This window comes from Rhopalosiphum maidis, chromosome 3 (assembly GCF_003676215.2).
Source record: "Rhopalosiphum maidis isolate BTI-1 chromosome 3, ASM367621v3, whole genome shotgun sequence".
NCBI lineage: Eukaryota > Metazoa > Arthropoda > Insecta > Hemiptera > Aphididae > Rhopalosiphum > Rhopalosiphum maidis.
In genome coordinates, this window is record NC_040879.1 from 45,070,936 (window position 1) to 45,215,114 (window position 144,179).

The 144,179-nt window shown below is 28.2% G+C and overlaps 2 protein-coding genes and 1 non-coding gene across 3 annotated transcripts; 1 reads left to right on the forward strand and 2 right to left on the reverse strand.

The window, feature by feature from the left end:
• Window positions 1-19,335: 19,335 nt before the first annotated feature.
• On the reverse strand, window positions 19,336-25,644 carry LOC113555692 (cAMP-dependent protein kinase catalytic subunit beta-like). Its single transcript, XM_026960203.1, has 5 exons — window positions 25,639-25,644; window positions 25,384-25,587; window positions 23,074-23,351; window positions 20,588-20,980; window positions 19,336-19,504 (listed from the first exon to the last, which is right to left on the reverse strand). The coding sequence occupies exons 1-5, from the start codon at window positions 25,642-25,644 to the stop codon at window positions 19,336-19,338; spliced, it is 1,050 nt and encodes a 349-aa protein (XP_026816004.1).
• Window positions 25,645-30,263: 4,619 nt separating this feature from the next.
• On the reverse strand, window positions 30,264-104,265 carry LOC113555857. Its single transcript, XM_026960427.1, has 11 exons — window positions 103,744-104,265; window positions 86,848-86,884; window positions 59,874-60,056; window positions 47,009-47,162; window positions 37,403-37,620; window positions 36,349-36,485; window positions 36,050-36,204; window positions 35,179-35,257; window positions 34,279-34,441; window positions 33,032-33,197; window positions 30,264-32,656 (listed from the first exon to the last, which is right to left on the reverse strand). The coding sequence occupies exons 1-11, from the start codon at window positions 103,755-103,757 to the stop codon at window positions 32,421-32,423; spliced, it is 1,542 nt and encodes a 513-aa protein (XP_026816228.1). The 5' UTR covers window positions 103,758-104,265; the 3' UTR covers window positions 30,264-32,420.
• A 34,868-nt stretch (window positions 104,266-139,133) lies between these two features.
• LOC113559483 lies at window positions 139,134-139,252 on the forward strand. The gene has a single exon (XR_003405985.1). It is a non-coding gene; the product is annotated as a 5S ribosomal RNA (ribosomal RNA).
• The last annotated feature ends 4,927 nt before the right edge of the window (window positions 139,253-144,179 follow it).

The window sequence follows — 144,179 nt, forward strand, 5'->3', positions numbered from 1 at the left end:
GGAACGGGGTTCATCACAAAGCGACTGTTGGATTAAAAAATATATACCAAATCCTATGTGACAGAAATCTGACGCTTAATGAAAATAAAACAATGTTTATGTCTTTTTCAATTTACAAAAGTTTCTCAAAACTTAATAATATTAAAATAAATAGGTGTATTGACGGTATGAGTTGTACTGATTTAAATAGTTGTTTAACGATTAAAGAAGTTTCTAGTACGTGTTATTTAGGTATCATTTTTGATAACAATTTACGTTGGAATTTACACATACATAACTTAGTGGGAAAATTACGTTGGTTAACTTATAAATTCTACGTATTAAGGGATTTAGTACCAAAACACACAATACGTGTGGTTTATTTTGCTTTATACCAATCAATACTTCAATATGGGTTACTAATTTGGAGAGGATCGGCTGATTGCTTTTTAAATCAACTAAAAACAAACCAGAATAATATAGTTAGAATTTGCCTAAATAAATATTGTAGACAAAAGGGAAAATAGACGGTTTGATATACCTATTGATTACCCGTGCAAATATTTTAGTCAATCATTTGTAAATTATTTAGGTCCTGTGTTTTTCAACGCTATGCCATGTCTGTATAAAAAAAATATTCAGCTTTCACAAAATAATGCTAAAAAATTAGTGTATGATTGGTTGTTCTCTCTAATAAGTTAAAAATATTTTAATTTTAGTTTCTATTGCTGTGTTTTATTTGTTTGTTATTTGTATATTCTTGTTTCTCATTTTTTGTTGTTAATTTGCTATATATGCACATTCATTTTAGTTAAGTTCTGTTACTGTCTATCTCTAACACAAGCTTTCAGCTTAAAAAAGATAGATAATTATGTAAACCTTTTTTTTTAAAAAAAATTACATTATTGTAAGTTATGATGATTTTAATAAAAAAAAAAAAAAAAAAAAATGTAAATCTGCGATGAAATATATAAGAAGACAACATGTAATTTGAACTACCTACGTTTAAATATTTATTTTGATATTTTGCGCCACGAAATAGCATATTATGTAATATTCATCAATTTTTAATTTGAATTATTGAATTATTTTAATATATTTACTGAATAAATTTACGTCGAATTTGTTCATAATGCGTTAATACCGAAATGTGTCCGATATAATATTTGTTCGTGTCCTATTTATAACAAAAATAAGATAAAGACGAAATATTGATTGTTTGTCCTATATATACATCTCGTTTAATCTATCCTATAAGTATATTTATACATAAACAATTATCTTTTAAAATATTAATTCACTGTCGAAATAAATTGTAATATCGAACGATTGAACAGCAATATTGTGATAATTACAGTTAATTCGACGTGAGTTCAAATCTCATAAGAGAATTATTATGTTTCTGTATAGATGTAATGGTTAGAAATATTGATGAAATTATTTTATGTACCATTTATTATTTATTTTAAAATGTCAAGTATCGTTATAAGTTCTTTAACAAAACCCAAACAATTAGACACGTTTTTTATTAACACAAATATGTTTACTTAAAATTAAAATTTTCTATCATTTTTTAATTTTACTTAATGTACATTGCAATAATTTTCTTTGAATGCATCGATTAAAATGAACTTGATTACTGAATGATTTATACAAGTGTTAACAAGTATTAAATAAAATTATTATTAGTTATATTAAAGTGGTGTCAATTAATATTTTTGTAAGCACGAGATTGTATGGATTGCATATAGGTAATAAATAAAACAATAATGCCCATTTTGTCTAATTTTATATGACATAAATTACCAAAATTAATTTTAAAAGTAATGTAAACTACATTTTTGGAGGCGCAAATCATATATTATAATATTATGGAGCCACGCGTGTATTCCGAAAATAGCACGTCGCCATTTGTTATTAAGGGTTTTTAAGCGTCAGTCGAAATTTAAAATATAAATGTGAAATGTTCATTTAACGACAAAATTAATGAGTTTTCGCGCCTAGACATTTTTATTTCATTTCATTATAATATATCCTTCATATTATTATAAAAACCAAAAATATAGGTTGCGATTTCTCGAAAATGACAATTATATTTTTATTATCATCAACAAATAAAACCCATCGATATTTACTGTAATATTTGGAGTAGTGAAACATGTATCGTTTACACATTTTCTACGATGTGCGCTATTATAAGAATAAGACGTATTCTTCACCACTGCTGCGAGAGCGTATTATATATTTTTAGACGTATATTTTAGTGTGCCTATATAATTTTAATGTTCTTTTCGGCATAAAAATCTCGGGCCTCCCGTTATTATTACACTGCAATAAGTCGGTTCACCGCGCAGTGTGTTACACCGCTTATACGTCATATTATTATTATATACACTCGATCCCAGTGGCACTGAAGTAATTTTTAAGTTGTATTGCATCGGACGCACACTCCGACTTTAACAATATAAAACGTCATAAAATTGACAACGCATTACTTATTAAATACAGTCTCGAGGGGCGACCTCTGTCATCAATTGCTCACAATTTGACGCGACCACAATAATCACAATAACACGATATACATATATATATATATATATATACACACCTATTGTTGTACATTATATATTTTAGCTCGCGGCGCCGCAGCGGCTATATGGGTTGATATAATTATATCGTACACACCGTCACGAGCGTTAAGACACACGAGTCGTACGACCATTGTATGGCCGCAAGCTGAGCTACAATAGGTATTAGACACCGAAATCCGTCGATTTTGTCCACAGATTTAACGAAATCGTTTTTTTCCGAGCGCCCTATATCGTAGACAGTGCCCACCCCTTTTCCATCTCTCGCCGTCGAGTTCTCGATCGGTCTGTAAGTTTGACCGGACAGGCCGTCGTCATCGTATACCATATAACAATAACAATAATAATAATAATAATAATATAATGATTCACCACTATCCGGCACATAGTTTGGATCATTTTTTTACGGTTAACCGTAATCGCTCTTGATCTCACGTATTTTATTACCAATACCTGTATCGTTTGAAAGCTAAGACTACAAAATCACTAAGGGTCGCTATTGGTTACGGAATATTAAATAGCTATAGAATAGCTGTATATAATATTTTGGTCCTGTACTTTATAATATTATGTGTTCAAAACCACCATTCCGGTGAAAAATATGTGTAACTTACGTTTGACGGAGTTGAGAACCGGATAAATCCACTAGCGTTATTTAACTTGTTACGGGCATCACACGCCGTGTAGGATCAGTCATAATTAATAAATTAATTAAACTAAAATTATTAACTAAAATTATTTTAAAAGTATAAAAACGAGGGGTCGGAAATAAGCGGCCCGCAAAGTGGAAATAACTGGACTACCAAAAATACTTTTTTTTTAAATGCTGCAGATTTTCCACTCATAATATAGACATTCGATCTATTTTTACGATGTTTTATTTTGGAGATTACTATGACGTTCATTGCTTATCGCTGCTGACAATTATAAAAGTCATGATAAAACAACAATTATTATTAACTATTCAAGTTTTTTCTGGTCCTTCAATATTTTTTTTCAAATTACCCAGACCAAAATAGAATTTAATCGCCAACCCCTGGCTTAAACCCTTATGCAAGCCTACAGTTTTCGACAAATTTTCATGAAATGTTTGTCTACAAATTCAATGAGATCCGTGAATATAGTTGACTTACAAAAAACTATAATTTTATTATTTATTTGTGTGTCTTGCCATTGGTTATAGGAAATAAAATAATTACCATGATTGAATCATATTATAACTTTACAACTTTTTTTTATATTTGGTCGAGACGACTCAAATGACGTTGTTGAAAATCTGCGCAGCTAACGTTATGTCATCCGTGGGCATTTAATTCGTCACGGGCAACGACGTGCAGGATCAGTTTGAATATTATAATTTATAGGGTCGTATATTTGGTTTTCGGTGACGACGTGAACGCGACGGGTCGGTTAAGATCAAACGAAAGACCCACACACGCCTAAGCATACATATGATGTGTATAAATATACACGTATGCCATAAGAGAATTTCGGTAGATCAGTTTGGGTCAGTTTGAGCATGTGAGGTGGATACAAGTTTAAGCTTTCTAAACTTTCCAGTCAAAATTGTTATTTGATCGTATAAGCAACCTATTTTACTTATTGCAATAACCATATTATGTAGTGTATATCATAAATAAATATGATATTAAATTATGTCTGTATTATAAGTATCAGATTATCACCGTTTAAATACAAAGGTGTACGTTAAACATTATTCAACATAATATGTATACAACCCACAAAATTCCTGTGATACGATTGTTGATTTTAATTAAAGTGTTTTTTTTTTTTTTATTGAAAACGACGACATTTTCATAAAATTTGATTATATCTCTCAAATACCCATTGATATAATTTGTTTTATTATAATAGTTTTAATGAATAATTACGTTATATGAAAAAAAAAAAATTGATACGATTTCATTATATGAGAGCGTAAGTGCATTATCCATTGTACACAGCATATAGTTTTACAATAAGAATTGTTCATTAAAAAAAAAAAATCAAGAACGGAAAAGAAATTAAATCTTGATAAAAATATTACAAAGCTTACCTACTAAATATTCGAAGTTATTTATATTTTAGTTCTTAAAAAAAATGATGATATCGGTAGAAAATAAAATAACGCTAATAATTAATTTATGTTTTTGGGACAGCGACAACAAATAAGTGTAAATATGGAAAATATCATGTAATTATTTTAATATGTATAAAAATGGAAATATTACGTTACTTGCACCAAAACACGCTTATAGTTTAACATATTTTGTATGCATTTTGAATTATTTTACACTTAAATTGAGTAAAAAAAAAACTTTAAAACTCGTAGACAATTTATTTGGTGTTGACATTTTAAATTGTTTTGCGTTGTATGTGATACTAATATCACAAACGTATTTTTGGCTGTAAAAAATCATACAATATGATATCATTACGCCTTATTAAATTTATTATTCAATCCACTTATATGCTAAGGATGATGCATACTAATAATTTTATTATGTCCTATCTATCTAACGTTTATTTATAACCTAAAGATCGACTGATTTTCAAAAAGTATTTTTCACACAGCACGTCGTATCGACACGTAAACGTAACAATAATGATAACAACTGAAATGTCTATCCGCCACACAGTAACATCACTTTGGAGCCCAAACCGTAGCTTTATGGCTGCGTGTAAACATTAACTACGGAATAAAATCAAGAAGTGTTTTTGCACGTGTTACATAATATCATGTTCTATGAAGTCAATTAAAAGTAAAATGGTTTCAATGTCGAACGATCGGTCTATGTTTGTAACCAGTAAAATGTATTTAATACATCCGAGTCATTTGAACGTAACATCGAAGTTGTTTATTTATTACTGCTATACTGCTGGAAAAATTAATAATTTTTTCCAATCAGAAATATTGCCCGGGTAATATTTAATTTCATATATGTATATAATATATCATCATAGTATTACGACGTGTGGGAATCAGCATTTTTTTATTGATTCAAAAAATCTCATTTTACATTATAATACAGAGTGATTCTTTTATCATAAAACACTTATTGTTTCAAAAAGTATTCAAGTTTTTGAAAACGTCTTTTTTACATAGTTTCAAGTTGTTAAAAAAACAACATTTTTATTAAAAGAATATATTTTTAAATATTTTTTATCCTTAATTTTTTTTAAGTTTTTCACTTTTTCGGATACGCGGAGTGGAGTGGTACGGGGTTACTCCGCAAAATGTTTGTCCATTCAGTAGTGAACTCCGCTTGTCTAAACTTTAAATACGTATAACTCATAAACTACTCGCCTTAAATTCGATTTTTATGTATCAAAATATTCAAAAAATTATTCTGCTTTGGAATATGAAATTAAAACTCTAGATTGTCATCGAAAAAAGTGAAAAACTTAAAAAAAAATAAAGATAAAAATATAACTTTTTAATAACTTGAAACTATGTAAAAAAAATTGTTCAAAAATATAAATACTTTTTGAAATAATGAATGTTTTATGATAAAAGAATCACCCTGTATATTTTCGTGTTACACCAATTCACACTTATTAATTTAGGTATTTCCCATTAATATTACCGACGTATGCATTGAAAACAATAGTCAATGTTCAAGGCCAATTATTCCCTTTAATAAATCGACACCTCAAGTATATTGATAGCCGACGTGATCATATTCTATGTTTGTGTTTCTCGTTGACCATAATATTATTATCCTTTCAGTACCTACCAAACAGTGTATACTAATGTGTAAGCTCGGTATTACGTGTGGATTTCGCGACGCAGTAACTATTTTACCTACTATTAATTATTGCTCGCGTTTATAGTTTCTGTACTCATATCATATACGATGAACTGCGGGAAATGCAGTGAGAACGCGGTGAACAAAAATTATAATAAAAATAGAATTTAAAAATCGATAGTATAATTTTATTTTATTCATTTCGTATAGCTTTTCATTGCAAATAAATGGATTTAACACGGTTGAATAGAATTCACGTTCGAACGCGTTCTTTTTCAGCACAATCAACAAATCCGAATCGACTGAAGCAAAGTAAATTCACATAAATTAAATATACAAAGCTGCCGAATCTGTGATAAATGTATATTACAATATCGTTATGTACAGCAGAGCCAGTTTCTACATGAATCGGTTTTCAGAAATTAATTACGGTTTTTATTTATTTTTTATTTCAGTTTACACGGCGCGGTACACCGACTGAATTTATGCTGCGCGTATAGTGTGCATGCGTTATATATTTTTTCGCGTGTTAAACCTACCGTTCAATAATTCGATATCCGAATATTGTACGCAGCTGTTACGCAAAACCTCATACATTATTATAATAATAATATAATGTAATGGCGGAGACGTGAAGTTTAGTAAAATTTTTTTCTACAAACACTTCGTCTGTATAAAACGGATAAAAGTAGGAAAACCAAAAAAATCTTCGTCCGTAGAGTACTGCTCAGCAGCCGATTATGATAGATTATCGCATACGCACCGAACCGTCATCCGTAGTATTTACAAGAAAGACAATTATTTTTATAGTTGTTAAATTTTAATATTTTGCTTGTGCGCAATATTATAATAATTAAGTTATTCTATTATATCGAAATTTTAATATAATATGTGGCTGGGTGCCTTGCTGACTCGCTCAGCATTTGTATTGAGCTTCGAGTAAATGCTTAAAATGCAAATTGTTGCGGAAAGTAAAATAACACAACGAATTGTCGTTTTGATAAAGAATATATTATAATTTTGAAAATGGTTATTTAATTTTGTAATTTTTTTATTTTCAATAAATAAATATAACTGAACTTCGTTTTACTTAATATTATTCTGTAAATAACAATTTTAATTCATTGTAAATAAACTGAAATTCATTCTATAAAATAAGATGGATTATAGTTGCATGTTGTTTAAACAAAAAATCCATATATCTTTTTCATTCTTGAAATCATTATTGATCAAACAATAAAAGAAATATTATATTATAAAATAAATTGAACAGACTTGGAAATCGAAAAACTGTATTTGTCTAAAAATAATATTAAAACGAAAAATGTACTCGTATATTACTTTGATGAACAAACAGAAATAAATAAATTGGACAAGATATTTTTCGGAAATTGGTGATAGACATTATTATTACTTTGTGAAAACCAAAAAAAAACTTCATCGAAATACTATATAACTACCTCATTTGTTATGAAACTTCACTCAAAAATAACGAAATACCTATTAAACTTTATAATTTTACTTTCATAATGTGTCAATGTGTCGTTTATATTATGATATAAGACGGTGTCAAATTTATATTACATAATACATTATATATACTATATACGTAGCTTATCGCATTAATTCATTAAATAAAATTCTGTGGTTTGAATATTTGTAATTTATTTTTATAAAGGAATAAATAACTATGGTATATTATTATTAAAACTATTATTTACAATCTCAGTATGAATGAAATTTAATTGTGTATAAATATTGTTTGGCCTTTTTTGGTACATCATTAAATAACTATTAAATTTAATTAAAAAAAAACCCCAAAGTATATGGATAAAGAAAAGATTTTACCAAATTTTAAATTCGCTTATTGTGCGCTAATGTGTCTTATATTTACCATTTTATAATGTCTTATAAATATTTTCTAAGATAATTTTAAAACCAAGTATATCAATTATATAAATGAATATATAATATTATTAATATAATATAATCGTTTAGCATAACTTGTAAAATATAGAATTGTAAAATTATATAAATCATGTCTAGGTATACAATTTATTATTTATTTAAAATATATTACAGTTTAGATTATTTTTCGTTTTAATTTAAAATCCATTTTAATAAATAATTTGATGTTTAGAATTGTATAACTTAAAATTCATAAACAATAATGAGATATTATTTTATAGCTTGAAATTGCACGTGGTTGACGACCTACAGACTTTATTGTTAATCATTTGCTCCATACTGAATGTAATAAATTATGTAAAAGTCATTCAATAGTAAATGTTGCCATTTGCTGTTTTTATAAAGATGTTTTAAAATTAAAATTAAAATTAAAAAAAAAAAATGTAAACATCGTGTTTAAAATAAAATAAACTAACAACACTGGAAAAATACAAACCAGAACTTACAATACAGTGTATGGTAAGAAAACAGTTTCAAATAACTTTTTAAATATATTTAAATGTTTCGTTGCTCTCCCCAATCCAAAAATTGAAAAAAAACGGTACTGTAAGGGTACTCGGGGGTAAGGAGTACAACTTAGACTCGCTTATAAATTAAAATATCGCAAAAACAAAGGAAAAATCACAGATGTTTTTCTTATTTTTAAATAACTACAACTGATCAATATTAACTCTAGTATTTAAACTAAAGACACACTGTGCGATATCCCTGATACCCGAATTTATTATTTTTTAAAATGGAGATAACAAAACAATGTCGAAGTAGTAAAGTTTTCTCAATGAAGAAGTTTTCATAAATACCATATTATTATTCGTCGCTCGTTATCGTTCTAACAATATTTTATTGCGTGACGTAACATGCAGTTAACATAGGTATTCAAAATACATGAATAATTTCTAGCCTCGGAGTATTTTTTATTTGTATTTGAAGTGTATAGATTTTAATTTTAAATCTATGATATATTAAAATTTTAAATAAAAAATGTCAGGAGATGATAAAAATACATAGCTTATCTGCTTGAACATTAATAAGCGAATGATTTCTATGACGGTCAACATGACTTTATGCTTTTTCCGAGGAGCAAGTGCAAAAGCTTTTCTAGCTATTATTCAAAATTAGTTCCAAGTCATTGACAATTGTACAAATGTTCTATATATACAATGTTTAATATCATTAGCCACAGTTTATCTTTGTATAAAATGACTGTTAGTTAGCTAATATTCAACATATTATTATCATAAAATCCTTTTGATAGTTCCTTTGTGTACTTGTATATAAAAGTTATCACAAACCGTTTCCTAAACGTATACATTTTAATTTACAATTAGTTGGATATCATCCTATGTATTTGCTTACTTGTAATTCAGGATAATATATACCATAACTTAACGTATATTACACTGATAACCTTAATGTATAAATTGAGATTTATATTAATAATCAATTATTCACAAAAACCTAAAATTATACTCACCAACTCATATTATTCACTAATTCGAAAGTGTTTTAATTATCTAAATTTTCTCTTTTTCATACGCCTTTCATAACACAAAAACTTCCCAAACTCTTCCAAAAAAAACTGTTCCCTAGCCAATTAACCGAAAACCAAACTTAAACTTAAACAATAATTAGTAAAAGCTAAGCATATAAATACTTCAAAAATAAACACGAATAAAATTATTAGTTTTTTTAATACCTGAACTTTTCAACATTATTGTTTTGAATAATAAAAAAAATAAAAAAGATATTTCATTTACGAACAAGGAATTTCAGAGTATACATTTTAAATTTTTTTCGATTTTATTAATAAATAATAACAATTAGTTTTGAGCTATCAAAACTATATTTTCAGAATTTCGTTTCTTTTAATTTGTCTATATCACGCCTTTCGGCAGTTTAACGAACCAAAAATGATCGTTACCTATTTTATCGAGATACTACCTTAACCTTACAATTTAATTAAAAACTAACCCATCATCATGACCTGCTAATTAATCGACTATTCTACCTCACTATTTCTAAGACCCCTAGAGACATTTAAAATAGACCTGGTCTAGACATACTAATTTAATCGGTCTGTGATCTGTAATGAATGCTTTTCCCAATACTATTAACCGTATAATTTTAAATTTATTGATATGTTATAAAAAATGCTCGTTGTACATATCTATGTATAGATTGTTATTACTCATTTTTAATAACAATATATTATTATAAAATATTAAAAAATCAAACAATTTTAGATAGATGACATTGAGGGATGCAATTTCAAATCATTCTATTTTCATTTTATATATTTTCAGATATCACGATTTACCAGAAATAGGAAAACAATCCCTGATTGAATAGTGATGTAGTAGTTTATTGTTAAAAATCGTAATTTAAATTTTATAATTCAACGTTTAAATTAATAAATGGCATCATAACTGGTTATTCATATCCAATAAAAAGAGCGTTTTGACGTAACTAACGAATTTAGTCAGTTTTGTATTTTATATTTCTATACTCTACCAATCTACCATTACGTAATATTTCCATGAAATGTCGATTTCAAACTAAAGTATTTTTTTTTTTTTTTTATTTGACGTCACTATCAACAAACTTTTTTTATAATAATATCACACGTTATAGTTATATATCTAGAAACCTAATTCATTTAGAACATAATTTTACCTTTTTTTAAATTTTAGTATTATTTTAATATCATGTATGCTTTTATACGTTGGTAACTTTTATACAATTATATATAATTATTTATTAATTACTTACTTAGGTAAGTAAATTATTTATTTATTAAATAAAAATAAATTTAATTTAATATTTACTATTGATTAAATACAAATATAAAGATAATATTAAGCATACAATAATATATAATATAAAATCCCTCTCTATATATGTATTCAACTTAAAACATGGTATGATATTCATAATATCGCAATTATTTTTATATGTGTTATAATTAATTTTAAACTATCATAAAATTTGATTTAAGACTTGTTAATATTTTAAAAAATAGTAAAATATTTATAAAAATAGCATTGGTGTTTGACATAAAATTTGTATGAACATATTTATAATAAGCGCTTTATATTTTTCAGTCTTGTATATAAATAAATATAACTTTAAATAATATAATTTAACACTGACAATATTGCAATGAATATTGACTTTTCGAATTTTAAAAATAAATAATACGTATATAGATTTAATTTAAATTTAATAGTAAGATTATAGGAAAGTATGAATATTTTCAGATATTAATTTAATTATTTTTAAGAACCTACTTCTATATTTTTATATAATATAATTAAATACAATGAATGCAATTTCATACTTATCATCTAATGATGGTTTTTAATGTACAACGGTAGAATAATGAAAATATTTTCACTGAAATATTTCAATGAATGAGATATTTTAAGTATAACTTCAATTAAAGTACCATTTTTTTTTTAAATAATGTGATGATGTTAAATGATTATTGTTGTGAATACTATTTACATTTTAGAAATATTCTTACTTTCTGTCTTGCTTGAAAGCCTCAAGTCTTTGATTTATAAATATCCATAGTAAAATATGAAAACTAAGTCATGACAAATAAGAACATTATATTATACAAAACAACACCTAACCTTTGGCGTGATTTATTATTATCAATAACTTTATAGAAATTTTTTTTTTTTAATAATGACATAATAAATCAGTTGTAGTATTAAGTTATTGTTCATTAAAAAAACAAAAAATGCCACTATAATTCATTTTGATAAATAAATTTAGATAATTTCAAGTGTATAAAAAAACGTATAGGTACTATAGTAAGTAAATTAATAATAAACTGTGTGTTACGTTAATATCGTTTACTATGTATTTTATAGTTTAATGCGTATTGTGTTTCAGTATGATATACAAATACGGATTTTTGTAATAATTATTTAATATTTTTCGTTACGTTCCATTGTTTACACCAAACATAAACAAACTATGGAAAATATAATGTAGCTAAAGCATAGTTTATTTAAAAAAAGTGTGATTTTCTCTAATTTCACGTATGGAATAGGTAATGTAAAAATTAAATCATTTTGAACACTGTTATACATTTTAAATAGTATGTTTTAATTCAATTTGATAATTCCAATAGATTTATTGTATTTTTTTTTTTTTAAAGTCGATGTAAAAATCAATTTATGATATTTTGGAATGTTAACATTTTTAGATTCCTGCAAAACAATATTAATCACGAATGGAAAGAGTAATTTGTAAGGGCCAATATAACAATTTTAATAAGTCGTTCAAAATCGTTTTAAACATCAAAACTCCATCATTATTCGATTGATATGAAATAGGCTGAAAATTGATCATTTAATCTTAAGGATATTGAAAATCTAATATTTTATGTTAATTTAGATGAATATAATTATAAAAAAAACTCCTAAAAAGTGGTTCGATTTGAATTCTCAACACATCAATAAAATGAAAAAAAAATATGAAAAATATATACGTCGTTGTATAATTTTGTAATGATTTTATTATTATTATTACTATTTCAAGTACTGTTAATCGAACACTTTCAATTGCTTACGTCTGATCTGGAATTTATCTAATTCGTACATTTAACGTGAGTTAGACTGGGACTTACGATTGGGTGATACTTTGATATACGTTCAAAACAAAATACTCAATGTATTTACAGACAATGAACTCGTGACGTCAGCGATCATATAATATTATATTTTATTATATTGATAAGCCATGTTTCAATATTCAGTGTTCAACAAACGCGACTAGTGAGCGTATGTGTTTTAGTAACAACAATAAAACCACGTCAGCAAAACGGAAAAATTCCTCTCTAATCCACCCCACCGTATGTCATATCCCATCTTGCCGTTCATAAATCATGAGGCGACGACCGTATTATTGATTCCACTAGTGAGGGTTACGAAAAAACCACAAACAAACGTCCGTTTTCTAACTATTACAATTATTGGAGATAGCAGCATGCCGGGTTTTAAAGAGAAAAATACTGACAAATTGATATTGCGATATTTATGTTTGCGATTCGTTAATATGTGACAGCTGAATTGACATGAATGTGAGTGAACTTTGTCTGTTTGAATAGTTTAATGATAAACGGTGCACTTCAGTGCGTGCAGACACAAGTCATCGAATATTATAGCAACTAATTTTAAGCCACTCCAAATGAGAGTGAAAATTAGTGAAAATGAAATAACCTGAAAAAAATATAAGATTTGGATTGGACGTATTTTTAATTTAAAATATAAAATTTGATTAATTTACAAAATTTTACGTTACAATGCAATTGGTTTTTAATAATCACAGCTAGTTCAATACTGCAGCTTATGTTATACTAAACGATTAAACAATTAAAATGTAAAAATACGATTGTGCTTGAATATTTCAGTTGAAAAAAAAACAAACATTTAAAATACTTTGATTGAATAGTAGATAAATAATGAATTTTGTATCAGTTTTTAAAATCAAAATCGATCAAAACAAAGTCTTATATATTATATAGTTTTGTCAGGTGGTTAAGTGAATAAACACTATTTTTTTATTCAAAACTGCAGTCTCTTTATGGTAGGTATAAGTTAATACTCTATTTGTACCTAATTATCTTTTTTCAATAAGAATTTCATAAAATATTTGTACCAATACAATGGTTATCAAAACTTGTATTATGGATTATTTATTAGACAATTTATTACAAAAGATTGATAGAACATAATTGACATTTACAATCAAACGATTAAAAGTCTGTGTAAAATTAAAAATATAATTTATATAGAAGTGGATCCATTCAATAAATTTTAACCACCAATCTAGGTTTAATACTCTAATTTATTTATCGTTTGATTTAGAGTCTTTGACAAATCGACAAGATTAAAGACTCGTTTAATCCAGCTATAAAATTTCACATTAACATTATTCGCTAAATTCGTATTCATTTAGTTAACATCGTCCAAATCATAATTAAATAATTTAAATGTATATTATATAAATTATATTAAAATATTACTATAGTAATGATCATTAGAAAAAATATGAATGAGATACCAGAATAAAGGACTTTGACAGTGGTGTAGCTAAATAGCCTATACATATCGCCGTGTAAACATAATACTAAATGTATAATATATATTTTACATTATTATTGTAAGGACAATTAACGAGTTAATAGCGGACGTATGTTTTAATTTTCAATACATAAATATCGTAATATATTTAAATTATTGAAATTTAGTGTCAAAATACAGTAAAAAATAAACGTATACATTTTAATAACTAAATATTGGAATACCCATTACTTTTTTAATAACGCTTGGAAAGTGATTTACATTTTTTAACTTGTATACTTTTAGTAAAATGAAAACGTTTAAAGTTAATAGTTAAGTCAATTTTTCTTTTAGTTAGTAAAAGTCAAATAGAAACCAAAAGTTAAATTTATACTTAAATTAATTTGTATATATAGATTTTTAATAAATACCCAAAAGATAATTTAAAATCATAAGATTTAAATATCGCTTTACAATCTAATTAATCCTACACAAAAAATCAACAACAATATTTCATATAAAAGTATATGAAAAGAAGAGTTTACAATAAATTAACTAAATATTTAAAAATGCAAAACTGGGAATGCCACTCTGCCATATATTTTATTATGGTATATTTTGAGCGTAGGTACCTAGAATCGCATAATTATATTACTTTAAAATTAAAATATAAAAAAAGGTTTTTTGTATTTTCTTACCTTTAATTGCAATAATACACTCTAAAAAATTACTCTATTGTACTAAACAGAATCGTAACACCTGAAGTTGAATTAATTTTGTTGTTGTATGGTTGTAAGTTTGTAAGACTATGACAAAACATAAGAGTGTTGCTTCCTCTTCAATTTATATCAAGAAAAAAACGCAGGTAAAGAGTGTTTTGGAGTTTTATCTGTTGAAAATAGAAAATATAATTTATTTTATTGATTATTTTGTGGTTGGTTAGTCTTCTGTGAGGTGTATGATTTGAAATAAGAGGTTAGAGAGAGTAATTTTGGTATTTTTTTTTAAAGGGATTTAGGTGGTTTTTTTTTTTTACCAAAATAGACTTTTCTTATATCAGTTATATACCGATTTTCCTAGTAATCAAATAAAACTTCTGAAAAGTCATGATACATATACTATTTGAAATTGTCATAAGGTATTATAAACTTGAAAACGAATTTTAAATTTAACCTTTTTTAATCCATTCAAAATTAATTAAATTTTTAAATTTTGAATATTAAAAATGTTTAAATGTTAATGCTATTATTGAACTAACAAAATTAATTTAAAAATATAATAAAGTCGATTTCAGTATTAGTATCCATGATGAATTCAAATATTTGTACATACATTTTATCGGAAAACTAGGTTAGCTTGTAATTTTGGCAAAATATCAATATTCATAAACAAAACAAAATAATTACTATTTGCGTTGTGCGTTATTGACATATGTCTGCACGCGCGGCCGCATATTTACGATTTTCGTATTTAACACTACAGTCATACCTTATTGATATTATCACTTACTACGCACACATTTAAACGACTTACACTTTGAAAATTTCCTACATTGAACATCTTGAAAACAGTCTATATTGAATCCTCTTAATACTATTTTAAAAACTTTTCTTACGATTTGTTCACACTTTTAAAACGCAACAAATAACTTTCATAATAACACAATACGTTGCTAATTTATCAATCGTAAAACGCATGCAGTGCTCAAAGTTATAAATTAATTTACTACAGCTAAATGTATTCGGAAGTGCATTTAGTTTGAAAATGCGAAAGAAATAAAATACATTGATTTAATTCTTGATTGCAGACTTAGATGAAATTAGCACATTAATTAAATTTTACGGAAGTACAATCTTTTAGATATTTAAATTTTAAACATAAAATAATTGAATATTATATTCATAATATCATGCTGAGTTGTGTAAAAAGAATAATTTTAATGTCTCATTACATTTTAATAAACCAATCATGGATTACTAAATTATGTTTAAGAAACTGTTAACTCCCTATTATTTATATCAAATTGATTTAAATATATTAAGTAATTGCAACCCGGCATGATATATAATATACACAGTGATTATTTTACCATTATACACTCGTTATTTCGTCAAGTATTGACTTTTTTCATTTTTTAAATATTTTGTATTATGCTTTTCTCAAACTTTATTTGTTTTATCCTATAATTTAATAGTGAAACCATTATCAATTTTTGATTTTAAAATGGTAACCTATATTTAAAATTTCATAAAATAGTAGATCTATTTTTTTATATGGATTTTAACGTTAAATTAAATTTAACCGTTAGTGAGTTATAGCTGCTCAAAGTTGAATGATTTGAGGTTTTTAGGTGTTCGTCCTACAGGTTATTACAGCTGTGAGGCGTTGATATAACTACAGCTACTAAGTTCATCACTGCGTTGACAGTCGATAACGAGTTTATTACAAATGAAAATATACACCTCTTATTATCTATTACCCATATGACTACTAGTTTTCAGAAAAAAAAAATGAAAACTGGCCAACTTTGAAAAGCTGTATCTTGTTGGCAAATTAACGAAAAATATTAATTTTAACGTTATTATTCATAAAAAAAATAGCCCTATTAATTTTGTACGTTTTAAATATTGGTTGCCATTTTAAAATCAAAAGTTGATAGTGGTTTTACTATTAAATAAAAGGGTGAATAAAAATAAAAATTTCGTTCAGTTTGAGAAAAGCATGATACAAAATATTTTCAAAAAAAAAAAAAAAAATGAAAAAGATGAAAAAATGTCAATAGACCAAATAATGAGTGAATAACGATAAAAGAATCACCATGTATGATGTATATACAGTGAAATTTTTTTATAACGATGTCGAATTAGTCACAAAAAAAAAATCGTAATATAATGAAGGAATTTGTTAAAAAAAATTATTATTATTATTATTATTTTGTCAAATAGAAAATTTCGTAAAATGGGAAGTTCGTTATATGGAAGTTTCACTGTACATATTATAAATACATACATAAATATATGGGCACCCATTATTAGTAAAAGGGGGGAGGGTTAAACGGGGCACTTGACCCACCACCTGTAAAAAAAATAATTTATTCTTTAATACATTTTATTATGATTTTAATACCTTATGAGTTATGAAATTATAAAATACATTTTTTAACTACATTAGGATGAAATAAATAGAATGAAGAAATGTGCAGTTCTTGTTTACTGATACGGATTATACAATTGATTATATTTAATTTTATATTTTTTCCATAAACTTATTAAAATGTATTTATAAAAACCCAATACAAATATTAATTATATAGGTTATAACTTTTAACTAAGTATAAAATATTTATATTTATATATTGAGTTAACATTGCACCATTATTTAGCTTAAATTTGAATTTTTTGGTTTACCTCTCCGCCCTCTCCCTTCTCTTTTAAAATTTTACTATTGGCACTCATATATTATATTATATACATTTTATATATTTTATAAAAATATTATATTATATTGTATTATTATATTTTATTTTATTTTATTATATTTTATATTAGGTATTAATCATATAAAAATGTATTTATTTAACATAAGCCAATAATCAATACAATAAGTATGTTATCGTATATCTATTTGGAGGCGTTTCTATTAATAAACATCTGTAAAATATAACAATAACATTCGTTAGACTTATAATAATAATCTTAAATTTCATTATTATATAAATATTTATTAAATTTACACTATACGCTTGTATATTTTTAAACAGATTAATGTGAAGAATTTCAAGTATTTTTAAAATGCATCTATTACACTTTAATTGTATAAACATAAAAATTTTAGATTTCATTTTCAGATCATGAGCACACGAACAAATATAAATATAATTTAAATATATAAACGTATTTTAACATTTTATGTATATACCAGCAAGGATATATCTTGTATTGTATTAATCAAGTTTAATACAGTTTTATCTTATATGACATTATTTATTTTTGTTTTAAAATTTACATTATATATATTTTTTTATAATACTGTTTCATTTAATATTGTTACTATTATTATTTTTTTTTTTTTTTGTACACAAACAATTAATAAAAACAGCTTAGTACAACTTGCATCAGTGCAAATTTTGACCAGTTATCAAATAATTTATTGAAAGCGGTACACTATTTTAGCTTACATGTTTGAGAATATTAGTTCATAAAGAACTCACTATTGATCCAAAAATTCTAATACAACTGAGAAAAAATTTACGAGAAACGTTGCTATATTATTCGATTGGCTATCGAACGATATAGAAAAATTTGACCGTGCGTTTAATTGTTTTATTTTGTCGATTATATATATATACATAAAGAAAGTTTTTAGAAATAGCATATTTTAAAACTATAATGATACTTAATTTTAATAATAATGAAAAATCAAGATCGGTATAAAGCAAGTCAAACTTGTCTAAATTTAACAACCAAAATTAGTGCTTCTTACACTTGTGAGTGATTTTTAACGCACTATTATTCATTGAGGCGTGTAGTTTAAAAATCAGCCAAAAGCATATTTTTTGAAAACTGGTTTTTATTGCATTTTCTAAATGTTCAAAATGTGTTACAAGTGCTGTAAAAATATTGAACATCAAAAAAAGCTATAACTGATCTAAGCTGACCATGGAAAATTATGATTGGTATCAAAATCACTCATCTAGTGATATCTATTCAAATACCAGTCATAATCAAACACTTTTTTTTCGAGGCAAAAAAATAATTGATAACAATATTAACGCTATGATAGTAGTACTTTAATAATTTTATTAGTTGTTGTTAATAAGCTTGAATCACGTACCGTTGAAAAAGTATTATTTATATTTATTTATAGTTTTACATGGGTACTTAAATATCCGATTTGGATTACGAGTAGATGTTGAACATTTTAAAATTATTATACATTATTATTTCATAATATTTTAGTTTTTGTTTATTGTGTCAGTTAAAAATCAGCAAAATAAGTTTGATCAACTCCGGTACACACAACAGTAGCATCTTCTTCTACATAGACTTCGAAGTTATGTGTATCTGATGGACTATTATAAGTTGGTATGAATGGAGCCACCATATGCTTATTATACAACATAACCCAATCTAGTTTTATAAACCATCTAAAAGAAACATTTGAGTTATTAATTAAACAGCAATAAAATAAAAATTCAGTTTTGTGATTTATTATAATTTATAAACCACTAAATATAGAATTAATCCTAACATGAAATATATACAATAGAATGTATTGTCCCATTTAATTGGAGACTATTTTACTTGGTAGTGATTTCTTTATACACAATTCGTTTTAAATGTTTTAGTATATTGTTCTAAAGACATTATAGGAAAACGTATTTACTTTTAATCACTGTTGCCCTCAAAATAACAATATTTTTGTATAACAAAATATAATTATCTTTTTTTTTGTTGTTTTTTTTTTAAAAATATGAAATGCTAAGTGACAAAGCTATAACATTTAGTATTTACTATAAAACTAAGTAGATTAGATCAGTGGCACCCACATGTCTTCCATGAACTAGTGCAGTTGTAATATTATAGGGCCCCCTAAATTTATTTTGACTATATTTATATTCACTTGATTCACATAATTCTTATCCGCTACAGCTTATACGTTTTAATACTCTAATGCATAACATTTCACAATTTCCGGGTCACGTGTGAAACCAGCGCAATTGAATTTCTTGGTACTCTACGCGTGCACCCCTGGATTAGATGAGTTTACAAATATAAATGCATTTTCATAATTAAAGTGTAAAATAAGAAAAAAAATAATTTCTTAAATAGTTGGCCACATTAATTTATCGAGGATATTATTATTTATTAGTGTTACATTGCAGACTACAGTAATAGTGGTGCAAAAAAAATATCCGACGATTAACAAACTGCAATTAATTAAATTGTCATACATTAAATCGTTCTAAAATACATATCACAGGGAATGCCTATTTGTATGTATTCGATAGGTTACACTTCAGCTACCAAATATTTCCCGGAATTCTAAAGTATTATTTTCTTTCTAAATTCATATTTTATATAAAAAAAAAAAATATAATAAAAATAACTGCAATGAGTTTGTAATGTTATGTATTTATAATACGCATAGATATTATATTGTGACACATCAATTTGTAAAAAATATATTTAAAGTTAAATCTATCGTCTAAAATAATTAAATATTTTACCGGTGGTATTTAATATCACTAATTCCTTTTGATAAGTTTCCATATCTTTTTGAGAGATCGACTCGCAGTAGGTTTTTCACGAGATGTGAAAGGTTTGGAGAAAAATTGATTGGCATTTTGTAAGTGCCGCTCAAGATTCTATAGAATAGTTTTTTTTCACTATCGGCATTGAATGGCACTGTTCCAGCAACCATTTCAAACAAAATTATGCCCAATGCCCACCAGTCAACCGGTTTTCCATACGATTTGATTGCTATGATTTCGGGTGCCAAGTAGTACGGAGTACCACAAAGAGTAGTTGTTCGATTGGAGGTTATACGCTTGCTTAATCCAAGATCTGTTAATTTTATAAAACCAACTTCATCAATCAACACATTTTCTGGTTTCAAATCCCTATTAACAATAAAAATAATAAAATAATAATTAATAATATTTTTTTACAACAACATATGTTGTGCTCGTCTTACAAACGCACAGCATTGCAAATTTGCAATTAGTAGAACTCATTATTTATTGTTAGCTTTCATAGAAGAGTGAAATGACCTAACATCATAGTTAAAAATAAGTATATTATCAGCGTTGGTTTGTTTTTGATGTTTTAATCTTCAAGAAAAATACATGAATATGTAAAATATGATATCAAATTTAAAATGCTCATATTTAACTTAAAAATTAAAATATCGAAAACAAAGCCAACGCGTAATCACTGATAATGTTACTAACTTTAATTTTGATATTAGATCAATTCATCTAATATTAAAACTAACAACATAAGATGGGTTCTACTAAACTCAAATTTATTATAGCATAAGTTTATAAGACCAGAACACATACATATGTATGTGTAGTGTCATTTTGATATCTGTAAAAATATAATTTCAAGCCAATCGTAAGTTATTATTGAAGTTTTAATTTTAAAATGAGTTATAACAATGTGAAATATTAAAATTATTATATGCTTGTTCTATACAAACTAAAATATCAATAAAAACCTACAAAATATCTTAGTTATATTCTTGCCTTCAAATTGTATAATTAACGACAATATGCTATGTTGTACGTTAGTAAGATGAATCATGGTCATAATAGATTTCAAGTATTTATTAAAATACTAAGACACGTATAAATAACTTCAAAAAACATTTATAACGACTTTTGAAATATTATCAGTATTTTATAGTATGATATAAAGTACCTACTCATAAATTTAATGATAAACTCAAAAATACACCAATGGCTATAATATTAATGTTAAAATATTACGATAAGAATGGAACTATGAATTTAATTTCTATTCACCATAATCACTAAAGTATTTAATTTTGTTCACAGGTACCTAACTACATGGTACACCAATTTCATTTAATAATAAACGATAAAAACAATGAAAGATAGGAGTTGCTCATAAATTTACTTCCAAATATTACGAGTAAATACGTATATCTATGTATAATGTATATCTATTTTTTCTTTTTAAATTAAAATTTAATTTGTATAAACAAACGAACCATAAAACTGTTTATGACCGCGTTTCAAGAAAGTATCTGTTGAATAAATTTCAAATCACAAATAAAAAACGTTATTTTTAAAAAGGTTTAGCTTAAACAATTTATTTTAATAGATATTTGAATTATTTACACCTTATAAGAATGTTAAGAATTTTTTCGTTTAAAATTGAACCCTTTCACTGCTACCCGAAAATCTATAGCACCTGCTCTGTGCTGACTATATATCATGTATTATTTAAATTGTTTTTTATCCTATAAAGATAGATCCGTACTCAACGAATCAGTAAACATTTCAAAAAAAAAAAAATTGGACCAAAACTTATAAAGTTATAGATAATTGTATAAATTTTAGGTAGTGGTTCTCAAAATAAATTAAAGTACAAAAATATTTAGAAATTAGGTTTTTAAATTTTTTAAGTCATAAATATATTTTTAACAACATTTTTGATCATTTGCATTAAAAAAAATATAAATCAAGTATAAATATTCTATAATTTTAAGAACTCGTGATAAGAAATATTATCATTTTCGGAATCAATGATTTTCACCAAACACATAAATGTACATAACAAACGAAGGTTTCGTGATAGGCTTTCGATTTTTTTTTTCCATTGAATAGACAATTCAAAAATCTATGGGCCGTTACTACATTTATTCTTCTACGGCTAGTCGAATAATTCAAAATGATAAAAACGTGTATACACGTCCACAGTAGTGAAAGTGTTAACAGCTGATAACACTATGTGTTATTCTGTAAAGATTTTTTGGTAGCTCATAGTGGTTTATGTTAAGGTTTGAATACAGTTTTGTGAAATTTATAGCAAATATGACTATAATATAGGTATAATGAATAATCGTGTTTTATATAATAAACAACTTCCCTCAAGAATAAACCCAAATCTAACCTATTCTGTCAAGCCAAACCATAAAATAATTTCTAACACCGAATCTATTGTTTAATACAATATTATTAATTACCTATAAAGTATATCCAACGAATGTAAGTATTCAAGTGCTAAGACCATTTGCCCCGCATAAAACATGGCATGCACTTCGTCTAGTACGCCTCGTTCGCTCATTAAGCTAAATAAGTCTCCCCCCACGATAAACGGCATAATAAAATAAAGGTTGCACACGTCCTTCGCACAATACTCCATTTGTATAATGAACGGATGGCGTAAGTTTGATAAAAGCTGTTTTTCATTCACTACGTGTTGTAAATAATTTCTCTTTAAGATTTGCTCTTTTTTCATTATCTAATAATAATACATACATAAGTTTAAATCAATGATTGATACACCATTGCAGATAAATATTATCGGACATTGCACAACTGAACATATGGTATTAGACTATTGGCTAAGTATAATAAACTTAAGATACCAAAACTAATATGTAGGCTTGTAAAGTACTTGATTAAAAGTATTTAAATACTTTTTAATTACTCAAATACGTATTCTAAATATATTTGAAAAAAGTACTTAGGTACAGTATTTAAATAATTTTTTGAAATTATCCGTATTTAAAATAAAATACTATTTTTATTATTTAAATACTTTTTTTTATCTTACTTTATGTAAAAGGACGCACACATTCAAATAAAATAGTACAAATTGTACAACATTTTTATTTATAGATTTTTCATCGTTGTGTATTGGTATATTGTAATATTTTTAGAGGCCTAAACTTTTCATCTAATTGAATGTATACAGTCCATCAATTACATGATAACATTTGAAATACCTATACTCGAATATTCATATGATTATACATTTATGAAATATGAAAATACGAATGTCTATACGGAAAATAGAGACAAAATTTCGAATATTGATACAGAGTGATGTACCTATTCCAATTTATCGGTAAATAGATTTTTTTTAATTAGTTTTCAACAATTTGCCATAGGTCAACTGATTATATAAAGATTATGCGTAAACCAAGTTACAAAACTGAATTCGGTTACAGACATCATTGCTAGTTGAATTTAAAAAGTAAATAAGAGGGTAAACTGAACTTATCTTATAGTTGGTAACTGGTAAGACAACCTTAGTATTATGTTAAAATATATGTGAGAGCTGACAATATAATAAAATATAACATTTAAGGTAAAAGTATACAAATTAATGGACATATATGAAAAGAAATTGTTGGTAGATGCTGCTTACAAGACATGTAAAGCCAAAAATAATATGTATATAAACTTTTTTTTTTCAAAAAAAATGTCCTACATATTTTTAAATTGTATACAAATTATACAGTTAACAAAGCTTAGTACTTTTTGTATGGCAACTTAAATTTTAAGTAAATATTATTGAATTATAACTAAAAAATATGTATAAAAATATTTTTAATAATAGCGTTAATAGTTTTTGAAATAATAAGTTATATTGATCAATCGTTATATTGTGTGGTCTACAAGAATAAATAATTTATCAATTCAGTACAACCTGGTAAACAATGATAAATCACTATCATTTGTACTTGAGAATTTGAAAATTTGAAATAAAAATCTCCAAACAAAATAAATATATTTATGTGAAACCAATATAATATAATAATCAAAAATAATAATAATAATAATAATAATAATAATACAAAAATACTAACTATGCTTCATAAAAGTATAAAGATAAAAACATTGTAAGAAATGAATTAATACAAATTGTGTCAACAAATTATTCGAGGAATTAACTTAAATATTAGAAATAAATTAACAAACCTTAATATAAAAATATACATTATAGCATTTTACGATCAATAATAATTAAAATAATTTAAAATAAAATTTTTGGAAGTCTGCGAGAATCGTTTGGTCCCTATTGGTAACTATAAACAACAGATAAAATGCGGAATAGGTCTTATTAAAAAAAAATAGTTTTGGCGGATACAAAAATCAAACAAATTTTAGTTTCGATGGAAACCATGCACACCGTAACTGACATTGGTTAATATAATATTATAATATATACATTGGAGATTGAAAATTCGTGGTTGAAAAACCGTAATGAAAAAAAGGTATTGTTACGGACCGACGTATTTCCGTGTTGTTAATCAACGCCAAACTGTACGCATACAATAGTTGAAAAAATAATTAATTAACTGTGGGCTAGATGCCTACATTTATTTTTCATATAAATAATACGTTATAACGTATTATATTAAAATACAAACCCAGTCCCTATTGAAAGTCAAAACTATACGAGACATAACAATATGCGTTGTATCGTTTGTAAATTGTATTAAACATTAAGACATTATAATAATTATTAATTTCCTATTTCTTACTTTCATAGCTAAAAATTTATTGGGATGCAATTTGTGGTTGACTAACATAACACGTCCAAAAGCACCCACGCCAATAGTCTTATGCAATATGAAATCGTGAAACGACGATTCGTTCATTGGTTGTTGTTTTAAGCGGTCTTCGAAATTTTTTTTTGAACATTCTAAGTAATCTTGAATTTTGTTTATATCTTCTAATATACAATTGTTATTTCGTTCAGTATTAAATTTATATTCAACATTTAAAGGAGGACTTACGGCCATGGTATATGACCGAACAGTTTTCAACAAAAAATCGTTCAATCGTTGTTCGACATGTTTAAACGAGTTAAACTATATTATAGTGAACACCCGTATCTATCAATTATAAATACGAATGTCGGCAGTAACCTAGGTGTAATTATTACCGTGTGACGTCGTCAATAAAAATAACATCTAATATATAGCTGGTAGATCCGAGATCATTAAAGATAATATTTCAACTTTATATCGTGTCTATTTCTGTATTTAGGAGTGTGCGAATGAGTAGTTATCTACACTTAACTGTCGACAGTAAAATATTGGACAACGGTATCCTGCCGATAAAAAGCAAACAGAACATTGTAATATTATATAATCATATAATTTAAGATATGAAACAAATTGAAGTTTAAACGTCTGGAACATAAATGATTTTTTTTTTTTTTTGTTCTTATAAAAAGTCAAATAAGTTCTTCCGGTTCTAACCAGTATTTACGAGTATACTAGTATATATTTTTAAATTGATTTATTTTATATTTTAGAAACTAAAACTTAAAAAATATACAATACAAAATTGAATTAATAATTTATCATAGCAAAATATTTATAAAATAATGAATAAGTATGTGATATCGAAAACTATTGGTCTATGACCCACGACAATGGTGTAGCTAAATAGCCTATCTATATCGCCGTGTTATCATAATCTATAAAAGCAAAATATTTATTACTTATTAGAAAAACAAATTATTAACGTACTTACTACTTATGTTTTAATGAATATTAATTACACGGCAGTGGAATACCTAGGTTATCTTTTTCCAATGCATTTATATTGAATATTTGTATAATAAATTTAAATATTATATCCAAGCATAAATAATTCAATAATTTATAATCATTTTGTCAATTTACTTTGTACATTAAAATACCTAAACGGTTTGATATTTTATAAAATACTTCATATTGTCTATAAGTAAAATATAAAAATTTATAAATTAAAACTTATTAATGATTATTGGGAACAAATTTATTTATTAATTGATTTAACTCGGTAGTAACGACTAATTTTACAATTTAAAATATAAGCATATTAATTTTTAATTATATTTAACATTTTTCGATTATTTTTTTTTCAAATTCTAATATGTGATATTGTTATACATTATATTATAGTATCTTAAATTATGAAACATTTTATAAAATAAAATTGAAAATAGAATAATTTTACTAGAATTATATAATAAATTATAAAAATTCAACATAAGCTAACTATACAATATACAACAACTATATACTAATATATTCTAAATTAAAAATACAGTGTTATTTAAAATGATTCATCTGATTTCAAATGCTTATATCTTTTTAGTTTTTAGATTTAGAGTAACATATTATGATACATTAAATAAAAGAATAATATTTTAAATGTATGTAATATGATACCAAAAAAAGGTCCACGTGGCTTCTTTGGTCAAATGGATAACTTCTAATCGAAACTCTTATTTATTCCATACATGTCCGTTACTCCGTTCTAACTGACTGCCCTTGTTTGTAGGTCAATAATAGTGGTAAATATATAGTATTTGAAATACTATACTTTTGAAATATCGCCAAAAAATTTAATCACATGACTTAAGATCAAGTGATCCAGGAAGCTAAGTACTAACCATCAGATCATACATTTTTAATTACCCAGTAAAATCTGAAATAATCTCTAATCAAACTAATCCCACAATATGCCCAAATAATTTAAAACACTTAAAATTGGCTGTAATCATTATTAATCATGTTTTTTTTTTAGATATAATGTTCAAATCAACTTTGATGGTTGTGATTTTAATTTCCAAAAACATACCTATTGAATATTAAAAACTATTACGAAACAATAATTCTCACGTTTCAAATCTATTTCGAATTTTATTCCTACGGTTTGGACTTACAAACATATTTATTTTTACTTAGATTCAATATATATCACTCAATAACTTCAACAAAAAAAAAAGTGGATAAGTAAATAACTGCTCTGCTATCAAGTAGGAATTGGATATATCCCGTAACTATTTAGTTCACTGTAATGGATGTGTTAAATTTGAATTCAATGATTCAATAATTAATACATACAAAAAAGAAGTCTGAATGGTGTTGGTCTATCAGTATGTATCACTAAGTAGTATATTAATTCATGTTATGTTTTTTATATTGCTATTTAAGTAATTTATATTACTGCATTAGTATTACGGTTGGTTAAATTAATTTTTATCAAAATATTATATTTAAAAATTACATTACGTATAATAAATATAATAATATTATTATATTAATAATACACATACAAATTAAAAGTTCCCTCAAATGTTTTTTAAATTAAACCAAAATAACTAAAACTGTTATTTTTCGTAAAATTAATATCTTCTTTAGTTACATTTAATTTCTAATATTTATAAAAAATAAAAAAAATATGCTATTATGTACTCACAATTTTTGACTTTCAATAACTACTGTTTATACAACCATTTGTTAAGTTATTAAGCCTAACCTACAAAAATGGAATATTTTATAAATTTTAACTAAAAAAATATTCTACGCGAATTTTTTAAAATTTAAACTTTAAAGCTTAAATCGTGACTACATATTTTTAACTTTTTTAAGCTTAAAAAATAATTTCAATCGGTCTATAAATAGGTAAAAAATATTTTGGTAGTTTTTAAATATCTACAGCTATTAATTTTTTTTTTTTTTTTTTTGAATTACTTACTTTAAAATCAACATTTTTCAAACATAATTTTGTGTAAGGATTCCGGTTTTCTCTAAGTTATGTAATTTGTTATTACTTTTGAAAATAGACGATTCGATTAATTTAAATTTTTCTGGAACACTTTACTTTTGCAATACTGATTTGAAGTTTATTTTTTACCTGTAATAGCGTCTAGTGGTTGTAAAAATTATTCAGTCTGTCTTTGAAAGTTCTTTGTGATAATTTCATGCTGCTTTGCAGATTTGCGAAATTCAATTTTCATTCGGTTGATTTTCATGAAACAAATCTAACAGGGTATAAAACAGTATCATTTTAAAAACTACGAACGTTAAACCATTCAATTAATGATTATATTATTAAAATATTGCTCTACAACAAGAACATAATTAATTGTTGTAATATATTGTATTACCTACATCCTATTACATAATATGATTGATGAGCTAATACATTTTACGTAGTAAGCTGATGAAAAACAACTGTCGGACTATAATCGTTATATTTTCTTTGAGCCGTTTAACGGTTTATTAGTATTCCATCCATTGTTATTCCATTATGTCTATAATTGAGTCAAATTTGAACTATTTTCCCAGTAACATATTTTATCATTTGCCATCATCACGGTCTCGATGCATAAGATAAATTGCCATGTAAAATATGGTATGGGCTTTTGTATATAACATATAATATTATACTATATTATACTCACAAAGGCTTGCGTAATCGTTTGTTCCAGTTCGACATGCGAACATAACAACCACCAAATATATGACATTGATATTATTATCGTAAAATATGCAAGAGTGGCGGCGTTTGATATACATTCTCGTACAATAATAGAGAATCATTAATTGAATGCTGACAACGACAACGAAATTATCCTGCGTAGGCAAGATGCCACAGGTTGTCGCATCGGTTCTAAACCAGTGACAATATTTTTAAAATGTTAAAATATTGTAACCAAAATGTTAGCATTCACAACCAAATATTTTCATCAAAATTTGAGTTTTAATATTTGGCTGAGATAAACGTACCTCCCCCTCACCCACAACTTAGTTGTCATAACGGCTCTAAACTGGTGCCAATATTTTGTTATCATGTATCTTGAATACAATTGACTGAAACGTTTTCCACCAATCTATTGAAACTTATAATACATTTTTTAATACATTATTGTTTATGTTCTTTTTAATTACTTTTATATACATTTTATTTTTAAGGAGATATTATCCGCATAGTTACTAAAAAATAATATTGAAAAAAAATTTAGAATTTTAAATAAATTATTTTTTCTATACTTAGATTATCCTATTTATAATTGAAGTAACCACTATAGATGGGTATAGTATATTTTTAAATTTATTTGAATTGTATTATCCGTGCATGTACCAAAACTTAACTCAGTGAAACAGTTTTGTTTTAAAACTATAAAATAATATGCATTATTTACTAATACAATGAAAGCCAGTATTTCTTATTTAAAAATAATCCACTATTCACTGTATTTTAAGAAAAACAATATTTTAGTCAATTGTACAATTAATTGATTTATTAATTATTATTATTAAGCAGTGTTTTGATGTACAGTGTACTATGTATTATAACTTTATTGAAATCGACGACGTATACCTACGCTACGCGTACGTATATAAATAATGGCAATATGGCATCCAGAAAGAAAATATTTATCATATTATAAAAGGTCACTAAAAAAACAATAAATGCACAATTTCAATACTAAAATTATATTTAAAATAAATGTATCATAATATAATAATATTAGGTTACTAAAAATAATTTATATATTATATATTTTATCAAATAAATATCTATATTATATAATTAATAATATTCTGATAAAATAATTATAATAAATATTAAAATTAAACATTATGGAATTATGATATAAAAAAATGCATTTTGTTTTTATACCAAAAACACTAAATGCTCTGTACAGAGCTTAAAAACTAGTAGGTCTATTAGTACAACCCCTATATAAAGAGCACAACATAATATTTTCTGACGGAAATATTTTTACACGACTTGATATTAAATTTTAATTCACTCGTCCTATCCACGCAGAAAAAAATAATATTTTTTTTGCCTTGGAAAATGATTTTGGAAATAAATTATAATAAAATTAATACCATCCCGGGCACTGATAATCGTTTTCACGTTCTAGTCGCTCGCATCAATTAGTTGCTCGTTAGATAGAGGTTGTCCTAACATATCGTGTTTACGCACGTGCAAACACTGAATAAAATATATATATATATAACTATAATCTAAAATACAAATCTAACTTACTTAAGAAGATGTTTCTAATACAATAATATTATATGAATATTTACAAGCGACAAGCGAAATGAAAAATTCTTGTTCTTTTTCAAGCAGTTATTCATCAGTTATTATGAAACGATTGATACTAATAATGCAATGACGATGTAATGGATTATTAATAATTATAGTTTCAAAGTATTATCGTAGAACGTCACCTAATAAGATACGATTTTAGGTACTATGTATAATTATCATATATAATGTTTAACTAGGTACTATTAAAACGATTTAATTTCGTCTATGAAACCGAAATGAATCGACAATGACATACCTACGTGAGAGGATATGGAGCGAGCGTTGGCGAGAGGTAGACACGGTGGGTGAGCGAAACAATGATTTTCCTGGTATGTAGATCAAGAGGGAGCTCTATCGTGGCGATAATATTATTATAATTTAGCGACATGTGGGGCGAATTTGTCGGAGGTTCGGCGACCCAAACAATTTCTACCGATTATACTGCATAATATATTATAATATTGTTCCGCGTCGAAATATAATGTACCAAGACAAATTCCTCGAAACTAATCTATACTCGCCGTATTGAAAACACGACGAAACGTGTGTGCCGTATGTAAAAATTTGCATTTCGGATGTCTTCGCGTATTCAAGTATAATGCACAGGAGATCACGAAGTCATAAGATCATAAACAGGTGGTCACTGACCATAGCCATTCGTTACAAAAACTGAATAACAGCTGATAATATTATCATGAATGGCTTTCGAGTGCGGAAAAGATATACGTGAAAATATGTATACTATTCAAAACTGTGTAACATAGAGAAGCCACCTAATTGTGTTTTCGAGAAAAAGTAGTATGAACGCATATGTTGTACGCTTAATATAGCATCAGCAAATAGCAACTACTATAATATTATAGTATACGAATTAATTGATACAATATTTTTACTTTTTTTTTTTTTTTACTTAGTATGGCCCATTTTTTGTGTTCTCTTCTTCTTCTTAATAATAATAATAATAATAATTGAAAAAGATTAAAAAATTACATAAAGATGTCGTTCGTTTTGTATAAATAGTGAATTAAACCTGACTTAAATTATTAAAATATTATCTGTTTTGTGAGACGTGTTTGAAAAGACAGTAATTATTATTATTATTATTAATAATATTATTATCACGTGTTTCAGACGAACGTTTGCACACAGACAAGTCGAGAGATAATCAATTAAATAACAGCAGACAAATATTATAAATCCACGTTTGATGGTGAGTATTATATTGGTATTATTTAGATATTATCACAGAGATAACAACCAAAACGAATTATCGACTCGGAAAAAACAAAGTCCGATCGTATTTTAAGTGTGCATAGCATATTATGTAATATAATGATATTCTTATAAAACGAATACGAAAATAGTCCTGTCTGTACGCGATCTAGTCACGGGTAATCCTTCGCCCTCTCCCGAATGTCTGCACTGCAATACCAATTGACAACAATAACAATAATAATAATACTAATAATTACAATTAAAAAAAAAAAAAAAAGCATGTATATAGAAAATATCATATTACTATGTTCGATGCGAGCGATGAAAGGAGTGTTGTATTGTATACACACGGTATGATATGATAATGTTAAGTGTTTTGTACCTGACGATATTTTGTAAAAAAAAAAAATACAGGTTGCTATTTCCGTACCCCCCCCCGCCCAGCGGTTAAGTCGACTTACGTCAACCCCCGTCAGTTTATTCTGCCCTTGTGCGTGAGGAAACATCTCGCCGGCGCGGCAGCGATCACGTGATGAGCTGCACTGTCGGCGCAACCCTTGACCAGTCGCTTGGACCGGTAACACATGACGGTCAGTGCCAAACTCAGGAAACACAGCACGGTGGAGGCAAGCGCCAACAGACCGGCCAGCAAACCGGACCTCACACACACTGAATTCTGGCTGTTGTCCGTGTAGTATCCCGTGGTCCCTGAAAATCGTACAATTATGTTGTTTATTAAATTGTATTTCGTAATTGGCGAAGGGAAGTGGCACAAAATTGGCTAGTTTTCCATAACGCACTATGCAAGACGTCGTGTCACTGCAATCTATAAAGTTGTGGCGAGGAGGTACCGTCATTTTTTTTCATAAACTTAAATAATATTTTTAACATTTATAAATTTCAATGATTAATAAGATATATAAAAAGTATAAATCCTATACTAATAATCACTTGAAAGTAGAGAATTTATATTTTATGATAGTTTATGTAATTATTTTATAAGTATAATATTAGAAATAAGTTTGGGAGGTAATGTCAATGAGTATATAATATGAGTTGTAATAATATAATTTGTATACTCACTGTTGCTAAGAGCACTTGCGTCTTCACCGTTCTCGCCCTCTTGGAGCACTCTCAAAGACTGGAATAAGTTGATGTTCTGTGAAAGGGCCGCCGGGGTCGTTGCCACCTCCACATCAGTGGACCGTTTCGCCACGCTCTTGGCATTCCTCCAGTGACACGGTTGACTCTACACATAGAAATAAAACAAATGAAACGAGACGGTCAGCTATTGTTGTATACAAGAGTAAATTAGGTAAGTGGTAAGTGAAATTTGCTAAATACAATATAATGTTATGGTCAAATATCTGTCTAAAGTGATTTAATCGAAAATCATTTTTTTCTTTGAGTAAAAAATCATAGTATAGTAAAATCCGGCTTCGATGTGCCACGCAGTTATTCATAATATTGTTATAGTAACAAATTTACCAATAATAAAATGAATCAATGGTATTGATATTGTTTATTGTCTTATGAATTTATTTTTAAAATGTTCTTGACTGAATTATCCCTCAAAACTTAATATTATAATATTTTTTATTAATTGTTATGGCATACGTGTAATTAATTTAATTTGATTAGTTTTAGTTTTAAAAAAGACGTGCAAGTTAATAAATATTAATTGTTTTATGTTAAGTGAATAAATTATGAGAATTTAGAAGTTAATTATTTACAAATAATAAATCAAACTCACTACAGTTAGTATTATGCAAACAAATATAAACTAAACTTAGTTTTAAAAAAGTTAAGCTAATTTTTATTAAGCACCTACGTATATCGCATACATATAATTTTGTGCCATTTTATTAAATGTAATCTTATATTATTAGGAAAAATAATAATGTAACATTTTCTTATGTATTATTTTCATTTTCATTTAAAACCGTATACACAGTAGTAGGTATAAAACCATTAAGACTAACAATTTAAAAAATATTTTTAATATTAACTTGATGGATTATTTTTAAATTAACTGAAAAAAGCCAAATTATTTCTAAAGTAAATTAAACTAGATAAGCTATTATTCAAAAATTAACAACGAACCAGTTAAGTTTAAAATAAATTTAAAATATTTTTATATTAACTCAAATGTTTTATCTAGTTAAAGCCCACCTTTGAATCAAACTATTAAAGCGAAACCGTCTTTCTTTACTAAATTGATTAAAATAAATGTTGCTGCATAATGTATACTGATGAAGCATTTCCGGTCACATTTGTTACTGTTCGATCAAACGACCAGCTTAATGGCTGAATTCGATTTGGTGACTTACCGGACATCTGCCATGACACATCCGGACGTCACATTCAATGTAAAGAGCCGGCGACCCGGTGAACCTGAACGTTTTCATGTAAGCGAATACTTGGGTCTCGAACACTTGGCTTTCGCTCCACGATCCTCTGAATCGGCTGATCAACTTGTCGTCGACGGGGCATCTGTAAACAAATGACAAAGTGATCGTCAAGTCAGAGGTCAAAAACGTATTGTTTGCCACTTTTCCGAAACCATCGTGAGGCTACAACCCTCTTAGAAAAACCCGTTATTTACGAGGGATTTAAATAAATGACTTTAATGATATTTAAAAAAAATATAAATTCAAATATTAGTATTTCACTAATAATCATAATAATATTATAAAGAAAATTCAATTACACCATAATAGAACTAATCAGTTATTTTACTGTAGTTTTATACTTGTAGAATTATAACTACAATATTATTATTCTTATAATATAATATCAAAAGAAAAAAATAGAAAAAATGACATTATATATGATTTTTAATATATATTTGGTATTTACTTTGCATTATAATTTTCAAAACAACTACATAACTGTTATCATGTACTTTTTTTAAAAACGAATATTTCATTGTTTTTGGTACCTTCGTGTGTCTATACACATAAAAACAACTCGGAGGTATGAATTCCTCTTAAGTGTATCATTTATTCATTGTTGACTATCATGACGATATCATTCATAATATTTTATTATACACGAACGGATAGATCAAATACCCGGCGGTGAGATCCGACCGGATATTACAACAGCCGGACACGTCGTAAACAGCACTGTATATTCGTGGTTTATAAAACGACTAACGTATTATTGTTATTGCATGCCGATTATAATAATATGATGTCAAGAGTTATAATATAATGTTACTCGCTCACCCGTATTGATCGATGAGTTGAATCTTCTTCTGCGCTCCGTTGTGCGCGTAACAATCGTTCACCACAATATCGAAGCCATCTGCAATCACACCCGAAAAAACCGTTATCCAAAATATACATTAATTTGTTCAATAATAATAACAATGCAATTTGACGACACGATATTAAAATGCGGCGTTCGAGTGACGAGTTAACAGGAGGAAACATCAATGAACACGATTTACATCCCTCTGAGGCGAAGATTGTGCAAATGTATTTACGATTTTTTTTGTCTTTAAGCAATTCATTGGAACTGTGCGCGCCGACATTAGGGTCGGAAAAATTTTGATACGATAGCTCGTCAAAGGACGCACGGGTGTATGCAATTCTGGAACGTGCGATATGAAACGATTTGGGAACACAAAACTCCTTGTTACGATAAAGATAACGATATGAAAATAAAATTAGCATATTTATTATTATTGAAACGAACAGACATTGTAAAGTTTAGCTGTGTATAATGATTATTAATTTGGAGTGTAAGTTATATTTTCCATAATTTTTTACTTAACTGTTGTAGCACATTATTCCTATACATTAATGCGAGACAAGTGCAATTAAATTGTTGATTATTACGATAATGAATGTCATATAATATAATCAAATATTAGATTGAGGAAATACAATTTTTTTTTTTCAACCGTAGTGATCAATATATTATAAACCTATTTAAAAGCCTTCAAACAAAACACTCAGTTTATATCCATATAGTGACCGATCAACGGTGTAAATTATACCAAAAACGTCACTTTGATCAAGAACGCAATCTCCACTGCGGACTCGACCATAATATTATTACGTATTAATATTATTAGTAATATTCAATCATTACCATATTTGCTCCTCATGTAGATGATCAAAGTCAGCGGGTCTCCGACGCGTACAGGTCCTCCCACCCTGTTTCCGGTAGTGCCGTATCCGTACCGTATTTCCATGTAACACTCGGGCGGCGATAGTGTAAATACTACTGGATTGCCGGTAGCCACTCTGAGAAAACAAAACCAAACAACGTTAACATAATTTATAAATAAAGGAAAAATCGTTTAATTATTTTTTTTTTTTTGTATAATATATACATATATAATTGTATTGTAAAATTAGTATTGTTAAACGGATATAGTGAACACGTACTCAACGTCTAAAAACGGAAATGTCACAGTTTTCCAAAAGTCGTAGCCATATTCACATGTCACTTTGAAGTGTTCGTCCCATTCTTCTTCGATCAACGGGTTGTATTGGACGGTTACGGTATTCCACATGAGATTTTTCTGAAAATGAAAACGATGTCCGTCAATTAAACACATCGTTATATATAGATGATATTATTACAATGTTTTAATATTACCATAAATATCGTGACTAACATTGATATAATGTGTCAAGAAACCTCGTTACTTACGTCGGAATTAACCGAATGTCTATCAGAAAATAAATAATAATATTATTATTTATTATAACTATGTTTACAATAGTATAATATGCTATAAGTCTTTATGCTCATCTGATACCAAACAAAATGTTAAAATGAAATTGACAGTTGACTTTACTCGATAATTATTATTTACCTTTTATTTATCCATAATATATTTTTTTTATATCGATTACTTTAATTTATTATATAATAATATGATTTCATCATAAACAATGATAAATTGAAAATAATTAAAATTGCAGTCACCAATTGCTATGCAAAAAGATGATCTATTTGTTAAAATTTGTATTTTTATTTTTGTATAATATAATATATTATGTTGGTAACAAAAAAGTTTTTTGGATATAAGCACAGCTTTGATTAAAACATAGTAAACTTGTTAATAAATCAAAATCCGTTTTCAAAATTAAAATACATATTTAGTATGTCTGTGCGTATGGAAGTTCATTGGCCACTGATTAATAATTGATGAATTCTCCGAAATTTCAAATTTAGACCCACTCACACTAATGTTAATTTACTTGTCAGTTATCACACACTGGTAAGTCACTAAAATACTATCATATCAAATTTCCCTATAATATTGTTATCCACAAAGCATATTCAACAATATTTCCGCTAAATAGTATAGTATTAACATTGATACACAAAGCAATAACTATAACTATAGAATTAACTTTGAATGCATGAATAAATTAAATTATTATGCATGTATGCAATATGGTTATATTATTTATAGTATCGAAAGCTTACCGCTGGGTTCTTCCTGGCGTCCTCTTGTCTGGAGTTTTTTCCCAACGTACCACAACGGTTCAGCTGTATGTAAAACTCGTAGTAATCCCGACCAGTGCCGTTGATGTAAACACAGTCCGGGTCATACGAATATCCGGACGAGTACAGCAGACCGCCGAAGGAGCCGTTGAAACCGATGCGAATTTTCATATAATCGTCTTGGCACTCAGCTTCGATGTCTGCGAGAATAAATGTAAATAATAATAAAAATGCTGTACTAATATATTCCTTTTATTAAAATTGCTGATAAAATGATATAGCTGCACGCAAGTAGAGGTCAAATAGTGATTCTATTAACATTAATTCAGAATATTATTAACGACATATTCTATGGATTACCAAAACCTTTTACTATGATTTGTGTGTGATGAGATCCAAAAATGAGATAATTTAGTTAACGAAAAAAATTAACTCGAGTTAACAGAACGTCGAGTCACAGTTATTATTATTTATCGGCTATTAAGTTTATAATAAAAATTATATTCAACTCTTTAAGTTTAAAGTAGATATAAGTATAAAAACTATTTCCTTTACTTGGTTAAAAACAATTAAATAATCACTATCTAAATTACACATAATTCATGTGTAATTGTCGTATATTATGTCGTATTTATTAGTGAATAATAAATACGACTTTCAATTTAATAATAATAACCATTTTGTTAAACATTCGTCCCGCGTAATGTCCACTTTAGTTAGGTCATAAGGTATAAGTAATTGTAAATGTTTCTGTACAACATTATCATGATGTTCTGAACGTACTATTTGTTTATAGCTAGGTTATTATTATACAACGGACAATTTAAAATTGTAATTTAAAGTTGAGTTAAAACAAAACAAATAAATAACTATATAGATGTAATAGTGAATACCTGCCTTCAGAAATGTATCTATATCTGTAATGTTCACAACCTATATACTGAATACGGCATTCCAAAAAGCGTTTTGATTTTCCAGTTGGCCCCGACGATATAATAAACGTTAAAATGAACCTTCTCATATGAAATAGTTTCAATGGACAGTGACAAATGTGCAGTGTTATTTTGTTATTTTTAATACAGCAGATTTCAGTGAAGTGATGCGCTCTTCCGGAAATATTTTTTCCTGCCAACGGGATTCAAAAAAAAAAAATGTCCATTGCAGAGGGGTTTCAGTATGACAACCAATAGTGTATTATTGTATACTTAGCATAGCAGTTTCACTATCACGTATGTATAATGTTAATATATCACCGCTTTAAACGGTTGTCCGAACAAGGGCCGACGATTACGTATTAATTGACAATTTATTTTGTCATAATTAATATTTTATAGTCTAACGTCAATGAAAAACACCAACATTTTAATTTTTCGCACATAGAAAATACTGACCGTTAGCGTACAAAAAAAATTAAAATATAAAAAATATTATATATATTCCATGTATGGTATCATAACTGACAAGACTATTGGATTATGATCTACGACGTTATTATCGCAAAATGTGTTTTAAGTGATTTGGATTTTTTTTATAGTTGTCTTTTATAGTCAGTTTTTTAAATTATTTTTTTTTTTTTTTGTGAATTCATAACAATTTCATGATTTATACTGTTATAATAATTATTTTCAATGGAACTGAACACTCAAAACACCGAATTCGAAGAATTTGTTCCCCGCCGATGTGTCATAATTACTTTTACCGTTCAAAACATTCATCCAAAAAGTCCATTTTGTGGTCTAGCCTCTCATCATTGTAATACTATAATATATTATTATTATTATAATTCCATCATCCGCGGTGTAATAAGAAGAATATCTGTAAAATATTCCAAGTTAATCTAACCAAATGTTATTATTCTCAAATACTCACAGTAATTATTGTTATTACTTTAAACATTACCATTGTTAAAGAATAATAACTATGTTGTTTTTAGTGTTTTCAGTTGTTCGAAATCGATTATCATAAATTTAAGTTAAAATTTAGGTACTTGTAGTGCCTAAACTATACTATTAGAAAAATTCAATATTTAGAAAACTACTAACATTTCTAACAAGATGAATATTGACCAAGCATTAAGATCAATAATAGAAGATCTTAGGCATTGTAATGATTATAAAGAAATACATTTTTAAATACAAACAAATTTATTTGCACATGATAGCGAACTACCATGGTATTTTGAATTACATGTTTTATTAGTAGCACAACTGAAACAGTCTAACATTTAATTTTTTAATTATAATTTTATATTCCCAGTTTTTTAGTGATAGGTAAAATTTAAGCCCAACGCTTTCCAAAAATGGATCGAACAAATTTTATTGGACCTATATTAAAATATATTTAAGTTTTAAATTAATGAATGGTATGCGAGAGTCCTTATCCTAATCTTAATTAACTATAATAGTAGGTAATGTTTTAATGAACAATATATTAGAATAATATTCATATCATTGGCTAAAACTCGAGACATTTTAAAATTTTTTTTGAAAATGTAAATATTTCTTGAATTTATTATAATTTTGATGATAATATACACAACACAATACCGATGAACCCGGCCAGGTCGTAGAGTTTTGTTCGCGCGAAAATCCTGCTCACTGAGGTGTAATTGGCCGGAGTCATCCAGAATAGATGATGGATATGGATTGCGTGAGAGGAAATGCAGTGAAATGATCTGTAGACTAGCGCGAACAGGTGATGTAAACTATAAATCATCGTTTCTATTCAAAATTCCGGGAAACATTTTTTATATAAATTCGCATGTTTTCAAAAATACTGTTATAAACCACCTGTAATGTTGCTTTAAATTTTTAATATAAACATATTATTAGAGATTTAAAATTTTAAGTTTTCTAAAAATTAAGTTAAAGTTGTTTACATTAGACTTTCCTTTTCACAAAAAGTAATGTTTTTTTTGTATAACGGAGAAGCAATAATATTATAATATAACTCATACAACTATGAACGAAATGTATTACCTACTATACTTTGTTGTTTATTATATGACGCATTCTATTTTACATATTTTAATAGCTTATAGACGATTGAAAAACATCTAATATATAATTTATTCTTGTAAAAATTGAATTTAGATTATTTATATGTTTAATTAAATGCTAAAAAGATTTATTTTTAAAATATAAAGTAATATTTAAAAATAAATTCATTTTGCCTTTTTTTATATTAAATTGAATGACATATTTCCATATTTTTTAAATTTTTACTGAAAAGATATCTATTTAGCAATCTTTATTACATTAAATGTACAGCCCTAAAGTGATCAACTAAAATGTATGTAACATTATTAATAAACAGTGTACGTATAAATAGAATATAACAAAACATAATTTTAAGAGCCATGATTTATTCAATTTACAGTGAACAAAATATATATTCCTACTAATAAACTTTTTTTAAGACAAAACTGGGACATTGTAAAGTGACCAGCATGCAAAATTGTAATAACCTGACTAGCCACTTCGATAACTGCGCCTACTGCACTTTTTATAACATCTGCAGACTGCAGCTGGTACGAATGAAAAATACAAACACACAATAAAATCGCATTTATTTTTATTTTTGCTTTTTTTCTTACACAACGTTAAACATAAAACGGCTGTAACGTATTGACTCTTGTTGCATTTAAGTTTAATAACGTCAATGACTATTAATTTCGTTCGTCGGTCAGGCGTGTGTAACCTACCGGTTTGCGGGGTTTACGCACTATAACAAAACTACCGGTATACCTATCTATTTTTTATCAAATTTTTTCAAGAGTTCTTATAGTGCGTATAGTACTTTTCTTTTTTCGTTATAAACGTGAAATGCACAATATACCACCAGAAATAATAATATACCATAACGGTAGGTAACGCAGGTCGCTCGTGTAAAAGAGGATAATATGTAATTTTAATTTACCAGCTAGCACTATTATAATAATATTATATTGTTATAATTTCGATGTCGCCGGTTTATAAAGCTGCTATTAGGTGTTAGGTGTTTTTTTTTTTTTTTTTTTTTTTTTTACTCAATCCGTAATCCACATTTACCGCGACATACTATCCCGCACGCACATATACCGGGTACACTTATTAACAGTGGGCTTTTGACCGAAACAAAACGATGACGAAAAAATAAAACACTAAACCATAAATATTATTGTGTATCATTACGATGTAGTTCCGCGGTAGCGTTCTTCGAAGGACAATTATTACGAGTATTTATTAAATTGATGGAAAATTATCAGTTATCACCAGAGCGGTGATATAAATAGCTAGAGTGATGAGAGCCATCACTGTAGCTATTTATACTTGCCATCAATATATTATATATTTACTTTGTCGCCACTTAAAATGTCAATTCCTAACGGATCTCCAGCTGTTTGCTATATAATAATATAGCTGTAACAGCATCGTTTCATAACATCTTCCGTTACAGTTAAATAGTAATCGAGAATCCCGCGTAACAATCAAATCAATCACTCGTCTGTCTGAAAGTTTTTTAAAAATCGAATTGGTAAAGTATAGTTAAGCTAAACTACTATACCTTGTAAATGGTGTAAACGATCAGCTGCTTTTAAAATTTAACAGGATGTTGTAAGTTTGTAATCCTGCATTTTTAGTGACAATCCCATCAATAAAGAACAACGACATACAATAGAATATTACTACGAATATAGACTCTAGCTGTTTATTTTTATTTCACGCCATCCATTGTAAATTTTAAAAATCTCTTAATTTTGATATTTATAAATTAAGTTCGATTATTGTTTGAGGTAATGATATATTCCTTTTTTTTTTTTTTTGTTAAGTGCATATCAAGATAAATAAAATGTATATTTATGTAAAACTAATAATTTTAAAGTAAATATTAAATATTTTTATTCAAAAACGGATATTATAATATGATTTTATCCAAAATATTATCTTTTTTCGATTGTACAATATAATAAGAAGTTTATTGGTTCCAAATTGCTATAGAAGTAGTAGCTAAGTAGTTAAAATAGGCAATTTACGTTAATAGCACGTTTTCACGACCACTTTTTTACATAACCGCCCGGTGTTGTTATTTGTAATCAAATTCAGGACGAACTCGTTAGGTCCTTATCGCCACGTCATATCAATATAGTTTTAATGTCGTGCGAATATTTATGCAAATTCCCCGCTGCCGTTTTAGACATCACCGGATCGTCATATCGATTCGGATACACATGTCCGTACGTCTATATAATAGTATAATAGTCCTATATAGGTATATATACGAGTACATTTGTACAGTACCTCTGCCTATTATTACGCGTATACAGGACAACGGCGACGACGAATAATTTGCGGTTGTGGACCCCGTGGGAGACTTAAAAATAATACTTTATGGTCCATTAATTTCTTTCAATAGGGCTATTTAATAACGAGTACGAATTTCACGGTTTGCCTGCCGCATCCCCCCACCAACTACGGAGGTGTGTATATTTGTTATTTGTATACATAGATATATATGTATAGGTCTATAATATAATCTATACCGTCGCCGCCAACGCCGCGAACGATTTTAAAATCAGTTCACAAATATTTAAACACGGACCCGTGAAAATTTTACACGAAAATTAAATATATTCATCTTGGTCATATAATATTATATTATAATATCGTCATCGTCGTTGTCGATGACGATGCGTCGTTGTATTATATTAATACAATACTGCAATAATATAACATAATATACATTATAATAATAATAATATACTGGTGCAGTCACCATCGTCGTTATTAATTTCACATCCTCTGCACGTTTACCGTACATGTAAATTATAATATATATATATATATATATATATATATGTATGTATATATATTATTGCAGTATTTACGCGTGTATTGTCATATTGCGTCGTGTGTGCACAGAATAATATGTGCAGCTGAAGGGTCGCTGGACTCTTCATTCCTTCCCCCACAGATTACTCAGATGAATGTTAATATTGTCAATTTAAAAATTGTTTCCATCGATTATAGTTGATGCATGTGGTTTACGGCCGTTGCACGTTTGTAAATGATTATGTAGTTAATGAACCGAACTTTGTGTGGCGCAAAGTCCACGTATTATAGCTCATAGCATCAAAACGGTCAAGTGCACCTTTAGTATATTATATTTTTTGGACTAAGGACTTGAATGCACTAAAAATAATCAAATACGATAAAATCAACCGAAAAAAAATATGACGGAAATGCTTGAAAATCCTTGCTCTAATTATTATAGGTATGTGTGTATATATATAATAATACGTGACACAATGTATATATGAAGTAATTATATTATCGTATCTAAACTATGGTAGTAGGCAATATATTAGCAGAAATATAATTATAAGGAAAATCGACATTTTTTTTTTTACAAACTATTAAGGACTGTTGTCAAAAAAACTAAAAAGCAATAAATTGAAAATTCTTGATTTTTAACTGAAATATAGTATTATTACCAGCTGGTTTATGATAAAACGAGAAAAATCAACTTGTATAAACGAATTCATAAAAAAAAAATCCCGGAGATGCCTAATGACTTTTATAAGAATGTTTTTTTTTTTATCTGCACATAATATAATATAAACACGAATCATCTATTCTTTTTAAAATTTCGTTCATTCCTCCGCGGAATTGCATCTCGTACGACCTCACAGTTAAACGCGCGTGCTTACAATAAGCCTATTATCAACCACCGCGTGTAGTAGTACGATTACAACGGGCAAAAAGTAGTTTTTTTTTATATTATTATTGTAGTTGTTGTTATTTACTAATGCACGTGACTCGGGTATTAAGTCGTCAATGTCGTTGTATAATGATTGTCTAATGCAGTAGTCGGCCCGTAGGGGTTCTTTTGTTTCCTTTTGGTCGACAACAGCGAGAGACGCGTGGAGGTGTTTGGCAAAATATTGAAAACCACCAAAGCGTTTAAGCGTGCCGACACGATGAATTTTACGGTTCGACCTCCTGAGCACAATAAAATAATATATTATTCGGAAAAATTGAATGGCCGCATAATTCGTGTACGTACACTATACATAGTTGTTATCACTAATCACTCATAATTTAATAATATTTTAATCACTGTTCACGGAAAAACTACACGTGCACCACACGCTACCGACATTATGACGAGTACATTATTATTAATATTAATAGTGTGTTCAAATTTTATAGCAACGAGGAATGCAGGGGATGGAGCTCTTTACTATTATTTTTCTATTATAGAGCGGAATACTCCAAAGTCTATACTGATTATATTTTTTAAACGGGAGAACGTACACGATATGTTTTTAGTTTTTATAAAATATATTTTTAGCATAATTTTTTTTTATCACGAAATATTATATTGAATAATACAAAGTAAGACTGATTAATTATTTTGATAGATTAACTTATTATTACTATTATTATTCTTATACTGCATAACAGCTATTAAATATAACTTGATTTCAATTAAAAAATATATTTATTTATTTATTATTTTTAAAATTAATACTGTGGCTTATATTGAGTCTTTCGTGTGAGTAGAACCCAGAACAATATAAATTAAAACATATTATAGATACATTTAATTAATTAAAATTATTTATATTTCATGAATAGAGATGAACTGTACTTATATAGATAAAAATGTATATTTAGAACATATATGGTATTTCTAATCATTTCAATGGACAACACAATAATATAGAAAAGCTCTACTCCGTAAACACTCTTTATGAAAAATTGTATCGTCCTAAAATATTTTCCATTCCGCTCAACCGATCCTTTTGTGTCGTATGTTACAATCGTAAGTGTTTTCTTCGTACGAAATTATTTTTTTTCCTGTAGAACTTATAGAAGTAGACAAATAATATTCGTATTGCATCGCCGTTACTACGCATAATAATAATAATTATAATGAAACGCTCCGTTTTAAAATAAGTGAAAGTTTGCAGTATCGTGATATTGTATTGTATATATTATATTATTATAATATCCTTCTTGAGATACGTCGGCAACAGCTACGGTACCGGTGATATTATAATAACTATTAACTATTTATAATATATATATATTATAATTAATAATAATCATTATCTGAGTCGGTTCACTGACCATAAAGTCAAAGAGCGGACGTCAGCTTCAATTTTATACACGTTTATCGCGATGGCCTCTTCACAATAATATAACAATATAATATTATCATAATAACACGCAAAGCGGGAATAAATAAAACCCGTCCCGAGGTTCGCGTATAAGACGTAATACAATATGATGTACAATGATAATCTAATAACGATAATAACCACAACAGAGCTCAAACGAAAACAGATATTAGTATGATCGTGAAGTGGCATTGGTCCGCATAATATATACTAATTGGGATTAAGTCTAATCGCACGCCGTTTACGGGACGTTTCGAGACTACTGCGGCTGTAACAACTAACAAACTGTTAGTTTCTTCTGAAACTATACAATAACTACTAACGATGTTAGCGTTATTGTATTACTGAAGTAAACCCTGTCCATGAAAATACTAGATAACCGATTTCGATAGATTATTGTCGCCAACAAAACGGCCACTATTCGTTATTTAAGAGGTGAATGTTTATGTTATTAATATTGATCAGGACATTTGAAATAGATTAAATACTATTATTATTATTATTATGTTAAGATTGAATGGTATCTTATTACTTATCATATCAGTTTAGTTTACAAATATTTTGCAAACTCATTTTAGTTAAAAACATTTTATTAGAGGCATTATTTTGTACGTATATGGGCAATGGCAGCCTGATATCTAGTACTTGTATGTACCCATGGTCAAAAGAATATAAATAGTTTATGATTATAAGTACTGAACAAAATTATGATCATATTATTTCCGTCAAAAATATATTCGCACTAATTATAACCGTTCCTGACAAGTATGCAGTATAGAAAGAGAAAATTAACGGGAGCGGTACAGTACATATAATTTTATCGCTGGGTTAGTGAACTGCAGGTAATATGATTTAAAGTTCAACTGTCAATACCAAAAATGGATCAAACAGGTTAAAACTAATTAAAAAAAACCTATAGTTTGGTTTTTTAAACCAAAATATTGTATTGGATATTATTATGCGTATGATTTTCACCATAGCTTAAGCATAGGTATAGTAGGTAGTGGAGATTTTGATTTGAACTGTAATTCGCATCACCAAATCATCATTAAAAAAGTTAGTATTTGCAGTATTATTATTGAATAGGTACTTCGATTTAGTTATTAATATATTTTTAATTCTCAAATCAAAACTTTCACGAAAACTCGATAGATTCTTATTAATCGCTTTTTAAAATTGTGCAGCTACTCTAAGATTTAATTATTATAGTATATATTATATAAAATAACAAAAAAAAATCAATCTTTATTCAGATAATTTAATAATGGCATGCATTTTATTATAATATATTAAATTCGATTTTGAAAGAACATAAAAATCCTACGGTGTGGTTATGGTAGTTTTGTTTCGCGATTAGACTTAAAACGAAAACCAAGGACTGCAGCTAGACCGTATTGTAAGTATAGAAACAATTAAATACGTACGTTGCACACGCGTCTTGTTATTGCCGTGCCGCCGTCCGTCCCAACTTTCCACGGTCTGCAGTCTCCAGTCAAGCACGGTCGAGTCGGCCGGCGATATAGGTCTGGACCGGAGCTGAGTGGTGACTGGCACGTAACTGTCACCAACAAACAACACCTGTAAAACAATGAAAAAGTTTTCGATTAATTGAGTTAATAGTTAATCTTGTAGCTGTTGCACACACTATACCTAATATTATTTTAATGTACACATTTTTTGAAAATCGAAATTGCTTATATTATAGTAATAACGTAAACTTTGATCAAACTCAATTGCTTTTACATAGTCGGTAGGTAGGTATTACAAACAACAAAATAACCTCGCGCAAACCTTTTGATTAATTCACTGCACCATACTTGTGGCATGGTGAAATTATTGCGTATCGCTACAGCCGAGGTAGTGGCCGGCTAAGCACACGTTGCAGATAATGGTCTTAACGACTATAGTACTATTGTTAATGTTATTGCCACAAATTAAAAATAAATGTATAATATTTTATTAGAAATGTACTCGTCACCGTTATACCGGAAACCTGGTAAGGTAATACCCTACACCGGGATCCGATAGTGGCAGCGTAGGAATAATATGTGTGTTTGTGCACGCCCATCGGGATGCGGTTGTGGGAAGATGACCACCACCGCGGAATCCGGACATGTTCCATTAACGTCGTTCGCAATTACCCTTCAGTTTTCTCGGACAGCTCGGATGTCTAAACACCCAAACGATTACCGCAGACACCTTTATAATAATATACTCTCCGTACACGACAATAATCCACTAATGGTATACTTTACCGTCATTAAACAGTAATATTATGAGCGCGTCACTCCGTGTAAACTATACTTTAGGTGTGTACTTATATATGTGTATATGTGTAGTAAACACGCGTATATTCTTTTGCAACTGTTCATCGTTTGAAAGGTTTCTATTTTCGAACTCTTATGTTAAATTCGTTTATTTTTATAATTTATATTTTATCAGGACATTGTCTTATGATGACTTATACGATGGGTATGATACTTTGAAAACATCACACGACGGAAGTTTAGGTAATAATTAATGTATTATCTAAAAGACCGAAACACCGAATTTAAGCGACGGGTCATTCTCACGCAAAACGCTTTTCTATACAATTTATCAATTTCAACATTAATACGAGTGTACTAACAAGGGTAAAAAGTACTGATATAAGACCCAGTTATATATTTTTGATTTAAATTATTATAAGATCGATGCTAGACTGTGGATACTCTTGCTATAATCCTTATTTTACTAAATGCTCTGCAGACGTAAGTATCAGTACGTGACTTGGAATTATTTCAATGTTTTTAAAATGTTCTATTTGTCTTTTGATACTCATAAAAATTATTTGTTTTCTTATATCTTATAGCATATGATTTCCAAAAAGCTTAATTACGATTGATTGTCTTAAATTCTAAATCACTTTGAATCAGTATTCAAATATAATATATCATATTATATACCTATAATATAATATATTATTTGTTTTTTTTTTAATTCTCATTTTTCACAATTTTCCATTAAATTGCCTGTGTCGAACGCCTTACAAATCTAATGTGGCAGGTCCTCTAAAAACCACGCGTTTGCGTGGGCCTTAATATGCTGTAATAATAACTACACGATATATCGGATACGTGATGGCCCGCAACGCGTTATCTAGGTCTCTCGAGAATCGATCGATCGATCGATATAATAAATGTTATAGGTGCATCAATGCGTCATATAATAAACTTAATATAATAATATTGTGCTCCAATATATTAATAAGTAAGTGAAAAAAAAAAATGTTAAACACGTTTCCAACAGATATGACGACGACGACGATGATTATTGAATTATATTTTTATGACGTGCGATTCGCAGTAGAAAAAATAATAACAAACAAGAAACGTTAAAAAAAAAAAATGAAACCGCGCGGCACACGTACTCCCGAAACGCACTTAACACGCGCGGTTAACGAATTAATTTATCAAGGTTAGATCGGTGGCGGCTGCCGACATAACTGTAACGTTTAAGTGTGTCAAAATATGTGATACCCGCTGCGAAAAGGAGAAGAAAAAAAAACGTATACCCGTAATAAAGTGTCCGTTTTTATACCCTGATATCCCATCCTCGTTCACGCGGTAACCGCCGCGACTTATCTCATCCGAACCGTGACAAATTATTTTTTTTTAACACCACGGCAAAACTAAACGCGCAGGAAAATATATGTATACATTTTAATTTGTCGCGGGAAAAAATTAAAAACTCGCGACGATGTTTGTATAGTTTTATAATATAAAATTATTAATATTATTACACGCTGCATCATCACCACATTATAATAATACATTATACGACCTACCGTACACGCAGTGGACCAGTGGTCACCTACAACTGATATGTCGATTCCGAGAACGACTAACTATAATATTTACTACACATATTATAAATCGGGTTTGTATGTATTTGATCGAAATTTTGAAATATTAAATTAACCTATACATGTTGTGTGTGTCCTCGTCAAATTACATTTTCCTTCTATTGTAGACGGTATATAAGTCAGAACAGAAATAACATTACTATATAAAAACGCCTATGTAAAGTACATAATAAAACAATATAAATATACGTTGGAACTTAAACAGAGTTAAAATGAATATATTTTATCTACAACTATACCTACTAATATATTTTATAAAACATTTTTCTAAAGGGAAATCAATAAAACGTAAAAATGTAAAGAATAATCTCAAAATGCTCAAATGTAGTGATTAGTGATTAGTGATTACCAATATTGATTATGTATTCTATTGTTACAATTCGAGTTATTCGATACATCGTGTCAATTTTACGAGGGAATTTTTGTAGCACGTTGTTCTGTAATTATACATGTTCCGATTAAATCGTGCTGAAAACAATTACGCACACAAAGAGTCTTGCACAATGTTGTACCGTCACACAATAACTATCTATTATAGGTTAAGGAATAAATGTATAATAATATGTACTCAAACGCAAAGGCCACACTCGATCACTGTCGACGACAACGAGTCGAACCGTCGAAAAACCAAGTATGTATAAGACTTCATAGATCCAATTTAAGATCACGCACATTGATCATATTCGGCAACCCGTAAGTAGCGGAAAAAACCCTTGAAAACTGTAATGAGCTGAAATATCGATATAATGTCGAAACAATCGTGTGGGCGAGTGTTAATTGTTTCGAGAGCTGTAGTGCATTACGTACAGTTTTTAGTGCTGTGTTGTTTTGTACAGAAGACTCCGTTACCCATTGCGGATGCCGTTCAAATCACTACCCACAATGATAAATAAGAAAGAAAATGATAGATAATAAATGGGTAATAATAAAACAATAGGTTTATGAGTGTATTTAAGTTCGCTACGGTATTTAGTACGTTTATATTTTCAGTTCTAAACGTGACATTTTATCGTCGGCAAGATTGTTTCGTATATAAAATACGATATATAATATAGAAAGATACCTAATTGGGACTAGAAAAATACCTACTTAGATGTTTTTGTTTTTTTTTTTATACCGTCTCAATTGGACGACCTGGTCGTATGGTTTTTTTCTTGTTTCGTTTGCACTCAATTTATAATAATAAACGACAGTGATATAACATTATACTACTAAAGGAGTGACCTGTGGAAATATAAACTTCTGCTTTTAAATAAAAACCCTTTTTCTACAGCAAATTATTTAGCAGATAGATTTTCAAAAAGTGTTGATGTAATAAAATCAAAATATGAACGAATAATTGTTGAGCGATTTAAATTTATACACTAAGAATAGGTCTATAATAATGGGTTTGGAAAATATGGGAGACACGGTGATATAAAAGTGTTATTAATTGCTATCAATATACAAGGTTTATGAACCACTCGTACAGATTTTGAATTAGGTAAATCAACATTTTTATTAAATTATCCGTTAAATAATGTATAGTTTAAAGAAGGGAAGAGTGCGTGTTATGGAAAATCAGTAGTTTGTATCTACATAAGTTATTAATACAAAAATATCAACACATTTTGAAATACGGCTTTTAGTTGAATTTAAAAATTCCAAAAATCGTATTATGAAAAACTACGTTATTAAATAAGAAATTAAGGATGACTAGGTGATCATGCTTGGTAAATCAATCAGTATACTATGTTAATAAATACTGTGTGGTCTACAGCAGTGGTTCTTAGCCATAGGGTCGCGATCCAATTTTGGGTCGCCAATAATTTTAAATGGGTAAACATTTTTTATTCCGCCATTGAACATTATTTATAAAAAGGTTACATGAAAAATTTGGTGAATATCTTAGGTCGCCACTACACAAAGATTAAGGACCGCTGGTCTACAGTGTTTCGAAGTACATAATATAGTCGAGTTGACTACATTATTATCCTATAGTAACACTGTTACTTTTGTATTACTCGGTTTATCATATGACAAGTCTAAATGCTGTGAAATATATTTTTATTTTTTTTTCGTACGTTATATAATATAATATACGGAACAGAAAAATAATATTGTCAGGTCCATTTTCGATTTCGCGTTATCACTTATCAGATAATATCCAATATCCATTGATTCTGCGACGGGGACATCATTTAAATTGCATCGAATTAAGTCACAGACGAAAGTCGTAAAAAATAACAAGTTGGTGAATTGGCGTCATATAACACTGAGACTTTTGTCAGGGATTCAAAACGATATTTCCAATCACAGTGTTTATGGTGTTATTTCGATTTTTGATTACAGGTCAAACGTAATAATAATAATAAAAAACTATACTAATAAACGTACACAATAGTATAGTTTACAATATTATAATAATACAACGATTGTAAGTTGTAAGTCAATATATGGAAATTTGCGTTATTCGAACAATCAAAGTGCATATGGTACTGTAGAAATAGAATAATAAATATTGCATTACATTTATATATAGTTGTAATCGTTGAGCTGTATCAAATTAAGTATTTGAAGTTATTAAAAATAAAAATAAATAATAAATTACATTAAACATTTGTATTTGTTATTATTATTATTGAATGTCTAATGGGCTAATTTCATATAATTTAAACATTTTTTGACTTGCAATTCGGATTTTGGATGCACCGGAGATGTACATTAGGGCTTGACATAGAATAATAATATGTTATAAGTATAGATAGTAAATTATAAGTTATAACTAGAATAACATACGTACGGCGCACAATAAACCGATCGAATCTGGAAGTGGGAAATGAGACGAAAATTCAAGCGAAAATCATAATTCGTAATAATATCGGCTTACATTTTATACGAGATAGTGGTCGCGTATTGCCGCAACGGTATAGCTACATACAAAAGTGTAATATATTATATCATTATGTCACGAAATCGTGATGTTCATGATAATAATGTAAAATATTATAATACAAGTCCATATTTACGTGAACTTCTATCAAATAGCGTACGTGTTTTGAAACCGAAACGCGCGTATAATATACACTTTGTGAAATATGTTTTAAATAAAAAATAATAATATATTGTGTAGGTATGTACAAAAAAAAAAATAATATTTCCGTACCAATTCGACAAAATATAGCGACGAGTAAATTATCACCGTGTTATTTATATTATTACTATGATAGGTAGTTATAATATTTCATAATAATCGTTCGTATCGATTGAAAATTGCATGCATATTATGTGCACTGTTATGTATTACTCTTATCATATAAACTTATTGTGCTAATTTGTATAGATTGTTAATGTCAAAAAAAAAAAAAATAATTTTTAGATTTAAAATAATGTATATAAATATTCAAACATCAAACGATAGGGGTATTACTACGGATACATAATTAACAGCGGAAAAAAATTGAAAACAGCAATCAGTATTCCGCAGTTACCGCTTAATACAGTGTTAAGATATTCTCGGAAATGTATTATTAAGATATTCACTACACTAAAATGATGTTATAGGATTTAAAATCTGAATTATTATACCTATAGTATATAATAAATATTTTATATGACACATGTATATCTATAGATCACTATAATATAAATAGTATTTAAAAAGTCAAATGCTTCTAAAAAAGATTCCATTATCGTTTTCGTATCCAAATTCATTAATTTAAAACTTACCTTCTTTATTGATTCTTGGAAATACTCGAAGTCACCCGGAGCGTTAATAGCAATAATAAGTGATCTCTTACAATACCTAATAATTAATCACCATTGATAAAATAAAGAGTATGCGGAGTAAAAGAAAGTTAACACTTTTTAAAGACCAACATTTTTATTAGTACCAAAATAATATTTATTATTTAATAATATGTTAATTTTTACGTGAAACGCGTCTGTAAAAAGGAATAATTTAGTGCATAGTGTGTACAAAAACTACTTGCGATTCAAATATGAAACGGTTAATTTTATTAAAATAGAAATGTATAAACTGAAAAAATTAAATTTTTACTACTTATTTCAAATAGATTTGTGTTAAATGGATCATCTAAATTCGTGAATAAAACAATAAGTTATGACTATATTATGTATTTTACCTATTGTACGTTTCAAAACGATTGAATTTTTTTTTGTTTCCTTAAAGTAGGTAAGAGTGTATTGTTTTTGACTTAATATTCTATTTTATCAACCACACACCGTTCAATTATAATAGAAAGTGCCATCGATGGGTGGCATATTTCGTCAATGTTCCTAGTTTTTTCCTGACATGATTTTTTATTCGCACATCACATAATATGCTAATTGTGTCAATTTCAAATAGATTAGATTGAGTATCTCATAAAAGAAAAAAAAAAATCAAAAATGATATGTTTGAAGACCGTACACCGTACCCCATTTAAACTTGTTTCATACACTATAGTATTATAATATAGACAATAAAAATCGCGTGAACGAGCTGTCAATGCACCTACGTGTACGTAAAAAAGGGAAAAAAGTACGATGGTTCACAACTTAGTCAAAAATATTCATCTCATGTATTCCACGCCCTATACTGACGGTATATAATATACAGATAAAAGCATGAATTTGGCGATTGAGTGTTATTATTATAGTAATATGACGTTATAAATTAGGTTACTCGACCAAATGGATCCGTAGGTATCCCAATAAACCGAGAAAAAAAATGAAGAAGACTATATTTGAGATCATTAGACCAATTATTATTATATAATATAGTGTGGTTTATAGTGCTGACGTTCGATTAAATATATCAAACTATATATACCATTCGACGCTAGACTTTAAAACATAAAAAATAACAATTTAATAAATAGGATATAAAAGTATAGAGCAGCTTTATTCCGATATAGCTTTCTACCACATTTTTTTTACGTATCTATGCGTTTTGTTCAGACCAACCGTTTTATTATCTCCACTGATGGCTGTATAAAATATTATTATTATTATTATAACGTAGTGCGGCGATGTATTATTTTTTTATATAATTTTTTATTTTATATTCGTTTTCATTCTCTACAAAATATTTTTATGTTTTTTTTTTTCGTGTGTGTCTTTAATGTAAAAAAAAATTTGGCCGATGCGTTTATTCGTTTATACGTTACAATAAAATAATATAACGTGTCCTTCTTTATCTATTGAATGCACTACTCCGTGTGTAAGGCGATACCAATTGCCTAATGCTCAGACTACATACTTGTAAAATATATTTCAGAGTTGTAGGTACTCGACTTTATTCGTTGATATTTTAAATTTATTCGCGTCTTATAATTTTGGTTCTTAATCTTCTTAGGGAGAGTTGAATTCAACATCCCAATAAATTTTGTAGCATTTACTATTTGTCCATACCCCTAGAAACTCGAAACTGCATTATAATATTATATTCATCATTGTATTTATATTATTATTTTCTTTCTGCTTAATCGTTATAAATATCACAACACTTAAACTTTTAATTGTTATGCATACCTGCCTACTATTCTACTATTCGGCAAAAATATAATACGTTTTAACTATATACAGTTAGAAACAGAACACATTCTTGGAATACTTTTTATTCTCTTATCTCTTTAAACAGTTTGTAGACATTATATAGGTATATTAACATTATTATCTATTATGACTTATGTGAAATATTATTTTTCAGTCATTTAAAATATTGTAAGAGATTATAATGTTTTTCTATGCTTAAATATTATTAATATTTGTTGTATCCACGTCTTAAAATTTAAAAATAGCAAATTTACGTTCAGAAGAATCTATCTGCGTTTTTAGTTTCAATTATTATACGTATTATACGTAATATTACAAAACACGATTACCTATAATGTTTATTAATTGTAAATTATTAAATTACGTTACTTATAATGTTTTGCGTGTTTAAGAATATTATATTTAACGATAATTCACATTAACTGTGAACTTTACCATCATGCATAACACTAATGGATATTTTTTAAACAAGAAATATTTTAAATTTTCATTGACTTATTAAAATTAGGTATTAGATAATTGTCAGACGTCAATTATAAAGTTTTATCTAACAGTAGCAAAACTATTTTTCATATTTTTTTTAAATTAACGTTTAATTGTAAATTACTTTATGCTGGCTGTTGATCCCATATTATAATATTATATAGTTTGTAGTTTTTTGTCTTAATGCAGTTTTCTCGTTTAATCGTTTCTAATGTCCACCGTTGTTCTAACAAAAATTTAAATGGAAAACAAAATCGTCTTTATAATATAGATAACACAGGTATGATTACACTTTACACACGTATAGGTGTATACAGAAAGAGGGAGAGATACGAATTTGGGTTCAACAACCGGATAGGTAGTAATATTATTAAACATAAAATATAGTATCAGCAATAACAATAATATAATTATTTTTGTTGCTGTCATCGCCGTTATTGTTATTAGTGTTATAACATGTAAGTGCTCGGTAAAAAAAACGCACTTGCAATTGGATTCAGAATGGAGAAATATTTGAAGAAAAAAAAATAACAAACAGTGATAGAAATTTGAGACAGTAATATTGTGATTATTGAATTTATATTTGCAGTCATTGTCTGTCGTAGACTTGTAAATGTAAAAAATATTCAAACAAAGTACGGTAACAATAACAAACGAAAATATTTTAGACAACCGATTATATATCTAGTAAATACTATGAGGTCGAACTTATTCGAACGTTGTGAGACTCTTATGATTACATATGTAAATAATTATTATAAATTGTAGGTATCAACAATTGCAAAAATATTTTATTAGTTATTTGGGCTAAGTGATGATATTAATTAATTAATTATAAAATTGTTTCACCGACAACATAATACTTTAATGTCAGTGGAACTTACTACCATCTATGCTGTTTCTCAAATCCTACACATATATTATAATATATCATATTATTATTAGATATAAAACCGGCTCAACGCTCAACCCTATAAATATGTTTCTAATCTAAATGGAATTTATAACTTATTTATCTCGAAAATATGTATTATATATATATAGATACTAGATAAGTATATATTAAACATAATATTCATTTTATACTTTGTAGTTTAGAGTATGGTTTATTTCTTGTATATATAAATTATTTTAATACTAATATAAATTAATATTTGTTATAGTAACCATTTATTGAAATTTGTGTATATCAACAAAAAATTCTCATTTTGTTAGTACACAATAATACTTAAATTTAGTAAAAAGATTTATGTTGACCGTTTTTACGAATTATTTTGATTTTGACACCTATTTCAAATTTTAAAATCGTATTTAAATTCTATTAAATCCAAAATATTTTGTTTTATTAAACGCAATAGACACGTCATGTATGTATAGTACATATTATATTATTGATCATTCAGAAAACCTAGAACAGTATAATAGGTACGTGACATCTCAAGTTATAACAATTGCCTATCGTATATTCCTTATGAAGAAGGCGCGCTACCACCCCTCGTTTTATGATAAACCTTTGTTTATCAATGTCTGTCAAGTAAGGGTGGATTAAATTTGCTACTGTGGCTTATTTTTACCTTTCATTTTTGTAGCACACTAGGACCCTTATTACAACCATAAATTATACTCCCGCACGGTTAGAACGATTTAATGTACAAATACCTGAAGTGGCTGCAGTATTTTGCCATCTTATCGCATATATTTATATATGTATTATCAAAAAGTATTAACCTCGGTAGAGGAGTTTGCGCATTAATTAGCAATAACATTTAAAAAAAGAAAATTGTACACGACGTGCCCAGTCGCCCAATACGAAAATTAATTATTATTATTAATAATAAATATCATTCCGCAACACACAGTTTAATGTACAACCTCAGCGTGTGTATAAAATATACTGTTGTAAGTTAGATAGGTATAAATGTTTTTTTATCATTTACTAATTAATACACTGGCTGTTTGTTATACGTTGTCGAAGCAACTACTAGCGCGTTATTAACATTTTCCCGAGTCGTTATATTAATACAATGGGCGGCCTTTTTGCTACCCGTTTTCCAGGAATCACGTCGCAACGGTTTATAATATTTACATATTGTATATGTTGTAAGTATAATATACATAATACATCTGATGTGCAGGGTAAAAATTATTACCAGTGCTCCGCGTGCGTTGATGTAAATAATAAATACGAGAGACCAGTGACGTCGCTCGAATAGAATTTTTTTCCCCGGAACACGGTTTTCTAAAAGGGGATTGGCAAGTGTATACCTACGCATAATATTTATATTGGAGAACCCAATACGAATGATAAAATAGATTATAAAATGACTTGGGTATATTATTATTGCCCACTTATTATTTGTATATCGGATATGCAAATATAATGATGGTAATAATCGCAATAACAATAACATTATATAATATGATATTGGATGAAAAAAAAAAAAACACAAGTACCGCACTTTGAGCTTATTTCATAAAAGATCGTGTCAAAACATAATACCTTTCTAATTTATTAATAAACAGAGTATACGTTATAATTTTTTTTGTGTATATTTTGTTACTATATATTTTCATAGTTAGCGTATACATAAAAATAGGTTAGGTAATTATAGATTCGTCGGCATAATATCTCACACTAATTTAACATGAACTATAGGTACTACAATAGTGCACTGTGTAGGTGATTTGTATGTGTAGGAAATAGTAAAAATATGCTGTGAAAATGGCCAAAAACTAATTTTAAAATGGAGTAACAGAATGCATAATTTGTTTTTATCATATAATTCGTAAAACTAACAATTATTAAAAAAATGTATCTTTAATTAAATGTAAAAAGACAAGCGAATAAATGTCTTAAAGATGTATTGATCTCACAAAAATAAATGTATATCTAATAAAACGATAGGCATGTATTATAAAATAATTTATTTTTATTTGAATGGGACATTTCTATTTTTTTTTTTCATTTGGCACAATATTAGAACAGGTTGTCTCCTCCACACTGTTATACTGCAGTGCTCTGCGCAACAACATCCAAAAACGATTATCAATTATATTATAATAGAGATATTAAACACAGTGATGTTAAGTATATAAATGTAACACATAATATACCTACAGAATATATATTATACATAACGCTAACGTTCAACGGCACGTCAGATGAGTACCGAATATAATAATAATATTATTTTACCGTTCGTCGGTTGAAAAAAAAAACAAATCGATGTAATTAACGCGTACACTAATATTGATGATAGATAAATGCAACCCTTATAATATTATTTTATTAATTACATCAAAGTGGTCGTAAACACTAAGCGTTGTATATTATAATAATATTATCGTAAATTTCACGTGCAAGTGGTTTGATGTATGATAATAATATCATGTATTTTGGTTTGGTTTTCACCCTGACAACAACCCGAGAACGATTATTTTATCAACTAAAAATTACAGTATGCTACTGGTATTATAGCTCCGTCCAATATGTACCTACGTATAAAATTAATTACATGCGATGATAGTATTGTAATTTAACTGTTAATGAAGAAAAAGTGTACAATGCACGATGTATACTTATAATTTCATATAACGAAGGAAACGTAATTGATGTTCGTATCCACGATAATTTACTACAAGCTATTTTGGTATACTTTAGTCTATATTATTATACGTACTGGAAAAAATGATTAAAATATTATGATATGAAAAAAGGAGTACGAGTATAATATAGCTGTAAAAATTTAACGAAAATACAAAAAAGTTATTATGACCTACTTAGTTATAAATTACTTCCACTATAAAAACAATAATATAATTGCAGCATTTTATGTATTCCTACGTCTACAAAATAATATTATTTTAGTAATGTCGCAATAATGATCTTATGAGCTTAGTCCCCAACCGAAAACTTGTTCGTGTATTCACCTAGATCCTTTGCCTTGCAAATCATTGACATGTCTACCCACCCATTATCCCAAACTATTTTTCCACAGTTTCAAATTGAGTCGGGTGTATTTTATATTTGATTAATTATATTATTATACTATCATCATTCAATACAAGAACACTGACCCGAAAAATAATGTAATTTGAGGGAAATTGTATTTAGATTTTATACGACTCGAGCGAAATTAATTATTTAACGTCAGCGATGCCAAACTAAATCATGTACTACCACCTAATATTATGGCAAACAATTTTTTTTAGGCCGGCCTATCCGGGTTTGATCTTAAAATATTATAAACACTTAATCTTATAGTTATCAAACAACAGATTTTATTTTTTGTTGCAGGTTATACTTGCACTATAAATTATTGTATCGTTTAGGTACAATAATTACACATTAAATATCCACTTACCGAATTGTGTTCGCTACCATCGTGAGACAGAGCTTCCCTGGTGTCATTGAGCACAAACACGTTCTCCCTACCAACGTCGTCGACACCTTCTTCGCCGTTCGGATAGAGCTCCGTTGGTCCGGCGCCACTGCCCACCACCACGCCTCCTTCCGTGGTGATCGACTCTTGGCACAGCACTCTCATCTGAAATGAGACAAGAATTATTAATAAGCAAATAATTGGTTGTTAATTTAAAAAAAAAATTAATTATTCACCGATAACTTTATATTGGTGACAAAAATAATATGTTATGTTGATTTCTAAAATAAGTCACAATAATGAATTACAATATTTGTGAAGTTCCTACAACGATTTTCTACTTTTTAGGTGTTTGGTTTACCAACAATTAAATTTTTTTCTACTTTCACCTCTTTTGACAAATCAACCATTCATATAATTATATATATTAATACGCATATAGGTAAAAACCAAAAGCGTGTTCGGATTAAGATGGCGACAGCGAGAAAAAGAGAGAGATAGAAATAAAGAAAGAACAAAATTGCAGAGTGATGATAGTGGTAGCGACCGAAAATCGTGTTAATCCTTCGGATGACTTGTCGCATTGACGAGAAAAGGGCTTTGGCCTCGTCGCCGACATGGGTCGTTATATTATTATCAATGTGTATAAATATATATATATATATATATGGCTTTGGAACATAATAATTTGATTGGACAAGCTATATATATCGTAACTCTTAAACACCGCAGTCTTGGCACGCCGGAAGAGATGATCCGACACGATCAACGAACCGCTGCATCTATATTATTGTATGCAGTCACATTCTGCAGTTGAATTATGTTTAATGATTATTAACAATGGCATGATATTCACAAGATTTTATTATTTTGAGAAGGGTAATATATATTCATATATGTATGCGAGGGTAATCCACTAAAATTGTCTATAATGAACATATTTTACTATATAATTCGAAGAGTTTTTATAATACTCAAAAAAGTAAATCTATTTTCGTACGGTATTATGTATGGTGAATTTTTTAAGTTTATTTTCTTACTAGGTACCTACATTTTTAATTTCATGCTTGAAAGCAAAATACTCTTCCAAATTATATTAAAGTTGAATAATGTCGAATATTAAACGAAATATAGAATTTTAAGTGTTTAAAGTTTAGACGAATAAATCATGGGATACAACTTTTACGAAGTACCTGCTGAACCTTGTCATTTTATTCAATATTCAATACGTTACCTATACATCAAAGTGTTTAGAAAAGTACTTGGCTTTTATATAATATGTTTGAGGTGAATCTTGCGCGGAAAACATCGATTTTTGTAGTTTAAATTCTATAATATATGGTTACTAAATTTTTCGCCCATTCCGTTATTTTACTTCGATTGAATTTTCGTATCCCTTTCAGAGTTATTATCGTGTATTTTTGCTTGTCCTGCCGCTAATATTTGTGGCAAATCGCTGTTTACGATCTTCTACAAATATTATATTATATAGTACTACGTTTGAGTTGCTCGTACATTACTATAATATAGTAGTATAATATTATCAAACTACAAAAATCAGATTTTTTAAAATCTGATGCAATCTAAAATTGAATTTTCAAAAAAATTGAATATTTTTATATCGTTTAAAGTGATAAAATATTTGATAGGAAAATTGTTTTAGAGATAATAAAAAATATAACAACTAAATTTTGGAAAAAAATTCATACGAATTGTATATCTCGTATAAGTAGCTTTAATTGAATCTAAAATATTATTTTTTTTTTGAATTTAAATTGAATAACGTAAATCAAGTTAAGTATTTTTTAAATTTTAAGTCTTTTTAAGCACTAAATATTTTGATAGTGTTATTTAAGATAGTGGTATATTACAATAATTTATCATAAAGCACGATCAAACTAAACAGATGAGAGGAACCAATAAAATTTATGCAACGGGAAATATCAAGGATTGCCGTTCGTGATTGCTATTTGTACGTATATTATTTTTGGAAAATCTTAGAATAATCTGATAGTAATATTATCGTTGTCAGTGTCAATGATTTTACGGATAAATTATAGAGACACGTCGTAGAAAAAAATGTCGCGTTTTTTTTCATTATTATAATATTGTAATCTTTTGATGCTTGTACTTAAATTATTGCACGCCGTCTTTTAGCGTTTTTAAGTGCTTACATCTTCAAGCTCTGATGAGTAAATATTTGACTCGTAAGCTCTAAACTATAATGTATACTTTATCTTAACAATAACAATATAAAAACATTAGGTACGCATGGTACGACACGTCGACTAGCGAGTATCATAGATATCAGGAATAACGATAATGATGCGATTCGCGTTTTAACACGAAAACGGCGTGCCGACGACGCGATCCAGTCTTCCCGCGCGGGCACGGATCTCGACGCGGCGGTGGCGACGATGTAGATAATCATTTTTAGAATGCCGTAACAATAATATGATGTTGTTATATATTGTGTTTTATTGTTATATGATGAATATTATGTGTGGACATGTGGTGCGTTTTTTTGATCTCGATCTACATAATAATATTATCATAGTGTTGTATAGAAACCGAATTCGTACGCGTTTGCATATTTTTTCTGAGTAATGGTAAAGTGAGTTAGTAAGCACGGCAAAAGTTTCACAGTGGTGTGAATTGAAATACAGACAGTTTTAAGTGCACATTTTAAGATTAAATTTCAGTTATATTGTGATCAAACATATATATTTGAAATATTCAGGAATCGCGATACATAGTTATGAGCAAAAATGACTTTTATATTATACTTAAATATTAACCACAATATTAATTTTAAAATGAACTTTGTCTTCTCCATAGTTTCAAATTCAATAATTTATTGTATTGTTAAACAAAATTTTAATTTGAATAAATATATTATTATTATTACTATTACATAATTTATTGCACTATCATGTGGATAATAATTTATACCTACCGTAGTTGTATTAAATACAATATAACTATTATTATTATGCAGTACATGCATATGTTGTATTTTATAAGAATAAGTCTACGTCCATAATTCCACAACGTCACTCCATATAATAAATTCTTATAAATCACAAGCATATTGTAATATAATATTAGTTTATTATACAAATCAGGGCCAAGTAGCGAGCGCACGTGTTTATTGTAAACTATAAATGTTAATATAATACATACATGTATCATAAACGGATGGAAGAATAGGTACGATTGATATAAATTACTATACAATTGAAGTACTTATTATTGTGTTAGAATAACTATATTGTATAACAAAAATACTATTCAGACAGTGAGCTAATTCGGACTATGTCTATATAAGTCGTTGTACAAATAACATGTTATAGATACATAGGTACTAGGTACAAATATTATGCTAATGTCCAATATTAAAAATATTGTAAGCACAATTATTATGACCATCTGTGGAGCCTAAGTGGTGAAGTATAACAAAATTTTATGAATTTTATCCAGACACTCCCGACAATTTTTCTCCTTTAGAAATATAAACTAACAAAGATATTTAAATAACTGTTATATGATTATATATTTGTATAATAATTTGAGAAGCTGTATATTATTATGCAAAAGATATGAAAATGATCAAACGTTATATTACCGTGTCGTATACACACAATGACACAAAAATATATAATATACGATACAATAATGTAGTCTCATATCGTTATCATCTTTTGTAATATATATTCGTATTTTTCAATAGCTTTTAAATCATATTTTTTTTTTTATGTTTTCCTTGTCACAATATTAATCGTGGTCTGGAGATCGTATAAATATAAAATATTTAAAATAATACACAGAAATACCTCTTGGGCTTTTTAATATTTTCGTCTTAAAGTATAATACCATAATTATATTATTGGTCCAATAATAATAATTAGTATAGATTATTGTGGGATATTATTTGGTTATACGGAAAATCGTTAATTTGCAGTTAAAAAAGGCCAATCGCCAAAATGTCAATATTATAATATTATAATATGATTATGTATTTGTTATTTATCACGAGAGAACAGAATAGAAATAAAGCTTCTACGTGGATATGATAGTAGGCGTATAAATGTACACATTATACGATTGAATGAAAGTCGTAGATGATATATGCGAAATAATAATCATATGGTCGTCTGGAACGGTACTTATGTAAACTGTTCCGCAGCCGGACGTTCGCAATAAACCCAACGTCCGGCCACAGTCATTTTCTGATCTGTGCACAACCGTCAACGTAAATCGCCACGAATCGTATTGTGCGGTGCGGTGTAATCGTCAGCTATAGGTACAATAGTAGTACAATATTTAGAACGTCAATAAATTGTCTATGATTTTTAGACGAAAACATATGTGGCGTAAGTCACGGTGATTTCAAGAGATCGTAAAAATTACTCACCGCCAATCGACCAACATACGACAATAATTCTATTTTACATACAACCAGACATTTTAAAATTATAAAAGTAATAATGTAATCTAATAAAGTAACCTTACAACAAAATACATAATTTATTTGAGCGGGAAGTATCATTTCACGATTAAAATGAAATAAAATTGATTTTTGTATTATACGTCTTTGGTATAACATATAGATCGTATAGTGTATACAAAACGTGGAAAGTTAAATTGTATATGGAAATAATAATTTGTGAAGGTACTATATGACGATAGTCACAAATTGATTTTCGACGAAAATGCAATAGAAAAAAATAAATATTTATTTATACGTATACAAATAATATATTATTATACTTTCGTCAAATTGACTGTTCTTTGAAAAATATGTTTGCTATAATATCGTTTGGCGAAACGACTGGATATCTACCAATTTATAAACCTTAGAAAGGCATTTGGGAAATTTGAATAATAGTTTAAACGTTCAAAGCCATACATGGTGCTATATGGAAACGTCGCACAGATTTATATATTATAAATATTTTTCATCAAAAATAGTTACAGACAAAGTCGATACATTGTTATTTATTTTTATTAACACAAAATTCATAAACCACGATTTTATTACCTCTACATTTTTTCATCTTTCACTGACAAGAGCACAGTTATTTTTACGGGCCTTATTTTTTGTATTGCATAGCGCACACTCTTTTATAATAGTACAAAATAAATACAACAATGACGTGTTGATATCACAACGAGACGATGACGTGTGTACGAAAATCAAATACAAACAGTTAAAATTCGTGTGAACAACTACCGTTTCTCGAGCGCGTGTGTGAGAACTGCATTTAACATATTACAATAATAATAATAATAATAATAATAATAATGTAATATGATATAATAATTGGTTTCGTTTAATCGTTAATTCTACACACGTGCGGAAAATATTGTACGCACCACCGCCGCCGCCGACGCAATTAAATAAAACATCTGTGAGAATATTATTATTTCATTCAAATGTTGTTGTAGTTATAGTGCCCCGTGAGTAAACAATTATTATTATAATTATTACGAATTACGATTGCCGCAGCCAAATCGCCGCTATTATAATATTATAATACCGTGTGCACAAAAAGAAAAACAATAATAATAATAATAGATATATAATACATTATAACTGCAGTATTATACAGACGATCATTGTACTATGTTATCAAAAAACTCTATTCGTGTACGTTCACTACGTCCATATAAAGTAATAAGGTAGCTTGAAGAATCTCATTTTTATGCTAATAGTGAACAAACATTGCCGTATCGTTTCGATTTTGATTCTTAAAATCACAGTAAATAAGGTTCAGCTGGTTTTAGTTTTAAAAAATATATAATTAATATCGCTTGCACTTGTCATGTAAGAATAACTTGATGCTATTTTTATTAATTGACTAGTTGTACAATCTGATAGTTGTAGCTCGAGAAAAAATGAACAAATATAAAATACGGAGCCATGTCGTCGGTGTAACTATTGCTTTTGCGAACTAATACGATCAAGATGGTCAATTTGCCTGTTGCGGATTGGATACAGCATTCATTGTATTTTCGAACGTAGCTTAAACTAATTCCTAAACTTTAACTTTTACATTTTAACATTTTCTACCATCATTTGTACAGCATTATACTGTTTTCTCCCAAACATTAATAAAATAACGATCAAATCAAAATTTTGTATTAAATTCAGAAGGGTTGGATGAGTCTTTTGATAATATAACAGTCCATGACCTATAAATATTTTATATTCATAATATTATTAAATTATTGTATAATATCATTTTTTTCCAAGTAGTTACCTTAACACCATTTTAATTCCAATTAGTAACAATTCATAATTTATTAAATTTATTAAATAGGTACGTTTTAAACAATATTATTGATTCGCATTGCTATGGTTATTTGTTTAATATTAATAAATTATTAAGTTCTACTTCTACTTGTGTTATATTATTTTTTCACAATGTATGGATATAACCTTATTTTAGCAATGAATTCTATATACGATGATCATTGTTTTAACGAAGATTAAATGTAAGTTTAAATATTTCCTCCAACGTGGTATTTTAATTTCAATACAACATGTTTAGGGGTATAAAAATGACATCTGGTGTTGTAACAATTAACAAGGACCCGAAAACTAATCGTATAGGTATTGCAATAGGCGGAGGACCTCCTTACTGCCCTTGTATATATATTACGCAGGTTTGTATATTGCTTTACTACATAATATTTTCTAACAAATATCGATTTCTATTATGTCATGCATCAAATGTTAATTATAAGTGTATCATATTTTATGAATTACATTATGTCCTAGATTTTGGAAAATTCACCAACTGCATTAAATGGTATATTAGAAAGTGGTGATGAGCTTTTAGCTATTAATAATGAACATGTTAGTGGACGTGACAAAATGGAAGTATCAAAAATGATATGGTCAAGTGGTGTGAGTTTAATAATTCATCTCATTGACGTAAAACTGAACTATTTTCATAATATTTAATGTGTGTTAATTTATTCGAATGTAAGGATCGAGTAACATTGAAATATAACAAATTAGACGCTGATGTCCAACAAGGTAAAACTTTGGATATTGTATTAAAAAAAGTTAAACATAGACTAGTTGAACGTATATCTACCACTACTGCTGATTATTTGGGTATATCTCGTGCAATACTTGTCAATGACAGTCTTGTTAAACGCTTAAAAGAGCTAGATGACTTGGAACAAGCATATCGTTGTTTGATTGATCACACAGAACGTGTACTTGGTGCGTTTGAAGCTCTGATCCAATGTTATAAAGGTAAATTATACAGTTTTAAGTTACAGTATTTTTAATGAACAGTGATTTGAGTGCTTGCTAACATTCTATAAATTGTTTTTTCATTACTTATTTGTATTAATTTCCTGCAGAATTTGGGGACTCATTTGCAGAAATAGGTGTTAGGGAACCACAACCTAGAGCTAGTATGTCATTAATGCGCTTTGCTGAATATCACAGGCGAATGGAACGTCTAGGTCAGATGCTAATCGAAATTTTAAAACCAGTCAGTATAAGAAGTTTACATTGTTATATTTAATATAAGTAATAGTTCCGAAATAGATATCCAGGTCATTTGGCACATACCTAGAAAAAGCTATTCCAGATACCAAGCAAACAATACGCAAATATGCCGATGTGAAATTTGAATTTTTATCTTACTGCTTAAAAATCAATGAGTTAGACGGCTTGGACGATATAGAGGATTCCAGTTCAACAAGCGTTCCTTTATATCCCATTGTAACAGGAAATTATGAGTACAGGTATTTTAATCAATACAAAATAAAAATATATACCAATTTCAAGTTACCTATAAATAGAGATTACCTAAACATTAAATATAATAAACTAAAAACAATGTTATATTTAAACACTTAAAACCATATTATCGTGTGTTTTTGTGTAGGCTTCTTTTGAAATGCAAACAGTCAGCGAGAAAACGATTTCTTGCTCTTAGAAAAGACGTTTTAACCAAAATCGGATTATTGGAAAATAAACGCGTTCATGATATTGTAGATCAATTTCAAATAATTGCTTCACAGATTGCTAGTTTTAATCATGAAATAAGTTGGATGATACTTGGAGGGGATAACGATACTAATGAACCACCGCTCTTTCCTATTGAAATGGATTTGAAATGCACTGCATTTCAATATAATTCAGTCCAACCAGTTACTGAACTTGACTAAGATGAACTTAATGATGTGAAAAATATTTTTGTGTTTTATTTAAATTAATTAATTTACTACGGAAATAATATTTTACATAAATTATAGGAAAGTTTAATAATCTAAAAGTAAACAGAAAAAACAAAAAAATTAAAAGTAAGTAGATACTTTATAGTATTATTTTGTATTTATAAAGTATAAGTAATTGACTAAAAACAATAAATCTATTTCAGCTTTAACATAATTATTGCAATATATTATCTTTGGAGACAGATTAACCAAATAATGTAAGCCAACCTCCCTGAACAGAATCATCTCCGTTGCGTTAAGACATAATTTTCTTTTTTAAATTAGTTGAAAATTATATTTATTTCTATTATTCATTCTTACACGTTTATATGAATATATTAATATTTATGCATAAAATACACTTTATATGTGTGTATACCTACTAGTCACTTAATCTATACTGCATTGTCTTATCTATTTAGTATTTATAGTTTTCATTATCATCACTAAGGATGGGTAAAATCCATAAACCTTAATACCTTATATATTTTCTACGTAGAAATGGTTTAAAAACTTTTTGAATGTGATATTGTGTACACGATTAAGTATTTATGTATAATACTAAAATTTATAGTAAAAAGCAGGAGTGGCAAACCTTTTTGGGGTCAAATGCCAAATTTTCCCAATCAAGGTTTTGAAAATTTTTCACGTACCCAAAGGAAATTAGTTTTTCTAATGATAAAATAAAATTACCGATTTATTATACATTATTTTACTAAGTAAGAACACATTTTGTTGGTAATTATAATTTTTAAATATTTATAATTTGTTTCTCTGAATTTATTTTAACAGTTAAAATCAAAACTTTATAAACAGCAAAATTTTTAATAATTTCAATTATTTCACGTGCCATTGAAATTTAATCAACATGCCACCTTTGGCACGCGTATCGTAGGTTCGCCACCCCTGGTATAAAGTGTATTACTTTAAAAGTTTAAACTGACAAAAATTAGAATTAGAAATATAAATATATTGAACAATTAGTGCCGAATTTATTATCTTTTAGATTATTACCTAATGTACAATTACAATATGAATTATAATAACCATTTAATTTTGTTTAAACTCTATAATATTATGTTTATTTTATTTTTCTATTTGAGTAATATTATTTATTTATTAATTTAAATATTTTAAATGTAATATAATTCAATTAAATTAAAAAAGATTTATTGGTGTCATAATATTAATTATGAATGTAAACTATTTTGTATAATTTCGTTGCCAAAATCTAGGTATAATATATTACAATAAAATTAGAAATGAGAGATTTTTGATTGATTTATTATAAAAAATTATTATAATCCTGTTGACATCGGTACGCATTTAGATTCGTTACATGTAATATACAACGAGTGGAGCAATTGTTTTTTACGATAATCTGTGTTTTTATTTATTTTTTTATCTTTCTGTAAACACTTTCTCTCGTCGGGCTGTATAGTAGTTGAAATTGTAGAATAGAAAGGCGTAAAAAGCTCATCGCGCGGTGCGTGCACTTCTGGAGATTGAAAAACTGATCACAGAATGTACTATACATATTATGTATGCGAGTAATTTCAAGAAAATCTCGAAGAACCATACGCAAACAAAACGGCGCAAAAACGATATAATAAACAAGCGAGCAATGGTTTTCAATAAAATCTCGATCCTCGACGATGTTTTATTATCATTACAAAGTCTCCCCGACTCTGCTGTGTTTTTCATTTATGATGCTATCGATACTTATATACGTAAACTCATTTTGATGTATTTTGGAGTGCCGAAAGTGTAGTAGCTTAGCTAAAGAAATGTAAACTTCCATTATGGTTTTTTTTTCTTAATTGTATACTTTTTTCTAAAATTTGGAATTTAGAAATACAATCACAGAAAAGTTTTATTTTTATAGTAGACACTGTATTGTTACTTTTATTAACGTACTTAAGCAAAACAACTCACTTACTATACCTACGTGGGCCAAATAAAGATGAACTTCCTGACAAAAAAAAAAAAGAAGGATAGGATTATGACATCAATGGACCTATTGACAATATTAAAAATTATCGAAACTAAGTTGTGGGCAAGTATTATACTATACAGTGAAGGTAATACGATGGACAACAAAACGAGAAGTCAAGGGCGACTATGACTAACATTCAAATTTGAATGGACAATTGTCAAATTGACATACGGATGTGTAACCAGCTGCAGCAATATTTCCAAGCTCAATAAAATTTAACATTTACGCGAACAATATCCAATTCTCTACGAACGCAAGTCATTCGATACTCGTTTGTATTGCGTATAGGTACAACAATGTAAATATATGTGAAATTGTATCCAATAAACGATGGCGGCAAAAAGGAAACACCATGAAAACAGCTTCCTTATCGTCGTAGGTTTTAAACGAAAAAATAACGAAGTAACGCACTGATAGGAAACGTATCTCTTTAAAGTTGGTAATTTACACCTTTTGTGTACAATAATTATAGGTTTTTAGTCGCGGTCCTTACCACAAAGCGTAAACTTTTAGACGCGTATAATTATGTTCGTGAAAACTATGATACCCCCCCCCCCCATCAGACCTACGATGTTTAATTTCAACAAAAAATACGAAGAATTTTTTATACATTATAAAGTCAGAACTTATATAGTGTGCAACTGAATAATTGTTTTGAATATTATAAAATTGTTCTTATATTGTATTTAAAATCATACAAATATGTATTTGTTTAGGTAGATATAACAATTTATTGCCTTGTATTGTTATTTCTAAGGTTTTTCATTGTTGTGCAATTTTTGGGATTTTTAATGTGTATTAAGTATCTACAATTATTAAATATTAACAAACTTATTATTTCTTATTATCTATTATACTTATTAGTGACACAATAATATCATATCATATTAAATTAAATATTCCTAAAATACCGTTTAACCATACTATAAACACCGACTCCGCAAGCGCATATTTCATAATCATATTGTACCTATTGTACCTATCTATATATACTTCATAGGTAAGTACCAAATAAACAGTATGAACCCAGGCCCTAGCTAACTGCTGCTAATAATTACTAGTTATCATAAACGTGTAACTGAATACACTTTTCTTGTACCATCGCCATTATAATATTGCATTGTATAGGTACCTATTATATTATGTAATTATTCAACTTATTATTATTATTATTATTATTGATTATTATTTTTTTTTTAATTCGTTACAGTCCGAAAAAAAAGTGTAAATACCCACTATAAAGTATTCATGGGTATGTATTTTTTTTCAAAAACGCTCTCAACTGATCTTTAAGCCAAAATAAATTATAAATAACTCGGACGGGTGGTCTTGATGGATATTAATTTTTCTTTTTTTCTAAAAGGTGAAACCATTTGTAACTAAGTTGACGACGCATATCTTTTCACACTAAATACAATAATTGTATCGTGTTCCATCATTATTATGTCTACTGATGTATAGGTACTCGGATCACAGATTCAAAGGTGAACAGAGGTCATAAAAAAGAAAACTTCGACTGCGGACAAGACGATTTGGTATTTTTTTTTTATTATTATGTTACGATTATTATTATTATTATTATCGCTATAACTATATAGCAGGTACCTAGTACTTACACATTTTTTTTTTTTTTATATAACAATCATAGCTACCATTTCTTACACGAGATAAATAGCCGTGACCAATAACCCTAAACAAATCGGACTTAAAAATATGTATCAAATTTTTAAAAAAATTACCAAAATTTATAATCATCATTAACAACGGTAATAATAAATAATAATTAGAACATTTGAAAAATATCGAACAACATGTAAATATTAATAAATATTATAATATTATCTTTTTTTTGTTTTTAATCGGGTACACAATTATTTTTTTCTTATTGTAATAAAAACATAAATATGAACAACATAATAAATTATTACGTTTATTTTAGTCTAATAATAAATTATTATAAAAATAATTGTAAGAAAAAAACTGTAAATTATAATATCCATAGATTTCTTATTTACTTTGTGGTATAATATTTTAGTAAACTAATTCATACACCATACACTCCCAATCTCGATATTTGGAAATAATAATTATATAGTGTGCTAATAAATTTATCATATTATTGAATAATTGGTCAGCATATTACATAAATTTTATCAGAGACCATAATTGAATATTATTGAGAATTTTTATCCACAATAAATACATTATAGTAATTCATAAATTAGCTGTTTGAATTTCACTTTGAATAAATATCCACATTTTCAAAAAATAATTTGCTTAACTATGTACAGTATAAACGATGACCACAAAACAATTCTTTAAACTTGATAAAAAAAAAAAAACTGAAATATTTTTAAATGTGGCCTTTGGATATTATACATATTATATGATATTATGTAATCCCAAAAATCATAATTAAATATATTTAATGCACTATTAAAGTATAAAATAGAGTTGAACAATTTTCAATATGCTTTAGTTGTTTATATGTATTTCATTAATCGATAAACTGATTTTTGACAGGTAAAATTATGGTAAAAAATCAAAAAATACGAAAAAATAATAATAATTATAATAGATAATCATGGTTAAAAAAGTTCTTCTTGTTCTAAATTATTTTCTGATTTACTGAAATGAAAAGGAAACCATAAAGTTATTAATTGTTTTTTTTTTTATTATTGGCTATTATTATCATAGTGAAAAACAAAAATAGGTATTAAATTTATTCTTAAACCTAACCGTTTTTTAAATAAGTTTTTTCGAGGATATATTAAAATACCGTAATTGCGTAAACATTAAGATTTAACAAGATGTGTTTATACGGTTATAAATTGAATTTCCTGGTTATTTAATAAAAATATATATATTAATAAAAAATATGTATTATGTAGGTGATATTACTATTTATGTACTTAAATTTTTTTTATTTTTTTTATTTCAAATAATTTTTGTGTATTTAAAATTTTGATTCCATAATTTATTGATTTTAACTTCTATAATTTCCAAGTCCTAGTTATGATTATCGTACAAATTTAAATGTCCTATGTCATTAATTATTTCGGTGCTAGAAATCACGAATTATTGATGTTCAAAATAATAGTATGTATATTATGTATAATTTGCTCCATCAAGTGATACCCTAAATAGCTTCATACGAAATAATGTGAAGCGCGAAAAGATCACTGCGTGTTCAACATCACGTTGTTGATAATTTTATCCAAAATGCGTGCGCTTCTAAACATGACGTTTAATGAATATTCTTAAAATATATAATAATTACCTGCCTACTATATTGTGTTTTTTTATATTATTAAGGTTACTATGCACATTGATGTCAGGTATTTAGTATAAATTATAATCGCTCGTTTAGTAACCGTCAAAAAAAAAAAAAAAAATACGTTTATACTTATTATATTATAATATTATAAAATTCCAGAACTATAAATACATACGTTATAAGTACCTACTTTTTTTTCCCCCGATCTGGAATTATTATAACGTAGTACGACGTATGAAGAAAATATAATATATACGAAGACTTTTTTTCACCGTGTTCGATTTACCGGCCAACTCGTGCAAAACGCATATGTTAAATATAATATAATATTATGTTCTTCGAAACATAACAGTATCTAATCATAATTTTCAGAACGTTCGGTATAATATTATTGTTATTGCTAACCATCTTTACAGATATTTAATAATTTTATATTATAACATATACATGCATCACAAACGTGTCTATCTTATTCCGTTAGCGATAATATGATTAATTTGTGTAGTAAGGTACCTATTATAACGCTATGGTAAATTTACGTCGAACGAATAACCGTACAAACTTAAATACGATGAGTCTCATAGCCTTATAGATATTAATTATGTATATAATATAGTCAGTGCGTCTAATCTTTGGACTAGACTGGTTACTTGAAAGATGTGCTAAGCAATAGTCGTATACTAACCTATTCGTTAAGTTGGTAAAATATCGTTCAACGTGACAGAGTTAATCCATAGACCATAAGGTTTTATTGTACCATGATAAAAAAAAAAAATAGATATTATGGTTCACTGAATGTCCTTTTTATAATTTCAAAAAAGTTTTTCTTATAATTTGACTATTATGATGGGTATAAAATAATATAATGTACAGCTACAACTTGTAATGGATTCGTATGGTAGGACGAGATAATCTTTAACCAATGTAAGCAATAACTTAAGTTTTTTATTTTTCAAAAATCCAATATTAAGATATTTAAAAAAAAATTGTCCCTCGTAGACTTCCGGGAAAGACAAAGTAAAAATAAATTTAAAAGCTAAGTCAGCAAGATCATTTACTATGATATTATATTGTTGCGCTGCTGTATTGCACGTCAGATGACTGCAATGTCACGATATTAGAAAAACTAGAGACTTATCAACGGGACGCGTTATTAGCTTCGGCAAATGTTAGTATAACATTGCGTATCAACAAGGTGCAATGATATCGAGCAAATCGTGAAGATTTCTAATCGGACACGACAATAGTTTCGCAACTGCGGCGCCACGAACATTATTCTACTCGCGCGTACGCAATCATTTACAATATTATATTGACGATATCATAATTACCCTATGTCTGAACGCGACACTGACGTCTCATTGTTTGATGGGCGGACGTGTAATAATTTCGCAAACATCGTAATGAAACAAAAGTAAAAACAAAACGTAATCCGTTGGCGATATATTAATACAATATATTTTATAATTTTAAACGAGCAGTGCGCACGCGCTGCGAATTACGGGCCACAATGGCAATTAATTATCAAGTATATTACGCGCCGAGCAGTCTACGGGTCATCGGACAGTGGGCACAGGGACTGTGTATGCAAATTGATCGTTTGTAACAATAATAATAATATTGCGTTTCGAGACAATAGCTTCATCATTAGAAGAGGCCTCCGCAACCACAGACGTTATGTTATTATCATACCAGTAGCGGTATTACCTATTTCGTGTATACATAATACATTTCATGCTCAACCATAACCTACGTTGATATTAAAACATACAACGTGTGATATAATTAATAACGCGTACAACACCAACACCCTTGGCCGATACGTATCGCCCCTCGTCATCGTCATCGTCCGTCGCATTGACCGCGCGACGTCCGACGATGTTGCACAACGAATATCCGAACGATTGTACACAACATCATGTTATTATTAATATTATTATGTGACCTCGAGTCACGGTCCAAATACTCGTGTGTGTATATATGTTCAGCGAGTTTACGATGGGCCTTGGTGCGATCTAAATGTTTGATTAAGAAAAAAAACCACGTACCCATCGCACAGCGCGCAGCATCACGGCATCCGGTGCGTGTATGTTTCTCGCGGTTTTTTCCACCCGTTCGCAGAACCAGTCGTAACGGTGTTATTTCATGAACCTGTACAATTTTTCTAGAAAGCCACTTGGGACGCAAGTACTTCCGTCAACCCATAAGCCATGATAATGGTAATACATGAGACGCGAGTACTGTAGGTGCATCGGCGAGTGTTTTTACCAGCCCGTTTTTTCCCGCGCGTGAGCGTCACGACGCTCTTTATCTTTTGCCATTAGGTTAAGTTTTTAATGAATTTATTGATTTAATTAGCTAAAATATTATAAATAATAATTTCCTAATGACAATGATTTATATAAACGAATAGATTACATTTTTGACAATATAATAATAACTAAATTATTTTCAACTGAGTATTTGGTTAATATTTGTTCAGTGTCAACTTAAAACTTTTCGAATTAAATATATTTTTTGTTAACTCGGCCTTAACTTTTTAACGTTGACTTGATTTGATATTTTCTCATTAACTTTCTCACCTTTTCATAAATAATATGTTTATCGTTTTCTAATATTATAATAAAGAGACAATAATATACGAATGCATAACCACGCCGGGACCGGTCGTCAAATTTACATGCTCTGGTTTTTTTAGACCGTTATTCACGGCCGACCTGAGTGATTGGTCTTGAATATACACACGCGAGTACGTATATACGTATATATTATATTTTATGTCTGTGCGGTAAATAAAATAAAAAAAAAATTGGATTTGGCCGGAAAACCGTTTTTCATCATAACTGGCGCGTGTCCTATTGATTTTGGCAATAAATTGGTGGTTATATTGAATATATACATCTGCATATTATTATTATTATTATTATTATAAAATAATATTGTTATTATGTGCATATTATAGATAATTTTTTTGCGGGCGGAACCGATGAGAATTTATTATACAGGATAATTAACCAATCATTATAGTCACCACCAAACACCAGCTTATCCTTCAATTAGATTATGACCCCCAATGTCCTGTAGTAATAAAATTATTAACTCGCATTTACTTTTAATGTTTAAATTAAAACATCCTTTATACTATGAATTGTTAAGAAGACGATTTTTTTTAAATAATTTTAATGTACCTTAAACGAAATTAACCTTATCTAATCTAACCATGGTACAATGATGTACAATATGAATGAATTGATTTTGGTCACACAATCAGACGAATCTTAAAATAATTCATTTGACTCATCCATGTGCAGTCTTCCATTAAAGTATCTCAGCGCCGAATTTCGATGTGACATATATTATTATATAATATAATATATTTATACAATTCTCGTAGTTAATATAGTTATGTACTGATGTATAATTATTTGAACATCATATAAGTATTATTACAGATTACGGTTGACGTCGTCAAAATATGGTATTTAAATCTTACGAAGGAGTTTATTAAGTTTCTTTAACGGATCTTCCACGTAGTATATATTATAATATAGGCTCAATTTGAGCAAAGAAATTGGAGTAAACATTATCATATTATATTATAGTAGTATTTTATAGGTGTGTAATTAGTTTATAATTTGTATATTAGCTGCAATAGTCTATAGCTATAACTATATATATATATAATACAATTAATTAAGCAATTCAGGTTTAATATTTTTTACAATATCCATTGTTTTGTATGAGAAAATTATTAGATATGGAATTTATTTTAATGATTGGTTAATAAAAAATAATTTTAAATTGATTGTTAGCCCTTCTGATGGAAATTTTAGAATTACTATGGAACCCACGAGGAGCATCAACCTTAGTTTAAATCAAGAAAAAAAGTACGCTTTATGTAAAAAAAAAGTTAACGCCTAGACACTTAAGTTATTATAAATATTTTTTTTCTGATTTTAAAGGTGTCATATCCATATGACGTAAAGTATGTTACTACAGTGGCATTTCCACCCCCAGAGGGTCGATGACTTAGCAAATAAGAACAGAAAACTTGATTTCATTTTATAATTTGACTATATTTATATATAATATAAATATATAAATTATAAAGTAATAAACTTACTCCAACCCTACAAAAAATAAGTTTTTAATACGCCACTGTATCAACTGTAAATATATTGATAGGTCTAGAAAAGTAAGACATGATCTTACATAACATAATGTACTGCAAAGTACTGGAAGTTATGTTCATTCGGCTATACAGTATATACCTATTACCTATGCATCTATCTATATTATATACATAGTATCTACTACCGGCCCACGAAGACGGGCGGACGACAGGACGCGTCGCGTCATTCTTTAGTTTCCTACTGAACGGTATTTCTGCAGTGGAACGAGAACAATGTGCAAACACATCCGTACACCTATATACACGCACATGCTTATATAATAGTTAGGTACACATCGAATGCCTATAATATATAATGCATGTACCAATGGTCGAAGGCAAAGTTCCGTGTTGTCACGACCGATATAAAAACGCGATGTAAAAACAACAATAAAAAAAAAAAAAAAAAAAAAAAAAAAAACGACAACGGTTTAATATTTCTACGCAAACAATAATATAATATTATAACGTTGTATATTATTATATTATTGTACATTTGTTGTATTATACACATGCGCGCGCGCGCGCGTAAATGACGAGAACACAATGTCGTTTTGTTCATTTCGGTGTACAGTTATGCGCGAACCAATATGTGTACAAATATTGTTATTATTACTGTCGTATAGGTATGTGTGTAATGTATAACATGAAACGTACGTGCTTATATATTATATATATTATCATCATTACGGTTGTGTTTGCGCGAAATCGGACACACGCGAAGCGATCGTGGCGCAAAAATCATATCGTTATTGTTGTGTATACACCTACCTATAGCCATTTTTATTATGACGTGTGGGCATGATGTATGTAACAATAATATTATACCACATAAGAACCGTATTTGCACACTGCGACAGTGGTGAATCGGATGTACACAATAAAATAATAAGTGTACGCGTAGTATATCACATAATAGTGTTGTCCGTGACAATTTATTATCGTCATTATCGCCGGAATCGGTTTGAAGTGTGTATCGTGTGTGTGTGTGTGTGTATAGTTGTCACTTTTCGTCTCGTTTTTTGACACACACATACGGTGCGTTAAGTCTTCGAATGGTACATATGTATTATATGTATTATATATCGTATATATAATGTACAAAAATAATACGAAGAGTGTTATACACTGCGATTGCGGTGGGGCACCGCATCTGAGAGAGACACGAGAACGAGGACATTGACGCGCGTCCGCCAACGGAATTTACCGATCGACAGAGATCGCGATCGCTCGCGCCGAGTGCAAATGTAAAATAATAATGATATAATATAAAAGAGAGCAAACAAGTGCGCGCGCGGAACGGGCTCGGTGAGTAGATGATAAGAGAAGAAGAAAGACACAATACCGATGTTATTATATGTGTGTGTGTGTGTGTGTGTGTGTGTGTGTGTGTGTATACGTATACATAGGTACACACCGCGGTCGTTGAGAGATGTCAATGACAAACGACAATATAGTGCAACGCGGCTGTGTGCAGCACCTGTTTCCCATCGAAATCTCACGAACCAAATAAAAGTGCTCCATTGTTATAACAATCGATAACGTGACGAATTCGCTCGGCATTGTGTACCGGCAGCAAATACAAGCCGCAAAACACATTTTACATTATTTTATTATTATTATTATATCGCCCGCCGCCACCAGTTCCTTCCTATTCCATCACTCCACGGCCGAGACGACTTACTCGGCGGTGGCTATGCATATAATATAATATTGTTATACGCTATTCCGCCATCTCCCGTTTCTCGTCTCGTTTTCGTCTTCTTCTCTTCCCGTCGAGTCTTCGTCTAGCTGTACACATTTTTAACACTGCCACCCACCACCGATTCGTACGTTTCTGTTTTACTATACATATAAACATATATGGGAGTCTGCTCACAATTAATTTCTCCTTGTTATCACTATCAATCGACCAATACAATTATTGTCATATTAAGAAAAATTAAATTCCCGTTTTATCCACGTTATTATTGTTTACTGTTTACTATCAAATAATTAGTATTTATCTCTCTCACACACGCACGCTATATTGATATCAATTACCGTCACACGTTATTAATGAACACCGATTTAACGCGCACGTAATGCTCACAATGTCACAAAAATATCCTCTTTTTTTATTTTAAAAATGACAGTGACCGATAATTCATCTGGACCTTTCGAAACCAGAGGCTATTTTAGCTGTATTTTTTTTTTTGAATTATACGTATCGTTTGGAAAAAGAGGGGCTCCCTATACCGAAACTGAATACATGCACGTTACGAATTATAGTATTTGAACACTCAAAACGTCGTTCACTTCCTAAAAATACGGACAGTACGGACTCTCAGTGAGTAGTGGTGACATTCTTACATTTAGTGTGGTATAATGAGAATACGTCTTCGCAATCCGCATGCATGTCAGGCGATCAATTATTTCAATGTCTTATTGACTGTTTACGCGGCGGATCAGCGCCATGTATATATTATATATTTTATCGTTATTATAATATACTTGGTTGAGTTTTTAAATATTTGGGATGCACTGTGCTGAAGATATAAATTCGACGACATCCACAAAAAAAGGTTAATATATTATATTGTATATAATATAGTATACTCGTATATTAAACTATATTATATTATATTATAGATCACAGGAATTTTGCAATCGACAAAAAAATTGATAGATACTTCAGAAAACTACAAGTCACGTAGGTATATCCGAATCTATGATGTATAATAATATATTGTATTTTAACACAGCGGATGCGGTAAATGGGTTTTTTTCAGTTTTTTTTTTTTTTTGCCAAACGAGATACGTACCTACGATACGCACATAGGTTTTGAAATTAAATTCTGTGTAACAGTGTCCATTGTGTGGTGTGTCACAGCGGCGACTGACCGCGCTACTACGACTTTTGGTCATTTTATTCCCGTGGGACTGTGTTTCAAAATCCACAGTAATAATAATAATAATTTAATTTAGTGTTGTATCTTGTATATTATATTTTAATCACATCCGGTTGTTAAGAGATGACGGTGGCAACGACATGTCACGTAACTTTATAAACGATTCATTAGTTTCGGTGATCTTCCGGTCAAAAGTCGGTCATCGACAGTTTAAAAATAAAAGTCATTGGCATCATTGATCGTCTACGACTTTGACTTTCCTCATATTATTGCCAACCACATAATATTATGAAATGTTGATGAAAGAGAGATAAATCGTTTTCATTATGGCCAATATACTTATAAAACTCCTACTCGCGATAGACCACAGGAATACTATACACAGGTGTCTAACGTTTTAAAATCTAGAAATTACGGGACTGGGTCAGATGCGGTCATAATATATTCTGTAAATCCTCACATAGAAATGAAACGCGCGTATGCTATGTTTGTCACGGGAACATCTAAAACTGAACTCGATTATTGACAGATATAGAATACTATTGCAATGTACTGAATACATCAACTAATATTATTATATTTTACATGAACATTTCGCTACGAAAAAGGACATTCTCGAGATGTCACCACATAATACAAAGCCGGAACAAATAATATATCCTATCACCGCATAACAATAATATATAGGTACCGTACGTATCTAATCCCAGTGAATGAATCATTTTGTAACTGGACCGGATCTTACGAAAAGAATAGATCGAGCGATATGTCTGAGAAACCTAGTTTAACTCGTGGTCAGACGACAGAGAAGAAAACCGGCCACACGAGGAGTGCATACTGTTATATCGTAGGTACCTACTTAATGCAAAATGGGTGGGAAAAACAGTTGGTGTATACCTACAGTGTGAGGTTTTGTGATCAAATTAACATTTTTCTGAAAGTCGATTAGTAAAAAATTGTGACAAAAAAAACCAAATTTCATATTATAACTATGTACGAACTGCAACAAATTATTTTAATAGAATTTTGAAAAAAAAATTTTATCCTAATGATTGTCATACACATAATACACCATGGAACACGCGTGACATGTATTTCTTCTATACTATCATATTATATCACTAAAATTATGTTTAATCATTATGTATGAGACTAGTTAAACGATTATGAAAGAATACTAAAGTACGATAATATAAAAACAGACCGAATGGTGGTATAATATTATATTAATATAATGTCGCGATATTTGAATAGAAAAGTGCAATAAGAGACATTTGTTAATGCATACGCGGGTACATTTTATTTTATACATATTATAATGCATAGGAAGACACTGGCGATTGCGGTATACGACGGGTCCAATAATAATGGTCCGTTGGAGTTGATGCTCTTATAATTTGTTGACCGGAATGGAAAAGGAAAATCGTACCTCCCGATTTACATTTATATATACACTTAAAAACAAAAGATAACGAGTGACGACTGTTCGTCCGACCGCAAATGGATGGGAAAAGCAATACATAATATGCGAATGTCAACGACGAATATTATCATAATTATTTTAACGAACTATCGCCCCACGCCTTCTTTTATATCCAAATCGATTGCATTTACTATACATAACCGATTAAGTTTATCGCAACCTGCGGTAGTCGCCAAAAACAAGAAGAGACGAATTTTAAAACGGGTTCGTAAAAATATTGGTCTTCGATCAATCGATAGCGGTGCACCGGTCGGTTACGCGTCATTAGCATGTGTTCTGTTCTTTTTGTTGCCAAACTGTAATAATATCCTAGTTGACCATCGACAGGCCATTGGCGACCATAATGATGACAACAATAATAATATTATAATAGGATTACAGTATAGGTACCGCAACTCTATTACTGGCCTTGTTATATATAGCCTGCGATTGACTTGCGCATATTATTATCATCATTTCTTTTGAAAAACTGTTAGCGTTATTTTTTTTTAGCATAGCAGAAAACATTACTACCGTTAATAGTAATGTATTCCAATACAAATCATTTTAAATGCCCAACAAACTCAAAATATTATTAAGTACTTTAAAATTAAGCTCAACCCTTCCTAATTTTGATTATATTCAACGGTATAATTTTTAGTTTGTGATCTTTTATACATTTTTTAGATTTTTAGTTAGGTATGATACATGACTTTATGCATGCGCCATATTTGTATTTTGCGTCAATAATTGGCAAGAAGGGTTCTGTGATATTATATAGATACCGATTTATAACAACTAAATAAATCGGCTTCTATATTGGACTTAATTCAGGCTTGTTTGTGTTAAATGGAGTTTAAAATCGAATTCATATTTAATTTGAAACTAATAAAAAAATAGTATATATTATAGAAGATCGGGAGTTTTTGAATTACGGCTCACGAACCTTTCTCACCTGATTACTATGGCGAATAATCAAAAATTAACTATATTAATTTGTTATCTCGTTTATTTTTATTATTTTTTGAATAAAATATAATATATAATATACATATTATATTTCTACCTTCAGTATTAAGCTAAATTGCAATACACTTATCTAAGTAGTAAATAACAATTGAAGTACCTAACCGTTTAAAACTTGTTATTATTTATTGTGTTTAATGCATTTCTATTGTCTATAAAATTAAATATTGTAAATGCGATTACTGATTATGATTTATATCTTGGACCATTACCCCAGTTGTTTACAAAATAGTAATAGCATACACTTCATAATAAATAATAGATTTTAGGCTAAGGAACTTTGTTAACTTGGTTTATTTGGTTAGTAAACCAACAACTCGATAATAGTTATTAATTATTATTAGCTTAACTGTGTACAAAATTTAAGTTAGTATATTATTATAATGTAGGTAATGTATCATTTATGATCATCACCTTCCAGTTTCTCAAATTTATTTCTACCATTATATTGAATTATTTTCATATGACTCTCGGGTAAATAGTTTGGTGACCCCTAGTATAGGATATAGTAGAGTTGACGTCTGTCGTGATTCTATTTATTTAGGTTATTTAAATACTGCTAAATGTTTACTAAAACATAATTTTTGCACACCAGATATACACGACGAATTAGTAAAAACATGTTGTTGTAAAAAATGGTATTTTGCTATATACATTATACATGCATAACAATATATGGTACTAGGTTTTACTTTCCGAAGTCAAAAACGAATGTTTGTTTTTATATTGAAACGGGAGTAGATTTCTAAGTGACAAAATCGATGAATTTACAGAACTTTTATCTGAATGTTTTAAACGATCAAATGGTATACACTCGTAAAAACCAACTAATCGTTTGGCGTTTGCAACGTCTCAAAGAGAGGAATGTACGACAATGAGCTACTACTGTATCATATAATATTATTCTTATAAATGACAAAATATATATAGTTTAATTGAATTTGCATTCTTTGCGATTATTTAGCATTTTAGCGGAAACTACTAATCGTGAACCCGTTTTTCTATAAATTTTCAACCCGGTCACGATTATTTCTTTCAAAAAATTACACCTAAATATTATATTATATAAATGCTAACAAATTTGAATTATGTTATGTTATTACCTTCAGTTGTTTGAATGTGTGTATGTATGTGTGTAATTTATGTATGTGTATTACGGACATTATTTTTACGGTTCGAATGCGAAATATATTATGTAAATCATTCGCGCTAAATACACCTACATTTATTCAAATGTATTACTTCTACAATGTCATGGTTTTAAATCGCAAAAACGTTACAATAAGATAGGTACTATTACAATGCCAGTCGTAGTATAATACATCACACATCACTACCCTTTTCACCGTCGAAACGGTACTTTTTAAGATTCTGACCGGAAGAACACTATCATTGCAATTGTATACAATAAGCATTTATTTATTTTTTATTGGTATCTTAAAGGATATTATTATATAGGTTATACAATTGCATTACCAAATCAATTTAAAATCGGTTGAAGATTACGTTTTACTACTTCCATTAGCTACTTATAAGTTATATATAAGCAAGTCCACATATAATGCAGAACAATAGAACTGCATCAACAAACATCCAAACGTACCAGTGCTGCAGTTTAATACAATTACTACGAATTCGATGTATAGGTGTTTTCATTCGTGGACTGTTGTAATTGAATTTTAACTATAAACTATAATATAATATTAAATAACTTTAAAGTATGAAATTTCAATATTGAACGTCTAGTGTTTAGGTATACATTTTGTTTTAAATTGAAAAATATGAAAACAAAAAAAATTATATATATTATATAGTATGCGTGGTTACTCAATATTCTTATAATTAATTTCTCGAACGACCATCAAAAAATAAAAATAAAAACAGCAAAAGAACTGTTCTACGTTTGCGATTTCAGTTTTTTGAAATTCGACAACAATAGTAATGATTTTGAACTCGATATAATAATATGTCTCGAACACACCCACGGGAGTCGCACTCACTTAAAGTCAATGCAGATAATATTAGGGCGGACGTACGCTATATACTACAGTATGATATATATTTTTTTTTATCTTTTCCGAATGAATGAAGTTATGAATTATAATAATAGCGTATTGTGGGTAATGGGTATATACATAAGAAAAATAAAACCAATTAATATAAATAATTGTCTAGTACAAAGGTGGAGGTTCAGTGGTGGCGTGAACATAAATCGAATTGTACCAGATAACTACGAAACCATTGCACGTGGATATTACAATATTATATATCAAATCAATTGGGTATATTAATTTTCATCTGAAGCTGTAATAATATATGGTTATGATGATAATAATAATAGTATTATTATTATTAAGATTGTTGTTTGGTGCGTGGTTTTTCGTTACGATAATGTGTAATTATCTAACTATTAATAAAACGAGACAAATTTGTAATGCGTTATTTATTATTACCTCGTTCACAATGAATGATCTCGCTTATTGTCATTATCTTTAGAGTACAATGAGAAATGTTTAAATCAAAAATAAACGCACCCATGGAAAAAAATGTAATTGGAACTGAATTTTTTGTTATTCTCGTATAATACAAAACGATAATTATATCTATAATAAAAAAGACGATCCGGGGAAAATATATACCGCCCACGGTATCATTGCACCATTCTGCTTCGATGTCAGAAAAAAATTAAATCAGTAAGCGCATAATATTGATAACGAAGACACCAACACCTCCGTAAACAATTTGTTAAACACTATTTGTTAAAAACAATTCGATGATGACAAAAACTACTCGTGCTATATGATTATGAATTAACATGCAAATTGAAAAAAATTGATTACCAAATATTGAAAAATAGATGTACTTTACGTCTTTACATTTGCGCACACTAAAAAATTCTCTTATTTTTATAAGATTTTTATTTTATCATCAAAAATATTTGTGTTATTTTCTGAGCGAAATAGTTTTTCTACATAATTTCTTAATTGTTTGACAAATAGTAAATAGTACGCCCTATAAACGTGGGGTCACTAGAAAATTACTTTGAATAGATTTTACATTTGAAAATGTTGATTATTTTTAAAATTTCATAAAAATTATCAATATCAAATTCTTTTATAGCCCAATCATCCGACAACGGCAATGACCAGAATAAAAATAACTTATGCATAATGTTAATAAAATATCACATAGTTGTAACTTATAGTGCGTAGCCGCATATTAAAACATACTGCCACTCAATATATCTAGTTCAGACATTAATGATTTCGAAATATCTTATACTACGCATCTTTGTGCACAAAAATATAAATTATTATATCACAGTAAAACTAATTCAGAGCTCAGAAATCGTAACATATCATTTCCTAGTTATGAGAGATTATACATAACAATCCAAGAAATGTATTTTCGCAATCATTTATGGTATTTACTTTTTGTTTTTTAATATATTTCATGCGTCTTATTGATACACAGAAATTTGTTCAATTTGTATACATATTTTAATGTTATTTTAAAATATCAATTTAGAGTTCCTTAGAGAGAGCATATATTTGAAAAAGAATAGGTAATGTTAATAATTTCTAAAATTAACACAGTATCATATAATATTGTTAATAAAATTATAATGGTGATTAGTTTGACTAGTTATAACTATGTTTATTTTGCCCAGATATCAAATTATTACGTTTAATATTCAATAACATTTATCAAAATTTTATTAAAAAAAAAAAACTGTGAATAGCAACAATTTTTTTTTCAATACGATAACACATTATGGATTATATGAATATTGTTATAACTTCCGAGCAATGATCAATTCACTTTAACCAATACACTAGAAACATTGTACTCATTCAATGAACAATAATTAATAAATTCGTTGTCTTACCTGAATCAATAATAACGTGAACGCCGCGTACTGGCATCTATAAAAAAAAAACAAAAAAAAATCACATTAAATATTTGTACCAATATTCTATAAGATGCTTAATAACGTATGATTATATAATTATTAATAACAACAATAATAAAAAAAAAACTTAAAGTTTATGAAGATAAAGTATAGTGAACTATTGTTTAAATATTTATAATAAATTATATATGCTATGTCTATAACATAACTTAAATTAATTTATAGTAATAATCATTAATTATTCAAACATAATATATTTTTAGTTTCAAGTCTGTGACTTGAGATTTTACCACCGATCGACTGATCAGCAGTTTTCCTGTTCATAAAAGTCTATCCAATATTAATTTTTAATATCGATAACAGCTTATAACTACAAATACTTAATAGTAAATACATATAATGAATTAATAGCATCCAATAATTTGGCAGGGGTCTAGTAGTGAGAAGCCTAACCTAAGCTGACTTAACCTTGGAGCAGTTTTACTGATTATTTTTTCTAAATTTTTCTCAAAAAAACCACATTCAGTCTGGGTTAAGTTAATTCGTTACAAATCGAATAAAAATTCTTACAGTGAAGCCTCTCCTTCTAATGGATACTGTTCTAAAAAGCGGGCATCTCCAAATAGTGGACATCTTTTTAGAAACAAACTCATACTAACTTTTTACAAACTGAACCTTCTACATTTCGAATTTCTCTAAATAATGAATACAATTTCATCGACTAATAGTGTCCAGTATTTTAAGGTTCCATTGTATTACGGCTATAATAACATAACAAAGTATGTGATCGGCGCTCGAAGAAATTATCAATTATTTGATGATAGATAAGAAATAATTGAAAATAATCATGTTAGAAAATATAGTTGTTTTATAAATACTAATTATTTTTCAAAATAAACACAGATATTGATGTGTGAATACAATAACAAGGTGAGTAGAAATATTAATTCAAAGATGTTGCTGATACGATTTATTTATAAAAACATTGAGTAATATTGATTTATGTCCGTAAAATACTGTTAATACATCTCTACTTTGAATATAAATATTATAATACTAATAACAGCAACTAGAAGTCAATATAATAATTAATATATATTTTAAAAATTATCTAATTAATTGATTGTATGCTTTTATTCGTTATTTCATGCGTCGTTAATGTTCTATTGACGTATTTTATGACTGTTATACAAACTATATATATGACGTAGTATAGTGTATACGTATAGGTATTTGCATCACTTTTAAGGTAAAATATAATATCATTATAAAGTTACATAATATGGTTTTGATAAAATAATCAGAGTGATAATGAGTAGAGTGACTGTAAACGGCGCAGACAAAAGTATCGAATGAGTTATTGAATCAGGAAAAAAAGCAAAATTCAATATGACTATTTCAAAATCAATATTTTAATAATTTAAAAAAAAAATGTAATTATTGAAGTTATTTAATATACTGTAAAGTGTAAGTTGTACCGAATGATAATATCATCCAATTTTCTTTTATTAAAAACCATGAAAATAATTCTACAAAATTCTAACCTGTATAATATATATATATATATATATATATATATTTATGAATTATGTGAATAAAGACAAATATTCTTACACCAAGACCATTAGCAACATTGAGTTTATAAGAACAATATTATTCTAAGACCAATACCTCTATAGTTTTGATATTTTCCGTTTGCTAACATATATTTAGGTAATAGGTATGGATAATTTGTGTACTCATCAATAAACGTATATTTTTCGCTGCGGGTGGCACGGGGGTCAACACGCGAAGAACGGGCCCCGCAACGGTAAACCGCTGTTTTACGGCGCGTATAAAAATATAATAGTGATAAATGATAATAATTGAATATAATATGATTATTAAATTCGCGTGGGACACGTTATTATAGCGCGATTAGTTATCGTCGTTGATGGATGGGCGCAAAAAAAAAATATACGATTTTACAGAAAACGACGAGCCAAAAACGTGTATGATGTGTCACGAATTCACAACGTCGCCGTTTGTTTTTACGTATATGTATTTATTATATCTTTAATCACACACACACAAACACTCATACCGACAAATGTTTATCCGTAATACTCGTAATAATAGTTTTCGTGTTTCAACGGAAAATTGTGATTTAATGAACCCGTTAAATGTCTACACAAACTGTACTGTTGCGTCGCTTAATATGATTATTATTACAGCTTTAAATACTATAATTTATATTATGTTAACAACGTTTTAATTATCCAGTGTCGTTTATTTGTTTATTTTTTTTTTTTTATATTTAATTTCTCTCGCACGACCATATCAAATTATGCTCGTAACTAGTAAGTTTAAAACTCTATCTCAGTAAACGGGACTTTTTGACGAAGTTAAATACAGTAAATTTATCCTCAAACAACCCAGTGATCTCTCTCTTTCTCTCTCTGTCTGACTGTGTATGTATAGACTAAAACGGATGGAAAAGTTTTTGTAAGATTTTGGTCTCAGGAGAGTACAAAATAAATGCTCTTTGCCTTTGAAGTTAAATTCAGCCCTTATTAGTTATTATCGATTGTAATATTATAACAGTAACCCGGAGCGACCTTGGCAAAATACGTCGTGTGCGCAATATATTTGGTATTATAGATGGGTACGGAGTAGATGGAACAGACAGTTGCGTTGGTAGAATCTGCGAGTACCGAAATACCATTCAATATTAATATTCGTGTTATATGTTGCCACGCGCGTTTAATATTATTCAATAACACCGCATGTTATATTCGTATACATCAAATTATTATAATTCGCAGACGACTGTATTATTTTTATGAACGGTACACTCGGAAAATACTCCTCACCACCAACGTGCCACTAGCCTAACTTTGCGGTAACGGTACTGTTCCCGCCACTGGGTTCGTGCCATCGCCGAGATGCGTACCCAACGGACTGGAAAATAGTCTATTTTCATTGTTATTGTTATCATCGTCATCATTATCATCATTATCATCGTCATCGTCATCATCGACGTCGTTGTTCTCGTTATTATTATTACACACTACTTCTACTATTATGCTATTACGTTGCCGCCCGTTAAGTATTTTTATTTCTATAAAACGCGATCGATACGATCAGCGGATAGATGATTTTGAGAATAGCGAAACGTTGTACAGCCACTACTGTGTTATCCTAAAATATTCACGTCATAAAATATCTTTGTTTTGGATTATTCGAATTTTGAAAATCAGTCGCCGGCTTTCGTGCGCATTTTCCGACTTTCCCGTGATGTCCTATCTACACAGAAAATTCTTACTTTATGATGATTTATGGCGGTTATGAAGATTTTTTTTAAAGAGTTGAGCTGATTTGGTTTAAACAAAAAAAAACAGTTTTTGATTCGATGTTTGAGTATAAACTGTTCTTCAAAAGTAAACGTAGGTCCTAAGATCGTACAAACCTAGATCACTTCGTAAAATTCATTATTTTTTTTCTTATCTGACAATTAATATACAATAATATTACATAATATGATGACATTGTATCTAATACATTTAAACTATATACTATAGTCTATAACTCCATCATCATCGCTCTCCTCACCACTGTATAAATTACAGTTCACTGTTGTACGACGCCGCCGACGAGGTCTGACAAATCAGCCATAAAAACAATGCTGGTCCGCGGCTCGATAATAAGTAGAACGCGCCTACTAACAAGATACGTTTTACCGATAAAAGTCATGGCCTACAAAATATTGTAATCTGGCACACTGCGACTTGATGATTTTATTTATGTAGATACTCGCGGAAAACGTAATCGTGGAACTCGTCGAGGTGAAAAAATAAGTGGGTTTATAAGGTGTAAAACCGATCAGCCTCAAAACAACCGTCTAACATAAGTGGTAAGTATAAATAAATATATTATAGGTAATACAGAACGACAAGCCATTTTTTATTTGGGACATTTTTTTTCTCCCTTTCCTCGCTCAATTTTGTTTAAAACAACGTAATTCTCTCTCTCTCTCTCTCTCTCTATATATATATATATATATATTGTAATAATACATATAACATATATACTGCGATAATCTTTTTTAGGTATTAATGTATTTTTATCTTCTTCTATAAGTCTTTGTTTCAAGTTGCCGTATCGTTGACACCTGAACATTATTGGTCCAGAAAAAACTCTGGCAATAGCATGAGATAGTTATATAAATACTAAAGAAATAACATTATAAAAATAAATAATTCGAATACCTATATTTAGTAAGCTTATAATGTTTATATCTATAGGTACGTATATTAAATAATAATACTGTTACACAGATTCATAATGATGTTATATTACAAATTTAGTTTTCAACGCTTTTTTTGTAATATTATACGTGCCTATCAACTTGTAAACATGCATTTAGTTTTGTATCATAATCTTCATAGACCACAATCCTCTTCATAGATAATAATATATAGTGTGTCGATTACGAGCGATTTATTTTTCATAAAGGTGGGAATGTCAAACTAAATGAAAAGTTATGTTAACATTAGGTATAAATGAAAACATAATTTTAGATCGAATATGTCAAAAAAAAAAAAAAAAGATAATATTTATTATTATTTATTAATACGTATTATAATACTAAAAAATACTAAAAATCATATAATAATATATTTAAACAAAAAAGTTTAATTCTCACTAAATTTGATATAGGTACCTTATACCTAACCTAGCGATATTTTTCGTCTACTTATAATATTAAACGAAGGTGGACAAAAATTTTACGGAATTAATAACCGAATAACGTGGAAATACAATAATATAAAATCGCTATCATAAAAAAATCCAAACAAATTACCTTAACCTAGAAAACTGCACACAACCGCATAAAATGTTTTTCTGAATGCGGAACAATAAAATCGTATAATACACAATTAAACAATGGTATGAGAAAAATAAAACGCGAAAAAATGATCTATAATGTAATTAGAGCGATCACAAGCTATATATAATTACTCTTAAAATTGATGTACCTATAATGTGTTTTTTTTTCAACAATACATTGAGACCTGCGGCGATTTATATTTAAAACACTTTATTTCAGTCGATTCATTATTCGGTTACATTATGATCGGAACAACGTTAACTATACAATAGGTATATTTAAATTATTTTTTCGCGTTTGCTGCCATAAATGTATATTTTTTAGGTAACCAATATTATAATGTTATTACAAAATATCTAAATTACCTATATATGAATGATTTTTTTTTAAATAATAAAATTCCCGCTATGTACTCTATTGTACCAATTTAAATCATTTAAACGTCATAATTAATCGTATTATAGTGTATTCTATACCACAAAGTAAAGGTCGTCACAAAAAAATGATTTTACAGGAGTGATATTGAAAACAAATACTATTAGGTACTAATAGATATAATGTGTTTTTCGATCAAATTATTGATATAGTAAGGATTTAATATTTATGTACATATATTTTTAAAGTTGTTTTTTTTTTTTTGGTAAAAAAATAAAAGTTTAAAATCAACAAAAAAATTATATGCGGTTGACTTAGAATTTATTAATTCTTATGTTTTAATTTTATATTTTTTATTTTTTTTATTGATAATGTCAATTATAATACAGTTTATAAATTAACATTTCTTTAAACCTATATTCATATTTATTCATCTAAACGGTATTTTTGTGGAATAAGCACTCACTCAAACGGTTTACGCCCAAAATAATGATATTATGATAAACAGTTAGATAATATGACGAGTGAATGTAATAGTTTATAATTACAGTCTACCGTAGGACCATCAACCATTACCTATCCTAATATAAAAAAAACACGAGCTGTTGATTGTGTACCATTTGTAAGTATATCTTTGCCAGAGTTAAGCGCTATAATCATACCTCGACTTACAATTTTACATAATATACTTCAATAATATTATTTCGTATTAATAATATATAATATTTTGATCCAGAAGAAAACTGTGTATAGTTTGGTATACTCAAGCTATAACTCGGTCTAGAACTCTTATCAGTTTACCTCTTGCTATTATATTAAATTAATTCATGGTATAGCGGACTTAGTATTAATATATTCGAAAAGATTACAAGAAGAATATTCCGATAATGGACTTACGTTACTTTACTTCTGTACTATAATAGTGCTGTTTCGTTGCATTTGATCGATATAAATTAATCCGTGCTCGTAATGTGCATACGCGTTTATACAGCATAAAATTAAGTGGCGTTATGAAATAAAATAATAATTAACACCGAGATGGATCGTGTAGTATGCGAACCTGCCCACCGCGGTCATCATATTATTATTATTACATCGACCGAATAACATAGTGTTTCGTAATTTATTATTATATTTTTAATAATCCGTTACGGTGCAGTTGACTCTATGACGAATAATATCATCATCGCGGTCGTAGACATATATACGCTTATCTACCTGCGACTCACCTGCGCATAACTTGTACAGATATACTGTAAACATAATAAATTATCATCGTCAAATATATAGGTATTATTATAATAGTAATTATTATTATTTAATACAATATTACGCGTTTTGTATTATTCGACGACGATAGAGTATAATATAATACCATTATAATAATTTTTATTTTATAACACGACCAAAGCACTTTATTTATAGTATTATTACGCTACAATTAGTAGTTAGTCGTTCCCTTTCACCACCGCTATGTATAATAATAATAGACCGTAGGTGTCTAATATCTACCCTTCTTCAAAAGTCGACCAAATCGGCTTCGTCATCGTCATAGTACACGATCACCACTGCTATTATTATTATTAATATGTCCGATAATGATGTAATAATAATGATATAATATTGTCGTATGTGTGATTTTTATTTTTCGAGCTACCTACCCATTATTATAATATAATTCGTGTACGCGACAAACAATTTGTTACCAATAATCCGAACGACACGGCGGTTGATCGACACTATGCACGCTCGTCATTATTATTTATTTGTATTACATCGTGAGACTGGTCACTACCTACCTAATAGTTATTATGTATACATCATTATATTATATGTGATACCCCGTGGGCGTTCGATGGAAAGGCTTTAAAATAACACATCTGAATGTTTTTTACGCCGTCAAAAAAGAAGAATCTTTAACACGTCTGTATTGTTAGAATGGCTTATTATTTGATCGAAAAACCGTCATCATACGTACGATTAATAATAACAGCATCACACGTATGGAAATAATATAAATAAATATGAAATTTAAAATACTAACATTGGGTATTATGAATACAAAGATAAAAAATGTATTTCGAGTTCGGCCATAAGCCAAAAACTGTTATAAATTCTATAATAATATTGTGGATACTATTTATTATTATATTATAGTAAGATTTTTTTTTTAAATCATAGTAGGTTAGCCCAACTATAATTATAATATTGGTGTGGGACAAAAACTTTGCGTATACTGTATACATTATATAATATATTTGTGTATATCTACTATACCTGCTATCTATTATATTGTATACCTATGACGCCCGTTGATTTAAACTGGCTCACACTGTAAACTCATCGTCTACTCGTTATATTATCGTACATCGATGATTTGATGAACGATGTGCCTATACATACACCTACCTACCTTAATACGATAATAATAATATTAATAATATAACAACATAATATAAATATTATATCGATAGTACATGTATGCTGCGTGATTCCGATTCGTCATAGACGTCGGCCGTAACCACGCGGTTTGCGCTCATGATGTATTAACAAATAAACATACCTGCCATAATATAAGCTGGTAATAACTATGTAATATGTGTGTGCGTATGTGTGTGTATGTGTATACGATAATAACCGGAGAAGATACGAGTTGTGTTTTTTTTCCGCATCCATTCTCTAACGAACGGAACACCAGAGCGAACGTAATAATGTTATGTGTGCGCAAACACGATATTTGTCTGATCTACATATTATTATAATAAATAGGTATATAATAATGTGCATATAGATACGTGCACACGACCGTCGGGGTGTAAATCGTTTTACTGTTATGCAGCGTATAATAATTACAATTATTATACCGTCTTACGAAATCCGTGGCGTTACGGATGGCGGTGCAACGATGTATAATACGGATATTATTCTATATATATCGTCTTCACCGCGAAAATCAAATCGAAAATATTTTGTAATTTTTTTTTATCGTTTTCAAAATGTCTCACATTTTCGAATCTGTAGGGTAACCGTGGGGAATTTTTAAGGCAGTGGTTAAAGTGGTCCGAAACAGTGCTAATATTGTTTTTGAATATTAATAAATAATATTATATTGCCCGCCGCGAAATACAGCGTGTTCTGTACGGATGTACGGATGTTTACGAACGATCAACGAATCGAATATAATGAATTGTTTTGTTGTGCACACAAAGTTCGTTAAGATGGACACATTATAATTTTAAAGGTAGGTACACGCGAGATCATTTTCATTAAATCATTTAGTTTAAGACTAAATAAATAAATAATTCTGCCAAAAATTGTAAGTCTAAAACCCGTATTTAAAATTGAATTTTTTTATCTAAGTTTAAATTTCATGTATTTTTAGTAAAAAAAATACGATATGTCATAAACAATAAATTAGGACATTGAATATTGTATATTTTTAAAAATATTAACTTGACATAAACATTAAAGCGACAGGCTTCGTTTATTGTAAGTTCGCAGACTGCAGATAGAGTTTGCGACGTCAATAAAACTTTCGACATTTCGGCTAAGCTAGTCCTTTCGGCGAAGATGTAAAAAAAGCAAAGTATACCGGAATAGATACCGAACGATGATCGCGCGTTTATATTATAATGCGTACACCGTTCTGTATTATATGTGTCATGTATGTATTATTGTTATTAATTCTCCAGGATATCATTTCGAGTATATACTAATATAATGGATGAATGACATGTAGTACTATACGAACGGAACGAGTTTAATCCGAAACGGCCGTAATGCCGTGTGAACGTGACGGGGCCGGGCGAGAACTGCGAGATGATTTTCGTATTTTTTTCCGCGATTTTTTGTTCGTCCAAAATGACGTGGGTACACACTATAGGAATACAACTTGCGCGCATTCGTCCGGCTGTCGCTGCCGTAGCAGTAGATAACAACGATATTGTTATATTATTTACTAACGTAGCCATAACTCCACGACCAGCGATTTCTTACGATATGATATCGTTATATCGTATTTTACCTCCATCCCGATTTTTATCTCGAAGGCAGCGCACGTAATTGTAGTCACGCGCGACGACGTTGTATTATAATAATAATTATAATTATTGTCGTGCATATCACCTAGATGTCTAGAAAATCGAGATGGCGAAATGGACGTTTAAGAGACTTTTCGAGTACGTGCCCGTCATTATGACGACCTGCGTTTATTTAAAAATAAAAATAAGTCATATTATCTAGCTCGTTGCGCGAATGAAGACCGCGCTGCGAAAACCGTAAAATAACCAATAATTTGTGTCTACTTAGGCATAATAATTCCTCGAACGATCGAAGCATACAAGTCGCCATTACAACACCGTGATGGTGTATCGCACTCATACCTATAGTATATATTGTAATGTATGTCCAATGTCTTTTCGATATTCTAATTTAAAATTTTCCCAACTCCAATATTTTTTCCTCAGCCTTTCACTGTTGCTCTTTTTCCTCTGCGGAGTTTTGCCCCACTCTTTATTCCTCGATAAGTCATCTAGGTCCTCTATAGTACCTATAGCTTTAAAATTATGTTATATAATCTATAATATTAATCTCTGTTTGCCAACAGATCGTATACAGGTCGAGTCTGATCCATGGAACCGAATCACTAACCTTGAAATACTTTTACTCATATTTATTGTAGTGCTCTCAAAAGTCAAAACATCAAATTATATAGTAGTCTAGCTCATATTATATTATTTATAAATAATGTATAATATTATATTGTAAGTACAACAATATTAAGTTATTACTGCATTATTACTATTTACTTGTATAGCAATGGTAACACTATAATATTAATATAATAATATGTGTGCGCGCGGTCTCACATATATGACATAGTGTGACGGCTACTACAGCTGCAACAGAACATGTGTACTCACATATTATTATTATTTATTTCTTTATTATTATTATTGTTATCGTAGTCGGTATTCGGTAGGCACATGTACCGTTTAGAGTAGCAAAAATTCCGCGCCGGGCACAATACGAATTGCTATTGCACTGATAATTGAAGAATACATGGTATGAAAAACGTGACGTCTGCGTAACAGCCAGCTATATAATATAATAATAAATATGTAGGTACACGACAATGATGTACCCACGTTTACACATACATATACACACATACACACACACGCGCGTGCGCCCGCCTAATATGATATGAAATGCACGCGGGAAATGACAAAATTCGTCAGGACCGCGTTTATTTGTTATGCGATTCGACCGGAACATAATAGCTGTATGTTCTTATTATTATCATCATCACCGTTGTTATTGTTGTATATACATCACGCGTATATAGTTAGTTTTTTGACCGATTCCACGACGACGATGAAATACGCGCGGTGCGTAGGGAAATAAAAAGAGTCTGACGTATACAAATGAATAACGTAATGATAACAATAATAAAAAAAAATACTCTGCACATAAACACCGTTACGCGATACGAATAATATAACAACAGTAATACAAACAACGATATATGTATAATGATAATAATATAATAACAATTAACAACCTATACGTATGTGCGCACGCAAGGATGCTGGAGCAGCTGCACTCGCCGAAAGCACGCGTGCTTATAATAATATATTAATATGTGATAAATAATATTAACATATTTTGATATCATATACTATAATATTATAATATACTATTGCGGTATATGATTATATATAATTATGCCTTGTGTCCTTGCAACTAAATATATCTTGTTTATTTCTTTGCCATGACCTAATCAGCAGAATGCTCTGGAAGTTTATTTCTGTTGGTATGTATTACTGTATTAGTATGATTCAAAATTTCAAAATGATTTTTACTAGTTATGACTGAATTTTTTGATTTTTTGATATGTTTTTTACTTTGTGAAGATTCACATGGATGAAAGTTCACGGTTTTTCAACACTTGTTATCAACAATACCGTGGAAAAGTGTTTAAATTGGGTTATTTTAGTTGTAATAGCCAGTATTCTCCTATACCTTCAGCTTCAGATTAGAATTCTTATAAACTGAAATGTATTATAGACTAACGCGTAGGAGCATCGACAGTCGTCTATCTATTACAAATCGCTTACGCGCGTGCTTATTTAAAATAGAAAAAAAAGTAAAATAACAGCCATATTATCGTACGTCATTATTATAATGCGATATAAAAATTATAATATTATATTAAGCATATACCTATAATTTATAATTTATTCACTGTATACAATTTAATCGCGATCGAAATAATACCGCATTGACGGTCGTATATAATACTTGTAAATCTGATTTACGAGAATTTTGAGAAAGGTATATAGAAATTGTATACGCTCAGAGACTTAAACGCTGGTAAAAAAAAAAAAAACAAAAAGTATACTAAACCGATACGATTTATAATACTATTTACTATAGTTGTCGGATAATGTAGGTATAATATGTTAGCAGTATTGTATTGTATAACGTTAAAATGTATTTTAATTATCTCGTCAACTATATATATCGTCGCAAGTGTACAACAGCGTAATACATTATAATAATAATATATGCCTATCATTGGTACGACGAACAACGCGCGACTGAAACAATGAAAATGTCAAACCGTACACGAAAATCCCAGGGGTCTCTGCACCCTTCATGCGCGCGTGTGTGACGACCGGATTGTAATATTATATTATAATGCGCAATACGATTTATTATATAGGATTCAATTATTAGATCGTTCCCGATTTTTTAAAAGAAAAAAATACACCTTATCGCGTAAAAAGACAATGCTGCAATGCTATTGTGCTATTATGATAGCGTTTACCGTGGACGCCGCACGTATTCGACACCGCGGAAGCAGGTGCGCGCGAACGATAACAATAATTGACGATCGTTTGCATGGTAGCTAACATAAAACAATGAATGATTGAAAAAAAAAAACAGTGGTTATTCGATTGCCGATGGCTTATTGTTTCGATCGAAAACGAGCGAAAAAAAGGATTCGGTAATGGATAGAATCAGACACATTCGATGAAAGGGTGGTGGTAAGCTATTTACCTGTGCTCGACATTGTGGTATCGGACATATGGCCAGTCGTCGCGTACCGGAAACGTACAATACCTATTAACGACAAAACGCGGTGGTGAGCAAAAAAAAACTCAATCAAAAGAATCACGTTCAAATTCTACTCAATTTCGTCGCAATGGTTTTTCGATTTCTGGATGGACGATTCGTAAAAAAACCAATATTCATATATATAAAATATAGTTGAAAAAAAATCCAAAGCAGCAAGACCGTGATCGAACGTTGTGTCGGTTGCAATAAATATATATATATATATATATATATATACCTATAATATATACACGTCTTCTAAATGGACAATCAGATGATTTGTGAAGCGGAAACGACTTGACATTAAACGAACCCGATGGACTGCCGCACGTCTCCGTCCGACCAGGGTGAATGCACTTATTTTGCGCTATGTGAGTGCGTGTGTATATGTATATTATATATAGATACCTGCATCTTGTAAATAATACGTCCGTTTTTCCTGTAATATGGCATATTATAATACATAGATATGGTACACGTGGAATCGCGTAGGCCGGTAAAGTCCCGTATCTATATTAAGGTGAAGCTATTATATACTCATAAGTTATCATATTATGTATACCTATATTGTACAATCATATATATGTTATTTATACAATAATTAGCATGTAATTTGTTATAGGCACACATATATTATGTTTGCAATCCAACTGTGGACAACCCCTAACTCCGATATTCGAATACATAGTAAAAAAATTATATTTTAGTGACCACGATACATCCCTTTACCACGCACGCATGTGGTAAGCTAAAACCACCGCATAGTTTTAATATAGTGTACCTATCTTCGTTAGGTTAGGTGTATGTTAACGTCTAGAAATTACAACACGTCTTACTATTAAGAATATAATTGGCCGATAATTGTTCGGTTTATTTAATCATTATAACAGTAATTGCAGTAATATTGTGCACTGGTCTCATAAAATATATGATATAATTTGAAACATTTTATAGGCGCGTTTTAGAAACAAGAATAAAATTAGATATTTGTTGAACGATTTTAATAGGAAAACGTGTCAAATAATTCACTTATCATACTACAGCGAACAGTTTTTTTCCCGTCGCAGTCTTCAGGACTTTCACGTAATTTTTGTTTATAATGTTATTAATTAAGTCCTCGCATCATAATTACCCGCGAGTGGACGCAGCCTATTTTTTATTTTTTTATTTTTGGGTGCGATTCGATATAGGTGTCTAATTATAATAATTATATTATGCATCTAACGAAAATTAAAAAAAACTACAGATCTTCATAGTGAGAACTTCAAAAAATGACACATATGATCGCTTTGTCATCCACAACACCATCTAAGCCGTCTCTCATTTTTTTCATATCGCATGAACACGTATTTTTTTATGGAAAATACCGTTACAGATTTTACCTACGTTCGGTTAGGTATATACGACGTGTAATATTTGATATAGTTCACGATTTTGCTAGTAACGTTTGGTGGTTGTACGGAATATTTTTACATATTTTTTTTCACCAACAGAGTCGACCGGATATTTGGAGTATATAATATAGGTGCCGTTTCATATTAAAAATCCGTGTCTAGTAGACGTTACACTATACAGTATACGAATTAAAATTTAAAAAAAAATACATTTTCAATATAATATAATATTATTATTTACGAATGCGTAAAAAATATTAATACGCTACAATGATTGGCGTTATTGCAATAGTTTGATATAACGTAAATATGAAAAATAAAACATGTCCCATGAAAATTTGATTATTACCTATATAATTGATATTTTTTCAACGGACGTCAGAAAATCCCAAATGTGTGTACAGGATCGGACGAGAAAAATAATTTCTACGGATATCGTGTTTGCTTCTATACCATTCGACCATCATATAATATCATAAATTCATATATAATACTATCGATGACCACTATACGAAACGAATTCGATTGCGAAACGTTATAATATAATTTATATACAACGAACGATAATGAGCTTATTCGTTATCTAATGATATATTGTTTACACTTAGGTGCGCGTGTGCAATATTATTATGGAGATTACGGCACTGGGTATTACAACGGGAAATAGTTTCATCCGCGCGTGTATGCGAAGTCCAGCTTTCTCCGGTCATCGATGCATCCAATGCATAATATTATTATGTATACACATTATACATATTATGATATAGACAACGTATGTTCAACTCACCCCGGCCGCCAGTTTAATTTTCACGTAACGTCCGACTATTGCCTTTTTTTTTTTTGCTGAACAGTAGTACACTCTATACTCGCGTTAAACAGACGTATAACGGAAGTGGTATAACTATTTATGAATAATTAGGTATAATATGAAATACGGACATTCATCTAAATCCAAACGACTTAAAGACCTATTATAACGAGGCCAACTATTAAATTATCAAAAATATAGGTTTACCCCCCAATAGGGACATAATAAAAAATCAACAATAATCATTAACAGTTTCAAAAGAAAATTATTTTATTTGATTAAATCGTAACTGACCTAATTAGTTTTTTACTAGTTGTATCATATAGGTCTCACTTTAATAGAACATACAAGATGTCTATATTGGATATGATTTTCATCAATTTGTTTATTTTTACTCACTTATTTTTTAAAATTTTTAAAAATGTAAAATGTACAATGTATCTCAGAATAATATACATTATTTATTATTGTTTTTTTAATATATTATATAATGTTCCTGTCTTTGCAAAAGTGTTTTTTTAAATTTATCTGTAATTTTGTACTTCGTATTTCGAATTATTGAGTAATGGTCAAAAGTCTGTCGGTTAAAATGAACATAAATAATTTGTACTATCCCGTATAACTTAATATATTAAATATATTGAAAAAAAATATATTTTATTAATGTCTTAGCGCACACATATTCTATAAATTACAAATATTGATTTATTTGGGAAGATTTAAATAAAGTTTAACACATTTTAAAGTTTAATAATAACATTTCAAAAGACATCCTGAGTTATATTTTTTGAAATAGTATTTCAATAAACAATTTTAAATAGTAAAACAAACATATATATATATATGAATTTTAAATTAAATATTACGAAATATTCTTAAACGAAGCCCAATAGATACTTTCAAAAATATTATTATCTGATTCTTTCATGTTTTTAACGAGTGTTTTAACTTTAAATGCGCACTATACAATTAGTATCCGAGTTTTTCAACACTAAAACGTAAATTATAACATTTATTTCCTATACTATTTCACAACTATCTAAAAGTTATTTTTTAAATTAAGTTTTTTCAAAATTATATGTTTATTAAATAGCAACTAAATAACTGTCAGTTTAAGATACGTCACTTAAGATATTCTATAGTTCAATAAAAAGTGGACTTAAAGAAAAAATATTTATAGTTTGTATGTGTGCACTAATCATATATATATAGTATATACATTATACATATTTACACACACCTACATAATATTTGTACACGATTATAATACATGTTCAATTTAGGGATATATCTCCTTATTATCGTGTTTTTTTTTTTGCGTATATACGAGTATATTATAATATGTATATAATATATTTTATTATACAATATGTGTGTCCATGTATACGAACGGGCTGGACCGTTATTTCCGTTCGATACTGGAAGTTTCGCATTATATCCCATATATACGCGTGAAACAATAAACTAACGATATAAATTCGTACGAAATGATAATATAACATAGTATAACATCGACAACGACGACCCGTTTTGTCGTGATCTAGACAAAATTATCTAAATTTAAACGGTGTACATATACACAATATTATGATATAGTGATAACGATAATTATTTAGTGATGTATTATAATATTATGTAGTATATTATTATATATTACAATAAACAATCGGCCGAACTCTAATAATGGGACAGAAGAGGATCCGATTTAAAATGCGAAATGTATATATACAGATATTAGCTGAAATAAATATATATATATATATACTAGAATAATATAAGTACATCGATTCTGCAGTACGACTTCCCCTCCGAGCCACCCGGTCGGTTAGATAAGTGGTGCATCCGTTCCGGAGTAATTACTCACGGAGTCTTATTATACAGATCGACCGTACACAATTTCGGGCGTGAACAATGAAGTAAATATATATAAATATATTATATACAGTATGTAAGACAAGAGAACGAAAAAAAAAACCCTCTTCGATTTATCGCAAAACTATATCGTAAACTATTGTACCACGTCCGGAATTGGGAGCGCGCGGGACGGGAAGATCGCGGATGTTTTATATTATAACGAACTACGACACATCTTCTAAACGATATACTAAAATATACTGGGGATTTCTAACGATGATCGATTAGTAGTTGACATAATGTTATGAAAATACAACTATAATTTTTTTTTTCGGCAAATTTCGCAAGTAATACGAAACACGTAAAACTGGACGGCGCAGGTACATAATATTATATATAGTATATATCATATTTATACAATAATATTGTTATTATGGCGGAGTACTCACTTCGAGAATATCATGGTATGGCTGTCGGGCCGCGTTTCTGTGTATACGACCGCGGAGCTGCTGGTACTGCTGCTGCAGGATCGTCGACGACCCTACGTAGAAGGACGACGACCTGGTCAAGACGACGAGTTCCGTTCGCAAGTCAGCCTCCGATTCGCAATCTTATAGTATGATATTATGATACGATAAAATGACGCTCGTGGCACGGGCTACACGCGGATACGCTGCAGCGGCTCGTCCCTTGCGTGCTTTCGGCGATCGTCGTCGTCGTAATCGCGGTGACAATCGTCTCGAGATATACACGCGGTGGCGATAGTTAAGTCGCGGGTCCTGTGTCGCGTCTGACCGGACCGTGTCGAATGCTGTCGTGGACGTTTGCTCGGTCGGGACTCGGGATGTGGTGGTGCGACTACGGCGACGACGGCGACTCTTTGCTCTGGACGGTCACGGAGACGTCGGTGAGGTTTCGATGGCGCCGGTGGACTGGACGTCGTGTGGCGTGCGATCGTCGTCGTCTTCGTCGTCCGTCTTATCGATGAGACGCGTTTCTGGCGGTGGCTAACGCGAATTATTCGGCGGCGGTGGTGGCAGTAGTGACGGTGAGGACCGGGCGGCGACGTACGGTTTTTCCCACCTGTTTTTTTTTTCGCCCGCGGATTTCGGCCAATAAGCGCGGGGGCCGAGTCGAGTTTTCCGAGCCGGAGGATTCCAAAAGTGGGGACGGCGGCGGCGGTTTTTTTTCTTCTGTTTTTTGTCTTGCTCGTTGCAGTTATAATGTACCTCTCTTTCTTTTCGTTTATTTTTCCCATTGTAGTGTGCTGGAGTTTTCGCGCGCGTCGTTTCAACGCATCGCCGAACCCGGTCCCCCCTCTCTACCCCGTCCCGCTCGCCGAGCACACACGAGCGCTGCACGTCACCGTCTCGGAGCCGCAGAAGAGCGGCGCGGCGGTGGTGACTAGACGATGTAAAAAAAACGTAATAATAATTTCGTCGCGGCCTAGGCATATAACGTAATATTATTACATTTTATATATCTATATTTCTATATTTCTGCAGTGCGTATGCGTGCTGGTATAGCGGACGCACAGGACGTGTGATGACGACGACGACGACCTCGGAGTTCAATCGCCCCGGCGCGGCGATAGAGACGGCGACCGCACAACTATGCATGTGATACACATAATATTATAATATGTTATCATACTATCGTACTACTGTGATATATGCATTTACCCACGGGTGTTAAATTTTGACCTAGTCAAACACCACCACCCCCCCCCCCACACACACACACACGACCACTAACATCCAAGTTGCCGTGCAGTACGCCTACACACACATTCGTTGTTCATTATCGCGGTCGATTCTTGAGCAAATTCCGATAATGGCTATACATTTTACTACATCGTTATCATCGCGTTCTGAAAAAGTCGTTGTAATGGACGGAATCGAACCATTCGATCGAGCCAATGTTTTTCTATAGGTTAGCAAATAGCACAAATTGTTTGGGAATACTGTGACGTGACCGGTAATAGTAGTAACTACAATATATTTCAAGCACTATAGAAGCAACCCGTCTACAACGTCATCACTAGGTCGCAACCCTCACGGCGTGGGAAGGGTTGCACTGAAAATTTGCAAATTTTAAGATTTGAAGGGACGTCAAAACTTGAAAATTTTATGTCGTGATTGAACAGATATAATAACAACGCTTATTTGACTTATCGTACGAATGCTTTAAGCAGCGTCGCTGCCTGTTTCTAAGTACATCGATTAAGTACCCAAAAGCAACAAATAAGGTATTTAAGGTAAAGTTAAAAATAAAATGTAACAACTAAGATATTACGATAAGAATTTCATACCGTCATACGGTTCTTCAATGCATTCGTCACAGGTATTGAATGATTACCAATTCTAGTAATTAGACGACGACGAAAAGTTGATTATTGCATTTTGTTAATATTTTTAATTTTCTGTCTACGTCAACTGTCGTTTTTGATTTTTATTTAATCATCATTCATTAGGTATAATATAATATATTTTATAATAAATTTCTAAATCACAATAAATTATAAGAAACGTAAATATTTATTTCTCATGGTGTTTATATATAATAAATAATAATATTAAATATCATATTAATGAAAATTAATTCGAAAAAAGCTATATTTTTCAGGGACGCGCAAATTTTGTAGTTACGCCAGTGCCTGTCTACCACTCTTCCAATCATCATTACAGAACGCATACAACGCATACAGGTTCATAAAAAAATTGACAAGAAAAAAGACGTTGTTGACTATGCCTCTCCAAACACCCTTATCCTATATTCATCGCAATCAAAATTCATTGTGTCTTATAGTGTTCTATAGGACCTATCTTTAATGAAGCTCTTGATAACGAAAATCTCTGAAAAACATAAACATGACTTAAGTACTGGTTAGTTTACTAGCCCTCTCCCCCCATCCATTGTTCATTCGAATAGGTACTCAACAATGTATTTTTATATAATATAAATTGAAAAGTCTAAGAGGCTGAAATTTGGAAACAACATTTCTAAAAAACGTCGTAACACACCATTTTGTAGTCGCTAATAATACGTGAGTGACACAAGAAAAAAAAAATGATTATTTATGGATATCTAGAAAATTCAAATAAAAATATTAGCAAAGCAAATAATTTTAAACTAATATGACCAATTATTATATTATATCTAATGGTTTACAAGAAAACTGAGAAGATATACAAACACGCATGACATGATACAAAATGATAATATATTTAGTAAGAGCAAAATATCACACAAAATCATAAGATGTTAATTTTAAGATATTATCTAAAGTATAACTGCAATTTTCGTAAATATTTATAAGTTGGAATAATTGTTTTTATCTAATAGCTTTTACTTTAATAATAAAATATAAGTATGTATAAAATTATATTTAGCAAAATGAATTTACCAAGAATTATATTTGATTTGATTCCGACTATCTATAAATAGATCGAAGCCCACCGACATGATATATCATATATGGTATGTCAAACTCAATCTATAAATGATATTATATACATCTTATTATTTTAGAAATTTCTACCTGAATATTGTTATAATTATATCTAATATTTCTCCGAAGTCAGATATATAAAAGCAGAGCTCCTCGTATCCAGCGATACCACGAAAAAAATAATACATATTATTATTCCTAAAACTACAAAATTATAAGTTTATGATTTATTTAAAAATTTAATTTAATATTAATACATCTACATGAAATATTAGCTTATAGTTAACATGTTGTCTATGTTAATAATATGTTACAAAAGTATCTTATTAAGTAATTTAAAAAAATAAGTAACGAGATACTTAATTTAATTTTAAATTTTAACCCAGCCTTGCTATTTTGAATGTATTTGTATTTTTAATTTATGTAATTATATTAGATACAATAAGACAGTAAAGTAAAGTTGTAAAGATGTATTTATTTGAAACATGAAAAATATTAAAAATGTTACACTTCATAAGTTATTTGATAATATGTACTTAATAGACACACAATTTAAATTCTAATGTTTGGTTTTTTTGAAAATAATGAAAATTTGAATACAATTAAATATAATCTTTACTTAACTTATGTAGATTGCATGTAATCCACTTAATGTAAATTGTTAGCTGTTATGTGATAAAGGAATTATAAAGTAAAAAGAATTTGCTAAGGAAAAATCGAGGAGAATACTTATAGCAACTACACGTATAATAGATAAAAACAGAATATTACATTATTAATTTTAATATTTAAAAATACCAGTAATATTCGATGGAAAATTTTACATTGATTTTATCTGCAATTGTAATATTTATGCACATAATATATTATTGTTGACAATTTTAGTTTAAAAAATTGTATTGAGAATATAGTCGTGTCTATTGATTCATTTGAATTTTTTGTACATAATATATTCAATACCTATCCGTTTTCTCATTTTTTAATGAAGGTATTAAAATAAAATATAAAAATAATAAGCAATTATTACACTATAGCAAACGTAAGGTTTTATTACATTTTTAATAGACCTATTATAGAGTGATTAAATTACATTTATATAATTTTGATTATAAAACTGTATGTATCGCAGGTACATAGTGCGTAAAGTTTTATTAAACTAAGTGGTCACTAGTGATAAAGATGATTAAATAAGTTATAATTATGTGTTGTATTTACTAATATTTCTTATTGATTATTTTAAGGTAATGGGTATTAAGTCTGGCCAATGGAATAAATGATTTATCTTAATTGTGTTTATGTACGTTAATTTATGTTGTATTGTCTTTATTATATAAAATGAATTACCTTGGAGATCACTTACTGTTATATGTAATATAATATTCGATGTACATGATATAATACTCAGTTTTTCGGCAATTTCCCACGTATTTTTCTTAGTATTTTATACCGTTTGAACGGGAAAATGTCCAAATTCTGTGCTTCTTTAGTTTAAACAAATAATATTTTGTTATGTTATGAAGAACTCATTGTTATTGACACATTATAATCTTGATTAGGTGAAGGTAGGTTGAATAAAAACTGGTTCATCTCGATCGTGAGAGAATCTTACTTAGATTATCTTTAATTATGACTACTTCTGAGTTTTGGAAAATAGCTAGGTGTTTAAAAGAGCATTATGAACTAAGACCTGACCAACAGGAAATAACGAAAAAAAGGTCAACAAAAGAAAAAAAAATATATATTAATTAGCGCCATATATAAACAAAATCGTAACATACAAAATAACTAAAAAGTATATTATATCTATTATACAAGAATAATTTAAATGTTATTCCAATAACTGTGAAATCAATATTAATAATAATAAATTTAGAGATATAATAATTTTTGTTAAAATCTCATTCATAATAATACTAATAATAATGTTTAAATTTCGAATTTGTTATTATACTTTATACTTTTTAAATTTTTGATTTTCTTTCATACTAGTCAGAGTATTTTATGACGATTCCAACATCTATTTAAAGTGAGAAACCATATTTTTTATTGTAAAATTTTTGGTCGATAATTTTAATGAAGTACCTAATTCTGAATTTGAATGAGTAGTTTTTTAATTATTAAAAAATGTATACTGAAGATAATAGTCCTTAAAAATGATTTTACAAAACTTTAAAATAAATGTAATATTATAGATTTAGTGTTATAATTTAGATTGTAGTAGTTTTAATGTTGATATGCCAACATTTTCCAAAAAATTGTCCGGTAAATAATTTACAGTAGAAAGAGGTTAGGTATCTGAGAACTCTCTCTCATTAAAGTAACTAACATTTTTATCTCTACAGAACACTTCCAAAAGGAAATTAAAAATACTTTCTTTAAGTATATTTAAAAATTATAAAAATCATATTTTGAATAGTTGCATCACTAAAGAAAAAATATGTGAATATCTTTGGTCAATTACAATCAGTGTTTGTGCGTTTTAATAGAACCAAATTTTTAATTTATTTTTCAAAACAACGGTTTATGTGACCGTGTAAAATATAAAATCGATGAAACTTAATGTAACTTTGAAAAAACCACATATGTTTTTTCTAAAGTTTAAATACCAACTCTATTATAAAATCAATAACTTTCTTGTTTCGTACAAAATCTCATTAATAATAATGCATAATTTATGTTATGTTAATTGGTAGAGTTTTAAAATGTTTATGATGGATACGTTGTAAAATAAAACTTTCTTTTTTATGAATTTATAATGAAATATGTCTATAAATTTGAACTTATAAAATTATTTTATTTAAGTTCTAAATATTTTTAATGACAATAAAGTTCAGAGCTTAAGATAACATGTTTGACAAAATTATCATTTTATTACTTAATTAAATAGAATTACGTGCAACCGTGACTCACGATCATTTTCTAAGTTTCTTTTTTACTTCGCCTAGGTGCACAATTAGTTATTATTATTAGTTATTTAATAAAATTTTAATCTACCATCTTATTATAGCAATAGACAATTGGTAAACTTTTGTAATCAATATTTTTTTTCAAATCTAATGAAATATAAATAATAGTAATTACCCACTATACACTGATTAATAATGTTATAATAATTACTGATACCTATGCAGTATGCACATTATGACACACAAACGACAAACATAATATGTTCAAATCAGTTGACGCTCTATTTATTTCAGACATATTATGAATAACTTAAATGATGATCATTGGGTGATATAGGTTATCGATTTCGAACCTTTTGTAATGGGTAAAAAATAAAAATTCAAAGTTATAGATACAATTGAATGAACAATTCTTGTTAAACATCAAATAGTATCATATTATAGGTCTTAAACACTACTATACAAATATATCCTAAGTATTTATAGGTATATATTATTATCTATATCTAATACGATAATTTAGCTTAGAATAAGAGGTGTAATGATATGCGTTTTCACATAACATGTGTTAAAAAATTCAATTTGTAAATATATTTCAATGTGTCTTGTTGTTCAATATTTATATTTTATATACATTATATATATATATATATATTTTATAACAAATGTATAACATTAATAATATACCTATATCATTCACATATCTACGTACATAATTCACACTAAAAAATAAATAAATAACTCAGAGGCGTAATGCTATAACACTACAATCAATCACTCAGAATATTTTTAAAAAACACGAATCACGAATATCTACCATACCGAAAGTAATCATAACAATCTGGCCAAAGAATGAACAATAAGGGACCATTATTATTTTTTCTTATAAGTAATAAGTAAAAAAAGTAGCCTTTAACCTCCGATACTCATCGACTAGCACGTCTGAAGTGCAATTTTTCAGTACATTTACGGTATAATCGCCCAGCATCAGTGATCTTTCCATCAGCAGTGGAGACGTTTTCGATTCTTATATTCATTAAATTCCTAAGCTTTTTTATTTAATATATTTTTTATTTTCCTAATCCATTTCCTTAATATAAAAAGGAAGATAATTCTTGCGTTCGTGCTTTTAAAGATCCGATAATATAACTGAAATACAGTATCCAATTCGATGATTGATAAAATATAATATAATATGTATAGTTACATAATTATATATTATTACATCAATTAATTTTTTTAATTTAATTTCATATACTACAAAAAATTGTCCATATCAATTATCGGTTCTACAACCCCGAAAGTTCTTTGACCAAGTCAAAGATGAGGTAATTATATTAAAGAACCACAATAACTTAAAATTCCATATTCTTATTTAATATTCCTTTTTTTTCATCTTTCATTTTTATATTTATTCATTTTATCATTCTTTATTTTCTTTTTTACAGTATTACAGTGGATGACACAAAATACAGTAAACAATAGTAGCAGGTATATTCCATAATTGTTTTACAAGATAAATAACCGCATCATGTATAGACAATACACAAAAGTAAATTAAATATTTATAGTTGATTAATTGATTTTGCAATATTGATATTATTATTATCTCGGTATGGATTGATAGACGATATACATAATAAGACTATAATCGGGATATATTATAAAATATTTTTTATAAAAATTATTAACCGTGCAAATTGCTATATAGAGTAACATGTATAATCGGTAGTTCAGTTGGTATAGTACTTGTAGTATTGCGATATGTTTTTTTATTGTAGATAGGATTATAGGTGGTGCGGATTAATTGAGTTAGTTTTTGTTATTTCGTGCACATAATACGATATTATGATACGACATAGTAATACAGAATAATAACATAAAACGTCCATATCGTTGATAGTTGAATTATTATGAAACGGCGAATATTGCAGTTCATAATTTATCGTACACCAGGTGGTGCGTATAATACAGACGTACAGTTAGGAATATTTACCATCATGATCTTCGTTACCCGCCATTAACTCATTTGCTCAATAATATGCACACACCGCGTTACACTCTACGCGTGAACAATAGACGATATCGTTGGTAATAAAACGGACCTCCGGCCTACTTCTCAAAGGTTAACCTAAACCCGCGTCGGTATATGTACAGAAAGTGATTGTTTTTATAATTATCAGCGCTCTGGGTACAATAATAATAATAATAATATGATATAATCTTGTTGGATATAAAATCATGGACGTCATCATCATCTGCAGTGCGTCTCGTAATGCTTTCGTAGCCAAGCCGTCGGCGCAACACAAATTGATTAGTAAGTATAATACATGATATTGTATTTTAGCAACGAAAGCGCGTCAACAAAACGATATTTTATGATGTATACAATATATTTGTGTGGCGTGCGCGTAACTCACAAATTCTATACGACGAGACGATTTCCGATGATTCGCGTATTTTTTTTATATATGTGTGTGAGGTAAGGGAGAGTGGCCAGGGAAATGATTAGTCTCCCGTACGCCAGTTCGGTTAGGGCATTTCTTTAAATAATATTTCTAAGTTTTCATCGAGATTTGAATATTTTCTTGAATCGTGATTTTTATGAACTATCCTGAAACATACTTATTAAACTTTATGGTGATTGCACGGTACAATACTACCTTTACAAAGCAACATACATAGGTATCAAATTTTGACCTAACCCAATCTAACCACTCTCTTAAAATGTATATATACAAATACTCGTATGTCATTACAGTCGACGCAAGAGAATTTCCATCGTTCTGGAAACCAAGCCAACTCAAGTTGATGTCAACTTCAAATGTATATCACTTTTTTTTTAACCCATTATTAATGCATTTCCGAAAATTTAAAAAGTTTCTTATCCATATCTGTAAGTACTATAGTTTAAACGAAAAATAATTTAATTTCGTTTCCAGTGGCAGAAGCGATGGAGTGCACTGTTGTGAAAAGTAGTTTTGAAAAATATAAAATTAACCTCTCACACAAACCAGACAATACATCATCGACTGTTTGTTACTATGACTATAACAGTAATTATATTATCAAACACGATTGTGATATATGAGGTTGTTGTCGTGTAGGTGAATAATATAGGCGCCGCTGTGGTCATAAATCGTTTATCATCGACGTACTACGCGGTATCCGTGATGGGTTTATAAACGACGATATGACCACCGAGTGTGACTTGAGATTAGAAATAAAAAAATCGTCACTTGACTCAGATGTCCCGTAACAGCAGTACTTAGGGTACTCGCTTTTTAAGGGGCTTGATATAGGCAACTTGGTTGCAGTTTTAAATCTTTTTTTATATTTAAATGCCAATTCAAAGAAACTTGCAAGTGTTCCCATATCAGCACCATTGTTGATTGTTGCACAATTACGAGTTTAATTAAATACACGAATCCACCTGAAAATAACAAAGTTCAGAGTTACGATAGTCATGGTTGAAAAACAAAAATTATTATTCATATTACACGACACAGAGAAAAAAACTATAACATTTTACTGTTCATTTATTTATTTTAAATCGTTTATATCATTATTTGTATGCCATATATTTTTATTTAATACAATTATGTGTTTTTATTTAGTTTTTGTCTATCATAACCATTGGAGCAGTAAAAATGCTTCAATCATTAAATTTAAAGGTGGTTTTGTGTGTATAATTGGATGTATAGTTTGTTACATATATTTTTTTTTAAGACGAGTCTATAGTAAAAATGTTTAAGTACTACTACTTTTAAAATCGAGAAAAATTAAAATTAAATAAATTAGTTTTACTAAAAATTAATATAAGTTTAGCTTAGGCTTAAAACCATATACATTTTTTTACGAGCGATTGAAGTTGAAATATTTACGACATTGGATATTCAAACGTATAACAACGATTTCCTTTCTAATATTTTTTTTTGTTATTAAAAAAGTACAAGTTGGAGAAATTTAAAAAATTCCATTTTAATTTAAATTATCTTTTTCTATATACTATAATGAAATTTAAACGAATCTTAAGTTATACTTAGGCATTTTAAAATTCGTAATTTTTTTAATTTTCATAACCATTTTTATAAATTTAATATAATATTTTTCATAAATTGTTTTTGTAGAATTCTAAATAAAATAAAAAACATAAAAATGTACATTTTTTTATAAGCATTTCTGCAATTTTAGTTTATGATAATTTCAACAGTTCCATGACATTTCTCTTAGATCCTTGAGAATATAACAATTATTATCCCACCCTTAATAATATCCAATTACATATTACACATAGATCATTGAATGAAAAATGTGACAGAAGAAGCTATACGATTCTACAAAAGCTTTCATAATCGTCTTCAATAACACACCGTAACTTATTAAGAACCTCTTCACATAAACCGTACCTGATCTGACACGATCGTCGTTTAAAAACTGATGCTGTGACTTGTTACAAAAAAATAATAATAAATAAATAGATAACTAATTAACTCTTACCAGTCAAGTGTCACTAATAGATAATTTCCTTAAAAAAATAATGTAAGAACGTATGATACAGTATAAGTATTATACTAAAAAGTACAGATTGTGTATATTTTTATGTAAAGAAAAAAATAATATGATAAAATGGGATATTTAAATGAAAAATAACGTTTTTAGCTACAGTGACTAGAGAATTAAATAAAAAAGTAAATAAGGATTTTGAAAATAATTTTGTTTTCCCGTTAAAATTTAGTTAAAAGCTAAAAATATTATTTTAACTGTTTAAATCCAACATAAATTGACTTAGTCATTTACGTTTTCCGGATAACTTCGAAAAATATATGCCCGGTATTATACTACGTTCTCCACGGCTGACTGATGTTAAACGTAGGTACATAAAATATTTAATAATAATAATGTATAAACATTTTATCTCGCTTCACATTTTGTGGTCATCTCTTACCAAATTTCCTACCAAAGGTATACCCACCTAATACAAATTTACAACATGCTTTTATATTGTTTTGTAATTTATTAGTTTCGGGACGCTGTACGCAAAGCCGTTTTGATCGTTAATATATTTTCCGTCAAACTTTGAAACCACATTAAACTATTTTTAATTACTGCTACAGATAACCCATAGGTAAATACTATAATATAGCAGAACTCATTTATGACTTGATTAAAAATTTTCACGCCGGAAAAAAGTTGATAATATTAAATTAATTTGCGTACGCTTCGAACATAGTCCAGGGAGAAATAATTGTGGAAACACACATTACTAATATAATTTAAATAAACAAATAATAATTAATAAGGCCATGGACATTTATTTTATTATTTGATAAGATTAAAATATTAAAATTTTCTGTATTAATTAATCTGCGTGTTTTATTTCAGAGCAAATCGCAATCGTATTTAACAGTTATTGCAGTGTATCTTCATATGGTGTTTTCTGCGTTAAACTTTATACAGGATGTAAAATCAAATAAATTATGAATTAATAATATTATAGAGCGTTATCATTTCGTAAGAATATACGATAACACTGTTAATACAATAGGTACTATACATAATTCAAATTATTGTCAGAACTCATAAGTCTATCTCACGCACTGACAATATGATCGTTAATATTGTGTAATCCAAATGATTTTTGTTTTTATTTTGAAGAAGAAAAAGTAGTTCTCAAGCCAACGTTGATTTGTATCCCCTGCACTATACCGCTACGTCGTCTAGTCATCTCAGAAAAATGTAATTATTATATCTTCACTTTGTGGCAGATCTGACGTGCAGCATCTCGATCGTGTATCGCTTACCCGTCGTTCAGATACAGCTATAGAGGTATTCTGCAGGTGATTATTAATAATAATAATAATACTCGCGAAGGGGAGTCGCCGTGGCGTGCAGTGTCGATATATTCCTTAAGACATTTTTGTGCCTAATATAATTTCAAACGGTTAATTGAAGACGGTATTGTTATATTACATTATACGACGGGAACGTTGTAGCCAATAGCACACTGTATTACGAAATACTGTTATAAAATACACGTATCTAACAATGTAATATATTCTATTTTTTGTTCACTTTCGACATATTTTACGGATGTCCACGGCACAACAACAACATACATAGTGTAATACTAAATAATATTATTATAACGCGGGATTGTTGGATAACACTAAAAAAATAAACTGAAAACAGAGTTGCACAGTGTTGACATGCGTATACAAGATAATCCATTTAATTGATGTCATCCGAAAATAAAATTTTTGTAAAAATAAAATTATTATATACAACCCGAATATGAAATTAAAAATGAGTAAAGCAATAGTAACCGTTCTGATGCGTTCGGTAGGCCCGAGTGTATCTTTTTATTGAAGAGTAAGTCACTGTTTACTATAATATGACGTGTGCAGTTTGAATGATTCTGGCAAAGACATTCAGTCAATTTATATTGCTAAAACTTAGTGACTAAAACTATAACTTCACTATACTATGTATAGTATTAATATATAACTATATTAAAGTAATTTGCTTTACTATTAGTATAATACAGTATGAGAATAATTAGAATAAGTAAACAATAACATAATATAACGGAATAATTAAACTATATTTCAACCAATTACAAATAATATTTTTGAATCGCAACAAAATACCTAAAATAACTTTATTCAAATATCTAATTTCGTCCAAATTTTAAATTAAAAAGACTAAAAAAAAAATAAGCATGTACATAATATTTTTTAGATGTTTTGGTTACAGTAGTATGAACTACTTATAAATAATTTTCTGGGCATCTGTAGAAACTCTTGAGTAAATAACAAAAAAAAAAAACAACAAAAAAACACGAGAAATAATATTGTTATATACTTATATACCTACAACAATATTATTATACATCTCATTATATACGTATAATATATAATTCATCCCCCACAAAGAAATGGGACTTCTTGCTGCGCAATAAATAATGTTTTCCTTCGTTTCTTCACTCGCGTTATTATTATTCAAGTCCTTACAGTCGGTATACGGTGTACGAACCACTTCATAACTTTATATCAATAAAACAACAACAAAAAAAGTCATTGGCGTGTTCCCGGATGTTCGACGCCATTGCGGCATATAAGTTATTTGCCGAATCGTGCAGTTGGCCGCGGTAGCATGTTCCCTCTTCGTAATATAATTATTATTACCCATACGATATAACCCATAATACCGGCTAATACTTAATATATATATATATATGTTTCGGAATTCCTCCGTGATTAAAACGAAATAATTTGCTTTCGTACAACACGGCGGTTAATATAAATATCTAATATTAATATTATATTATTTCGTTAATTTTCACGTCGCCGCAGCAGACCGCGGCGAGTTAAAATAAAATACCATCGTTTACCGACACCTTTTACGAATTACGCTAATTTGTACACTGCGGTCTCGTATCCTTTGGAATGCAAGCCAATAAGTGATAATATTATAAATTATTAATCCCGAACGCGAAAAACCGTACACAGAAACTCGCGCCACTCTATAATATATACACGGAAAACGGAAATACCTTCGCAAGTCGGACGTAGCATAACTTTGCCGTTGATTTTACCTTTGACGAGCCTAGTTTCCGCGAATCCACTACTCCGTTGATTGTAAGCGCCTCGTGTACGGGTCGATTCTCGGCGAGTCGATCGACTTTTAATTGGGAACAAAAAAAGTTGTTGAAATAATTCATCTTACATAGATAGTACTGGCAGGAAGTAGGTTATGCGATAAGTGTTGTAGTCGTCTCAGAATGAAAAGGTTCTAACGTAATTTTTGAAATTGTTCGGTAGACCGTTTTTGAGTTAGAAATAGAATAACTTTTTTCACCGTAAATACTAAACTACGAAAATTTGATGGAGTATCAATTAAGTTACAAAAAACACGACTTATCTTGAAATTTGTATTTACCATAATACTGTTAATCAAGTAAATAATAAAAAACTAAGATATTGTTTATAGAATTAAGAGGTTTTTCGTGTAGAACTTTTTCATTTTGAGAATAGAAATAATTTATTTAGTTGGAACTTTTGATACTAATTAAAATAATGTGTTTTATTCAGTGATACCAACTTGCAAATGTAAATTATGTAAAATGTTTTTTTTCCTTAAGTATTTGTGATTTAGTGGATATTTGTCTAAAGTTTATTTTATGATATTCTCTCAAATCTATTTTTATACTAACAATAATTATTCTTTGGATAGCGACATAAGTACAGCCCACGGTTAGCGTTCTTGTAAATTATAATTATTTAGCAATTTAATAAATTCGAAATCGAATGGTATACGTATAAAACAGACGGATACGCGATAATGCGGTAGGTATATGAAAACAGTATAATATTTATAATTAACAATATTATGTCAATAATACTTTATTGTTTATAAAACATATTATCATATCATGCCAAAAAAACAAAAATAGGCGGTGAAACTAAAAATACCTACATGCCGGAATGATATTTTTTTATGGCACAATAATTTGTAAATAGTGTATCAGTGGTTTAACCGTATTATAACAGTACCTTTTCATTCTAAGATAGTATACCTAAGACCGTTTAAAACCATTTCATTCTTAATTATTGTTTAGAATGAAAAGTTTGTAGCTGACATTTCTCGGTTTGCCCCTTATCATTCATATTTGTATAACTATTAGAACTTTTTCATTCTAAGTATCTCATTAAATAATCAACGAATCGATACGATTCCAAGACTGATTTATACAAGAATAAAATATTAAATAATACCTATATGTAAAAAAAAAAACATTTTTCAAAAAAATTGATTTAGAACCTTTTCATTCTGAGACGACGTGTTACATTTTTATTTTTCTGTCTAGAAAAAAAATTACAATTTCTGTGAATTGTTCCGTTTTTCTATTATACCTTTTGACAGGTGTTTATAAAGCTAACGACATAATAACCCTGCATCGTTAAAGTGTTCTGAATCCTCTTATTATGCTGTGATGGTTAAATATTATTAAAAAAATATATATAATTTACCTTCGTCTCGAATAGTTAGCATTATTAATTTGTGGATATTAAAAAAAAAAAAAATCTATTTTAATTTCTACCGTTATTGAAATGTTATGACATTTAATAATACTTAATTCTTAACCAGCACAGTTATTCGAAAATTATTTAATTACATGATGTGCACGCATAACAATTTATTTACTTATCTCGTTGCAGTATGTTATGCTCCGGCGACAATAATTATTACTTATTATAAGTTGACACGTGTGGAGTTGCGTGTGTACCTACAGCAATGCACATGGTACAGCTATTTTATTTTAATTATTTACAGTTGTTTTTGGTAAAAACATTTTTTGACATTTTAAATTTAAAAACTTAGACACCTCTAGTAATATTACATAATTTATTGTGCAAACTCGTGCACCTTAAAATCTTAAATTAGCAAAATAATTATTTTACTAAAAATATTATTCACTAGTCATTATTATTTACTATTAAAACCTAATGACCACAATTATAATATTATGAATACATAATTTAAAAATTCTGTTATGATAACCAAAATATGAAATAATTTTTGTTAATTTTAATAGTACAAGACTTAAATCATTTGAATAAATGTACTACTATAAGTACTTTAAGAGGTAACATAGAAACTTATTGTTTATTTAATTTAATTTATTCTACAAAGCATAAAACAATCTCGTGCAAGCTAAGTTACGTACATTCAAATTCAATTTTTCACCATTTCAAACATATATTTCAATTTTTATAAAAATTCAAATAGTACATTTTGCATTATCGCTCCACAATTAATTAATGCTATTAGCCAGGGTTGGCCCACTTTAATAAACTTGTGATCTAAGATTGTTGTGATCGACAGAAAAAAAAAGGTTGTCAATAAACAAAAATATACTTTGTATACACGCGTGTTATATTTATAAGTATTGTTTGATTTCACAGTTTTAAACAACACGTATTTTAATATAGTTGATCACAATTTATTATTTTTAACTTATTATTATTATGTTTATTCAATTAACCTATTTGTACCAATGTACCTATATATGTAGCAACGTAGTTATTTGATACATCAGTGTGTATTAGATATAATCTTGTTTTCCATAATTATTTATTGTCTTCTTTTAAATCTAATTTTTATATTCATGGGTTAAACAAAAATACACAAATTTATAAAAAAATAAATATCTCATTTGTTTTCTAAAAAAATCGAAAACTTCAAGAAAGGGAGTTGCAATCGATCAGTCGATATAAGCTATTAAAATGTTTAATTTAAGTTAGACATATATCAACTATAATAAATCATAAGAAAGTATACTCTATATCTAGGAACGTTTTTCAAAATATGGTATAAGTATACCACGGTTAGGTAAGGTAGTCATAGACAGGTGAGCAGTAGGTACTGCAGTATAGTGTGATGGCCTACTGGTAAGTGATATTTTTAACATGTGTAAGAATAATGTTTATTAATATTATCACCATATAAATTCATTGGCCATCCAATAACTGAACCACTTTAAGGACATCGGACGTGTTAACTGTCTGGAACCATACGATTTAGTTTAGAATTTACATTAAAAACAGAAGCCGCTTCATCAACGTGTACTCGTTTATTATTTATATTAATATGTAAAATATATATTATATCTGTCAAACATATTTATTTATAAATTAATATATAAATAATAAAGCCTCAGCATTAAAAAAAAAAAAAAATAGTATCTAACTGGTAACTCCCATCCACCCACAAAGTCCAGGCGATTATCTGACCTCCATTTGCAGGGTCGCAATACGTACCTACCTCATATTTTTTTCGACGCTATGGGTCATATTATTATAATATAAGTGTTCATTTAAACTTAATGCACACTATGCCCGCAAAACTATCCGGTTTCATCTATACTTACTAGCGAAAAAGTCGTTTAACTTTATGATATTTCGTTTTTTCAGAAGGCGATCTAATAATATAACATCATATCTCAGAAATATTTAGTAGGCGAACACATTACGGTTAATACATCTACCTAATAACTTCAACTGCAATGAAAAAATATATTACAAAATATCATAAGATTGTAGAAGAGTATTATTAAACAGGTAATTCACCGAGCATGCAGCTCATCTTCATTTATTCCTTTAATAATATCAATCAAAAGAAATTCTGATTTTTGGAATTTTCAATATATACTTTAGAAGCGTAAATTCAAATATTTAGATTTTTTATACTTTTTATATTATTATTTTTTTTAAATAACAACCAACTATTTTTAATGAAAATTGTTTAGAAAATGATTTATTTTTATACGTATTGTATAAGTTTCCACTCATTTCTACCAAAACGGTCAAAACTATTACACCTGACCTATTATCCTTTAGTGTAAGTTAAATGTGGATTTCAATTCAGTTAAATTTATATTTAAAAAAAGAAATTCACCTACAGGAAATAATTTCGTTTAAAAAAAAATATTTAATATCGTCAGAAAACAAAAAATCTAAATATTTAAAAATATGGTCCCTTAATCTGTTACTATAAATTAAAAATTTTAATACATTCGTCATAAAAGTAAAACCGGGTGTTGCATGTTCGGTTAATAGTCCTGCTAAAAATCATGACAATATTTTCGTCGTATACGAATGACGAATCACAATAAGACTTAGCCGATAGAACATGAATAATATTCTCTCTCTCATAATATCTATTTTATTGTACATACGATTTAAAGATAATACGGTTAGGTCGAAAAAAATTTCGTATATTAAAAATTTGAATTTTTTGTTCAACTTTATATTTTAGTAGCGCGTGAGACACGAATTGCTCGAATATACGACACAACCTTTCACGGTCGTAGCCATAAATATTAAATGGTTTTTTTTTTTTTTTATATCCTGTGAGGTCACTTTTTTTCTACATTATACTATTTATATGTACATAATAATATTTTAATGGTCATGATATATTGTTACATTGTAATGTACTATGTTATTATTATTATAGTCTTGTATGATGGTTATTTTGATGGTATTTATCGGTGTACGATTTTTCCAATTCGACCATCGTGGCCGTCAACCGTCTGTCCTGCAGTGCCTGTCAACTTGAATAGATTATACGTTTATTATAATACGTTTTCGCATAATGATGCATATATTATTACCATCGTTCGTCTTCAACGATAGTAATAATTATAGGTAGAGGTACATTGTACTTAGTTTTCGTGTATAGGTACGCGTTAGCTACAGGTTATACCAATAACTCGGTAACCGTACATTTATGTGCATTATATGTATAAATACGTATAGCTGGTAGTTGATTTACAATGATAAATGGGAAATCACGTCATTGACTGAGAATTAGGAAACGTCATCAATACCCAAAATATTCTAGCAAAATGTTGTTAAAAAACGAATTTTGTGTTAACATTTTAATTTTTGAATGGTCAATGAGAAAAATTATTACGGTCTACTGCATTATTGTATTAGTAAAAATTAAATAAATTATATTAATGATAATATTTATATATCATATTTATTCCTACTTGGCTACTTAGTAATATTATCGGCTGACAGACCGTCTTCGCATAGAATCGTTTTTCGTAACGCATTCATGACAGTTACTCTTCAATTACGAGGTACACTCGACACCTACTGTAAAGCTTTCCCCTTTTTTCCTTTAATAATTTATTTATTTAAATTCTGCTTTCGAAATTTTCAAATATACTTAAAGATCATATTTGTTTGTACTACTTTAGAAGTGAGTGTCATAAGGCGATACACACTTCTGTTTTTCAAATGAAAATCTCCATTTTTCTATAAATTATTTAGTGGATAATTATTTAAAACTTTTATATGTACCTATTCAACATTCAAATGACTAGTTTCTCAGTTATTAAAATGTCTATATCAAGGATAATAGTCTTACAAATTATTTAAAATAGCCCCCATGCGCCATATCTTTCAAATCCATTATTAGATATTTATACTATCGTTAGTACACAAAGTTAAATAACTAACTCAAAAACTAAGTATTTACTTGTTAGAATTTTTATTTTTATAGGTACTTCGAATTTTTCAGAATTATTATCAACTATATAATTTACATTAAAAAGAGAATTTACAATTTTAACAACAGAAGTGTATATCTCTGATGAATTTTATTTAAGTAGTTCAATTCATGTTAATAAATAATAATTTAAAAATACGTATGTTTTTTATTTTGAAAGTTTCAAAAATCTGGTATTGAATAAATGTAGTATAAAAAATAGTGATAAATTATCAATGATGATTATGTTTGGTGAATTGTTCTGTATAAATATCCATAGATATTAACTAGGAAACAGTTTCATAATATTATTACCACATGAACACGAAGCACATAGCTATATAGTAGGTATTCCATAGGTATTTCAAATAGAAACTAATTAAAATCAAACATAAATATTTTTATACTTTATTCGATTAGTATGATCAGATAGTTAGGATTTGGTATATTATTCAAAGTGTCTATCTATCAGTATACATTATAATATATTATTGACTTGATAAATAAAATAAATATAATAACTAAACGATAATTGTTATGGTTGTAGTCAAATAACGAATAGGATGATAAACTATAAATTGTTGCACTTATGCATCTTTGATTTTAATAATAAAAATTTATTGAATTTCAATGTCCAATATAGCAGATCATTGACTTCCAAACAATTTTCAATTTTTAGGGAAATTATAATATAATCTCTCGATAAACGGCGTAATTTTCCACATTAACTTAACATTATATGTAATATTATATAACAATATATCTTGAAATTCGAATTAGAAACCAACAAAAAGTATGTTTGTCTACGGTAACTCAACAAAACGCTGCGGCTTGTGAGCATATTCTATTATACATCACATATTTCACACACAAAAAATGAATTCATTTGTTTTTAACTACCATCCGACTCACATAAAAGTGATTGTGTAATTTCAAATTTTTAAATAACTAACCATGTTGTTTATACTAAGTTATTAAATCAATCTATTTAATGATATATTTGTTTAACTTCATTTAAAATAATTATCTGCAGTATTATTAAACAAACAAATATTTAATTGAGTTTAAATTTCAACTATAAATAACCATAAATTTAAATAAACACAATATTAAATCAACGTGTAGGTACCTACTATTTTAAATTAAACGAATAAATCTAACAAGTTAAATAAACTATTAACCTATTTGATTAGAGAATTAACTAATTAAAATATAATAAACTATCCAATATCCAGTATCCGCAAGCTCATCTTTGAATTAATAGGAATTCATAAATATTTAGGTATTAGGTACCGTTAGAAGGAAAAATATCGTATATTTTTATAAATTCATATAGTATAATTTTATATTTATAAAATATTACTTTATACAGTGCTTATACATCCACCGCTCGAGACCATATAATTGTATTTTATCCAATTAACTGATAGCACTCAATATTCAATATATTTATGCAATTTATTTAAATTGAATAAAGGCAAATTAAAAAATATTATTTTTCATTCTATATTTATTTTTACCGATACCATCTGAGTAAACGAAAATGTAGGTACAATATAATATATAATGGAATATAACGGTGTATTCTATTTCAAGATCTATGGAATATGTCATTCACATCAACACATTTACCTTTATAGATTATTCTTAATGATACCTGCTGTAGCTATCACAATAAAAAAAATATTTTGTATTACTATTTTTCTTTTTATATATATATTTATTACACGGTAAAACTATTGTGTGTTGAAAAATAATTTTATTTGATAAAAATACAGTGAATCGTTTATTCTTATTAGGTGTATAATGTATAATATACTATTTTTACACGCTAGTTCTAAAAGACAATGTGTAGAGCTGCGATTCGTCTCAATCAATTTTGAAATTAATTGTGCCGAAAATTTTTTTTAAATTAAATGCTTGCATAGGTTCTATTTTTCACGCTAATTTTGTAAATTGTTATCAAATCCGTATACAGTCTCTTTGTCATAATAATTTCATAAAATAATAATTTTGTTTAAATTTAATATTATACCTAATGTATTATATGCATATAATATATGAATGGAACGTATCCTAAGTGTTTCTTTTAACAATAAACACTCATTATCTCAAAAAGTATAAAACAATTTTAAAATGTTTTACTTTTTACAATTCTTATCAATATTATTTTTACTATTTATTTATTTTATATTCCTAAGCAAAATAATTTGGTGAGAACTTTGAATTTCAAACGAATAGTTAGTTTGTTACGACTGATATAACCCGCAACATTTTGGTCTGCTGCTCCATTCATCTAAACTTTAAAAGCTTATAACAAACTAAGCACTAATTAGAAATTCGACTTGTACTAATCAATATACTTTATACCGATTATCATTCAAGATATGAATTTTAAAATGCATATAGTAATATGTAGTAATATGAAAAAGAAAAAACTTCACCTATAGCTATTAAGTTATGACAATAATGAAAAATATACCTTTTTCCCAAAAACGTTGTTTTGGTAATTATTATCATAAAAAAAATATACATAAAAACGTTGTTTTTCAAAGAAATTAATGTTTTCTACTGTAAAAAAAATCAATATATATATATATACAGGATGATTCTTTTATCAAACAACACTCATTATTTAAAAAAAAATTGATTTTTTTCAAATTTTTTTTTTTCAAAATATTTAGTTTCATACTTTTCTAAAACTATATAATATTTTAATTTGTTTCACCTTTATATTTAATAGTGAAATCACTATCAACTTTTGATTTTCAAGTGGCAACCTATACTTAAAATGTTATAAAATAATAGGGATATTTATTTTATGAATTCTAACGTTTAAATTATTGTCATTCGTTTAACCGTTCGCGAGTTATAGTTGCTCAAAGTTAGGTGGTTTGAGGTTTTCAGGTGTTGGTCCCAAAAGTTATTATGGCTGTGAGATATTGATTAGAACACAATTATTATTTGCAAAGACCAGTAGTTCAAATTATAAATCGTTATCGTTCGACCAAAGGTATTAATATCTTTGTAATTAAATTTGTACCTCCTACTACCCAAACGAATACGGAATACGAACTATGGACTATTGTGGACTATGTGGACTATGCCACTATATTATTTGTAATATCACAAATTATGATTAAGTAATAAATCAGATGAAACGGATCTTATCATTTAAAATTTTTATTATCGTGGTTTCATTATGATAACAATATCATAATGTGAAAACACCTCCTAAACCACTACACGAAAAATTCAATTATTTTATTACTTTCATTACTAACTTAAAGAGTAAACACGTCATACGCCAACATTCATAATATAATTAAATATTGAAACATATATCTCTAATATAATGTTGTTAAATAAGTAAAAATTATAATAATTATGATAAGTAGTTTTTTTATGACGTATTTTGTTTAACTACCTTTTATTTAAACCTCAGTTTTATTTAAATTGGTATTACGCATGTGAATACTTCTTGGCGACCTATCAGAAACTTGGAATAATTTATTGGTAAATTTTACTAATTTTGTAAAAAGCTGTAAAAACTATAATAAATAATAATAATGTATTTTGATTTCAGTTTAATCAGTTCTATACAACTTTTGTTCAAATGTACATTGATTGGCAATATTATAGATCTATTATGCATTATTCATAAGTTGATAATGCATATATTGTTTTAAAATCAAGTTGCATTATAACTACTAACTATACAGCTATTGGTTCCAATTAATCCAGAATATTTGTTGCATACCAACATTCTAAGATAATTACATGTACTAAGAATATTCAATGGATAGATGATTTGAAGAATATACAAATTAGATGCAATTGTATTCAGAAAAATTGAGAATAATAGTTTAGTTTTCAAACTAAAAAAAATACAGCTAAAATACTTAATTAGATCTTAATGTTTTAACATGGAAAAACATCAATTATAGATGTGTATACATTTTTTACCTGTAACATCACTCAATTTTACAGACAAGTTATTAGGTTTTTACTGATTTTTTTTTTAGATAATCTAGTTAATTTCAAAGAAATGTGAAATAATCAAGCCTGTCCACCTATGTTCCTGAGGAAAACTGTAATCTACTAATAAATAATATGTAAAGAAAATTAAAAGTGATAAACAAAAATTGTGAATGATAAAAAAATATTAAAGTGCTAATGTACTGTAATTTTAATACTTCATATATGTAGTTAAATTAAATATGAGGCAGCAACATCAATCATTAAAACTTAAATGATTGGTAACTCTTATGTATTTAATAATAATAATTAAAAGAAAATAATTAAAATACATATAAATAGAGTACCTAAATTAAATTAATATTTAAAATAAAAAAAAACTTATCACATGTATATTATGATTATCACTAAATACTTGTTTATATATACGTGTACCCAATTTTAATATTAAATATTAAAATAAATATATTTTTAAAATTGTATTTTATTACTTAGTAATATGCAAAATATTGAAATTTTTTTTGTAAATGGTTGATGTTGTTTACTATTTATTGGTAATTATTAATAAGTTATTAGTTATTATTATTAAATTTATATATTATTAGTGCCAGTTTTAAATGTTACTATTGTTCTAAGTCTGAGGTTAATGGAGAATTCGTTCTGAATTTCTTGAACACATTTTTATCATTATTCATATTTAGCATAACTGCTTAACGAACATTTTGATTAAACTGTGTCATCAAATTTGGAATAGATTTTTCATAATCCTAGACTTATGAATGATATTGACATTTTAAAGTAGTCACTAATAATATAAATAAAATTAGGTTGGGATTCATTTGTGTTTAAGGCCCGGTTTTAAATGCAAACAATTAACTGTAGAATATGAACATATTTATGCATTAAAAATGTATATATTGTTTGTGAATATTATATTAATGTGTACAAATATTTAAAAAAATATATTAAGTATTTAAAGATGTATTTACTATAAAAAAATTGAAATGTCATTAATTATGTCAAAATTATTTTATTTAATGTTTATAAAATATTAAACATATCCAATAGGTATTGTAACTATCAATAAGATTTTATTAGCTATACAAATAGAATCTATGTATTAGAAAATGTTAATCATATTATATTTTATCAGAATTATTTAAGTGTAAAAAATATACATTATATAAAAAAATTGGGCACTTATGACTTAAGATAAGGTGTTTCTGCTTAAAGCATAATGTGTTTAAGAAATATTAATTATATGTATACTTAACTAATCATGTGTTGTGTTGCCCAATCATTGAATTTATAAATATATCTTATTTCAAAAATTAACTGAAATCTACCTACATGAATCCTAACTAATTCCAAAAAACTCAGTGCAATATGCTTCGATCTTGAATACAAAAAAAAATGTAGAGCAGAATCAAAATTTATATAAATTATCATTTTTGATCTTTACATATGTGTATAAAACATATATAAATTATGTAGAACAATATTTCAACATATATCATAAGAACATATATCTTTGAAAAAGTTGTCTTATACATAAAATGTTATATTAAAATATATGTATATTGTATAGGTTATATAAAATTCGGTATCCAGATCGCTCTTGTCCAGCATTTTCTTTCTTTTCATATTTCAATATTTGTATAAAAATCTGCATGATTTTGGAAGTTTCACGCAAACTAGACGTAGAACGAGCCCAGTAAACAATGACCAAAATTCGTTTGCCGTATTGATCAAATTCAATATAACATTTCAATTATAATTCATTGTATTAATTATCTTGTAATTTAATTTCTTTCAAGACATGTTCTACATCGTTTTGAAGACAATTAATATCTTTCATTACTTTAATACTTATAACTTATAATGTTAACTGTTAATAGTATTTTATTGTTTTTACTTTATCACACAGAATTATACTTTAACAAATTATACAAATTAATATCACTAAAGAAATACAGAACGAATAGAACGATAATATTTAAAACTAGGTTAACCTAGACCACAATTGTAGACGTGTGTGTAACTAGGATTTAATAGTTACAGTGGCTAGAGTCCTAGAAAACCAAAGTTAAAATAATTTGAAGGATTATTAAGGCTAAAAAGTAAAACTTTATGAGGGGGCTAAATACAAATACAGGGGGGTTAAGCCCCCCCTAGTTACGGCGATGGTTGTAGATTGAACTATTTAAATATTTTATTCTATAAATAGAATGCTGCTGTTTAATTGATTGGATTATGATATAATATGTAAGAATTATATTGTTCAAAAAACTGTGCACAGTGCACAATCTCTCAAGGGTGGATCCAGCATGTATTAACGGTTTGGGCACTTTATAGGAAAAGTTATATAATATATAGATATAGTCCCCCACCAAAAAAAAAAAAACAATATGATAAAAATGTATGGTTTTTAATTTTATTTTTATCCAACGGGGGTGGCACTTGCCCCCAGTTCCCCCCCCTGAATTCGCCCTTGCGATCTCTGTTCTCTACCGTCTTAGATATTCGTTATCTCTCTCTACGCCATATTATTCTCTGCTTTTATTACGAACCATATAAAGATGTAAGGTATAATCACAATATAATGTATATCTTAGTTCACGTTTTTTACTTATACCGCAGACTTTACAAGCAAAATGTACCCATTTATTTAGAGTGATAAGCACTTGTCCGAAAAATGATTTATTAGTGTTTTCACTAATAAATATAAGAGTGAAAAAAATAAAATTTTACATAGTTTTAGAAAAGCATAAAACCAAAAATTTTGAAAAAAAAAAATTGAAAAAACCAATACTTTTTGAAATAATGAGTGTTGTTTTATAAAAGAATCAACCTGTATAAACATAATAAGCATTATATATATTAATGTATTAAATTATCACATAATTTAGAATACAGACCCTATGCTGTAAGACTTTTACTGCACACTTTTCCTCTTTTCCAAACTTAAATGGCGTAATGTGGAGGGGCATTGTAGTAAATATTTCGGGAAACTTAAACGAATTATATAATATAAAGTCTACACGTTTTTTTTAAATATATTTGCATATCATATTGCGTGTATATTATGCAGGCTGCAGTGCTTAACACAGGGTTTTCGGTTCACAGACAGAGCTCTATTACTTTTTTTTTCATGTTTTCTGAGTATCACACTAATTATTTTCATACGGCAGGATAGTATCTGTTCTTTTACACAAAATAATTTTTTAAGCCCGCATTATTGTTGTAATTTGTGTAAGTATGGAAGAATTTTATTGAATAAAACACTCAAATTAAATTTGAATTTTAATGAATAATAAAAATTATTATTGTAATATTAGCTACGGAATAGATTGTAACTAAAACCAATTTGTATAATATACGAAACAATAAAATTATTTTAATGTAAATTTGTAAATAACTAATGTTCAAAAAATATTTGTTTTTATAGTTCATAAATGATTGTTTGGGCGAGCATGTATTGTTATGACTGTATAATATTATGATATATAACAGTGTAGCGATTCTTAAAATATGGTCCGCGACCCACTAGGGGGTCAGCGGCAGTCTTAACACATAACATAATATGTCAATACGTGTCGTGAGTGCATGGCAATATTGTTGGATTATTATTTATATTATATGAGAAATAGACTTATCTTATCTAGGCCTACAGCACTTTAGTCGGTGGCCGTATAAACTTAAACTTAAAAGAGTAAAAACATTTAAGTTAAAATGGACCGTTGGCTAAAAAAAAGTATTCGAAAAAATTTGGTATGGGGGGAGGGGTCTTTGTTTTACAAAATTTTTAGAACCACTATAATCGTGTATTGTAATAAATTATTTGTTTGAGTATCGATGGTCGGGAGTGTGGCTAAGAAAATCTAAGTTAAGTTGAATTCAATCATTCCGAGACGCGAATATTTTTTTTTACCTAAGAATCCTAATATTTATTGGTACTATGTATCATATATTGCACATTAAGTCATTAATATAATATAGGAGGAGCGTAATATCGCACATTTAGGTGCGTTTTTTTCCGCAACTCGATAAAGCTTTTCGATCATTAATCGTTTGTTCGGCGAATCCGCCAGATTATTAAATCTATAAGTTTCCAAAACCATTGAATATGCATAATTTACAATATTCACATATTTTGTTAATTACAATTTGTATTGGTTTACCATTGCACATGACTATGTGTATGTTGTTGTGTTCCGTGCACGTCTGGCCTAACCAAAGACGATGAGCATAATAACACATAATACAATATAACAATAATATATATCGCACTGCAGACCGACCGTATATTATTATAGTTCACTCTGTACGAGTGCGATTTATATACGTGCGAGTGCGACGCGTCTCGGGGGTATTTACCTGCTGTAACCCGATAATAATTTTCGGAATACGCGCTCCGCAGGTATTTCTTCCGTATCAAATCGCGTAAAGTGCGATCCGTGATAATATTATACGAAGACGTGTACATGTGACCCGGGACCAGCTGTACGTCTAAAATACGGTTTCGGAAATCGTGAAGGCAATTTCAAGGTTGACTGGCCATTGGCTAAATCGCGAAATTCGGTAGGCGATAGACAATTGTTTTTGCCAATCCCGCGCCTAATGTGTCACAATGGGAAGATCATTATATGTATAGGTATCATCGCAATATACTTATATACTTTTGGGTTCATTGGTTTCGTTAAATTGCATTATTACTATTATTATTATCATCATCATCATCATTATTATTATTGAGTATATCCGCCGATCACGCACGCGATTCAACGTCTCGTCGTCGTTTTCTATCACGTCATACGCGACATCGACCGCAACTCTGGCGGCTGTACTTATAGCGATACTCACACATTGTATTATTACGTGTTATTATATAGGTAGGTGGCACCGTAAGGTATTACGCATATCCCGAGGTGTAAGACGTAACGTTTTTGTAGCGATATACGCGCGATGTCGTCTTCGAAAATCCCCAGTAGCCCGGGGTTAATAAAAAAAGTATTTTTTTTTTTTTTTTCGTGATATCATATTATATACTACTGCTACAGGCTGTAACGTTTTGAGTTTTCGATCAAAATATGTACACGCGCAGAAAAATTCGAATACGATTTATGTGCCGTCGGTTTTTAACTCCGAAAGAAGGTGCGAAAATGAATTCTGGTACAGGACGACTGAGTATGGCTATAATACTTTTATAATTATTGTCATTTTACACAAAAAGTAACAATTGGTCTAAATCATATTGAAATCGCGCAAGGCGTATAATAATTGTCAACAATGGGATGCACTCAAGTAATTAGAATATTCTAAATTGAATAATTTCTCGCATCAAGCTGATTTAACAAACCACATTCATACTTTGATGTGATTAAAATATTATTATATTCTCTTTTGTACAAAAATGGTTTTCATAAAAATAAAACATTTTCAATGACCTATAATACTTTGCATCTACCTGTTTAAATATAATATATTATCGTCGAGACAAATTATAATATTGTTACATAAACAGTTTAATAATAGCTAACAATAATCATAATAAACGTAATTTTACTCTTATAGAACATAACCGTTAAATTGTTTGTTTTAATATTTGTGGAGATAAGAAAAATGCGGACGTTGTCAACATTTCCCAACGATCGCTGCCTTTTAAAACACCTATTCTGAGTGAAATATAAGTCTTAAACGTCTTATAAGTTCTTACTGAAGTAAAAATATTTTTCGAGAGATAAACCTATGCTAAATGGATACACCAGAATTTAATTTTACTTTAAAACATTTATTACTACAAGTTAATTGAAAACAAAGATGAGAAAACTTAAGGAAATTTAGCTCGCATAAACTCGTTGAGTAATGACTGCTAGTCGGCTGTACTACGAATAAGTGTATAAGAGGTGGATGAACGTATTTTATAAAATTCCAATGTTCACTTATTTATGTGAAATCCTTTTTTTCACACTTTTTATACCTATAGATAATATGCTGTTTTGTTAATGTAAAGTTTCCTTTTATCGAAAGTTGCAATAGTTATGTATGTATCTATACTGCAAAATATTATAACAAACGATATTTTCTAGGAAACGATTTTTGAAAAGTTCTATAATAATATACAGACTACAAAGTGCGGCTCACTGCACCGCGTGTTCATTTCCCTACCTACCAATAACATTTTGTTTAATACAAACTTATTTAAAAATATATACAGGGCGATTTTTTTTATCGAAGAAAACTTATTATTTCGAATAGTAGGTATTATACTTATTTCAAAATATTTTGCAAATATACTTTTCTAAAAACGTTAAAAATCGTTTACCCTTAATACAATGTATTGGTTAAAAATAAAACACAGTATGAATATTTGATTGATAGTCATCTAATAATAAAAATGTTATAAATTAATAAAACTATTTTTACTATGATTTTATATGTTAAAATGTTGACTTATTTTATCAATAATCCAGTGGAAATCTAATATAATATCCCAGAATCAGGGCATTTTTGGCTAGTATACTTCATTTTTCCTTTGTCAAGACCTGGAGTTATAAAATATGATAATTTGTTCGGACGGTTCGGTATATCGATCGACCAAAGGTAATGAATGAGTATAGAATATAGATAATAATGATTGAAAACAATTGTACCTACCATAATCGATTACCATGGACTAATGTAATTGAACTATTGTATTATAATATTGTGATCACTGTAGCACTCGATTTCCGTTCCTTGACGAGTTGATAACGCTCGATCATGGGAAATGTAAAAATAGGTACTACATAAAAATAAGCGTTAACCTTTTATTTATTTTTTTTTAAAAAGAACTGTATTTTGGGTGATTCAAAGTTTATTTTATTAAATAGATAATGTCGTTAATTATCAAATGTTTTTTTTTTTCAAGATACATAAAATTATGTGTATTGTAAATTCTGTAATTTGTTATCGATTTCATCATGTTTTATCTGCACGTTTATGCACAAAAATGGTATTTAAAATCCAAATATTATGATATAATAATTTATAATAATGTTTTTTCCCCGTACGCAGATGATGTGTATAATGTATGTTATGGGATACAAACCATGTTTGTTTACCGTATTTTGAATTTTATTCTATCTAATTCGTCACAGTAATGTGATATTAATGATTATTATTACGCTGGCATATTATATTTATGTGCTAATAAATATTATTGGAGCAGTACATTATGTTTCGTTTTTATAATATTTAATAGCGATATGATGATACAAACAAAAATTGTTCGTAAAAGAACGTTAAAAAATGTATACCAGACATTATTCAGACCACCAAATCATTGGTACCGACACGACGATGTTACAAGACCAAGCTTCCTTCTTATAACTAAAAAAAATAGTAAATTAGGTACTTAGGTATATTCAAGGGGGTATAGAAGTATACCTCACCTACACCAAAGTCAAACAGAAAGCTATACATAGTATAAAAGTATGTTTATTATTAAAAAGTTCCACACAACCTTACCTGATATTATATTTTTCAGCTATTTAAATGTTTATTTTCGTTGTATTCCAACCCAATACATAATTTGTATATAGTTATGGATGTTATTAATCTTATATTGTAAGCATTAAAGCATGTATTTATCATTTTAATTGCATAAAAAAACAATATACCTTCATAAATAATAATAAAAAAAAAACAAATACGTATCTATTATAATATAACTTATCACTCAAAAGAATAGATTTTTATGTCTATTTATATTTAATTGTTGACAGTATTATAAAATATTTACATAACTGTTGTACCTATTAAAATCAATAAACTTTTCTTTTTTTCACCGATACTTCAAGATGTTTAAAGTTTTAATTAGTATAATTTAATTTGAAGACGTATAATTAGGGTTCTAAATTTGAAATATTTCAAAATTGAAAATTTCACTCTTTTTGAAATATTGAAAAATATTTTTTATTTTTTTAAATGTGTTTGGTTTTAGTTGATTAGAAATAATAAATTGATTATATACAGATAATATTGACAGTAAATATGTAAAAATATGCACTATAAATTTTTGATATTTATCACTTGTATTATTAATTTGGATCCTTATTGGTTATTATTATTATTATTATTTATTATACATATTTTCTTTGTTTCACACAATTAACCAACTTTTGAAATTTTTCACTTGCTAATTGACGTGATTATAAACTTTAAGATATAATAATTTATATTTTATTTTTCATTAAAATGAAATATTTCAAGAAAATAAATTTCATGAAATTTTAAAACCCTACGTATAATTTATAAAATAACGCTTATAAATAGTACTGGTACTGATATAAGTATTATATAATAATTAATTACGAAATTAAAACATAGAATGAATGTCCACGCTGGTCAGAAAAATTGTTAATTCTAAGATTAAATATATAACAATACTTAACTACAGAATAATTTATATACTTTAACACGTACTTATTCTACTTTTAAACCTCGAAAAACCAGTTATTTTGTAGTTAGAAAAGCGTAAAAAAATATCTGTTCATGCCTAAGATTTTGAAATTGTATACAAAGTTTGTTCGATAGTTTTTCAACCTATATAAAAAATAATTAATTTTTTATGAACATTTGAAGTTGAAACTTATACAACATTGGATATTTATCCGTAGTTATAATTATTTATTTATTTTCGATAAATTTTTTTGTTGTTGTTGTTGTTGTAATATAAAGATAATTACTTTTTATCGACATTTTAAATTCAAATTTGGACAAATTACTTATTTATCGATTAATAACAATATTAATTATTTTTTTAAGATTTAAAAATAATATTATTCATAGAAACCCAAAACTTTTATGTATATATTATATTATTATAAATTATACTATACAATATACACAAAGATATTTTTTATTTATTTTAAGATAATATCTATTTATATTATGAATCTATTTTTGCTGTTATACAGTAATATTACAGAAAGATACAATTTAACTTCAAGTTATATAATATTTTATAATATTATGGTATAAATCTATATTATTATAATAATTAAATACGACATTATTTAAGAAAAAATTATACCAACATATCATAGTATCATAATACTAAAAGTAAAATAATTAACTTTAATAGCTATGTCAAAAAAAAAACATATCAAGAAATATACTTAGTGATATTATATAGGCTTACAGACAATTTTCACTCAGAATCATTTTTCATGTACGATTATATACCTAAATACTATGTATATATATAATATTGAATTCAAATAACAGTAATAACACCCATAATAATGCTAATAGTAGCCATTCTAATGTACATCAGACTGGTAAAAACTTGGCTATATTCGTATTCTTTGGTGGCATAATAACATATTGTTTTTATGAAAAATAAAGGAAATGAACTAATGATAACTAATGTTAAATTAAAAAAAAAAAACATCCAATTTTAGTACCTTAAGGGTTAAGTAATAGCAAAGTATAAATTATTGTATTAGTGTATGTAATTTAAGTGTAAAAAGAAGAGATGATGATATTGACATTTAATATAATATCTACTACAGGTATATATTATATAAATAAAAAAAAAAACGATAAAATTAAACGAAAACGATGTAAAACAACAATAATATGCACTTTCGAGAAATTGAGGTGGATGACATGAAATGTATTAAAATAGTAGTTGGTCATATACATTTAAGACATAAAAGTAATTGGCATTGAACCATAATTCAGGACATTAAGAGGACGTTATACCCAAAAGTGTTATCTTTGTTTTATTAACGCATATAACGTAGACAATTTTACGTTTAGAAGAATCCGTTTTACACCTTTGTTTTAATATCATAGTGAACTGACCAACTATATAATTTTAAGGTAAAATACAGGACCCCCACATAGTTTGTTTTTTATGGTATTTTTTGTTCAATGAGAATTATAATGTGACTCAACAAAAGATAAAATAAACAATCCAATATTAGTTACACTAAGAATAAGTAATATTTCGTTATTACTAAAACACATGTATATCTAAATATCAAAGGTAAATATTGTCTCCAAACAATGTAAGACTGTGTTTACGAGATATACAAAATGGCAACATTATAATGCAGTAATACCACAGTGTGCATTAATTGGCCGCATTCACATAAAATAGTTACCTCATGACTGCACTGTTATAGGAATTTATAATTGCATGATTTAAATTTACCAATAACAATATGATTCAATTAATATGCAAAATTTTGTAACTTAATTAAATATATTAATTATACTAAAAAAAAAATATATTTTAATTTTGAAGCAAGTTATGATCAATAATGATCATTATAAAATATCAAAAACGCCTACTTGGATTCCTGATCTATACATTTTATAATATGTAATTCAATATTAAAAACGAATTAAATTGTTAGTATATTTATACGTTGATAACAAAGATACGTACCCACAACGATTCTGTTTTGTTTTAGTTAAAATATTTATTACAAATACAACTACAATGATTAGTTTTGTGAAATTTCACTACTTAATGCTAGACATATTTTTTATGTAAACACAATGAATGGAGACAAATTCAACTGATGCCAAACTAAATTCATTATTATTGAAAATGGTATTTGTTTTTATGTCATCAAAAATATGTTAAAAATTAAGAAATCAAATCATAATAGTAATCATGGTAATTGTGTTCATTAATATTTGATTTTAAAATGTGTATATACCATATCTGTACTAATATTATAATAGTAATATAGTCTATAACCAATAGCAACCCTTTAAATAAACAAAATCCATTCGATTTTCATGAGCCAAAACTAAGTCCATAAATTGAGTACTCAATTATAGGGATTGAAAAATATGGGCTATGAGTCTCAAGTCGGTATCTATTTATTTAACTTTTATTTATTGAAAAAGTTCAATAGGTCGTTTTTGAGTCTATAAAGGACAAACGTTCAATTTTATATATTGCAATGGAACGATAGTTAGTAGCTCATTTTTATAGTAACATAATTTAAGTTCTAGAACATACATAATATATATCATACTTAACTACATAATAATGAACGCTATTCGATTTCAAACCCTTCAAATGAATCAATAACAACTTATATTTTATCACTGACCAAGTACCCCCCCCCCAAAAAAAAAACGGATTCGTGACTACGAGTAGTTATAGAGTCGTGGGCAACTGTGGGATACTCTGCACCTGCAGCGCTGTACACAATTAATGCTATCTCTCCGCAATCAAACTTTATATTACTAAAACGCTTTCAATCAACGTGTTTGGCCAAATTAATCATTCTAACATCGCACAATGCAATTAACAACAAGCCTATATATACTTATCGTCGCATCAACCGTGGACACCTACCACGGTGTTATCATATAATAAAAAAAATATATAAGTGTAGGTATAGAAATATATAATATATAATAAATAAGTATAAAAAAATAATTCTAACGTTACCTAATCGTCATTTCGTTTGAATCTAACACATTTGCTATTTACTAATTTTTTAATTTATTTACTATTCTTATAAAAAAACAGAATGGTGGTCTTGTTTTCTTCGATGAAAATTTCTTTTAGACTGTTCAGTATAGACGGGTTATCTTCATATTTTGTTTAAATATCTAGCCTCAAGTAGACACTTGAAATTTCAAAAAAAAAATTGTGCGTTTTGTATTTTTTAAGATTATCTGCTATACACATGTATTCGCTATATTTCCTCGGTTTTTCGTCATTCGTTTTATATATATTTTCCACGTTTATAATTGATATATCTGTAACTGACGACCGTGATAATTTTCAAGCCTGACACCCATCGGCATTAGTTAATTCTATGGTGTGACTGAGGATATGCCATATCGGCTGTTAGATGTCTAGCTATTTTCAACCACGGTTTAAAAAAAACGTATATCTTTAACCGCGGTTTCAATAATATTATGCTTTATAAAAACGTAAGACATCGGTATAGCTTGTATATGACATTGCTCAAACGGACTTTTAAATTCAATTATTTGTATATCAATACAATAGTATTATACATCTACACATTAACGATGTGTATGTAAATTTAAAATTTACTTATTTATGTCATATCACATAATATAGAGTTTTTTAAGTTATACAATTTAATGAAGTTAAAAAAAATTATGTAAATTAATTGTTTTAATTAATTATAAATTATTATTATGTTTTGGTATTAGATAATATTATTTTCCAAAAAGCGCAAAAACAAGTAACAACATGAACAATTTATACATTATACTACACAAGTTAAACTATTAATGTATGAGTCTGGAGCGTTTGTACCTTTAGTCGTTTAATCATGCTATCCTTTTTTCGGAGTGTTTTCAGTAAAGTTAGGTTAGTTTTTTTATTTTAATCTTTATTATAACATTTACATTAGAGACATTAGATGTGATCTGATAATTTGGGTCTGTCGCCAACGACCATACCACGTTGAATACACCAGTTCTCGTCCGATCACTGAAGTTAAGCAACGTCGGGCGTAGTTAGTACTTGGATGGGTGACCGCTTGGGAACACTACGTGCCGTTGGCGTATTATTTTTCTTTTTTCAAAAAACACATTTAATTACAAATTTTACCCTAATTACTTCGTATAAAATGGATATACAATATTTAGTTGAAAAATTTTTTTTATACGGATTATAGTAAATATCTATTCACATATCTCTTAATCTCATTCAAAGTTGGATAATTTTTGTGGAACTTTGAGTTATAAGAATAATTAAAAATATTATCAAAGTTATCGATTGAAAATAGTATACCTATTTTTGTACAAAGTTGTTTATATTACCTATATTATATATAACAACAAAATATATAATATTATCAATACTCAAAAAACAGGACTCGAGACTTAAAGCATTTGCTTATTTTAATGGATTGACTTAAAATGTAGCAGAGTGCTATGAAAGTGTATGTCATGTCGAAACACGTTCAATTATGAAATTTGAAAGTGCTTTTTTTTGTTGCTTTTTTCAACAATTTTAAAAAATATGCTTATTTCCAGTTTTTTTGATTATTTTTGCTTTTATGACAAGTCTTTTTTTACTTTTTATAGTTTTTTTTTAGAAAATCCCTCGGAAAATCTATAAACAATAAGACAAAATGTCTCGAAAGTGAAGTTTGATTTTTTATAATAAAAAGATATATTTTGATTTTTTTGATTTTTTAGTTAAAAACTTTTCCTAATCATTTTGTTTCAATATATGTTGTAGTATTTAATTATATTGTTTTTAGCACAGTTACAAATAATTTGTAGTATATTATAATATTATCCCTAGTACCCATTTTATCATGTAAAAACAAAGTTTTTTTTTTTTTTTTGATTAAATATTTTTGCTCAAATTTATGTTTTTTAAATGCTTATTTGAGTGCTTAAAATGATTTTTTTAAGTGATTATTTTAAAGATTTTAAGTGCTAAAGTCCCGAGCCCTGCTTATAATTAATATGATAATTCATAATATAAAACGGCTATCATCAAACCATACATTGTGATAGCATTGTTGGACAAAGAAGCACAACTTGCAAAACAAAATTGTAGGACATATTTTGGTTTACGTAATTGGGAAAGACAATTGACTCAACATAAGGACATAAGGTACTTGTATAGATGACGATCATCTATTTATTTCTTAAATTTGTTTAATAACTTAAAAATTAAATTCGATATTTGTTTGGTATTTACTATATTATCACGAGTCCGAGACTTGATTTTTTTTTATTATTTGTATGTCTATAATATATTAATATGTCTATATATAAATTAGAATGCATTGCATGTGTATAACATAAAAAATATGATTTGTAAGTACAAAGTATAACTACGTAGCTTATGATTTGTATGGATAGTAATGCATTTAAATTTTTAATATAATCTGTATATGTTACTACACGGGATGGTTTTAACGTGTAATTAAATTTCTGCGAAGAGATAGGATACCTATTAACAAGTGACTGCGTACATATTGGTTCACTTTATACTTTAAATACCACGTTTAACGAATCCATCGATATTACGTTATGCTCTTTCATCTGTGTATGTTGTTTTCTTTGAAGTAGGTAGTCTATAGCAAATTTTCGTTGTGTTAATTATTTACAATGGTAATTTTATCAGTGTCAAGTTCATATTAAATTAAATTCTACCGACTCTAATTTTATCATTATTCAATTATTATTACAATACCGTAAATTGTAGATGAACAATAGGAACGTATAAGAAGTAAAACGTTTTTCAATTTCCACGTGGCGTGTATGTCAGACAAAAACAGAAAATCATCGGTTTCAATTAGTATTCTAATTATAATATAATCTATTATTAATATTATTTCTGTGATGTTTAATAGTTGAAAACATCTAAAGATTAGTCGTAAGAGTTTATCATATGCAATTGTCAATTCCAGATTTTAGTTTAAATTTTGATTGTATGTATTGTGAAAACGTGTACGGTATTTATTTAGATAAATTAAACGTTATATTAACACATATAATGTTTTCTTAGAAATATGTTATTTATCAACACTGTACATTTGTACCTATTATATAATATTTCGTAATAGACTAAACTTTTGCTGCCAATGTCGTTTTTCGTATAACTGTACTAAATTGGCAGGATGTCGCTTACGTTCTGATCTCTTAACGCTATTGATTGCTTTCATCGAAACAGATTTTATTTTTACGGTCCTTAGAAATTCAAATATTTGATCCAACTGTTCTAACTAAAATATTTAAATAGATAGTCAATAGCATAATGATATGCAGTAGGGCTGATCTTAAAACCGATATTTGACATCAGAGACGTACAAGTGATAAACACATGAATATAATATTTATATTTTACTCATAGACACGGAATATTATTAAGACTATACAGTCTGTGCTCATGCGGATACCAATTAAAATACCTCCAATTGTTAGTGAATTATAAATACATAATATATAGCAGTGGCGTAGATATGATTTCTGAAAGGAGGGGAGGATCGAAAAAAAAAGCTCAATGGGAGAGGGAAATTGAAAAATCCCCCGCCCTCCCAAAACTTTTTACTTTGGTAGTAAAATATGAGAAAAAATGATGAACAATGAAATTTGATTGAATATAATTTGAATTGATTCAAAATTCAAAAATTCACATTAAACACAATATGGTAGATTATTCACTCCAATACTCCATAAAGTCAAAATTTTTGTATTATAAAATGCTACATCGTTAAATGTATAAATAAAATAAATAATAATTAAATTAACAAATCATCTAGTTTTCTATTTTTTTTTTTTTTTGCTAGTTAGTCCAAAACTTCTGCTGTAATTAAATATTTCTATAAACTGGCATGAGTGTTAGGCCATTTAGCCGTTACTGTAACAAATACATTTTCAACAATCCCGTAAGTGTCTTTTTTTAGATTTCAGATAAATAAATGGTAGGTACGTAGTACGTACTATGTACTAGTGTACTACGTATATGCCTTGTATATAGGTATATTGAAATCGGTATCCATATGATATTTACTATATTATGTAATATTATTTTACAAATTATGTCAGTATAATATCCTGCTCGCGGTTTAAGATATAGATAGTAGGTATACCGTATACCGGTTACTCAACGCAGCCTTATTTTTGATTTTCAGTTATTGTTTTCGGTTACAGTCTGTGGTTCAGCAGTCTTTAATATAGTTTAATAATTTATTTTAAGACCGTATTAATTTTATTTTGTATATAAATTTCTACTAGAAAATGTTAATACATAATTAATTGTAATTAATAATTTCGAGCTAATAAATTTATAGCCAATGACTCATGTTACGTAAAAAAAAAAATTTTAAAAATTGCATCTATGTATAAATCTGTAATAATTCGACAATATATTACATTAAGACTTCTGACTTTATTTGAAAAAAAAGAAAATCAGATAAATAAAAATAACTTCCCATTGTAAGACCGCCATACTACTGGATACGTGTCTCAATAATATCACTGTTTTACGCATACTTCATTTTAACTCTTTTATAAACGTTTCATCAAAGCAAATACTAGGTTGACGGGAGGCAGACAAAGTATAGAAATCAGACGCTGAATGGAACGCGCTACGCACATATTTTCTCGGGAATGAGAAAATATTTTCTCTGTGTAACAGAATTATAATTAAAAAAAGTTTTGGCAAAATATTTAAACTAATCAAAACACAAACAATATTTATACATTTCTACCTTCAAAAATAATTTACATATTTTCTCACATTCTCCAAGTGGAATTTACCACGGTAAGTTCTATTATTGTTTAATGTAATATATAGGTACACTGTTGAAAATATTATAAAAGGTGATTCATTTAAAGGTAACCACTTATTTTTTTCGAAAAGTATCAGCGTTTTTGAAATTATTACACATAACATTAAAATTTAAAATTATTACACTCAACGATCTCGATTTTTCATTATCTTGAATTACATTGAAATACTCTAGAAACTATCATACACTTAACGACTTAACTACAGTAAGAACACAAAATTAAGCAGTGCATTCAGTATAGTGATTGTGATTTCAAGCGTTAGTAGTCAATATTAATAGTGATTTATATACAGTAGAGTGAAATGGAAAACAAGCGTAAATTAAATGCCCTTACAATTAATTTTTACATTATTAAAAAAACCAAAGTAATATTGAACAAATTTAAATGACAGATTTTTAAAAAAAAAAATTAATTAATTAATTATTGTAGTTTATTAATATGTATGTAGTATCAGTACCTTAAATATTCAAATTATGAATTTCAAACATCCAAATTATTTTTCTAATTTTTTCAATTTTTTTAAGAATTTTAATAAAACTCGATACTTCAAAGTTTTCCAAATTTTTTTCTGTTCTTCTTGAGATTCGTCATGACGATAATTTCGCTGTATTTTTTATATTTTTTAAATGTCATAATATGAACAATTTATGAAGAATTTCGTATTAAAATGTCAAGCCCTCGATTTCCCAAATTAAAATCTAAGAATTTAAAAAACCGTCCACGAAGCCGATTAAAACTATTATAGGTTTCTTCGAATTTTATAAATTATTTTTTATAATATTTTAATATTTGTAAATATAGTTAAAATAAGAAATGTATTTTTATACGAAAATAATATTATTATGTTTGATTTACTAATAATTTTCCGATGACATTTCTAAATATTAATTGTACAAATATTATTACCTATTATATGAAAAATTTCAAAAACCCAAACCGAAACCGTTAACACTTAAAACTTTATAAGTTATAACAATTTCGATCCTTTTTTAGTTGAAGGATCAAGGATATAATATCATTCATTATAATGCAATACTTTCTACATACGATGAACACGTAATTGATTATATCACCTAAATAAAACGTTAAACAATAGGTACAGGATAAGATGACACGATTGTCTGAGTTTGGAGTAATTCTTACAACATCGAGAAATGACGATGGTACCGTAACT

Bases quoted from the DNA above. Each gene is read 5' to 3' on its own strand.
- LOC113555692 (XM_026960203.1), bottom strand. The intron at 20,981-23,073 runs GTAATTAATAAT...TATTGTTAATAG, and splicing joins TCGTTGGATATACTTTATAG to GGATTTGAAACCAGAAAATG. The intron at 19,505-20,587 runs GTAAAATATTTA...TGTTTCTTTTAG, and splicing joins AGTGATATTAAATACCACCG to ATGGTTTATAAAACTAGATT.
- LOC113555857 (XM_026960427.1), bottom strand. The intron at 47,163-59,873 runs GTAAGTGGATAT...ATTGTTTTACAG, and splicing joins ATGGTAGCGAACACAATTCG to GTGTTGTTTGTTGGTGACAG. The intron at 35,258-36,049 runs GTAATGATTGAA...GTGTGATTGCAG, and splicing joins CTACATGAGGAGCAAATATG to ATGGCTTCGATATTGTGGTG.